Source organism: Pantherophis guttatus, chromosome 8, assembly GCF_059756535.1.
Source record: "Pantherophis guttatus breed Tessera chromosome 8, ASM5975653v1, whole genome shotgun sequence".
NCBI classification, from domain to species: domain Eukaryota; kingdom Metazoa; phylum Chordata; class Lepidosauria; order Squamata; family Colubridae; genus Pantherophis; species Pantherophis guttatus.
The window spans coordinates 31,299,620-31,431,754 of NC_142070.1; the positions used below are offsets into that span (position 1 = coordinate 31,299,620).

Below are 132,135 nucleotides of genomic sequence, written 5' to 3' on the forward strand. Positions count from 1 at the left end.
TGCCCTCTTGCAGCAGAGTATAAAAAATACAGAAAGTGAATATGATTGACAGAGGCAGTGTCAGTTTTATGGCGATAAATAGAAAATCAAAAATTTATTTAGATCACATTGCAGGTGGCTGCAAATTTCCAATTAATGTATAGCATGTCAAAATGGCAAGAACTGATAATGTTACAGAAGTAAATCGCAAGGAAATGTATTGATCAGCCTTGCTGACACAACCACCAAACTAAATTTAATTTCAATTTATATATTCAACTATAATAGCTTGCAGCAAGCATTTCCCCATTGCAAAAACCTGGATCAATATTTATGAAAAAAAATCATTTGCACGTGACAGGAAATAACTTTTGATACAGAAAAACTGTAGATGCCCATTGCCACTGATTTTCTTAGTTTATGGAGCATGATGTCAAAACCAACCACCAGAATTACTCAAGAACTTCACATTTGATGACTGCATGGAAGCAAATATTGCCTCGATTTCCTCACACTTTTGTCCTGAATGGGCAGAAAGAATATGAGGTCCCCTAATGTCATGTAAATACCTACACAGGATGCTCCATTGGACCATCCAAACCCTTCCTTGGCCTCATTCAACTGCTCCATACCTTTATTGCCTAATAAGCTTTCCTATCCAAATGCCTCCCTCTGTTATACCAATGCTACACATAAATTTCACTAAGCACATACAGAGATCTTCTCACTGTTTATTCCTTTCCAAGCAAGGCCTAGAACTAGACCTAAGCACAGATCTTACCCCAAAGGTAAGTACTACTAGGTTCAAGGGGATTTAGTTCTTGCTAAGTGTGCTAAGAACAATAGCTTTATTCAGCAGACTCTTCATAGTGTGCATAGCCACTAGCATAGGTCCTTCCTAAATTCAGGTTGCTGAACATATCAGTTGCCTCTGATTCCGAATCTCTCCCTCCTTCCTCATTATCATCATCTTCATCATCCTCTGCCTCGTAATCATCATATTCTTCATCATGATCTCCAGTATCAACACCTCTGCCAGATGAAAGATTCTTCCAATAGGCATCATAACCAGAAGCCCCATCAGCTTCTTCGCCTCCTGTCTGACGGCCAAATCTCAGAGAGCGAGCTGGAAAAAGAAATGGAGAAAGGTACAGAAGTTTCCATTATATTCTGCTTATCTATGTATCAAGGAAAGTGCTATAGATATTGGGTATTCCACAGAAAAGCATGAAAAATTATCTTGCGTTTTCTATGGGGCATCATGGATGCACCAAAAATTTAGAAGAAATCAATTAAAGAACCGATGTCCTTGGTTGTCCTTGCTTAATGAAGCTAATTGAGCTTGCAAATTCCCTCAGTAATTGATGTAATCCTAAATCAAAAGGCCATGTGAATGTGCCACTTAGGAACAATTCCAGCAGTCATCAATAACCAAGGATCTCGCATACCACAACTTGCAACTTTTGGTCGGCTTCCCGATTATGTTTGTTTGTTGGAAGCCTGCAGGGAAGATTGCAAATCATGATCATGTGATTGCAGGATTGCTGGGATGGTCATAAGTATGAGAACTGGTTGTAAGTATCACTAATTCAGTACACTCGTAAGTTTGAACAGTCACTGAAGGGTCATTAAACCAGGGCTACTTGTATTGCAACAGATTATGAGTTTGTAAGAGTGTGACATAATCTTCCACTAAAGGCAAAAAATATTCAGAATAAGCATTCTTAATCAGTTGACAATACAATGCTACACACTCTGTTATCTCAGCCAAATCTTAAGTAGACCATTACTTCCATTCTGCTGGGTATGAAAAGTACCAATCTTGGAAGGCAAACTTACTTGACATGCTTAGGTCCTTGGTTTGTTGTGTTTCATGCCCACATTTTGGACACGGAGGCTCTCTTCCCTTTTCATGTTTGAAAACCTTGCTGCGTGTATGATCATCACAGAAGCATGCCTGTAGGTATAATTTATATATCAGTAAAAATGAGTGTTTGGGTGACCAACAAAAGTAAAAACAAAACCCCACCATTATTAAAAACTTATTGAAAAGCAGCTCTGAGCTCCCAATAAATCTAACATGCATAAATAACTACCCATTAATGCTAGCTGCATTAATATCCCTCAAGTCTTTATTTTTTCCCCTAAAGGTCACAAGGTCAGGGCCATCATTATCTGTGTAGGGAGGCTGTCCCATAAGGTAAGCACCACGACAAAGAAGACATGCTTCCAAGACCCCATCAGGTAATACTCTTTTACTGAGAGGACTTGCCAACTCTGCTGGATTTAATGAGACAAGTAGAAACAATTGTGGATAGGCAATGTTGCAAATAAGTTGCCACATACCGTGTAGGCTTTAAAGGTAATAACTAACATCTGGGAACCTTGTGGGAGTTACAGTGGTGCTACAGAGATATACCATGATCGGCCTAATACAGCCCACGCTGTTTCATCATGAACTAGCTGAAACTTCTGAATGCTCTTTAAGGGCAGCCCCCATATAGAGCACATTACAATAGTCTAATTCAGGGGTCCCCAAGCTTGGCAGCTTTAAGACTTGTGGACTTCAACTCCAGCCAGCTATGCTCCCAGAATTCTGGGAGTTGAAGTCCACAAGTCTTAAAGCTGCCAAGTTTGAAGACCTCTGGTCTAATTGGAAGATGACAAAGACAAGGAAAGACCATGAACAGTGCCATCCAAACTAGGAAAGGACATAATTAGTGTACAAGTTCTATTTATGCAAAGGGTCTCTTGGCCATGGCTATTACTGCTCTTCAAGCAGAAGGCAGAGTCCAGAAGAATCCTCAGATTGTGAACCAACTCTGACTCCAGAGTGTCACCCCAATCGGAGGTAAAGATAGGATATAAGTAGTTTTTGACTTATTACTAGTTGCTTAATGACCGTTTGAAGTTATGATGGCCTTACTCTTCCTATGATCATGCGATTTTGGGTGCCTATCAACCAGCTCACCTTTATGGCTGTTTGTATTGCCCCATGGTCATGTGACTGCAATTTGCAATGTTTTTGGACAATTCCCAGTGTTCATTTCTGGTTTCAGCAAAAACACCCATTTGGGGAAAATCACTTAACAACCAAGGCATTCACTTAACGAATACCGCAAAAAATGTTAAAAAATTGGGTCTGGTCACGTGTTGCAACTTATGATCACTATGATTTATAACCATAATTTCAGACTCAATTACAGTTGTAAATTGAGGATTAATTATAACAAAGTATAGGACTGCACTATCACTTGCAACAATTGATCTTTTGAATCAGTAAAATAATGACATTCTGTAACACTAGAAACACAGAATAGAAGCAAGTGATACCGTTCTCCCATCAAATAACTGCACATATCTAAATAGTGATGTCCTGTACATTCATTCTGCCACTATTAACAAATGCTGAGACTACAAACAAAGTCAACCACCCTGCAGGAAATCCTATCACTTTTAAATAGCTGGAGAATCCAGAACAGTATGGATGCCTGAAGACAATGAAATAATTCATTTACCAGAATTCCCTGAAAGGTAGTAGGTATAAAAAATGAAGGAGATGCAGCATAATGAGGTATGATTTTAGCAATACCAGTTATAAGCAATTGGTGCAGAAATATTCAGGTTGATATGAAAACCTACAATGCTTTGAATGAAAGGAAACCAGCAGATGGTAACCTGAACAATAATCCAGGGCAGGTGCTGGTGTTTTATGGTGACTGGAAGGAAAGTTTCAGCATCACATTGAAATCACAGCATGAAAGTTAATCAAAGTATAATAGAAACAGGACACAGACCATTAAAAAAAAGCCCACCACAAAGCATTTTTAATGTATTATGGAAAATGAATGATGAGAGCTGCCAGCAGGTTGAAAGCATGTGAATACGAAATGCGATACATTTACTTGGAAATGTTTTTGCTTGTACCTTACAGCGGAGACATGAATGCTGCCCCAGTCGATTGCAGGAAACACCTAATAGGCAAAATAAAAGGCATGGCTGAATGAGGAGAGTTCTTGTTGCTTTGCCCTCTTTTTCTTTTTGTCTTTTAAATCAAGGTCGACTCTTTAGTTCAATGGACAACCTTAGGCTCTCCCTCAGCAAAATACAATGGAACTGAACACTTAAGAGATGAGAGAAAATGGGGATTTTAATGAGGCACCAAGACCAGTTTCATTTCAGTAGCAAATTGCAGGAGTCCTGATCTAAGACCAAAGACTCCAATCATCACCCAAAGGCATCTCATGAGAGGAACTGCCCAACAAAACATGAACACTGCATTGCTCCTTCCTCATGTCCAATTTCTGGACACACTGTTCATGCAAGGACAAAAAAAGCAGCACTGGATTAAACGATAAGAGATGTGATGGTGATAGAAAAATTCAGGTAGTTTTGGATGAGATGTATAAAAGGAATGATCATAAACTTGGTGCTTGGGTAAGGAGTGCCCACATAGAGTACCAATCATAAGCTGTACTAGTCTTGCATGTACTGACGTATAGGAAAATTAATTGTAGTACATCCTTGAATGCATTCTGATTCAGAATGTTACATCCTATATTCAGTTCCCAGTGACAGTACACTGGCACCTTAACGTAATGTTGTAATGGCATTGATTGCTTAGTTCTGCACACTTCTGCAATCCATACAGACTCCCAGTGTTAATCAGTGACTAAACATCTATAATACACAATAATATATGAACAAAAATAAGTGGGGCATGAACAAAACAGATTTAACAAGAGTTCAATAAAGCAACAGAAACTAAAAACAGAAAAAAGAAAAAAAAACAATTTTCTATAATTTTAAAACAATGGAGTAGTATAGCAAACTACTCACTTTTTAAACAAAGTTGAACTTAGACCACACAGAATTCATAAACCCTGGTTTGCAAACCACAGCAGGTTTACATAATTTGCTAAGCCAAAACTGGATAAAGCATTTTATGCCTAACACGGTCTTTTATTAGATCCACATGAAGTGGGAATGTTTTTTTGTGCCTGGCTTCCGATACAGAAACTGCAGCCTTTATAAAAAGGCTCTTCCAAGACCAGAATCTACAAACAGAAGCTAGTTTAAGCTTCAGTCATTTTCCTGGCTTTCTTTAAACACCACTTCCTTAAACTTGGGTATTGTGCATACAAGTTTGTTTCAAATATAGCAAGCATTATATATTAGAAACCGGGTCAATCTATCCTCCAAAGCACCTGAGGGTAGGACAAGAAGCAATGGATGGAAACTAATTAAGGAGAGAACCAACCTAGAACTAAGGAGAAATTTCCTGACAGTGAGAACCATTAATCAGTAGAACAACTTGCCTCCAGTGTTGTGAGTACTCAAACACTACCAATTTTTAAGAAGAGACTGGACAACCTTTTACCTGAAATGCTATGGCATTTCTTGCTTGAGCAGGGGCTTGGATTAGAAAATATCCAAGCTCCCTTCCAACTCTATTATTCAGTCATGAAAGTAACAGGGCCAATAATCTCCCACTTCATACTACTTTGTAAATTATCAATTTGAAATTCATTATTGAACTACCTTGTGGGCTTGAACTAAATCACAGAAACAGTTAAAAGCATGCTTAATTTGATAATAGAGTCATTAAGAATAAACTTACATTTAAAGGTTTCAGCTTCCAGAACCTGGCAGCTGGCTTGATGCTCAAACTGATCATCCTCACAAAGGAAATTATGGCAAAAGGAGCAGCTAAATATCCTGCCACCTGTAGGATTCAGTGAAAAGAATGCAGATTGATCAAAACCAATTGCAGCATATCCTACCAGAGACTGAAAACTGAAGACAAAGAAAATCTGAATTTACCCACAAAGAAAATACAAAAAAACCCCACGACTTTATAGTTTATTTACCATGTATGCTAAGTCACACTATGTACGTGTTTTACCAGCTAGCTGTAAAATTGCATCCTCCTTTTCTTACATATCTTTTTTTTAAAAAAAATTGATTTATATGCCGCCCTTCTCCGGAGACTCAGGGCAGCTTACAATGCATTAAGCAATAGCCTTCATACTTTTGTATATTTATACAAAGTCAGCTTATTGCCCCCACAAACTGGGTCCTCAATTTACCTACCTTAGAAAGGATGGAAAGCTGACTCAGCCTTGAGCCTGGTGAGATTCGAACTTACAGTAATTGCAGACAGCTGATGTTAATCACAATGCTTTTAGTCTGCTGAGCCACCAGGCCCTATCTAAAAATATAAACTTTTAATTTTCTTTAAATATAGATAAAAATACAGATAGTCCTCAATTTACAACCATTCATTTAGTGACTATTCAAAGTCACTAAATAAATCTAGGCTTAGGCTTAGGGTTAGGTCTATTTGGAGTGATGGCCAAAATATTTTACTATGGTTCACAAACAGCTCTGAATGAAAAGCTGTCAATTTCTCTTTTCTTCGAAAACTTCTAGGAATCTCTCCTAGCATTCGTTTACGGTCATGACTCCAAGTAGATGTAATCCTAATCCTAACCCTAATCCTAGATTCATTTTAATTGACAATGGGATTTTCCCATGTATTTTACTGTATTCCACAAACAAGTCCAAATGAAAAACTGTTAACTCACCTTTCCTTTGAAAACCTTTAGTATCCCTAGCATTAGTTATTGGTCATGACACCAAGTAGACTATCTGAATCCCAATTCAGAAAAATTTAGAATGGATTGTGTCCACTGTATGAAAATATTAACATAGAGGTAAGTCCTTGACTTACAACAGTTCATTTAGTGACAGGTCAAAGTTACAACAGCACTGAAAAAACTGCCGATCACACTTACGATCTTTGCAGCATCCCCATGGTCACAATATCAAAATTCACAAAACTGGCAAATGACTCATACTTATGAAGGTTGCGGTGTCTCAGGGTCATGTGACCACCTTTTACGATCTTCTGAGAAGCAAAGTCAATGGGGAAACCAGATTTACTTAACAACTGTGTTATTAACTTAACAGTGGCGGCAAGAAAGGTTGTAAAGTGAAGCAAAACTCAGTTAATAACTGTCTTGCTTAGCAACAGAGATTTGGGGCTCAATTGTGGTTATAAGTCGAGGACTACCTGCATAAGAGAATTAGTAGTCACAGTAAAAAGTCTTGTGGAAAACCTGAAAGATTTAAAACATCATTGCATAAATTTCATGGACTGCAATCAACTTTGCCACAGAACATTATCCTAAAGCTTCCGTTGTGTGTGTGCGTGATAGCCCACATATAGACATACATTCATAAGGAACAGATGGAGAAATTGCAAGAATACAAGACAGATAATTTAGATTAATTTGGTTCCTTCTCACCAAGAAATAACTTACCATGATCCCAGACACCTCTCTCACATTCAATGCATTCTGCATCAGTCAGAGGACAGATGCAGGCATGGGTGCTCAAACATTTTCTGCCATGGCAAACCCAAGCTTCACAAAAATCACATATGGCCCCCTATGAAAAAAGAGGTAACATTTATTATCAGCTATGTCTGACTGCTAATGAAAGACATTTTCCTTGACTACACATGCATTTCCAGGGACAGTAAATCCCCACCAATATACTCCTTGTTCTTATGCTTTCTCAATTCTCAATCTTTACTGGCACCTTTAATTTAGTATCAACTCTACTTCCCATTCTTGACACAAAGTCATAAAACAAGTTAAAAGGTGAAAGATTCATAGGATCTGAAAAGAAACCAGAGTACCAAAGAAGGTGTTCCACTAGATATGGAACATGCTGTTAGGCCAAATGAAAGTGCCAAAGCACACCAAGAGCGCCTGGAAACTTTCCCTGGATAGATCAATCCTCCTATACTTCCTGCCTAACCAGAATGTGTAAAAAAATGGGAAGAAACAACTTAATATCAGGCCAGTTTTCATTGATCACTTTCCGGGCCTAAATGCCAAGATCTTACCCAAGGGAAGGGAATATGCAGAAGCCCATTTATCTAATTTTGTTTCATTTCCATTTTAAGATTCCATGCTTGTTCACTCTCTCAAAGCAAATACGGGTAGTCCTCGATTCACCACTGAGCTCAAAATTTCTGTTGTTCAGTGAGGTTTGCCACATTTTACGACCTTTTTTTGCACAGTTGTTAAGCGAATCACTGCAGTTGTTAAATTAGTAACACGGTTGTTGAGTTAATCTGGCTTCCCCAATCAGAAGATCGTAAAAGGTGACCACACGGCTCTTGGACATTGCAACTGTCATAAATATGAGTCACTTGCCAAGCTTCTGAATTCTGATCACGTGACCATGAGGAAGCTGCAATGGTCATAAGTGCAACCATAAATGAGTTTTTTCAGTGCTGTTGTAACTTCAAACTGTGACTAAACAAACTGTTGTAAGTCGAGGACTACCTGTACGTTAATATTTTCATAAAGTGGACACAATCCAGTTCATTCTAAATGCAGCTAAATTGATTTCATTGAAATTTAGGCATGCACAAATACCCATTCAAATATTCCAATCCTACATTTTGCTACCCAGAAGACACCAATGCTGCCAAACAAGTCCTTTCTGCAATAATTACTTAACCTACTGTAAATCTTAGCCATGTAATTGACTTCAGATACATACCACCATTGCAAGCCCAGTGCTATACACTCCAGCATGTTTTATGACACAGTCTGAGGATTTCATCATACATTTTGTCTTTCCTATTACAAAGGACATAAAAATATTGTTTAAGAAGTTAAGGATTAATAATGTCATTCAACTAACACATTTCAATTAATTCTATGAACTTTTAGTTCTTTGTTTACATATCAAATTAATAATTTTGAGAAAGATTCCTTTTTGTTTTGTTTTGTTTTAAAAATGTGGGCTGTATAAGCCACAAGAGGAATCAATCTGGGACCCAAAGGTGCTTTTTCAAGAGTCAACTGGACTTTCTGGGTTTTCTTTGAAGACGTTTCGCTTCTCATCCAAGGAGCTTCTTCACATACCATCCAGTCAGAGCTGAAGGAGCTTCTTGGATGAGAAGCGGAACGTCTTCAAAGAAAAACCATAAAGTCCAGTTGACTCTTGACTTTTGGGACAACCATGACCTGGATGGCAAACACACATAATACTCCTTCCTTCTCCTATTTTCCCCACAACTAAAAGCCCATGTGGTGAGTTGGGCTGAGATAGAGTGCTGGTCCAAAGTCGCCCTTTCATGCCTAAAGCGGACAAGTAGTGTAGTGACTATAACTAGAAGTGGTGACTTGTAGTGATCATTGCAGAAGATGGGAGCTAGAAAGTTGTTATCAATACATTCTCCTGATGGGTTGATCTTTTTCACCAAGAAATAAAGATTCAATAATGGCATACAAAGGAAGAAAGAAGGGTGCACCATAAATGTACAACTCCAAATTTCACAAGGGAGAAAGCCCTTCTGAGATACATAATATTTATTTTTTGACCTGATTATGTGTTTGGGCCTGGAAGTTCAAATATGTCAAAGGCTCAATTTCCTGGTTATATCAACATTTATGGATAATTGTTTGCAGCCGCTGTATATATATACCGTATATATACCACCTACAAGGGGGTGAAAATTTAGGTGCGTCTTATACACCGAATGTAGCCCCGCCCACCCACTGGCCTCTGCCTCACGGCAGTTACCTCCTTGCAAGCAAATAGCAAGAAAAAACAGCTCCTTTCAGCTTCAGGACAGCCTAATTAGAACAAGTTTTTTTTTTTTTAATTTGATTTATATGCCACCCTTCTCCGGAGACTCAGTTGATTGGATTGGCTTCCCGACTCTCAGCTGATTTGCTATCAGCTGTTTTGCACACAGCTCTGCTGCTTGCTGCGAAGAGGTAAATTGCTGGAGCAGATTTTTATTTATTGTGTTTTGTTTTAATTGATTCTTATAATTGTTTATCTCCTAGAGTCGCTTGTTTGAGATGGGAGACCGTAGAAACTGAATAAATGAATACAAAATAAAAAGGAAAAGGAGGAAAATAAAGGAAAGCCAGGAGGAAAATCTTTAGAGCAAAAAAGGAACAGCCAGAAAATGGCACAATCCTTTTCCCATTCCAAATCACATTCCACCATCTCTATTAAAAGTTCCCTTTCCTGTTTAGATAATTTCTATATTTCTTTTAATAAGACAATTGTGCTCAAGAACTGTGCCCTAATTCTGGATTAGCTGGGAACTTCGTGTTTTTACTGCCATGGATGCTTCTGCACTTTCCCCAAACATCACTGCTTCTGCATTCTTGGCACTCCTTTGCATAGCAGGCTACTGAAGGTGTTTATTGCACAGAGGAAAACTTCTCAGAATATCCATATGATGCAATGGGAAAACAACATGTGGTCTTGCCCTGTATGCACATATACCTCCAAACTACTGCTGGACACTGGAATTCACTTCATCTTAACTCAAGTATCTCATATCACAATACTTAAATAATTATACCTAAAACCACTATACTTAAAGAAGCAAAAGAATGAAAGCCTGAGCACCTCTGAAACATGAAATCAGAAAAAAAAATAAACTAACCCAAAGCAGAAATCTATTGTTGCAATCCAGTAATCAAAATGTTAAACCAGGCACACTTACCACACTGTGCACAAATGGGTAATTTTTGAGTAGAGTTGCAAAAGTAGCAAAAAGCTCTATTTTTTTGCCGCCTGTTAAAATAAACAAAACAAGATGAAACAAATAGCTAAACAAATGTATTTAAAATTGTATGTAAAATCCTGAAAAGGAATATTTACCTTTGACATTTGTCACATTCCTGTAAAAGAAAGAAACAGGGTTTTTATATCCATATTTTTAGGCTTGGCAAATTAAAGGCAATTTATTTTTTAAAAACATAAAACATAAAATACATCTTTTTAGAGCAAGGATTTGATCCGGTATAAAGTAAATACAATTACTCACATTCCCTCAACCAATTTTGTTCCAAATTTTATCCATTTACCTCTTTAAAAAAAAATTAAAAAAAGAAAAAAAATCTTATTCTAAACATTTAGATTTTAAACATTCTACTATGTCACCCTAAATTCTAAACAATTATTTCCAAATAGACATCATTCCAAATCTTTGTCATTTTAACAATCAATATTTCATATATATTCCTCATTTCTAAGACCCATTATATCGAGTCTATATTGTACCTCTTTTAAATGGCAACTAGTATCCATAATCTTGACAAAGAATATTTTCCTCCTTTCTTAATTGTTTCTAAATCAATCACCATTTCCATCTAAAATTTGTCACTCCCAAAATACTTTATTTTAAAGTCTAATATTTAACTAATTCATAATTTAAATAGCTATTTCCCAACAGTGTTTTCCGCCACTTTTATCTCTATTTATTTAACTGGTTCACGGTTTGGCTTAACTATTCTCCAGTATTGTCTCCTCCACTTCCTCCTGAGTTTATTTTTTGGCTGGTTTGCATCTTAATCAGTTGCTTTCCAGCAATGCTTTCCTCCACTCCTAACCTTACTTATTTGAGCTGGTTCACAGTATAATTTTAACTGCATACCAACGTTGTCTCCTTTAATCCTCCTAAATCTATTATGAAACTGGTTTGCAACTCAAATAGTTGCTTCCCAGCAATGCTTCCTCATCAAATTAAAGGCAATTTGTAATGCACCGTACATCATACTTTGGAGAGGCAATCATAAAAAGAACCAAACTACCGGTATCTATTATCTTTGATCTTTCTATATCATCCATTACTCTGAACTGGACCTGTACTAGCTTCTTGGTATTGAATATGTTTTAGTTATTTCATTTCTACTGATCATCTTTAAGGTCCCAGTAGAGTGGTGCAGTGGCCTAGAGGTGGAGCTCTCGCCTCACAATCAGGAGGCTGTGAGCTCGAACTTAGGTAGAGGCAGATATTTCTCTCTCTGGGCATAATGAGAATATATCTGCTGAACAAAACTCTGCATTGGCGACAGGAAGGGCATCTGGCCAGTAAACACTCAGCTCCATTCAGTTGCCCAGACTCCACCCTGCAAGGGATTATGGGGTCATTAAAAGAAGATGATCTTTAAGGTCCCTGTAGTTCAAAAATCACATTACAAAGGTCAATTTTGCTACAAGAACACACATTCTGCATGTGCAAAGGAGACAAGATTTTCCTGAAGCATTTCCAGCAAAGAATTTCATAATTTGGGAGTTCAACCTTTTTTTTTATTGCTAGTAACATTTTGGAATAATCTAGGCAATTTCTGCCTCTCCCATCTTAGATAAGAAGGGCTGCTCATCCCCTTTCATCCACACCCACACAATATGAAGTAGATACCACAGCCAACAATTGTATGTTTACAATTAAACTTTTAGAGGACTAAATGCAGCTCTAGAGGACAGAATACTTTCCAAGCTTCTCTAAAGGGCTGGAAATCTGTCCAAGGGATAGCAACTGAAAATGACCTATCAGGATATTCGCTGACCTTATCAAGTATCTTCCTACTATATCTGTATAAAACCAAATAATCCAAAAATCAGTTCTGGAATATGGATTCAGGCAGGTTTGAGTTTGGCCATCTTTATACACATTTCTTTTTAATTCAGGGAAATGAAGCCTGGATCCCTCATCTTTTCCCCCCTTAAATCCTCTATATACCAGAAACCTTTCAAGAGAAGGTAAAGAGATGTTCCTTGTCTACTGTAATAGTTTTTAGATGTACTTTTCTTATCTATTAACATTAGTGAGTTTTATAAGATTACACATGCGTTCTCCTTACTGCAAGAAAGTTTGAAAATATTTGACCCAACCATACTTCTGTGCAGGACAAAGGAAGGAGATCACTTTTAGCATTCTATTATTTTATCAGACATCTGACACTGAAAAAGCTTTAAAAACTAAATATTACCATTGAAGCATTGCAGGGATGTTTGGCCAAATCAATATTAGCCCTTGAAGCTCTAATTTGTTTTTCCCGTTCCTTCCGACTTTCAGCTTTCTTCCGTGCACCTGTCTTCTTCTTCGGCATTTTTCACTTCCTGGAAAAAACATTTATCAGGATTAGTCTGCCCCATATTTTCCACCAAGAATACATGCCTCTACTTCTGAATTTTTATTAATGAATCCATAAAAATGCTCAGATGCAAAGATGTAGAACTGTTAAATTTACAATGGCCATTCCTGGCCACTGGTCCCCAAATGGTGATATTACACTCGTCAGCAGCCAATAACTACTACAGTCTCTAAATTAGGAAAAGCTACTTTTCTTCCTAAAACTATGAGCAACTGGGACAAAAAGTGAACATAGAATCAAAATAAATTGTCTAACAAAATTGAAGGGATTTGACTACATCATACAATAAAATGTCATTTGCTTAACAATGTATTGCCAGATAAACCAAAACTGACTGGATTATACAATATGCTAAGCAAAATCAAATAAATCACATTATGGTTAATGTCATGTGAATCCAACTGAAATATGCTTGTGATCTGAATACCAAAGATACTGAAATTACCATTTTGAATTTATTGGAATAATTTCTTCTCCAACTCATATTTAAATGTCTGGATTTGTCAGCAAGAAAAATTATGTAGTTTTTAATATATTTGTTAAGTATACTTGTATGTATTCTAATGAGTATAAATAACACACAGTATGTCCAGAACCAGGACAATTCTAATGAAATTTCCTGCACTGGAATATAGGCTTTATCCAGAAAAAAGCTATCCATTGTTTTGCAGTGCTCTCAAGAATCATATGTATTGTGCTGCTTTTTTACATCACCAATACCCTAATATAGCAATAGTACTTAGATTCATATACAGCTTCACAGCGCTTTACAACTGTCTCTAAGCTGTTTACAGAATCAGCATATTGCCCCCAACAATTTGGATCCTCATTTTACCGACCTCGGAAGGATGGAAAGCTGACTCAGCCTTGAGCTGGTGAAGATCACTTGGCAGTCAGCAGAATTAGCCTGCAATACTGCATTCTAACCACTGTGCCATCATGGCTCTTACTGGACAACTGTGCAAGCTAACATGAGTCAAGTTAGCTAAACCATGCAAAACATTTAATTGCAAATTCAAGAATTGGTTCAGAGGAGAAAGCCCAGAGTCACTGACAAAAGAGAAAGACCTGGAGAAAATCACAAAATACACAGATTTGCAAATAGAAGTAGAATAAAAACATTCAAAACCATAATCAGGCCATGTTCTGGGCAAAAATTACATATAATTTATATGATTTAATTTTCTCCTTAGCTTTCCACACTGAACCTAGTTCTTATTAAAAAAAATAATCTTGCATAACAATTTTTTTTTTTTGCTAACTATCATTCTGGGGAATATATCATATATAAATTCAGGTTTTCTTCCTAATTAATGAAACTTAATAAAATGTCTAGCAGTATTAAATTTAGGTTATTATACATGGTTTGTCAGAACTGTACAGATGGGCAAGAAGTTTCATCCTCTTTCTGTTATATATTGAGGGAACTAAACAAACCTTATTAACTTGTTATATGATATTCCTTTCTGCAAAATACTGGGAAGCACCAAACATACCAATCCCAAACCATGGATTGAATATTTTTAAATTATACTATAACTGTACTACAATGTCTAATAATTACCTAAGAGAATAATGAATAAAATCAGGAGAATTAGTTAGCTTACTAAGAATTTTTAACCCATAATATATAGAAAAAGGGGAGAGGTGAATGTTTTTGTGGTTCTTGAGAGAAAAAAGTGTCCAATTGATAAAATAATCTTAAATCCAATTGGTGTCCAGGCTCAATTTTGGGTTTGAAATCAAAGGAGCCTTTTACAGCCAAAGTTATCAACCAACCCCCTGCAATACACTGACCTCTAGATGTGTTTTGTTAAACTCTAACTTTTGAAATGGCCAGTAAACCTGACCAGGCCAGACTATGTATGACTCAATAGTCATATGATTTACACTGCCTGAAAAGAACAACCAACATGCTCAATTACAAAATGCACTTTGTGCCAGTAAATAAATTTATTTTATTTTATTATTTTGTCAAACTTGTGGTCAATGCCTGGGATGCACTACCTGACTCTGTAGTTTCTTCCCCAAACCCCCAAAACTTTAACCTTAAACTGTCTACTGTTGACCTCACCCAGTGGTGGGATTCAAGTAATTTAACAACTGGTTCTCTGCCCTAATGATTTCTTTCAACAACCAGTTTGCCAAACTGTTTAGAAAGTTAACAACCGGTTCTCCCGAATTAGTGCGAACTGGCTGAATCCCATCACTGACGTGACCCCATTCCTAAGAGGTCTGTAAGGGGTGTGCATAAGTGCACCAACCTGCCTACTGTTCCTATCCTACTATTCCTTTTTACTTACTCTTTTCATGTATTCAAATTATGTTTATACTTTTACCTGTATACTTGACAAATAAACTTATGATTATGAACAAGATAGCAGGTATAAATATGAACGAAGGAAACGAATACAAATGAATAATCCAACAGCACAACAATTGCGCTCTATAACTACACTCTTAACTACCTAAGACGTTCCAAGAAAGAACCCATCTAAGCTAACGCCGGAAAATAAAAGACTATCTCCAGATGCCACACGTTGCAAACTTGCAAAGCTCTGCCCTCGTTACTCCGGTCTCAAAGAAGCTTCCGATTCAAATCCTTTCGAGGCCTAACCTCCTGGCACAACTGGTTTAATTTAAATCAAGCACAAAAGCAAAGGCACCATCATCGAAACTCCTTGAAAAACGGAAGGAAAAGGAGTAAGAAAAAGACAAGAAGGGGGGGGGAGAGAGGTAAAGTTGAAGCAACTAACTCCAGATTTCAGCCTGTTTGCAATCACAAACCACGCAGCGCTGGAGCGATAGTCCTTCCAGCTGTGGGAGCCAGAAAAGCGGCTTCTTATGGTCCCCCTTAACAGGAACATCCCAGATGGGATCCGTGCTCCTCCAACCCGGCGCCCTCGGCCTACAACTCCCACAATCCTCAGCCAGCAACATTTTGCAGGGAATCGTGGGAGCTGTAGTCCCCACACCTTGCCGACCCTGAATCCGGAGAAGGCTGCTCCACCGCCCGCGTTTCCTAGCACCCCCTGCCCCTCGTTTAATCCGCCTGCCTCGATGACCGCGGACCCATCCCGATCCCCGGCTCGGGAATCCCGTCCCGTCGCCGCTCACCGCCTTAAACTGGCCTTCTTCAGGCCTTTCAAGACAGCTCAGCCTCCCAGAGAAGCCGAAAACGGCGCGTGGGCTCCGGCCTCAGCTGCTGCAAAAGGCATCGCTGGCGCTCGCTGAGCATGCTCGGGGCCAGCGAGCAGGCGCGGTTGGAGCCACTGTTGCAGCTTCTTCCTGCTTTAGTTTTGCCCTCAGTCGGGTGCGGGGCGGTTCGTGGCGAAATGGTGGGTGAGGGATATTCCCGAAGCCTCAGCAGGCAGGGAGGGTCGCTTGGGTGGCAGGCTGAGAAAGTGGGTTTAATGGCGAGGTCGAGCTTGGCTTTTTCACCTCCCTGCCTTTTGCGAACTCCTGGCTGCCACGCAAGGAAAGCACTGATGCAACTGAGACCTTGGCTTGTTTCTCTTCCGCCAGAAATGGGTCTTCGGTGGGTCTTGCTTCCGGACCGTAGCCCTCGTTGTGATAAAAAACAAAACAAAACCAACTCTTTTCGTTGTTTTAGGGAGATGCCTGTTGCATAGATAGTTTTGTGGCGCCTTAAAATATGTCAATACGTTAATTGAACTTTATTCTGGCATAAAAACCTATATGGCTAATGGTTCATGTCCATCGGAAGCAAAATGTCTTGTAGGAAGTTAGCACCCACCCCTTTCCTAGAAGAATGAAATATTTTAGGAAATATTAAAAAGGCAGAATGTATTTCCCTGGATGAGAAATGGAGAAACATGTTTTAAAGACAAAGCAGCTCCCACCTTCCTGCCTCCCCCCCCCTTTTGTCAATGGGCCAGAGGCAGAAACCCAATCCTTTGTCAAAGGACCATCATCTGCAACACAATAGGACCCATCTAGCAACAGAAACTAACACAATGGGACCCATCTAGCAACAGAAACTCAACACATGGCCCCTGGGAAGAGTACATGGCCAGCAAGGCCAGCTAAGATCCCCACCCCCTGGGAGTCTAACATCCAATCAGGATACGCTTTATGGGCCCCAGGAAGTTCAAAGCCAGAGAGGGCATAAAACCAGGGACTCGCAGCATCTCAGCCCCTTTTTCTGATCAGAAACTCAAGCCATGTGATCCTGTCCACCATTAAACCATCTTTCCAAGCAGTCTCCATGTTTCCAGTGTCTTTTTCCCCACTTGGAGCTGAACCCAGAAGGATATTTCTTCTAACAGTCTTATGCACAAGATGATGAAATAACCTGAAGCAGGATCCATACATTGTGTCAATTGGTTATTTGTGTAATATCCATTTGACTAGGCACCTATGGAACAAAGACCAAATTGCAACTCCCAAACCCCCTGTTACTATAATTGTTAGAAATGGAGGGTGGGGGATGATTTTTGTTGCCATTTTAGGACAAAGTATATATGAAAATTACAGTGAGTTCTAAAAAAATCAAAGACCGCAATGCCTGTCCCATGCTATCAGTTCTTGAAATCCTCAATAAAAAGAGATAAATTATTCACTTGCATTTTTATGCTTTTGAACTGTTGGTAGGAACTGGGGGTAAAAATGAGAACCTGTCATGCAGTTCTTGGGTCTCAAATTGTCATCAAATCCAGCATCTTAATCACTATGCGACCACACTCCCTCTGAAATATATTCGCCTCATGCTAAATCATAATCCACCTTGGTCTGTTACATTCAACTTCCAAGCCTAAAGTAAACCTCATCAGTGAATTTGTACATCTTATGACATCAGAATAAGATTTGCTATATGGCTTCTTCAATTATGAATTGTGCAACACAAATTACTGGATTGTTATATATAACAATTGTACATAAATATGTACAGAATCCTATTGTTTAATTTGCTTTTGGTACCAAAATATACATATATGCTTAAAGTATTGTTTCTTTTTTATGAGTTGCACTTAACTTTATCAAAACTTGGTTAGGTGTATATATCCATAGTTGGATAAATTAAGTCTAATAAAATAATCCCAAATCAGCTCACTGACAATTATTCAATATTGTGATGTTTACTCAGTGTAAGTGAGATGGGCGGCAAATATATGTAATAAAATAAATATGACTCTATTTTTCTAAATGACACATGATCCAAACCAAATAAAATCTATAATTAACTTATTTAAGGCTTCTAACGGATAAAATGAGGTAGTGATTAAAGCACTAAGCCCTATCCAACAAAATGCAATTCAGTGGCAAACAAAGTAAGGTTTTACATTTAGGCAAGAAAAACCAAATGCACAGGTATAGAATAAATGGTACCTGGCTTAACAGCAGCAATTGTGAGACGGATCCAGGAGTCCTATTGAAAAATCACTTAAGTAAGAGTCAACAATATGTTGCAGCTGCCAAAAAACCCAATGCAATCCTAGGCTGCATCAACAGAGGAATAGTATCAAGATCACATGAAGTATTAGTACCATTGTATACTGCTCTGGTGACGGCACACTTGTCAGGTTCTGGTCGCCAAAATAAAAAAATGTTAAGAGAACATTTACTGTATTAGTCTATACAGAAGAGTATAGAGAAGAACAACAAAGATGAATAGGGATCAGGAGGCTAAAACATGATGAATGGTTGTGGGAACTGGATAGGTCTAGTTTTAATGAAGAGAAGGATTAGGAGTGACATAATAGTAATTGTCTAATATATGAGAGACTGCCACAGAAAAGAAGGGAACAATTTATTATCCAAAGCACCTGAAGGCACAACAAGAAGTAATGGATGGAAACTTCTCAAAGACAGATGCAACCTAGAACTAAGAAGAAATTTTCTGACAGCAAGAACAATTAATCCGTGGAATGGCTTGTCTTCAGACATGGGTGCTTCCACACTGGAGGCTTTTGAGAAAATGTTGGACAGCCATTTGTTCAGAAACATATAGGGTCTCCTGCTTGGGCAGGGGGTTGGACTAGAAGACCTCCAAGGTCCCTTTCAACTTTGTCATTCTGTATTCTGTATTGGGCTAGGAACAATTCACCTTCAAACAGAAATGTTTGATGGCTAACTTTGAAATGGTCATTCACCTGCAAACCAATCTACCTCATGGGATTGTTATTATATAGGAAAAAACAAGGAGGGAATTGTATAATGCCATATTAAAAACCATGGATAAAAGGCAAAATATAAATCTAATGCATATTATCCAAAGTGGGGGGGGGGGGAGGATTTTTAAACATGCTGTGTCTTTTTGCTACCCTCTACTGGTCATTCAAATTTTTGTTGCCTAGATGTCTCTTACAATGAGCTTTCCTCAAGCTCTGTTGGGATTTTTAATGGCAATGCATTTAGAGTGCACCAAATTTAGAAAAGATATGCCATCCTAAAATATTCCTAAGAATATATTAGTACTGCTAACTGTGAGGACAAAGTACATGTGCACTATATGAATTTGCTTGGCCCATTACAATCTCCATCCAAGTGCCTTCTGTTTCTAAGGAAAAGAAACGTTCAATTTTGCTACGCTTTAATAGGAAGTAGATAGTTTAGTTGGCTACCACTTCTGCATTGACTCCAACTTCTGCAGTTTTAAATATAAGCTGAAAATCATGCTATTGTCTCTTTTACACTAGCCCATCTGGAATGAAGAATATTACTGTTAAAATATTCTGCTACGCAAACCTTTTCCTAACTGCATAATCACAGCTAAGCCGACCTATCTAGAATTAGGAGAAAATGCTACCTTAGCAACATTGCTTGGTCAGCTTTCCTATTAGAATCCACTGTGTCATCAAACTCATATAAAGTAGGTAATTGGTATTTTTGCCCTGAGTAGTATCTTCAAACTTGGTACTTTCTGTGTAAGATTGACCACTCATTCAGTAGTAGACAAATAGGTAAGGATGTTCTTCACCCATTTGTTAATCCTCCAAGATCTGACTATATTTTTTTCCAGGTGAGAATACAGAGGAATTATTGAGTCTGTCATCTGCACCTCTATAACTGTCTGGTTTGGTTCTGCAACCCAACAAGACAGACACAGACTTCAGAGGATAATTAAAACTGTAGAAAAAAACAATTAGTTTAGTTTAGTTTAGTTTATTCATACTTATATGCCGCCCTTCTCCCGAAGGACTCGGGGCAGCTCACAAAGATAAAACAAAGGAACAATAAAATTAATACTAAAATAATCCAATTAAAATCCCCAAGAAGTTAAAACTAAGATTCCCAGCAGATCAGGCAATTTGTTGGAAAAGCCATGTCTTCAGGTCACTGCAGAAAGAGCGGAGGTCGGGGGCCATCCGGAGCTCAGTGGGTGATGATAACTCACTCCAAAACTACGAATGATCTCACCCAGCGGCTTCATATAGATGTTAAAGAGCAAGGGGGAGAGAACAGGTGAGGGGCCTTGGGGAGGATCTCTGACTCCCCGCCCAAACAAACTGCGTACGGCCCGAGAGGTAGGAGAAGAACCACTGTAGAACAGTGCCCCCCACCCCCAGCCCCCCAAGTCGTCGCAGTAGGATACCATGGTCGATGGTATCAAAAGCCGCTGAGAGGTCAAGTAGGACCAGGATAGAGGAATAAACCCCATCCCGGGCCCGCCAGAGATCATTCACCAGGGCGACCAATGCCGTTTCCGTGCTGTGTCCACGCATGAAACCCGATTGGGTTTCTACCAATTACTACCAACCTGCCTTCCATTGAGGACCTGTATACTGCACGAGTCAAAAAGAGGGCTGTGAAAATATTTACAGACCCCTCACATCCTAGACATAAACTGTTTCAATTCCTATCCTCAAAATGACGCTATAGAGCACTGCACACCAGAACAACTAGACACAAGAAGAGTTTTTTTCCGAATGCCATCACTCTGCTAAACAAATAATTCCCTCAACACTGTCAAACTAGTTACTAAGTCTGCATTATTATTAATCTTCTCATCGTTCCTATCACCCATCTCCTCACACTTATGACTGTATGACTGTAACCTTGTTGCTGGTATCCTTAAGATTTACATTGACTGTTTCCCTATGACTATCATTAAGTGTTGTAACTTATGATTCTTGACGAATGTATCTTTTCTTTTATGTACTCCGAGAGCATATGCACCAAGACAAATTCCTTGTTTGTCCAATTACACTTGGCCAATAAAAAATTCTATTCTATTCTATTCTATTCTATTCTATTCTATTCTATTCTATTCTATTCTATTCTATTTTCTAACAAGTAATATGTTGCAATTTCTTGCTATTTTTGTTTTCTAAGAATGTATATGAGAGAACTAGGTATTTTTAAAGAAACAAATGCTTCAGCTGATATTTTGGCTTGCTGCATGTCACTTTACCATCTCATTTCTAAAAAAAATAAATCATGGGATAGGTCATGGATAAAAAAATAGTGGATGATAGTTAATGATCAGTGAGGAAGTGAGAAAACTTTTCAATTTTTCACTTATATTTGTTATTTATAACCTGTGAACTCCATGTAGGCATTAGGAAAAACTTCTATCCTGTAAACACTCAGCTCCATCCAGTTGCCCCAATTCTTCCCTGAATTAAGAGACTACAGACTCGTAAAAAGAAAAAGAAAAACATTATTTATAACAAAAAGAGCCATGTTGGCACAGTGGTTAGAATGCAGTCTTGCAGGCTAATTCTGCTGACTGCCAGGAGTTCAATTCTGACTGGCTCAAGATTGACTCAGTCTTCCATCCTTCCGAGGTCAGTAAAATGAGGACCCAGATTGTTGGGGGAAAAGACGCTGATTCTGTAAACTACTTAGAGAAGGCTCTGAAAGCACTATGAAGCGGTATATAAGTCTAAGTGCTATTGCTATATACTTTATATGTATATGAGCAGTTTAAATCCTTTTAATAGATGCTTTCATAAATACTGGTGAGAGTTAAGTCAAGTGAACGATCTCTATATCCTGCAAATCTGAGTGCCAAAGATTTACAGCATTCATGGAACAATATCACCCCCCAGTGGCAATCTTGACATTAATTCTCTTGTATATTAGGCATGTTTATTTTTCAAGGAATATAATTCTAGCCAAAAGAAGTCTTACTGTAGCCAGAGTAAAACATTGGAAGAGCAGTTTGATTTCAGTCCAGGCTTAATGTTCAAGCATTTATACAAGTAAAAATAGTTACAATTAACTTTGATCTTATTCTGAATGTAGATAGTATATAGCTATTTATTACTTGGCACAACATTGGTCTGCCAGGCCTTTAAAGAGCTCACTGCTGAATGAGTCCCATACTTAGGTGTAGAAGAGAATTCCTTAACTTGAAGTAATTTTACAATGCACAAATATGCCTTAAAATCTGCATTCAATTTTCACTCTTCATTTTTCTGTATTATTTGGCAAGCATTGACTGGCTTTCTAGCTACAAAATCAGAGCATATACTATACAGTATAGTATTTTTGAGATTTTTTTAAAAGCCTAAAATCAAATTAAAAGGTAGAATTAAATTTTTTTTTGTATTCATGGGAAATTGATGAAATGCTGTGGAATGCTTACTGTGTATTATTTTCAAAAATAAAAATGGCTTCTTTTTATATGCAATAAATGCTCACTAATTTGTTCAGAATTCTACCTGTTCCTGTCACAAGGACAAAATTTCTAGTTACAGGAGTGGGGAAATTAAATGACAACAGAGGTTTTCCTGACACCTATGCGGATGGATCAATAATTCATCCTCAACTGCCTACAACTTAAATAAAAAGCAGCTTATACCAAAGTTTCCTCCAGATGTACAGAATTAAAATATCCATGGTTTTGAGTTAGTTTGACAAAGTAGGCCACAATCTACTACTTGGTAAGCTAGAAAAATGTGGAATAAGAACATCACCATCATAGCTGGCTGACAAACCATACTCAACGAGTAGTCCTTAATGGTACTATATCCACATGGAGACAAGTAAGCAGTGGGAAACTGCAAGGCTCCATCTGAGGCCCAGTACTCTTCAATATCTTTATAAATGACTTAGATGAGGAAATAGAAGGGGAACTCATCAAATTTGCAGATGATACTAAACTGGCAGGAATAGCCAAAACCCCAGAAGACAAATTCAGGATCCAAAAAGAACTTGACAAACTTGAACAATGGGCCCTATCCAACGACATGGATTTTAAAGTGGAGAAAAGCAAAGCTTTAAATTTAGGCAGATTAGGCGAGACCTGGCTCAAAAGCAATAACTGTGAGAGGGACCTTGGAGTCCTAGTGGATGATCATTTAAATATGAGCCAGCAAGGTGCAGCCGCTGCCAAAAAGCTAATACAATCCTGGGTTGTATAAACAGAGGCATAGAATCAAGATCATGTGAAGTATTAGTGCCGCTTTACAAAAGCCTAGTAAGACCACACCTGGAGTACTGCAGCCAATCTTATTACCGGTTCTCCGAACTATTAAAATTTTTTACTACCGGTCCTTGAGAACCGGTGCGAACCGGGAGCAACCCATCACTGCACTGCAATAGTGTTGGACAGCAAGTGACAGGTTGAAAAAGGCTGAGGAGTTACTCTATTGATTCAGTCCTTCAAAATTCTTAACTCTTCAGGATTTCTGTTCATATAGACCTAGTTGTTTGCAACTCTGAACTGTTATTTTCATTTCTCAAATAGTTTTGAAATCATTAGTTTGAATTACATATTAGCTGAGATAAAAATCTTATTTCTTAACAAGATTCCATTTGGTAGAGTATAGCCATTTTTACTGTATCTTTATTCCCTCATATTCTACAGGCCACGGAGCAATTTTGCTTTCAAATTCAGCATTTTTTAAATAAAAGCAGGCATAAGCTAATTAAGACCAGTCATGCAGAATAGAAGAAAATCACTTCTGCTAATATTCTGTGTTGTTTCATAGAGATGGAATAGGTATGGTTAGTTTGCTTTTCTGTGAATAGAAAATGGGTGTTTTTAAAGTAATATTGTAAGCCTTTATAAGTGATTGGTTCATTCAATGAAAAACGTATTTCTTCTGCTCTCGTTACATTTCTTTTTCTAGTTGATGCTCTTTATATTTGTAAATATTTGCACCCATATTTATTGTGGTTTTCAGTGCTCAGAAATATGTGGTATCTTATCTCAGAAATATGTATGATACCACACATATGTGATATGTGTGGTATCACACATATCTTATATGTAGTAAATATGTGGTGGAACACTGATATCAAATAAAAGTTTATGTAGATATTTTTAGGAGTGTAAGGTCCAGCATTTCTATTTATAGCTGTAGCTCTGCCCATTCGTCTTCTACATCAGTGAGACATTGATAAGAATTTGAGGAGGTCATCATAAAACCAGGCAATTTTTGTAGTAAATAATACCTTCAGTATCTCCGGCTGAATGCATGTAGCACATTGAGTATGAAGTGATATAATGGGAAAAGCATCTCTTAGACCACTGCTTTCCATGCTTGGATAAATTACCCAAAATTGGGTAAAAGTAATTGACAAATGAAACCATTACCCAATCATAACAGGGATATTTAACTGACTTAAACTGTTTTACCTACATTGGGTGAAAAAAGAACTTTCTGATCAGCTGTTATGTATAATGAAGGAAAAGGTTTGAGAAGCACTGCCTTAGAAATTGTTAGGAAAAAATAACCCTAGACCAGACATTTCCTTTTTCTTGTAAAACCACATTTCCCATTTACAGCGTTACAAACCTTATTGTCCCCAATCACATTTTCTTGTCTTTGTTCTGATTGTGACAATGTGCTGAATAGGATGTAGTGGGAAATTGTTTAAGTGCTGAATAGAATGCAGTGGGAAATTGTTTAAGAGGGCAAAGCAAGCCCACTTGTTTACCCTGGAGTTTCTTTCTACCTTTCTCAGAACTTGAGACTCTACTGCAAATACAATGGCCTTCTTTTCAAAATCATGGCAAGGATTCCACAAGGGAAAACACATGAAACACAAATCATCAGTTTCTATTTTGTGCAAGGTTGGAAGGGGAAGTGAATAGGCTCAGAAAAACCGTGTCATAGGCAAGTATAAATACTATTGATCTCAATTGCGGAAAACTGCAGAAACATTCCTTTGCTATAACACTCCAGTAGCTAAAATTTATATTGCCCTACTGTAGTGTGTCTTAATCTTGATGTGTAGACTTCAACTCCCAGAACTCTTTAAGGTGCGTGCAGGGGTGGGATTCAGCCTATTCGGGAAAACCGGTAGCTCCAATGATCAGCTGAGTGCGAACCGGTTCGCTCCGATGATGAGGTGGGCCCGCATGCCTGCCCCTGCGCTATACTGACCTAAAGTTCCTTTGTTTGAAGCCCAGCTGATCAGCACAGCAGAGCAGATTGCCACACCTCAGCTGTTTTACTTACCAGGGCTGCAGTAGAAGGTAAGTTTTAGAACTGTTTTCAAATTCACTGCATGTGCGTGGAGTACATGTGTGGCACGCGTGCGCTCAGCGAACAGATTGTTACACCAGTTGAATTCCACCACTGGGTGTGTGGGCTTCAACTCCCAGAATTCCTCAACCTCCGCGCAAAGCCAGAAATGGGACTAATTTCATAAACCACGATTAAATTAATAACTATTTTAGGAGGGACTTCAGGGTACAGCATTGGTAAAGTAAACATGATTTCACTTTCATAGAACCAGCAACCACAGCAAAAAGATTAGGAGAGACTCGACTGTTGATTTTGGAGAGTTAAGGGGCCAGATGGACTTGAAAGAACATTTCCTCTGGGTGTTTTAAAATTTTATGAAGAATATATAAAGATTTTAAAATTAATTGTAAGAAATCCTCCCATGGGAAAGTTTTGTTAATTGAAAAATAAATAGATAAGAGGACTTTGAAGGTTGACTAGAGAGAACCATAAAGAGCTAAAGATTACAATTAAAGGAGAATCAACCCATTAATACAATAGAGCAGGCCTGTCAAATCCTCAGCCCTCAAGCTAGATATGTCATGTGCTGGCCACGCCCACGCCTGGTTCAGCGAAGGAGGGAAAAGTCCTGATATGTCACATAACGTCGTGACGATATGAGTTTGACACCTCTGCAGTAGAGCAATACTATTCAACTAAAGAAGAAATTAAGTCTGTTGGGAACAATATATTCAGAAATTACTTACAAGATTGTCTGATATTTTAAAAATGATATGGAAAAAGATGTGACAATGGATTTGGATGACATGAAACTAATGTTTAATTCAAATCATAAATCAGCAGAGTACTTGGAAAGTCTTATCTTGGATTTACAAAAGGGACATGAAACTAAAAAAAGCTGTTCTGGAGAGGAAACAAAGAAAAAAATGCTAAAATATCAGCTTATGGGACAAAATTCAACAGGATTAAAGATCAAGAAAAGTAAACAGAAAGAACTGACTTATCTGATCAGGTTTAATATATATGTTATGGTTTCTGATAATTAGCAATGGTATTTCTTTTTGAACAGGACCAAACAACAAGACTTTAAAGATCTTTTTATAAATGCTTTCTAAAGGCATTTATTATAAAATGCTTTAGAGTAGGGATGTCAAACTGAATTTCTTCGAGGGCCAGATCAGCACTGTAATTCTCCTCCGCAGGCCGGAGGGGGTGGAGCAGGGGTGGAGACGGGACTGACGCCTCATGCAGCACCCTGCCAGCCAAAATGAGCCACGCGAAGGCCCCGCCGCAAGGCCCCTGCATGGCCCATTTTCTGCCTCCACAGCCTCCAGCAGCACTCTGCCAGCTGAAAATGGGCTGCGTGGGGGCCTCATGGGGTCTCTGCACGGTCTGTTTTTGGCTAGCAGAGTGCTGCAGGAGGCCATGGAAGCTGGAAATGGGCCGCGGATGCTGCACACGCCCCCCTGTGGCCCCTTTTGGTTGCCAGAGGCACCATATGCCAGTCCTTTGATATTTCCAGGTCGGTCCTGCGGGCCAGATTTGAGCACCCCACGGGTCAGATCTGGCCCGCAGCCTTGAGTTTGACACCCCTGCTTTAGAGCATGGGTGTCAAACTCGTAGTGTCACATTGCCATCACATGACGTTTTGCAATGTTTTTTCCTGTTCATGGAGCTGGGGTGGGCATGACCTGTGCGTGATGCGGCCAGCCCATGGCCACTGGTTTGACACCCCTGCTTTAGAGAAACATAAGTTAGGGGAAAAAAGAAAAAAATCAGTTTCTGTTAGCTGTGTAGGGCTTTAAAGGTGATAACCAATATCTTGAATTGCATCCAGAACATACTGCACATACTTTGGGGTGGTGGGGGTTTCAAATCACTATTGATTCCTTGCGATTGCCTGGAGAAGTTCTTGGTAAGATTTCAGAAGTGATTTTCTATGGCTTCTTTCCTAGGGCTGAGTTAGAATGATTGGCCCAAAGTCAGATTGCTTTGTACTTAGGCAGGATTAGAATTCAGTGTCTCCATGTTTTTAGCTTGGTGCCTTAATCACTGCATCAAACAGGTTCTCCCTAAACATAATTAATCCCCAATCATATTTAGCAAGCTGTAAATCCCAGGTGATATCTTGAAACCAGCTTTGTGTTTATGCATGCATGTGTGTTGTCAAACACAAAGAGAGCATTAATTCTGCCACGGGGGCATTCTTTTTAGTAAGCAGTATATATTGTATATCAAAGATATTTTTTATCAAAATCCTAACACGAAAATTTATAAGAGAATAAAAGGTGACAATTTCCATCAACTCAAGCCAATGTAGCAAAGTTGAACTAGATTTTCAGAAGCTCATTTCTTTCTTGAGTGATTGCTCTTCTTAGACTATAATTGGAAAGAGTTCAGGAATTGTGGATTCGGGCCAAATATTGGCTCACAATTCTTCCACAGCTATGTTTGATAAGATTTTGGCAGCTGAGGAAGGACAGTCCCAGTCTTAAAATAGTTTACCAGCTGGGATTGCAACTATATGTTTTGATTTTGGAGTTGTATGCTTATGTGAGCCCAGCTTTTGTGGCTGTAAATCACAACTGATCATCTAGGTGCACAGCCTTGGTTGCATTGTGGATTGACCAGGCCTACGTTTTAAATGTGGGAGGGGCAGGTTTTTTTCTTTACAGGACATACAACAGTTCATTTAGTGAACATTCGAAGTTACAACAGCAACTCAAAAAAGTGACCTATGACCATTTTTCACACTTGCAACCATTGCGGCATTCCCATGGTCTTGTGATAAAAATTCAGACACTTGGCAATTGACTCAAATTTATGACAGTTGTAGTGTCCCAGGGTCATGTGATCAGCTTTTTTGAACTTCTGACAAGCAAAGTTGATAGGGAAGCCAGAGTCACTTAACAATCGTGTTACTAACTTAACAACTGCATGTCAGGATTCCAAGTAACACCCCCAACGAAAGAAGACTCCGAGGCTTGAAGTTCCTCAAAGTTCCATTTTATTAGAGATGTCATATTGGCACATCAGGGAAAATCCGAATCTGAAAGCTTCCAGGTTTTCCCCACCCAAAAGAAAGTCCAAGTCCCTGCCCAGCACCCACATGTCCATCACATAGTCCAATCAAAGCACCGTCCCAACTGGAGATGTCTCCCAGTCACAGAGAGGCATCTTTTCCTCCCCAAAAACTAATGTGCGTCTTATGCTTCAGAGCGTCTTATACTCCAAAAAATACAGTATATCTATTGAAAACCAAAAACACTTGTTTTCAACTTTTTTAAGGGATAGAAGAAACAAGTCACAGTATGTAGAATGGAAAGCCCTTTTTCATGGTTTTGGGACTTCGTAGAGTCCTAAATAGCTTTTTTAAAAAATACTTATTTTACTACTTAATATCTCCTCAATCTATCAAATGCAGAAAAGGTAAAAGAAGTACATACAATCCAGAGTTCTGCAATGCACTCCAGGACTCCAATGTTTGTATTCTTGGTTTAGTCCATGTATGAACCCAAACAATTAACTACTGTGATTAATTATGATTAAACAACTTGTGGCAATCTATTGTGTGGACTTAGCCACTGTGATTTTTCTTCAGCAGGAAGGAGAAAAGTACTTCACATTTGCTCAGTTGCTATTTTTATTATAAATGTCTACACCCCAAAGTTCAGCCTTGATATTAAAAAAAAAAAGAGATCAGGATTGAATCTAAACTGAAATTAAATGTTGGAAAAACCAAACTGATACAAAATCAGAGAAATAAATCTTAACATATTTGTTTAATTAAATTTTTGTAAATGCCCCCATCATGCTGACTCTGAGCAATGTAGAATAAAGCAGCAAGAATGCTTTGGAAAACTAAGTGCAATGTAATATGTATTACTCAAACGCCAAGAACAATCCATAAATTTTTTTTCTGCTAATGAAACATCACCACTAAAAGAGTGGGAGATGTATAAATGTAATATTTATCCAAAGACAGACTATCTTTAAGGTTACTGTGGTTTAGAAAATAGTATTATTATAGCAACAGCATTTAGACTTATATACTGTACCACTTTACAGTGCTTAACAGCCCTCTTTAAGCAGTTTACAGGATCAGCATATTGCCCCCAACCATTTGGGTCCTCATTTTATCCACCTCGGAAGGATGGAAGGCTGAGTCAACATTGAGCCTGGTGAGATTTGAACTGCCAAATCGCAGTCAGCCGGCAGTCAGCAGAAGTAGCCTGCAGTACTGCACTTTAACCATTGTGCCACCATGGCTCATTATTATTATTAGTTAATAATACAATACAAATTAGTTTGTATTTTCTGTTTGGGAGGTCACTTAAGGCAAATGGAAGGTCATAATTCGTAATATAGAATAGCCACATAGTGCTGCTTTTTAGAGCATAGTATATATAGACAGTCCTTGCTGTAGATAGAACAAGGCAATTGACTATAGAGACAAGAACGCCCTGCGGCTACAGGGCCTATATTGCCTTGTTAATGTATCAAGCGGAATCATCCCTCCAGCGGGATACATACTTATGGTAATCCATAATAGAGATAGATAGATAGATGAGAGAGAGACAGGGAGAGAGGGAGAGAGAGAGAGACAGGGAGAGAGGGAGGGAGGGAGGGAGGGGGAGAGAGAGAGAGAGAGAGAGAGAGAGAGAGAGAGAGAGAGAGAGAGAGAGAGAGAGAGAGAGAGAGAGAATGTTCTCCGTTCTATCACTGTGGTATCAAGATGTATAGCTTGTCAGGTTGCAAACAGCCAATTACACTGCAACAGTTTAACATTTTAATAAACCACGGGAGCCTGGTTATTGTATAAAAGAAAATCATCTAGCTCAGTATCGTGCTTACAGAGGGGGTCAGATTCAATTAGATACCTTTACATAGATATAAATGTAGAGGGTAGAGATGATCAGACTTCTTCAAAGTGTTTGCAGAATGTTTGGTGCTGTACCTCACAGAACTACTAAGAGTTCTGTGGCTATAATTCTATAGCTATAATTATAATTAGCTTATTTATATAAAAGGATACCAAGTGGGGCAGTTAGAGATTGTAGTTTTATGAGAATATCTTTCAATTTGTTTCACTGAAGAAATTTAGGATCCACATGCAGTACAATTAATTTATGTTTGCTGAGAAGCAAATTGTATTGTTAAATGGAACTTTCTCACAAGAATTGCATGAAATTGTGTTAGTAAGTAATGAGATTAAAAGCTCCCTGATACCCTTCCTAGACTGACAAGAATGAAAGCAAGATTCTATTGTTTGAACAGATCTTTATCTTCCCTTTAATATTGGATTATAGTATGGACCTCATACTTAATATGTTCTCTCAAGTTGTTTCTAACACAGTTTTAAATGTGTGCCTAATCTCATTAGCACTACTTGAATTTTTAAATAGAGAACTCTCTGATATTGTAGTCACATGAAGTAACATACACACTAGGCATTTAACAGATTGTATGGTTGGATGCTGCTTCTCAAGGACTAATCTACACATTATAACTGGATGACTCAAAACTGATGTTTCAGATAAATATGGAAATGTCTGCATTTAAAGGCTGTTCCTTTGTAAGTGAGAGGCAGACAAAGTAAGCTCTGTTGGAGATGTTTGATTTGGGATGATTGCTCCAGGCTTGCAATTCACAATCTGGAATGTGTCCACACCTGTTTTTCTGCAGCTCCTGTGCATTCCTTCTTTCTCTTGCAGGAGACCCTTTTTAAACAAATGCAAAAAGATGCTGCAGCATCTTGAACTAGTCACAACTTTTCCTTTCTTTTCTTTTGTATCAAGCTAAGAGCTTTGTTCATGTAAAACATAGAACCATTGTATATTTTAGTTAATAAACTGAGCTCCAGTAAACCAAATGTACAGCATGTGAATCAACTCACTATGTAATATAAATTCATCTCTTCTTTGTGTGTAACAGTTAAACCCATGAAAACTTTTATTTAAAACATGTGCTAAAATGTTTTTGTGCTAGTCAGTTTTTTTCTTAATGATCAAAATAAAACAAAGCATAAAACAATTCTTAATTCAAGTTTTATGAAACAAGTTTTATTTTTGTTTGTATGTCTAGATTTTTTTACAAGAACTCAACATAGTATGTGTGAAGGATCTGCCTTACTTTTTCTCCCACATGTTTGGAATGTGTTGGGCTGAAAGAGAATGGCTGATCTGTAACTTAGAAGTTGCCATATGCTCGGGAAACAAAATCTTCAAGTTACATTTGATGTCTGATGACCACATGGCTACATCCATGTAGTTTGCTTTAGAAAAAAAAAAGTCAGAATTGGTGTGCTATTTGCTGTTTTAGAATTTCCCAATTATTTAGTTAATTCCACACCTTGGGATTTTCTAGTGGCTTCTCATTCCCATAATAACCAGTTCCAGTTGAGATTTTTCAGTGTTAGTTGGATGTTCCCATCTGCTAAGAGGCAGTTATTGTTTGGATGTTGCAGTTTTCTGTTGTCTCCAATGATATCTCTTGATGAGAATGGCACTATCCCTACAGGAACAATTTTGGTGGTGGGGGAGGACTACTGGATTCAGAAATACTGTTTGATGGACAGATGGAGATCAGGAAATATTTTTTTCAGCTCAAGTGGGTGAACCTTGGAATATGATGTCACAACAGTGAGTTATGCCCTCATCATACTTGCTTGGACTACTGTAATGAACTCTACAATAAGTTCCCCGTTGAAGATTATCCAGAATCTACCATTGGTGTTACACACCGATATAGGATACCGGTGTTCTGAGCTCTGGAATAGCTTTCTATTGGCTTCCAAGTGCATTCAAATGGCAGTTTTTAAAAAACTCTTAAAGCCCTACTATGACTTGGCATTGAAGTATCTCCAGGACTGCTTTTTCCACTCATTTTTAACTGAACAGATATGAAACTCATTTTTGTGAGGTGTGAAGTATAGCAAGTGCAGTCTTTCGGGGTCAGGATCTGTCTCATGGATTACCTTTCTTCCTGATATTCAATCAGCTTCCACTTTGTTAGGTTTTAGGAAAGAATTGAAAGCAAAGTTGTTTAGGAGAATATTGAGATTTTTAGGCCCATTTTTAGGAAATCTAGGAAAGGACTCACTGGAGAAGAGCCTAATGCTGGGAAAGATTGAAGGTAAAAGAAGAAAGGAACGACAGAGAACGAGGTAGCTGGATGGAGTCACTGAAGCAGTAGGCATGAGCTTAAATGGACTCCAGAGGATAGTAGAGGACAGGAAGGCCTGGTGGAATGTTGTCCATGGGATTGCGATGGGTCGGACGTAACTTCACAATTAACAACCACAAAAGGCCCATTTTTGTAATAGTTCTATCATACTGTTGTTTTAAATATTATTTTGATTGATTGTTCTTTCATTCTTATTGTCTGTAATATGGACATCGTAGGTCATCTGATGCTGTATTTTTTTTTAACCGCTATTTCTATGGATAGAAATTGAAGAAATTAAAAATAAGGTCACTCTTGAAATAGCTAAGTGATAGTATTGATTATGCCAAAAATAAATGGGAAAGCAGGAAAGCCTTAACTCGCATAAAGGACAGCAACAGCTCTCCCAAAATAAGACATCCCTTGATAATAAGCCCAATTGGGCTTTTGAGCGCATGGCAATAATGCCACGCACTTATTTCAGGGTTCAAAAAAAATATAAGACAGGGTCTTATTTTTGGGGAAACATGGTATCAAGCTGAAGAGTTCCTGGTCAAGCTTCATTCTGATATTTCTTGGAGTTCAACCCCCCTCCCCACGCCTTTTTGGGGATTCACTTTATGGCAAATGATTATCAAGCAGCTCCGACCATTCAGCACCTGACGACTCCACTATCTAGTGACACCAGTCTATGAGTCTATGGCAGAGGTGGGCAAATGTGGCCCTTTTCGACCTGTGGACTTCAACTCCCAGAATTCCTGAGAAGCCAAGCTGGCTCAGGAATTCTGGGAGTTGAAGTCCACAGGTCATAAAGGGGCCATATTTGCCCACCCCTGGTCTATGGCATTGGTTTCCAACCTTGGCAACTTTAAGCCTAGTGGACTTCAACTCCCAGAATTTTCTGGGAGTTGAAGTCCACCAGGCTTAAAGTTGCCAAGGTTGGAGACTCCTGGTCTATGAGGACAGGAATGTGGAGACGGGAATGGTCTCGGATTGAAGCCAGGGCTGCCTCGGCGCTTCCAAGGGCTCACCTTGCCGGCCGCCTCCCGCCTCCCGCCTTAGCGTGTCTTGGCCCTGCCTTCTCCCCGTCTACCGGCAGAGGTCGACCCTGTTTCTCCGGTACCGAGCTGGCTCCAAAGCGGAGCGGCGGGAGCTCTTGACATCACATCCAAGCTCCTCCTGCGCACGACCCCCTTCCAGCTCTTCAACTCCCCCCTTTCTCTTCCCCCAAACAAAACATTTCCGCTTGCGAGAGTCGGCCGTAAACCTAGCCGGGCAGGGCTGGGGAGGAATGGGAGAGGTCAAGAGCAGAAGTCGACACGACGCCGCCTGAGCAGCGCGCGGAGCCCGTCTCCCTCCGGGGCTTTTCCTTCGCCCGGCAGGAGGAGGACGCTCAGCCCCGCCGGGACCGAAGAGGCGCCCCTTTAGCCAGGCGCGCCAGCCAAATTCCTCCAGGTCTTCCCTGAGCAGCCGGCGGCTGCAAGAGGCGTGAGGCGTGAGGCGAGGCAGGCGGGCCACGGGCTCGGGGGGCCGCCCGCTCCGCTCCGCAGAGGCGAAATGCCAACCTTCGGGTGGCAAAGGTGAGAGGCGCTCGCCCACCTTCGCTCGCCTTCGCGCGCGGAGCGGCGTGTCCCCCACAACGCGCCTCCCCCCCGCGCGCGCTCGCTCGCCCCCATGCAGACACGCGCACGGGGGGGCGAGCCGGAGCCGCCGAAGATGGCAATGTCTGTGATCCAAGCGTGCCGCAGTCTGGCTCTTTCAACATGGCTGCTTTCCTTTTGTTTCGTGCATCTGCTCTGCCTGGATTTCACCGTGGCCGAAAAAGAAGAATGGTACACGGCCTTCGTGAACATCACTTATCCGGATCCCGGGGGCGGCGGGGGCAGCGAGCTGCGTAGCGAAAAAACGGAGTGTGGCCGCTACGGGGAACACTCGCCCAAAAACGAGGTCTGGGGGCAGGTGGTGATGACCTCGGCGACCGCTGACAGGCAAGCTTGCGACCCCAACGCTCGGTTCGCCGTGCCGGGCTCCGGCAAGCTCTGGATCGCCCTTGTCCCTAAAGGGAACTGTACTTACAAGGACAAGATTCGGCACGCCGCCTCCCAAAACGCCTCGGCCGTGGTCATCTACAACGTCGGCTCCAGCAATGCCAACGAGACGATTACGATGCCCCCCGCAGGTGAGTGGGAGGCACAACCTCCCCCCCTACACACACACACACACACACACACACACACACACACACACACACACGTTCGTCTGCACGTCTCTGTTGGAGGATTTCACTTCTGGACTCGGTTAAGGCTGCCAAATAGCCAAGGAGGTTATTAATAGCCCAGGCTCAGCCCTGTGTAATATCCTGAGGTCTGGCTACCTGCCTGTCTTATTACAAGGCAAGATCTAATGACCCTCTTCCTTGTCTTCAGTGTTATCTTGAAAAGTGGAGCAGTGAAAGTGGGAGAAATTGACCAGGCAAAGTGTTGGGTTGAATGACAGTAGATGCAAGGAGGTTTTTCAATGGACAAAAACCTATCAAGGGAGGGCAAGGTCAGGTGGGGCAAGGAAAGATGGGGGTTGCACAATAGGCTAGTCTAGTGTGTCCCACAAGATGCTAACACATAGCTAACCAAAGCTTGGTTTAACTGACTTTGCACAATGCAATGAAACATCAGCGTTCGTTCATAAATATTGGTGGGATAGCACAATATACTGAGTCACAAGATAGTCATACACGTTTTAGCTGAACATGTCAGACAAACCTTGTAAATGTCCTTGGTTTATGGCTCCCTAGCTTGTATGAAACCAGATAATGTATTTTAATCAATCACTGCTCATTAAACATTGGTAGGATGTGAACACAGCCTTTAAAAACTGTTAAAGACATCAAGAAGCTCACCAGGAGTAGATTGAACAGGAAGTAGAAACAAGTAGGAGCTTTGATGGAATATTGTGCACTTTATAGTGGAGTAGAGGGAACATACATCAAGGTTAAGACAGAGTACCTATTGGAATAATGTTGGAAAAGCTGCAGTTTATCTTCACTGTTTTATGCCATTGTTTTCAACCTCCCCTTCAAACTTAGTCAATTGGTCTGTAAGCAGTAAGATGATCGCTAGGATTATTGTGCTAAATTATTCTCTTTTTTTAGGTTGTTCATCTTCTAAAGTATTTCCCAGCAACACAGAGTTGTAAATCTCAGTTGCAGAAACCAATAAGGAGTAGCTGTGTTGACTGATACTGTGCTTTTTGATGCAACATGGAAAGTTTGAAAGTTCTGGGCCACTTCCTGAGTTCATGGGTTTGTGGTTTCTATGCTGAGTAGCAATAGTGTAAGCAGTTTTAGTGGCTTCTTTGGCTTCTGTTACTGTAGTTGAGAAGAAGCTGTGCTACGCCAGGAATGCAATTAGATTAATTACTGCTGCAAGATTTTACTTGGGAATTGCAATCTTAGTACAATTCCTGTGTTTCAGGGCTAGAATAATTTATCTAATTTCATTCATAAACATACACACACACATACAAAGTATATGTTTCCCATCAAATATCTCCATATATAATGTAAGCCTTTGTGTTATTTATCACTTACAACACAATATTGAAGTTATGTGATAATGCTTCTGGATATGGTCTAGTTTGCTGTAGTGTTAGAAAATGTTGTAAAATACCATAGTTACAATTTTAAAAGTTATGTAAGTCATAAAAGGTCCATGCTATGTATTTACTTAAATACTGTTCTTAGGACAAACTGGAGCTTACATGTATACACAGATAACACCTGTGACTGCTTCTTCATGGACACTGTCCTAGTGAGCCAAGGACATTTTGCTTTTTTATAATTTAAAAAATAACTTTCTATTCACAGTTATATGCTATTTTAAGATATTTCTGTATCCTATTTTCTTGCCAAACCCGTTTCATATTTGTTTGCAAAATAAGAGTAAATATGAAGTTTATTCAATGGTGAAATAAAAAAGGTACTCAGTAAAATAGCCTTTCATAGTGTTGCAGTTATTCTTCAAATCGGAGAAATCTATTAGACAAAATTACATTTTTTCTTTTAAAACAGAAGCATTACATATATAGATCTCATTGGATTTATTTCTAGTTAAATGACTTCAAAGGCAGGTAATAAAGTTTCCTGCATTACAATAATTACTGTACAGGCAACATGAAGGTATTTTATTGATTCAGTCTCCTGTTTTCCTTAGAAACTAAACTTGTATTTTAAGATAAGGAAATTGGGAAGTACAGTATTTTTTAAAAAAACAAAATGTGTCACTTTTATGCTTTCTAAGCATTACTAAAACGTTATAATAGCAATATATTTTTATATTACTAATTTCAGTAACTCTAATATAACAAATGACAGAATGCTACATCACTCCTTTATGTTCATCTCTACTATTTGCACTTTGATTTTTTTAACAAGGACTATGACCAATTTTTAGACACTAAAAGCTGGTTCAGTTCATTGGTTTTAGATTGTAAATAAAATACTTTGACAGATAAATAGGAAACCATGTGCGCTGAGAATATTTAACAAAAATGTAGGTTTAAAAGTTAGAATGATATCCTTTTCCATATAATTTCATATAGCTTGTATTGTAAAAAATATTTTACCATTTCTCTTTATAGTGAGCTGCCATGAACTGCCATTCATAATTCACAGCTTTTGAATGCTTTTTTAAAGTTAATCTGTCTTAATTTTATGGACATATGCAAATATGTTTAGTAATTTTGTGCTTTAAAAAAAGGATAATTATTTCAGTGACCTTCACTGTAATCCTCTAGTACAGATGATATTACATTCATATTGTATATTTTGAACAATAGACAAGTCAGTATTATTACTTAGAATCTAAAAGAGCACAAGTAGAATTCTGCAAGTATAAATTCTGTATTCCGTAACTCCTCCTGTCTGTTCCTGAAAGGCTTTCACAGGATCCAGTCCAGTCTAAAGAGCTGCAGTAGCTGGAAAGGAATTTGAAGTTGTAAACATCCCAAGAGCAGGAATTATGACAAGTATTCCAGCATTACTCTTGAATATACAAAAATGATCATCTTCACAGACTTGTGAATTTATTCATGGCTAAAAGAAGACTTTATGTTATTGGCAGGATCAGTCACCAATACAACAATTGCACAAGCTGGGAAAACTACATTAATCTATGAAAATTCAAATACATTATAGCAGTGTTCCTTTGAACTCAATTTGTTACATGATACTGTTTAAAGAATAAGGCAAAATGTCAATCCTGGACAATTAAAGATGTTACAACAGAATATCAGTGTGCTTATTATGTGCAAGATGCTTAACCTGCAAGGATGTGATGGAGAAAACTAGATAAGTATCAGGCTTGAGACACTTAAACTTATCTCACTTTACTGCAGTCCTAGTGAAATTTGCTGCCTTAAATGCTGTTGCCTATAAGAGGAAAGCTGCCACTGATAATCAAAGTGCATTCCTAGAGAAATTAGTTTCAGATCAAGGGAGGGAGGGAGAGGGGGGGAGGGAGAGAGGGAGGGAGAGAGAGGGAGGGAGGAGGAGGAGAAAGAGAGAGAAGGAAAGAGAAAGAGGGAGAGACACTTTCTAGGCAAAGGCTCGGTTGTCCTTCCTTGCTAAACCATGCTATAGATTGTTAGTGATGTCTGATTCTAGGCATTGTGATTTGCTAGCAACAGCTTATGGTTAACTTTCCTGTATGAGTCAGGCAATTATGGTTTATACAATAAGTATGGATAATACAAAAGCTAAATGTAGTGGGAAAGCCACATTTTGAAATTCCTTGTCAGTTTCATCTTGATGGTAAATTTTCTTTTAGTCTTGAAGCAAAGCTGATTCTCATTATGCCTATTTTATTGCACCCATATCCTAATTCCTGCCTTTTTAAAATAGAACTTATATCAGTGTCATTTGTTCAAAAAACACAGACAGCATTTTGTACCATTCCTAGTAGTGTCTGTTTTTGGCATTTCTGATTATACCAATTCTTATAGCTACTAGCGCTGACATAATATATTGCAGACTTATTCTCATATGGAAAGCATTACAGTGGAATGTTCTTCCACATTTTCCCCATTTCTGCCAATGACTCCCCAGATAAAAACAATAATGCCGTCTCTGAAAATGTCTACTTGTGTTGTGCGGCATATTTGTGTATGGGAAAAGAAAACTTTATGTTCACAGGGTTGAATACTTTAGCCAGTTAACTTTGAATAGTAGAGCAGACAAATGCATAATGCCAAATAAAATAAAATAAAAATCTTAAACCTTTCACATGGATAATGCTATATTTGTTAATCTTTTTACAGATCACTTCTTATAATAGCCCTGAAGTTAGTTATTAGCTGTTAAAACTTGTGAATTATCCAGCTTCATCATCTTACAGGATTCCATATCATCTTGATATGGAAGGATTTGTTAGCGTCAGTGAACTGGAAGTCAAGCTGCCAGAAGTTTCCAGTAGTGCTATTTTTCCTGGCAAGGGAAAGGTGAAGCTAAAACAATCCACAATAAAGGTGCAAAATGTTATTTTAAGAAAACCAGAGAAATCATAGGGCAATTTACAGCTATGATAAGAGTATTTGAATAATCATGGAAGAAATCTAAGAGAAGCAAATGGAATTGAAAGAAGAAGGAAACTCTTTACAAACGAGGTGGAAAAAAAACAAACATTTGCAGAGAAAGAGTATACACTTAAAAGTGAGATAGTGTAAATAATAGACCAACTGCCAAATAGAAAAGCACCTGGTGCAACTGAAATGCCCAAAAAACTGATTAAAGCTGCAGGAGAAATGCAGATCTGAGTCAGCAGTATGGTGTAAGATTGTATGGTCCAAACATTGGAAATGATTAGGGAGTAGAGTTAAATGCAAGAAGGCTGATACTAGAGATTGTAATTGACTAAACTATTCTACTGATGTCTCATGCAAGCAAGCTTTTGATTCAGATAAATTTGAGCCATTCATGGGAAGAAACATTCCAAATGTACAGTCTGCTTTCAAAAAGGTAGAGAGGTGTGGTCAGATAGTTAATGTAAGGTGGAAGAAATGAAGAAAACAAAACAAGAAACATTTTGTACCTTTATTTTTAATTGAAATAAAGGTACAAATAAAATAAAGGCTTTTTATTATATAGATTATGCCATAATGTAGATTATCTATGACACTTATAAAATGCCAAAACACAGCTGTAGTTTTCTGGAGAATCTTTGCAATGAAGAATTCACCAAGAGCCTTGGTGGCGCAGCAGACTAAAGCACTGTTAAGTAACATCAGCTGCTTGCCATTACTGCAAGTTCAGATCTCACCAGGCTCAAGGTTGACTCAGCCTTCCATCCTTTCGAGGTAGGTAAAATGAGGACCCGGATTGTGGGGGCAATAAACTGACTTTGTATAAAAAAAACACCGCTTGGGAGGGCCCAAAAGCCCTACTAAGCAGGTATATACAAAAGTATGAAGGCTATTGCTTAACGCATTGTAAGCTGCCCTGAGTCTCCAGAAAAGGGTGGCATATAAATCGAACCAATAAATAAATAAATAATTCCTTTATGAGCTAAAATTAGAGAAAGGGAGTAAAATAAGATTGCCTGTTTCCTGTTTTATATGCCCCATATATCATAAGAATGACAGAATTGGAAGAGCCAGAATTAAAATACAGAGTCAGATCACTAACAGTGTGCTAGTGTTAAATATTAGGGAGATGCTAGGTTGAGTGGGGTGACGGCTAATAATGAATGGCTACAATTCTGCTGCTTATAAATTTGGCTGCATTCTCAGTTAAAAGAAATATACCACTTATGTCAGCAATAGGACTGGGATTGCCGTTGCTAAGCAATGCAGTCATAAAGCAAAGCGTCACATAACTGCATTGCTTTGCCGATGACAATCCTGGCAGTCCCAGTTGCTGTCATAATCCAAAGATGTGTGAATGGGAAGCGGTGGGAATCCTAGGTGATGAGTGTGGTGGTGCAGCATGGGTGCTATGGAGGAGTGTGTGCTGCAGGGGAAGATCCAGGGTGCAGGAGGCATTTGAGTTGAGGGAAACAAGGGAAGGCTTGGGAAGTCTGGCATAAGATATGCAGGAGGGCAGGAAGGCCAGGAAGGTAGCGTGGTGTGAGCACAGGTTGGTTGAGGGGTGGATGCTGTAATGTGAGTGCAGGAAGGCCAGGAGATGGATGGCAGGGCAAGATGAATAGCACAGGAAGTGAAGGAGACTTACCACAGCAACTTGCAAGCTTTCCTGCTAGTTTCCCCATTAGCTGGCAGAGAAGGTGGCAAACAGCGACTGAGGGAAGCTGCAACCATTGTAAGTGCCAAATTGTGATCCCTTGATTGCAGGGGTACTGCAATGACCAGAACTTGAGGACTGGTCATAAGTATTACTCATTCAGCACCCACACAACTTTGATTACTGAGGACACCAAGGGAAGAAGTACAAAGCATAACAGATGGGTATCGTAGACCTTCTACTATATGAAAGACAGCTGTTAATTTTTTTTTTCTGAGATCTCATACAGGTAGTCCTTACAACAGTTAGTGACCATTCAAAGTTACAACTGCACTGAAAAAAGTGATTTATGACCATTTTTCACACTTGGCAACTGTTGCAGCATCCCCATAGTCATGTGATCAAAATTCAGATGTTTGGCAACAGACTCATATTTTGCATTGTCCTGGGATCATGTGATCCCCTTTGCGACCTTCTGACAAGCAACTGTCAATGGGAAAGCCAGATTCACTTAACAACCCTGTAACTATCTTAACAACTGCAGTGATTCAATTAACAACTGTGGTAAGAAAGGTCATAAAATGAGGCAAAATTTACTTAACAACTGTTTTGCTTAGCAACACAAATTTTGGGCTCAATTGTGGTTGTCGAGGACTACCTATAAATAAAGATATTTTATTTTTTATGTCAGTTCATCTAGTGTGTGCTTTCTTGTTTGCAACACTGACAACATTTTGCTTCTGGTATATGTTCAGGTGTTGTTTTTGCCTAGCTTACAACCATAAACTTTGTCTTATAATGTTTCTCAATGTATTCAGAAATCTTTAGACAAATATTTCCTAGTAATATCTGAAGTTGTATCTGAAGTCCTTAGACTATTCTAGCTAGTATACTTATAATATTTGCATATTATATATTATAATATTTGCAGTTTAGTTGTGTTTCATTCTGTAAACTGTAAACTGTAGTTGACTGAATTTGTTCAATACATGCAGCCAAAATCAAAGCACTTTATGACTCTGCATACTGTGTAAAACAGACCATTCTAAAAGTTCTAGATTTATGTAAACAAAATGTCTTAATTATTAACAGTTTCTAAAATAGACAAATCATTGATGTTAATTTTTCCATATTGTTTGCCTGCAGCTTGAAAAGGGAGGTTGAGTTGCTTCAGAGAACTGTTTATGCCATTCATCTCTTTTGTTATTCTTAGCTCTTCTGAGCTGTTTTTGCAAAACTGTAGTGAATGAATTTCTCTTTGCAAGGGGACTGTACTTTCTTATGATTTACGAGCTGACTGCTCCAATTCTCCCAACTATTGCACAATTGAACTGGATTCTTATCAGCTAGATAAAAGAGTTCCTCAGCTAGAGTTCCTCAACTCTGGACACTTGAAGATGTGTGGATTCAACTCCCAGAATTCCACAGCTAGCCACGAATTCTGGGAGTTGAAGTCCACACATCTTCATGTTGCCAAGCTTGAGAAACATTGAGAGTTATGTTGTATTGTCATCTCTATGCCTTTTGCAAGGTTAACTCTATTCATTGCAGTCTTTCAGAAAGTTATTTCTGTAAAATTCCAAGCACCACTGCTAAGGTGTTAGTCTTTTTTTAATTGGCCAACAGACAGTATCCAGTCTGTTCAAGTGAGCAACAACAAATGACTCAACGGTTTCTCAGGATCCTGACAATTATTGCCTGTGTCATAAACAGCATTCCTATTTGGGATGAAATGGTAGCTTTCTTGGGCTGAACACTCATAGCTGTGCTTAAAGTTCTTTTAGGCAGCTTGTAAACATTGTTGTCATTTTTACCTATAGGACAAAGAAATGAACTTTCCTCTGCTAATTGTTTATATTGTACATATAGAAATTGGAGTTCAGGGCAACATTTCAAACCATTCTGCAATATTATGAAAGATTTAAGTTACAGAGAACCATGCAATTTTCTTTACCTAAAGAAACTATAGGTTTAAAGCCTGTCTTGTAATGCCATGGTGTGGGGAGGTCTAGACCAGGGATAGCCAACCCACAACCCATGCAGCTCTGGATAGCTAGTAATGCAGCCCCACAACATCTTAAACCTTTAACATTAATTACACATTATTTACACATTATTATGATAAGGATTTGCTACCGTATTCTCCTCGTTTCTTGTCTCTCTCTGCCACTGCCCACTCACTAGCCAATGATTTATCCATAAGGATCTATCCATGGCATCAGCTGATTCGCCCATGAATTCTAGCAGTGTTTTTTGGCATCAGGAAAACTCAATGTAGAGGTTTGAAAGAAGACGAAGAGGCAATACCTGTAAAAGCACTGAGAGAGACTAAGAGATGGGGTCCTTGGATAACAGCTTTTATTCTGGGATCTATGACCAGGTTAGGAAAAAAAAACGTCTATCATGGAGGTATTTGATACTTCAAAAGCACACACATACATACATTCTTCATTCATAGTGGCCCAGACAAGCCAAAAGGTTAGACATACCTGGTCTAAAGGATACAATTTGAAAATTGGATAAAAATATTGAAATTGTTCTCCAACAAGAACTACGGTAAATCAGGTCTCCTGATTGTCTCTGGATGCAACCTAGCACCTTAGTAACCTAGCACAATTACATATGGTACTGTAATGATCTTCTCTTATCTCTTGTTCCTCCAGGAACAAGTAAAGTAATGATGAGATAAGGAAGACCTTCCTAAACCAATTCTTTGAAATTACAGTATCATAATAATTTCATTCCTGCTGCTGTTAATCTGAAACTTTGGAAGATTTATGGTGATATCAAGACTAGTCAGCCACCTTAGAGTAAAGTGAAATGAGGTTGATTTATTGGTGGTCTTCTTGCATGAAACTGGTCATTATTGTACATTAAGCCATAACCTGCTATTATTTTATGTATAGTGCATAAAATTCACAAAAACAATATATAAAATGTGTATCAAAATATAAAACACTAGATCAGTGAATTATTTTAAAAACACACAGTATGAATGATGAATAAAATTATGAATAAAATTAAATTATGAGCAGTTACTGGAGTGACTAAACCTGTGGCCAAATATCTAGATCATTTAGCCATTGGACAGCAGTGGCCTTGAGATGATGTAGTTCGTTTAGGAATCCAGGGAACCTTCTGAGGAGACATTCTGTCACAATACAATGTAAAGTTTGTTGAACATTTCCACAGTCACAGTTGGGATTATTAACCAGCCTCCATTTATATTTCCAATATTGGCACCTGCCATGGTTAGTTCAGATATGGTTGAGCACAGTTTTTCCTTGAGAAATCAAAGCCAAAGGGATGTTATACTGGATCAGACACTAAATTAAACAGATCTGGACTGGTGCCACTGCTATCTCAATGTCAAGGTCTTCTCTGACTAATTGCTGTCCATGTTTCCACAGCGGATTCTGTGATTTGAGTCTTGATATTTGATTATGACAGCCCTTGTGTATAGACTAGCCCCCTTGTGATATTCCTGAGCAAAGTGACTTTGTTATGGGGAGATACACACACACGCACACACACACACACACACACACAGAGAGAGAGAATCAGGAAAAGCATATATTTCAGCCAGATCTATAGCTAAAATGGATACACGAGAAAAGCAGTGTGCCTCAGTGGTGAAATCTAAAATTTGTTATACCGGTTCTGTAGGCGTGGCTTGGTGGGGGGAGTACTTTTAAAAGCATTTTTTCTACAACCTCTTCAGCGAAGAGGTTGTAAAAAATGCTTTCAAAAGGCTTTGACGATCCCAGCTGAGTTGCCTGATTGGCAGAGGCTTTTTTTAAAACTCAGCTTGGATCATCAGAGGCATTTTTAAAAAAAAGGTTTTTTTTCTTTTAAAAGCCTTTGACAATCCCAGCTGAGCTGCGCGATCATCAGAGGCTTTCCCCCCCTACTTTTAAAAGCATTTTTTCCGCCGAAGAGGTAGAAAAAATGCTTTTAAAAGTAAAAAAAAAGCCTCTGATGATTGTGCGGCTCAGCTGGGCATGGTGGGGTGGGGCAGAGATTTTTGCTACTGGTTCTCTGAACCACCCACCTCTATCGCTACTGGATCGGGTGATCCGGTCCGAACCGGGAGCATTTCACCCCTGGTGTGCCTACATTAGCAGTGTTGAAATGTGTGAGACAATTGTAAAAATAAAGAGGTGAAAATAATGGAAACATATTGAAGTGAAAAAGAAGAGGTTACTCAGTGAAAGAAGTACATTCTTGACCTTTTCCTTATCTTAGATTCATTCAGTTAAATTTTCTAGGCTCATTGAAGTATTTGTTTCACTGTCATTGAATGGAGAATAATCCCTCTAAAGTTTTCTGTTGCTTGCACGTTCCCTTTCTTTGTGGTTGGAGAAGATTTCTGGTATCTAGTTTCTCATCTTCTTTCTTCTCCTTAGATAGCTTTGAATTGTCTGGCACAGAAGATTTTTTTTATATTGCATTCTGTATGGCAAATAATACATTCTTGCTGGTAACTAAGAAAAACCATTTTTCACTAAAGAGAAAAAATTCTACTTGGCAGAAAGAATAACAGTGCCACTCCTAAAATTATTATTCTGCTACTTCTCTTCTCTTCTCTTCTCTTCTCTTCTCTTCTCTTCTCTTCTCTTCTCTTCTCTTCTCTTCCCTCCCCTCCCCTCCCCTCCCCTCTCCTTTTCTCTTAGGTTGAATACACAACCCCAATGGTTAACTGTATTAGTAAGTAGAGGGAAATACATACTTTTCTGTATCCCTTACACCAGTGTATATTTCATCTAATATATACAGGAATGAAACTAATATTTTTAGCATTAAAAATTGACAGGGAATTTTATTTTTCTTTTGAATGTAAGACCTGACTAAAATTTTGTTGAACATAGCATAATTAAGGGATACTACTTCTACATACCACACTTTCAAAGCAGTAAACACAGTTTGTATTAGTGATGCGCTAATACAAACTGGAATTACTTAGGGTTGATATTTTTAAATTGTTACCTAAAAATAAAAAATAAAAGGTTCATACTTCGTTAGGCTGCTTCACTTGACATGAACTTAAACATTGTAAGCACACTGATGCCATTTCAGCACTTCCCAAAGAGGTTGGTGTCATTGTGACTACAGTGTAGACTTGTTCTGGTCAATAAATACCTCTTTGCTGGTCCAGAGTTTAAGGGAGGTGACCTGGAAAAAAATATGCCAGCACCATTATTTAGGCAAAGGGGCCTGAAAAATTCTTTAAATTGGGAAACAAGATAATATTTGGATGTGACTTAACAAATGCCTTCCTAATTCATGAATGGTAAGAGGGAAAAGGATGTGCAGCACAATTAGATTTGCAGGATTCTGTTCGTATAGTCTACCTCAGTAAAGTTTAATTTTGGTCTTCCTCTAGAGTTGAATATTTTGATCTGGTTTATCTAGAGGGGCAGATACTATTTACTACATTTCTCCAAGTGGGAAAAAAACTAGCTGGAGGAGAGAATATAATTACGATTCAGCTTCTGCTGTTAGTTTACCTAGAATAACTTATATTACTCCATGATCTGGAAATAGGATAGGAAATATTGGCACTGTCTTTTCCAGAATTCTCAGCCCACATAACAAATTTTGAGGGGAAAAAACCCTGCATATAAGTAGATACGATTTGTTCATTTTATTTATCACAGGAATTTTTGATATCTTGCTGCACTGAATGTAGCATAATTAATTCAATAAAAGAAAAGGTTAATGACTAGCACATAATCATCCAATGATTATCATGACTGTTGGCAATCTGAATCTGGTTTTAGGATGATAGTGATTGTGCAGATTTATCAACTTGTCATAATTTGATTTGATTTTGATTTTTCACATTTGTGTAGGTATATATGGGTTATGGTTTTATGAGATAGGTGAGTCAATTCACTGTAACATATTCAAGAAACATTGGCTAAAAAATAATGGGTATGTGTACGATATACAAACCTAGTCATTTAAACCACTATACATATAATCTATATTTCTCTTTGCCACTAATGTGTTTTACGTGTGTAGCATTCCTGAATTTGTACATTTAGTAAAAGTATAGACTCACAGAATGACAGGGTGGCTAGTATTTCCAGAATCTGGAAAACCAAACTGTCTTTGCATTACTTGGTGAGGCTCACTAAATTGAAACTCTGCTTTGCCAGATGTTTTCTTAAACTCTCCTTAAAAACCAAGATAGAGGAAATTCTTGGATTTTCAAGCTCTAATAAAAGAGTATTTTTAAAGATTATGCTTTCATGGGAGAAGAATGAAATGTATTAAAGCCCACAAAAATACTAAGTAAAGTTAAAAATATTCAGGGGTAGAGGTTTAATCCCAATGCCATTCATTTTGTGGTAGAGTTTTTCAGCCCACATAATGTATAATACATTACAATTGCAGGCAATATTATCCATCTCCTTCCTTATGTCTCATTTTGCTTGTAAACAATTTTATACTGTATGAAAATATGAACATACGTAGCATTTTGGAGAACTTATTAAACGCAGTTATCTATACAGTATTAGCAAATCTTGTTATGTTCTCCCTTTGATTATATGGAGCCACATATTTCTTGAGGGTAAAGCAGCTGAAAGTTTTTTGTAGCCATTTCAGTCTATTATTTGTTTAGCACAATTCTGTCATTCCTATGTGGCAGCAGCATTCAAGTAGTTTAACTAGATGTTTGAAAAAGTAACTAGAACTGAATTCTAGTTTTCTTCAATTAGAAAAATATGTGTTCTCATCTGTGCTATGGTCTTCTACATGCAAATTGCATTGTATAACACTGTATGGTATAACCAACTTCATCCATAAGGTGCCTGGAATGGACCAAGTTCATGGGTGCATATATCCTAAGAGGTTGGTGGTGGTTGCAAAGCAAATGTGATCCGATCAGGACAATGGACTAATATTAATGTTCTGCACTATCAGATCACAGATTAGTCATTATGAAATGAATACTAGATTCAGAGTGTGGTTTCATATGAGTCAGATCATGCTATCTAGGCCAAGTCTATGGTTGCCATGGCAGTCATGAATTTCAACACCTACCTGTATTCAGTGATAATAATTGAAGTCTCCTGAATATGCATAATGAAGATTTTTTTTTTTATCATTAGCCCAGCAGTGAGGTCAAGAAGTCTAGGAAGGGATGTCCCTGGATAGTTGGGAGATGGTATGCAGCAAACCTTCCAAGTTGTCCCCAGCATCACTGGCACAGTGGTTAGAATCCAGTATTGTAGGCAAACTCTGCCCATAGCTTGGAGTTTGATCCTGACTGGCTCAAGGTTGACTTAGCCTTCCATCCTTCCAAGGTCAGTAAAATGGGGACATAGATTGTTGTGGGCAATATGGTAACATTGTAAACAGCCCAGGAGTGCTGTAAAGCACTATTGAGGCAGTATATAAATCTAAGTGCTATTGCTAAGTGCTATTGGTGTATCACATGAATTCCAATTAGCAGATTTTGGACAGAGGAATCCCTCCATCCTTGGTCTAGATAACTATTGGTGAAACATGCAACATTTACTTCAGTGGTGGGATTCAAAATGTTTTACTACTGGTTCTGTGGGCGTGGCATGGCTTGGTGGACGTGGCAGGGGAAGGATACTATAAAATCTCCATTCCCTCCCCACTCCAGGGGAAGGTTACTGCAAAATCCCCATTTCCTCCCGATCAGCTGGGCCTCAGGAGGCAGAGAATAAATAGGAGCGGAGCCAGTCAGAGGTGGTATTTACCAGTTCTCTGAACTACTCAAAATTTCCACTACCGGTTCTTCAGAACTGGTCAGAACCTGCTGAATACCACTTCTGATCTATTTGTTCTTCCACATTTAGATTGTACAGGAGCAACGAATTATTACAGATGAGCCTAGCATTCAATAGTTCCAGTATGAATTTAAGGTCTCCAATGATCCAGCATATAGCACCTTAGATTGGGACCAGTAGAAAAGACCAAATCTCCCAGACTATTCTTTACAAAAAAAATGTCCTCACCTCCTGTAAATTCCTTCTATTACTCTCGTTGTCCTTTCATTCTGCAGACATCCAAAAGCCCTAGCAACTCTACCCCTCACCTACTATCTGCCTGCATTTGCAAAAGTCTTATAAATGTAACTCACCAGTCCGCCTGCTGTCTAGGCAGGACTATTCCAACAAAATAGACTGAGTCAGCATTTGTCAGTTTAAATGTTTTCACTAAGGCTGTCTCTCCTCATTAACCTTTCTCTCCTCCCTAAGTCTGTTCTCCTGTCAGTCTTTTCTTCCTCATTCCACCAAATATAAGGCAGCCTTTTTTTGATTGTCCTGTCCAGCTTTACTTACAGAAGTGTTTTCTGTGTTGTTCTTCAAAATTTCGGTCATTTTGCTGCCTGTCATCAGTAGTTCTAAAACCCATATTCTGCCACCAGCTGTGTACTCTGCTGCCATGATAGTAGAAAAATACCGTGTTTCCCCCAAAATAAGACCCTATCTATATTTTTTTGAACCCTGAAATAAGCACTTGGCCTTATTGCCATGCGCTCAAAAGCCCAATTGGACTTATTATCAGGGGATGTCTTATTTTGGAGAAACAGGGTAATAACATAATCTTAGCCTCAGCAAAATTACTGAACCTTTTAAAAATGATTCTACAATACTATTTTCACCAACAGAGATATTATGGTGGAGAACAATAACAATAAAGGGCATCCTAATGTAATATGAACAATGACTCCTATTGTAGCAGTCTTCACTAGACTAATGTCCTCCAGATGTGTTGGGCTTCAATTCCCACTTCCCCAGGTAGTATTACTAAAATGTTGATCTTGATTGCTAAAGGAGTTGGTTCAACACCTATTGATGGTGCTAGGTTGGAAAAGGCTATGTTATGATGTTAGACTGTTGGTTCTAATGTTCTTAGTCTATGGTTGCTGTCAAGCTGATTCTATGATATAGATTTATTGATTTAGGTTGTAAAAACAACCTAAAGATTTAGTTAATTGTTGCAATGTTTTATTGTAAATCAAAGTCACTGTGGAATTGACCAACTGGATGTTGTGGGCTGAGAGAGAGTCACAGCCCCAAAGTCATCTAGCTGGCTTTCATGCCTAAGGGGGGACTAGAACTCACAGTCTCCTGATTTCAAGCCTGATGCCTTAACTACTAGACTAAAGAACCATACTCAGTAGTGATAGGACTATATTTTAATGTTGAACATTGTGTTAAAACCAGGGGTGATTAAATTTAAACATTTAAACACTTCTACAAATATTTTTTCTTCCATAATGGAGTTCCATGACAAATCTTGTCATATACAATGCACTAAGCATATGATTTTTTAAAATAGAAGTAACAGTGAACATGTAGTTCATTAAAAGCAGATACATGAATGGGATCACAAAGAAACAAAGAGCCTTTGTTTGCAAAAGCCCCCCAAAAGGACTGAGTAATCAATTACAAGGAATGGGTCTAATCAAGTGTTCATTTGACTTCACTTTCTCCCTTTCTTGCTGCCTGTCTACCATGCCTGTGAGCTAGACTAAAAGAATTTCAAATGCCTTCTCCACATTCCAATACCTTTTGCATGGTCATGCTAAACAAAGACAGTATTCAGTCTGGTCAAGGTGCTTTCCTTCTTCTTCATTTCATATTGTAAATTATTTGGCTCCTGAAGTTCACAATGCATTCATTGATTTATTGCAGTGTGATATTTAAAAAGTTCATTAATTTGTGTAATAGTATCTCTTGATAATGGAATATTATACATATCCCAGTGCTTTTGTATCAAAGTATTTGCTACTGCTCTATTAGCAAAAGTTGTTACTAAGAAAAGAACATTGTAGACCTTATCATGTATCTCACAACTACAAGCCAATTGTATCTCACAAATACAAGCCAATTAACACAGTATCGCCTAGGCCTGTACAGCATTTCAGATTCAATTTCTAAATGGTCACTTGAAGGAATATAAACACAGCACATTGAAGCAGCCATTTAGATCTTAGCTACGGTAGTTCCACCCTGGAATTTTATAGAAAATAAATTCAAAATCACTGTTGCTTAATCTTCAACCAGACTAACCTAAATAGTCAAAGTGGTACTCAAGGTTAGACGCAAATAGCCAAAATATTGGCTGGTGGTCAGCAGTGTCTAAAAAGCACACATTGAAAGCCAACATGTTTGGATCCTGGGTACTTTTATAAGACTACTAAAACTCTTCTACTAATTCTGGTACTGTATAATGTTTCAGATGTTGGGCTGACATTAGGGAGACTCAAGTTCTAACCTATTGTCAGCCATAGGAGTTTCCTAGGTGACTTCAAAGCTAAGTCTACCTCACAGGATAGCTGTTGGGTATATAAATAGGAGAGAGTGAATGCATACCCTGCCTTAAACTCTTGACCAAAAGGCAGGACATAAATCTTAACAAATTGTTTAGATCTGCATATGTACACTAATCAAATATTACAATGTTTATATTAAAATATTATAAGGAAAAAGTCTAATTAAAAGAGATGTATATTTGCCATGTTTGTGAATCCTACTGATTGCAAAGAAGAACCAATTGTCTTTTAATACCGTCCTTTCATAACCTAATGTAGTGTCTTTTAATCTGATGCTCTACAGATATGTTGGCACACTTTTCCCAGAGTGGAAATTCCATAAGTAACAACACATAGAGAGCACATTGGGCCAAAAAAGACTGATTTAACATAAATGTAAACATTTCATGATTACTAACATCCCAGTTTTTTTTAAAAATAAGATTTTACTATAAATATTCAGCAGAAACATATCTGCTTTCCATAACTCAAAATTGAATATTAGTTTCTGTTCTGCTATCCCTGTTAGTATTAAGATTAAATATAATGAGACAATAGCTAATATAGAGCAAGTGCTCCTTGATGAACTTGATTCATATTAGCTGTCTCATGAACTGTAATTGTATACTTTATTTCCTATGACTTAGGGTTAGTTACAAGATTATAATAGAGCCGCTGCATTTTCATGTTGTGCATGGCCACAAGTATGTTAAGAGTATAGCCTCTGTTGAGCAGCAATCCAATGCTCAAATTCTACAATGAATTATTATTCTTTAATTACATTCCTCTATGCTTCTAAAAATAAATCACATTTTAAAAATGGAAATCAACCATTAAAAATACTCCTTTAGTTTCTTCTCGCTGACATCCCAATGAATAGCTGGGAAGGGAGATTCTCTCAGATCCAAGTCCTTGCTGCTTCACAAGATTCCATAACTGCAGTTTCCTAATCTTCCCAGGTTTGTAGAAAGAAGTTGGCAGTAACAGCTAAAGATAGTATAAGAAAATTGCTTAATAAAAATATTGAATGCCATATATTAAGGGAGGTGAATCAATAGTCTGATTTAGTATAAGACCCCCTCCAAATTTATTTTTTTCCTGACTTTTGAGATATTGTGAGGTAGTATGGATAGGGCTGCTGAGATTTTACTCTACTCTACTCTACTCTGAATATTTTTTGTTGCATATTCTCTCAGGATTAGTGATCCACGTAACTCTTGCTGACATTTTGGCATAATCTGATTTTAAAGAACTAGAGACTTGAGGCATTTGTCTTGAAAGAAGAGCTTATGTAATGGTGAACAACCCTTCCTCTTGCTGGTCACTTAACTTGCCTCCTCAGATTTGCATCCAGACACTTACATTGTATATGGTGAGCAAAGTGGCTTCCTCAAATGCTCAATTTTATGTGAAATTTCTATCTATTTCAATTTTCTGTCTAGCTAACTTATTTACATCCTTTGACATTCTGCAGGAATTGCTCCAATGTCCTTTCAACCATGTATTAATAGCCCCTAGTATCATATTTTGTTTCCACTTGTTAAGGGGTTCTGTTCATCAGTGATCATTGTTAGCTGTTGTTCAGTCATAGAATTTTATGTACAGTACATTTCCTATTGAAAGGGCTGCTCGAACAGTACCTTTCCATTTTGCTTGTAGAATACAAGTTTAGAATATGTTGGACACAACCTAATTTGTGGGACAGAATCCATAGAGAGTAGTATATTGTGATAACACTACCACTGAGATGATTTTAGACAGTTATTGTCTAAAAATTGTGTATTATTTTGCTGAGAACCCTAATTTATCTTTTGGGGAAAGATAATCAGCTATTATGTTTCAGCAACAGTTCTTTGTAATGTGTGTTAAATCAGTCAAAAATTGTTATCCATTAAGTATTAGAAAACCAAACATAAGTGGTTTTGTACCGAATAAAAAAAAATCTGTTCAGAATATCTAGATTCTGATATCTAGAAATCTGCCCCTGCAGTTTTCTTAACAAAGTTTTGCCCTCACCTCTTTTTTAGGACTGAGAAAAAGTGACTGGCCCAATGTCACCCAAATGGTTTTGAACCTAAGGTGGGACTAGATCTCCTGGTTTCTAGCCTGATGCCTTAACCAATATACCAACTGGCTGTCAAATCAGACTACGATCTGTCTAATTCTAATCCATCACTGTCATACTCTCTAGGGCATCATGCAAAATATCAGGAATCAAAGTTTTTGATACAATATTCCTGTACCACTGAGCTACGCCTCTCCATTGCTCCTAGACTTCCCTACTATGACTTGGCAGTAAATCAAAACCTCATGATGCTTCAGGGATTAATTTATTATTTTAGCTAGACTTGTTGAAGCCTTGTGGTCTCATAGCTTTGTTAAAATCTTTACTGTAGACAAAAATGAAGCCATACATAATACCTCATTACCTGTGAGTCTATGGGAAAGTTACAAGTGTCAGGCAGGGTGTGGTCTTCTCATTGGCAGATCCTTGATTAGGCTATTGTTTTCTGCTTGATTGTCTGGTGATAATCCCTGCTCAATATTAGAAGGGCAGGATACTCTATAGAAACAGGAAGCAAATCCACACTTACTAGCACTGATGTTACCTAGTTGGATAATAAAACATCTGCAAACAAACAATCAAGCTCAGAGAGCACAAAGGATTCTATAGTTCTACACCCTCTACCTCCCAATAAAAGTAACAGTCATACTGTATTTGTAAGATTGTCTTTCCATTCATTCTGCTGGAAGATTAATTTGCCATCTAAGACATTTTTATGCAGGACTCATATTTTTTCTTCTTGCACTCATTCTGATATCCCTCTAGTTTCTCTCATGTTTTCTTTGTGTATTCTTTTTCCTGCAAATCTAATTTAGATTTAAAGTTAGAAAAGGTGCTGTCAGATTCCTGATTGTTTTTGTTACCATAGATCCGTGATGGCGAACCTATGGCACGGGTGCCACAAGTGGCACGGAGAGCCATATTGGTGGGCACCAATATGTGTTGCCCTAGCTCAGCTCCAGCGTGCATGTGCGCACCAGCCAATTGATTTTCAGGCCTTCCAGTCCCACCGGAAGTCGGGAAACTGACTGTTTCCGGCCTCCGAAAGATCTCTGGGGGGATGGGGAAGGCTGTTTTTGCCCTCCCCAGGCTCCTAGAAAGCCTTTGGAGCCTGGGGAGGGGAAAAAGCGGGCCTACCGTGCCCGCCGTGCCATTGTGTGCCAAAAGCAGTGGGAAGTGTGGGGAGGTCACGTGCGCATGCACGGGAGGCCGGGGCACATTGAATTATGGATGTGGGCACATGCACCCACAACCCCCCACGCTCCCCCCGCTTTTGGCACGTGACAGCAAAAAGGTTAACCATCACTGCCATAGAATAGTTCTAATCTCTTCTTACAATACAAAATAGTTGTTATCACTTTCTGTAAATAATTCTATATTTTTACATTTTTTATTTCAAATTAACACATGAACAACAGATTTTAAACATTTTATAAGCCTTTTTTTCCAGAGGTTACTCTCATTCATGTGTTGAATGGCACAGTACCTTTTTCTGTATATTCTTATTTTGTTTCTACCCATCCACATCCATTCATGTCATGTAATAAAATCATTACATCCTCTGGATTACAGTATATTCATAATTTTTGCTAAAATTCATCTCTGGTTCTTCTGTTATTACCGTTTATTGGAATATAGCATGCAGCTGTAGCCAGTTCATGAGTTTCTAATTTGATATGTAGCACAATAATTGAGATACCAGTAAAGTGTCTTTTTAAACATGTAACTTAGCCTTTTTCTTGGTGTCTTGGTCCATAAGATCTGATAATCTCCTTGGCAATACATCCTTCCCCTTTCTCTTGAATTGACAAACAAGCATTTATTTTTATTTCTTTCATTAGTAAAACATGCTCTTCAGCATTTATTCTTCTTTCCAAATTACAATTTTCCATATTCCATTTCTGTTACTAGATGGGCTTATAAATCTTGGTTTCTGCTGCATATTGGGCTTGTTCTGTCAAGACTTTTGCATAACTCTTTTTTAATAATAATAAAAAAAGTTGTAGACTATCCTTACACAAACCCATCCATATGCAGCTTTTCCTTCTAACAGTAAGGAAAATAACATAAGTTTGGGCACGTTTGTCTAGTATGTTATAAGCATATGCTGGTCTAGTTTTTCCCCAGGAATGTTAACACTGTTTTACACAAGCTGCAAATTCTAATCTAACAACTGTTTTACAAGATAAAATACTGTTTTTCATGTCACAGGATGTAAGTAGAAGATGGAAGAGTGTAGCTCTCTTCTAGCAAAATTAATATTTCATTATTTCTCATGATGCCTAGACATGGGTGGCATCGCATGAGAATGAGGGATAGATTTGTTTATTTAGAGTAAGAGCTTGAGAATGCATGCTACCAAATGTAGACTATGAGAGAGAGTTACTACGTAGCCAACTGCAACTTGGATAGAAGCATTAGAAAAGCTTGCATAGGAGAATAGGACAATTTAGGAAAACTGCATTCCAGGTATGTGAGGAAATTTTTTAAAAATGTTACAGTATTGTTGTGATGCAAACTTCACTGTGGAAACCTAGCAGCCTTCTTACTCAAGAATGGATATTTCAAATACAATGTTTGTATCAACCTTAATATCTTGGGCCTGTCAGGTGACATAATATTTATGTATTTTCTTCATAAGTACCATTACTCAAATTTTGCAGCAATATGGAAGGAATGAAATATTTTGTAAGTATATGATTGGGTAAGATAATGAACAACATGCACCAAAATGCTTTCCTTTGTTTACTCTCATTAAAGATGTCATTTGAAATTAAACATATTGTGCTACAGCAAATCTTTGTTACAATTAACTGTTCAAGCAAAAACCAAACAAGTTTAATAATTTCATTAGTGTCATGAACACAGTCTCCTATAAATTAAAACTGACAAGTTATATTAGCAATCTACAGATTTCAGGAAATTGCTATTTGATCAGCTGATTGTTTTCCTAGGTTACAGTGGTTTGAATTTTCTACAACATAGTCTGTTCAAATAATACATTTTTAAAGGAAATGGCGAAACATGATTTTTATGGCTTTAATATCTACAACGTCACCAAAATGAACCTACGTGGGATGGGGAGTGGGGTGGGCAAGAGGGAACAAAAGATAATATTTATGTGATGACATCATCATTGAAATGCTGTAATGTGTTTGTTTCAAATCTCATAGCACTACATATATGTTTCTAGATGCTCATATGTGACATTTCCTACATCAAGTTCATTGCCATTTTAGAAGAATCATTTAAGTGCTACTTTTTAAATAATGGTTAAGTGTTATTATCAGTCCTTGAATTACAGTAGAGGAGCAGCAGTTGCCTGAAGTAGTCAGAGAAAACAAATGTTTGTACTTTAAAGGTGCCAGTGCTACACTGAGATTTTCTCGGTATTAAAAAACCCTATTTTATGAGACCAAAATGGACTGGAAATACAGGAAGAAATTAACAACAATGTGATACAATCTCCTGTGTTTCTGTAGTTAACATTGCACTGAACCTTTCTTTGGTGTAGGCGAATGTTACCTACATGTATACATATACTGGTACATACACACACACACATATACACATTTTCCAACTTTGGCAACTTACAAACATGTGAACTTTAGCTCCCAGCAATTTCAATAATAGTCATGCCAGTTGTGAAATTCTGAAACTGGAAGTCCATGCATCAGAAAGGGCGTCCATGCAGCAACATGGACAGTTTTGAAGGCCTGCCTAGGGTGGTACAGGTAATACCACTGACTACCGATCTGCTTCTGGGTACAATTCAAAGTCTTGGTTATCACCCTTAAAACCTCCTGTGGCATGGGTCTAGGATATCTACAAAACTACCCTCCCCCAATCAGATTGGCCCACTCCAGGCATGCTGGCAGAAAGGGCCTACTGCAGATTCCATCAGCCAAGGAATTTTGCCTGGTGGCTCCAAGAGAAAAGACTTTTCTGCATTGTCTCCTGCCCTATGGGCTTGTTGTCTGGAAAGCATTAAGATGCCGGGCTTGTCGCCTGGAAAGCTGGCAGCCTAGGTTCAAACAATTCAAACAAACTAAAAACCTAGAGCAGTGGTGGCTAACCTTTTTGCCATTGCGTGCCAAAAACGGGGGGAGCGCAGGAGTGTCGCACATGCATGTGTCCACACCCATAATTCAGTGCACCCCACCCAACCGTGCATGTGCATGCGACCCCCCTGCGCTCTCCCTGCTATTGGCATGTGATGGCACAGTGGGACCGAAAGGCCCGTTTTTCACCTCCCCAGGCTCCAGAGCCTTTCTAGGAGCCTGGGGAGGGCAAAAATAGCCTTTCCCAACCCCCCCAGAGGCCCTCCGGAGGCCAGAAATGTGCCCACAGATATGGCTCCGTGTGCCACCTGTGGCACGCGTGCCATAGGTTCGCCATCATGGCCCTAGAGCGTTACCTTCCCACTGGTGGTACTTATTTATCTATTTGCATTTGTATGCTTTCAAACTGCTAGGTTGGCAGTTTTAGTGTCATGTAAAGGGATGAGCTCCCGTCCTTGCCCAGCACCTGCCAAATGCAAGTAGATAAATAAGTACCACCGATGGGAAGGTAACAGCGCTCTATGACATCATTCTGGCCACATGATAGGAAATGTCTTTGGACAGCGCTGGCTCAATGGCCTTGAAATGTAGAGGAGCACTGCCCCTTAGATTCAGCAACACAGAGATTTCTTTTTTACCTGCCCTTTGGAACATCCTGCCACAGGAGGCAAGATCTACCCCCTCTTCAGGAAATATCCCAAAACCTGGCTATGCTGGTTGGCTTGGAGACCTAAAAGAGAAGCTGTAGACTGCAGGTGGCTGGTGCAGCAATAGAGAAGGCACCACGATCTTTCTGCTCCAAACCCAAGGTTTTTAGTTTGTTTGATTTTTTTGTATTTTAATCTGTTTTTATATTTATAATTGTCCTTGCATATTTTATCACATTGTCAGGTGCTCAGTGGTGCCTCAAACTGCAAATACAATTAAGTAATAATCATGTTCTACCTAACATTTCTGAAAAATCAGTGAAGCCAGCACTCATATTGACTGTCTCAAGCCTTCTGCTTTCAATAATTGGATAACTGCAGGCAGCCATTATTCCCTCTAAATCTGGACAGCATCATGTTAAATGGTACCAGCTCACAAAGGAAAAGGAAGAACAAGAGTCTGTTTTAAATTATTTGCAACAACGTAAAACTAATTTGAAATGTTGTATAGAGTGGAAAAATTTAGAAGGCTGTAGATGTAAGGCTCATAAGGTTTACATATGCTGCATTTCATTTTTCTTTGCTGACTGTTGTACAGAAATACAGAATATCGTAAAAAAGGGAACACTGTTAATTCGACCCCACAGGAGGTAATAAATTCAGGTAGTCATTTTTTTTTAATATAATTTTTATTTTAAATACAAATAATACAAACATAATACATACAAATCTAAATTTAAAAAAAAGAAAAATATAAATATTACAGTGCACCCCCGAGACTATTTTTTTCTTTTATATTTCTTCTTCTATAACAATCAAAAGATATACAACATATTCCAACTGTGCCTTTATCCCCTCCAAAACAACATATATTCTTGACTAGGCTTATTCCCTTTGCCTTCCACCAACATTCTTTTTATAAAATCCCTCCATATTTCATTATAATTCTTTACTTTAATCACCCCTTTTTAAAATTTTCTGTTGTTAATTTATCATTTGTTGCCATACTCCAGATTTCATTATACCACTCATTTCTTTGAATATCTTAATTTTATCCCCAATATTTAGTCATCGCTAATCTAGCTACCATTATCAAATTTACAATCAGCTCTTTTTTTGTTTCATTTATATCCTGTTTTTCCACCAGCAACAATAATGCAATTCTTGGTGACATATCTAAATTTACATTCAAAAGTGCTCTAATTTCCCCAAACACATTATCCCATATTTTTTGTGCACTATCACAATTCCACCACATATGTTTATTCAGATAGTCATCACTTAATGACCACAAATAGGATCAGCCACTCTGTTGCTAAGTGGCATAATCACTAAGAGAGATACCATACAACTACAACCTGTGATTTTATTGCTGGTTTCTCTGTTGACTATGCTTGTTGGAAGTTGCCTGTTAAGTGTGAAAATTGGCATTGACTGCAATTGACCCCAGGATGCTGCAACAGTTGTAAATGTGAAATCAATTATAGTTACTTTTTCAGCATCAAGTAATTTCAAATGGTCGCTAAACAGGACAATTAATTAAGCAAGAACTACCTGCATGAACTTTAAACTTTTAAAATCTGTCTTTCCTTGATTGCTTACTAATGCTGTGCAAACATTTTCCATTTAAATTGTTTTTAGTTTGCAATGCTACATTTTGAATTTAAAATGCCCTTCTGGACTTAATGAAGAACTAGATTCACTTCCAAAGCAGTCAGAACAACCTATTTTAAATCTAAGACATTTTGAGTTTTGAATTTTTAATACTGGTCCTTCCTTTTTTGTGTACATGATGTACAATGTTTGACAGACCTTTGTTCTTCACAATAACTAGAAGCGAAATCAACATTCTTCCATCCTCCATCAAACTGATTTCCACCTGGGGGTTGATTTAGATATGGTAAGGCCTCAGTCTCTAAGAAAATGTAGAATAGGGATGTCAAACTTGCATCATCACAGTGGCGTCACGTGATGTTTTGTGACTTTTCCCCCCTTCACTAAACCAGGTGTGGGTGTGGTCAGCATGTGACGCATCTGGCCCACAGGCTACAAGTTTGACAGCCCTGATATAGAGGCTAAATCTGGCAAGAGCTAACAAAAAATAACAACTGAACTTAGCAAGGATGCTGCCAAAATGTACAGTTAAGTTGTGATTGGGTGGTAAAGTTCTTCTTTGAACCAAACAAAACTTCTCTTAATTAATGAAGGTCATGTGAGTCATATTCAAAGAATTAATTTAATTTTCAATATGAGCTTATGATAAAATTGTAACAAATGAAAACATGTGAAATTTTGAGATTCCCCTTCAGACTTTGAGGCGCTAAGCTCTAAATTGTTTAGTTTATGTCTAAATCTAGCCCTGCTTACCCCTCAATTTATTTATTAATTATACACACAAAAACACACACAGATACACACACCATCAGTTATCCTGATATATACTTATGGGTCTTGCTTTGTTTTAGTATAAACATTTCCTCATTTGGTTTTAATTAAATACATGTTTTTAAAAAAAACCCAAATGTTTAAGCAATTGATAAAAATTGGCCAGTTTTGATGAAATTTTGGAAAAAAATGAAGTGCATGCAATACTTTATCACTAAAGTATGCAAAGATATGTTGAGATTAATACTTTAAGATTTACTGGAGGACAAGAATGGATCTCACAATCAGAAGTCACACAGTTTAAGGTGACTAAAGAAGAACTCAGTGCTTCCTGTGACAATGTCAGTATTGCTTAAAGGAAGAAATATCTTTTCTTACTTTTGAGCATTGAGCATCTACTATGGTGTATGTACATGAATTAAATGAACTGATATTATAAATAGTTGTCTCTACACCATTGTATTAAGAATTTTTGGCAGTCAATACCAAATAGTAATATGTGCATATCTTTAATTGTTTTATGAATCAGTTAAAATTTATCCAAAATGCACAATGTAATATTTTTCCAATTCTTAGAAAACAACACAAAAAATACATAACAATGAAAAATATTTTTCAGGGTTTTTTTGTTTGTTATGGTGGTGGTTTTCCTACCCTTTTTGCCACCTAGTTAATCATACCTCAATCCATTTGTCTTTGTACAAAATACTAAAAAAAAATTATAACCTGTATGAAAATTTCAGACTTCCATTGTCAACCTCTTCTTTGGGTTTTCATCTTTACTTTTTAATGGTCTTGATAGACTTTTTTTTTGCTTTTTTTCCCTTTTCATCCTTTTTTATGCCTCATCTCATCTCATCTCATCTCATCTCATCTCAAGGACACCAGTTGGTTGGAAATGTCTATTCTACCAGTCAGTTGGAAAATATACATTTCCAAACAACTGGTGTCTTTAAGATGAGATGAGGGATAAAAGAGGATGAAAAGCAAAAAAAGACCATTAAGTGCTCAAAAACTTACTTTTATAAATCCCAATATATCTGACAATTACAATACAGCTTACAATTTGCATTTTGTCTGTAAAGACCTCTAAAGTATTGTATTTACTAACCATGTTGTAGCTAAAAAAAACAAAAAACGCCCAATCCATCAAATAGCATGTAGTTTCAATTGGCAAATGGTGTAGGGTCTTCTCTATAAGTTACCCAGCATTTCAATGGTTTTTGCCAAATTTCTGGTGTTTGGATTGCACTGCTAATAAAATAATTTAAGGATAATTATACACAATATAAATAGCTGTGTCTCACTCCAAATAACATGCACATAAACATGAAAGGGGAAGGGATAGAGTAAATCCTTTTTGAAAAGAAGCCATAGCTATACTGAAACAGAGGTGGCGGTGGATGGACAGTAAAAACAGCATATCAAAGAAGGCATGAATCATGAACTTAAAAAAAAATATTACACGTGATGTGGGTAAATTAAAAGAAAAGGCCTAGCAGCACAACATCACCAATGTTATGCTTTCAATTTTGGTATTAAAAGAAATGGGAATGCTAATCATTTACAAAATGTCCTTTTTATAACTACTGGCTATACAATTGGTGATTATTCTTCTGCCAGATTTTGATAACTAACATAGTAGAATAGAACATGGAATATAGAATAACAGAATTGGAAAGGACCTTGGAGGTCTTCTAGTCCAACCCTCTGGCCAAGCAGGAGATCTTATACCGGGTGTCAAACTCATGTTGTCACGGCGTCATCACGTGATGTATCGTGACTTTTTTCCCCTTCGCTAAACAGGGCGTGGTCAGCACGTGATGCATCTGGCCTGCAGGCCGTGAGTTTGACAGCCCTGCCCTATACTATTCCAGCAAAATGATTGCCATAGAATGTGAGAATGTGAGACCTAGTAAAGAATACAGGGAAAAGCTGAAATCAGAACAAAGAAAAAGAGAAATTCCTTGTGTGTCCAATCACACTTAGCCAATAAAAAATTCTAGTCTAGCCTAGCCTAGTCTAGTCTAAGAAGCACAGAAGATGAAGAAAGGTATACATTGGTGACTAGAAGGCATTTTCTGTATCCCCATTGAAGAATATTAATTTGAATATTTTAACTTAATTCTCCTTAAGTTAGGAATTAATAAGGAGCAGCAGACTCTGATCGTAACCTTAGGAACAGAAACAAGCTATTACAATAGTTGCCCTTCAATTCAGTAATTGAGGTATGTTTGGTGACACCTTTAATTCTTTTGCCTCCGATTCTATGCATTAATAACTTACTATATAAAATATTTAGTAAATGCATGAATAAGCCTCCTTGTATTCTCCAATTTGATCATTCTAAAGAATGATATATTTTAAAAAGGAAGTCTGAACAAAATTAAATATGGCATTAAAAGGTTATAAAAGAATAAGATCCCACTATTGTGTCCTTTTGAAAAAAAACCATCTGACTAATAAGATTATAGTGTAGTGCTAAGTGAAAACTTTCACCAAGAGAATTGCCTGTTCCCAAAGTATTTACATGATTATGGTAGTCAGCTCCTTTGAGAGAAGAATCAGCATGTGGAAGAAGGAGCAGAGGATAATGGCTCCAGTTGTTTCTTCTGATCTGTTTATGGATGCTTTCAGCTGATAATTGAAGAGTGGAGCATCTAACGTTTTGTAGATCTGCTACCACCTGCTGTTCTCCTGCTTTCTTCCCTATACCACAAGGGAATGGAGACAAACATGTTGAATTGGAAATCTAGTTGTCCTGGTAATTTGAATTTATTTTGTTTTGTTTTAAAGATATCTAAAGGCAGTCTGACTTTGAGATGACTTTGAGATGCTGATGACTTTCTTCCCCTCGTTCCTGGTGTTTGAATCCTATTCTGTGCAATTAAATGCACTGGGATATTTTGATATTCTTGTCACTGTGTTGTATCAAAAGCAAAACAACATATGTCTTATAAATGTATAAAAACTTAAAATTTATAACAATTGTAAATAAGGTTTTATTAATTATCAGAATGTGAGTACATGAATCTCATACAATAAGATGTAATAACTGGTGAACATTGCCTTGTTAAATGCAAGTAACATCCTAACATATAACCCTAACATGTCAGATTTTAACATTTTTTATGGACAATAACTCCAATTATATTCTGTTTCCATCCCAATATCTGTAGTCTGTCTGACTGTGAGGGATGATTAATAGGGATGATTCCCTATTAAAATTAATCTTTCACATTGTCTAGTATTAATTTTAGTACCCCACTACATTTTAAAGACTTTGTACGAATGTTCACAGACTATCGCTATCTGGATAACAGCACAACAAACCAAATCAAAATGTGTGCTGCAGTTTCGTAATCGCAATAGATTTGTTTGAAATGGAGATTCATTAGTTCAACAGAAAGCTCTAAAGGCACAGAAAATGTATTAAAAGAGGAAGGAGCATTAAGAGATAGTGAGGCTTTCATTCTAGGTTAAGCTCCCTTGGAATGCCAGAGCCCTCAGTTCCTTGCCATGAAAAGATCCTGTCTCCTCACTTTGGTTTATTGCGGGAATAAAAATGAAAGCTTGAGATAGGGAAGAGATAATGTGCTATAGATCAGAGCAGTGGTAAATAAAGACATACATTTATGTTGGATTAAGTCCATGTTTAAATGATTACTATGCCCAGATAATACAGAAATTGTATGGAGTATTGTTTTTCACTGATATTTTCTCTCCCTCACGCAGGCACAAACCCACAGCTTTAAAGCACTGAACACTTTATGAAATGGATTCTTTTGCTGCTTTTGTTTTATTTTGTTTCATTAATACTGAGGTTTGGTATTCCTCTCTAATTAATAAAAGTTCGGGAGAACAAGCCGGATGTGTACTCATGCTGAAGCAGGGAATTAAAGGATTTTAAAGCTTTTGACATAATTACACAATTTTTTCCCCCATACATTATATATTGTGGCATTTATTTTTAAGTCATTCAGATTTGCTTTTTCAGTACACAAATCAAGGAACAGAGAACATAGCCTGGATTTTCTCTTGTTCTGGATACATGGCAAAGGAAGCTTTTGTTAACAATAAGTACAGTGTATTATGGCAAGCGAAGCAACTATGTTATATAGACTAAATGCTTACATTTCTGCTAAAACTTATAGGAAAGATGCATACTTTTGCAACGCATCATTTAAAAAATCTTGATTAGATTAAAGTTATGATTTTGAAATTCAAGTAAAAAAACCCATGAAATAAAATTCTTGGAAGAAGAGGTCTGTCTTAATAACGAAATACTGCAACAAGAGGACACAGATCTGCAGCTTTGTAGTACTATCTTGTCCTATATAACTAGGGTTACCAAATATCTGAATAAACAAAGGAAGATAAAATAACTTTTAAGTTTTTTGCTTTAGCAACACACATTTCAGTGAAAAACTGAAATGTACTAAGGCAGTGATGGCTAACCTTTTTGCCATCACGTGCCAGGAGAGGGGGGGGCAGGGAGGGTCACGTGCATGCATGCCCACACCGATAATTCTATGTGCCCTGCGCATGCGCACGCACCCCCCCTCTCCTCCCCCTCTGCTTCTGGCACGCGATTGCCTGGTAGGTCTGTTTTTCTTTCTTACCTGGTTCCAGATCCTCTCTATTTATCCGGGAAGGGCGAAAACAACCTTTCTCACTCCCTCGGAGGCCCTCTAAAGGCCTGAAATGGCCCATTTCCCAACTCGCGGTGGGACTGGAAGTGACATTTTTTGCTGTTCCCCAGCCTCTCTAGGAGTCTCTGGAGGCTGGGGACAGCAAAAAACGTCACTTCCTGTCCCACCGGGAGTTGGGAAATGGGCCGTTTCAGACATTTGGAGGGCCTCCAAGGGAGTGGGAAAGGCTGTTTTCGTCCTCCGCAGATGCATAGACAGAATCTGGAGCCAGGTAAGAAAGAAAAACAGGCTTCTCCCCCCCCCAGCCCCTCCGGAGGCAGGAAACAGCCTGTTTCCCTACTTCTGGTGGGCCCAGAAGGCCCGAAAATCAGCTGGCCGGCGCGCACATGCACACCAGAGCTCAGCTGGCGTGCCCACTGATATGGCTACGCGTGCCACCTGTGGCACGCGTGCCATAGGTTCGCCATCATGGTACTAAGGTATACAAAATTACTTTTTCTAATATCTGAAAGACTAGATTTTCAATTGCAGGAATGTGCTAGTCTGGGTTAGGTTGGAGAGAAATGCTGTCAGCCTGAAACTGATTAAAGACTTGTCTATTTCAAATAGGGCAGGAGGACAACTGGCCAGAGGATACTAATGAAATAATGAAGGTGACAAAGCTGAGTTTATTAACTTGAAGTCAGCATTTATTAGGGAAGAGCTGCACTATGGAAAAAAAATTCTTTAGGAATACATAAGCATGTTAGATACTTAAAAAGCCAGACAATGTTTGATTTTAAGGCTATACCTACCAGATGGAGGAAATGAGGACAAAAAGGATAACATATATGACAAACTCTTATTTCAGAGTCCAGAAGTAACCTCTTGGGTAACAAAACTTGTTCTGAACCTGATAAACATCTTTCTCTAATTCAAATATACTGTAACCTATAGTTATAATGGTAACCTCTCCCAACCTACAATCTATATTGTGAAATCTTGATTTTTGTCTTTCTTCAATTTCTCCTGTGGAACTCTTGGAGCTGGAAAGGAACGAAAAAGCATGTGACCCCTACATGTAGGCATAAGTACATAACCTTTAAGAAATGCCTTTGTCTCCCTTCCCTGGCCAGGTTTTCCTGAGAACACAAGAGAGCTGTGCCAAAATAACTGGATATGTATCCTTTCCTTCCGTAAGGGAGAACATGTTCTCCTCTGCCACAACAATCTGCTAGGTGGGATATTTTGGAATATTTAAAAGTCCTCATCTTGTGAATTACATTTGGTGAACATGCATTGAAGCAAATGTTAAGAAGGATGTTTCTTCCTGTCCCAGTTGTCACTGTGCCAAAGCTAAATTTGGCAAACCTCTGTCCCATTGCACCTCCTCTTTTCAGCAATTAGAATAGTGTTCCTTCAGAATTTATAACTGTCCTGGTATAAGACAAGGGTCTATTCTAATAGTAGTCTATCTAATTTCTAAGATCACTTCACTATTTGTTTCTGAGATGACTGACAATTTATTCAACAAGTTTTCCAGAATCATGGCTTGCTCAGTCCCCTGATTTCAAATAGAGACCCACAATTATCTTCGAGACTGCCTTCTACCACATAGCTCCTAGTGACCGGTAAGATCCCACAGAGTTGGTCTCCTCCGGGTCCCGTCAGCTAAACAATGCCGGCTGGCGGGCCTGCAGGGGAGGGCCTTCTCTGTGGCTGCCCCAGCTCTCTGGAACCAGTTACCTCCTGAGGTCTGGACCGCCCCTACCCTATTGGCCTTCCGAAAAGCGGTGAAGACCTGGCTTTTCCAGCAGGCCTGGGGCCGTTGATCTCACTGTTGTGATCTTGTGAGATCCGGCCATGAATGGTGTGAATGGGTTTTAATGTTTTAATTTTTAAATATTTTTATAATGGTTTTCTAAATGCATTGTAAGCCGCCCTGAGTCTCAGGAGAAAGGCGGCATATAAATTGAACTAATAATAAAAATAATTCATAACATTTGAAACAACAGTGTAAAATTAACAAGAAAGCACTGAAAATAATGTAAACATTCTTACAATGATTCTGGGTCCAACGTAAATGGGAAAAAGAATGAGAAAGATTGTTCTAATTCAGCTTTTCTGATTTGACATTTCACCATTTGAAAAGGAAAAGATGTATCATAAATTCATAAAGTTGAAAAGGACCATTTAGCCCACAGAAATCACCCTCCCACTCATGCAGGAATCTGCATTAATGCCTCCCTGATGGATGGACATCTAGTCTCTGGGAAACATTTTAAAATACAAGGGAATCAGGAACCATTTACACCGAATAGATCCATCTTTGCATGCAGAATGTTTAAAGTAACTAGATATTAATTTGAGGAAACTGCAGGCTGGCTCCTTATCAGTAACATAATTCTGTAATGAATACTTATGTATACATGAGCAGTATCAGTTACTTTAATTGACCTTGCTAATGAGGACTCTTGAGTAGAGTTAAATCTTAAGGGGTTTGCCTAACCTCTGCTCTTTATTTGTTTTATGCTGGAAAAGTGGACTTGTTTGTAGCCATTTAGGAAAAAAAACCAATGTTGGCATAGGTGTTGAGTACAAGCGTATAGTCTTAGCTTTAAAAAATTCTGCCATTCCTGTTAAATGAAACCAGCTTCTAAATAAAAAGACATTATGAAATCTAAAAATAATGTCCCATTTCTAAACAAAACTGAGCAGATGGTAGATTAGAATTTATTGATAGATTTTTGGATGATTTAAAGTAGATTAGTGAGGGTTTCTGAGTTCCAATTATTTAACAGTGCAACTAAGATTACATTCTGACAAGAAAAAAATGAGGTTTTTTTTAAAGAGTTTCAATATGTATGGACTTAGAATTCATTTTAGTTTTGGCAAAACAAAATATGAGGCTCAAAATTCTTTTCCCTACCTTTTTGCATTGGACTTCAGTTGGGATGTCTTGGAATTCTATAAAATACAAAATAGCCTTATAAAAACATAGAGGAAAGCTGTGTTGCATCAAGCCAAAGATCTTTCTAGTCATATGATCATGCAAACACCAAGCATGAACAGAGAACAACAAACCACCTTTCCAGCTAATCGCTAACCACTGTTATTTAGGATATGCTGTCTGTGATTTGGGGATAGTAAGCAGCTATCAAGAGTAGACACACTTAATAGCTCAACTCTATATAAATTTACTTATCCCTTTTAAAAATGATCTAAATTTGATGGCAGAAAATTTCAGATTTCACATTTTAACTCTACATTGTACAATGAAGCACTTCCTTTATCAGTCATTAATCTTTCCACACTCCCCACAATTTCAGTAGATGACCTGGAATTAGAACATCGTGAAAGAAGGAGAAACATTTCAATCTATTCTCACTTTCCATTCCATGCATGGTTTTATTATATAACTCTACTACATCTCCCTTTGTACATCATCATTCCAGGTAAAGAGTTCTAATTATTATAATCTTACTTAAGTAATCATAAAGAGGCATGTGCCTAAAAACAACTCATCCCGATCTACAATTATAATACTTATTATACATGCACACATACATACATCTTGGTCAGCACTTTCTAATTTAGATAAATAATGACTCTAACATAAAGCAGTTGAAGTGTTTTTTTTAATTGAAATATTATGATGAGATGAACATTTCTGGCAGCAGAAGTTGCTTTCATGTGATCCTTGGTATGACCAGTTTCTGAAATAACATATTTCTCAGAAGTCTTCCTTTTCAGAAACCTGAGAGCAATTTCCTTTCGTTAGCCGTGCTGCCACATGGACCAATAGTATGACTGCTAATATGTTCAGTTGGGAACATGCTTATCCAAAGTTTATGAACCTTACATTCTGTTCCATGTTTGCAGCCTGACATGACCATTTCAGTGCAATTTATAATCAAATTGAAGCTGTAGCTGTTCCTGACAAAGTGGCCTTTCTGATTAAATCCAGATATTTCCATAGAACACTCACCTAACTACTATCAAGATCTTTGATCAACAGAAATCTAGAAGAATTTGTAAAACAGACATAAACAATAGTTGCCCAACAATTTTATTCCCTAACTGAATAAAAATGTTTTCTAAATGAGAAAATAGTCCAGACAATGTTATTTCTGAAGGCAGAGAATTTCTGAATGTGGAAGCTATTATGTTTTGTCTGAACCCCATACACCTCATAAGGAGGCAAGATTCTCAAAAGGCCTTTTCTAAGTTATCATAAAAGACCAACTGAATGATGCTTGATAAATTTCTGAAATTTATAGCTTGTGCATTTTTGAACAGAGCAAGCACTGCCTCTCAAAGCAACATTTGCCTTTATCAAGTTTAATTTAAATCTTTGTTTGGTTCAACTGTAGTTGTGCCATGTAATAGAGGCTGATGGTAATACTTCATCATGGCTTCCAAATACATTATGGGATGGTGTTTTGTTTTTGTTAGATAAAATAATTAGGAAGTTATTCAGATTTGTTTAGAGTTTAAAACTTATTTCTGTTATGCTACCAGCACAGAAACATGTATAAAAACTTGAATATTATAATACGTATTGATCATTTTCATTATTTACATGATTTCTAGTCAACTGGGGAACTATTTCAATGAATTTTTGTGATAGGAATTGACTTATCTCTGATATATTTTGCTAAACCATTTGTAATAGGTGACTGTTAATTGAGTTTCAAGAATTCCAGTGAAGGAGAACATCCCATTTCAAAAAGCAACCTGTTCCACTAATGGATAGCTCTTACCATCAGATAATCTCTCCGGCTATCTAACCTGAATCTACTTCCTCATGATTTAAATTTAAACCTAAGGATTCTGGACTGCTCTTTGGCACAACAGAGGGCACTTCTGCTCTTTCCTCTATATGATAATTCTAGATTGGGTCTACAACAATTCGCCACAGCCAGCTCACCATGACTAACCTGCCACAGCCAACTCACCACAGCCAACTTGCACAGCCAACTTGCCATGGCCAACTCGCTGCAGGACAACTCGCCATGGGCGTCTCACCACAGGACAACTCACTGCAGGACATACTAATTAGTTATACTAATATCAAAGAAATGGTGGAATAGAATCATTAAAGAAAGGATGCTAAGGGAGGGACAGAATGAAATGTGAATGGCAAAAATTAAAATATTTTTTATTTATTTAAAATAATTAAACAGAGTTGTTAAATTGTCCCACAATGAGTTGTCATGCAGCGAGTTGGCTGTGGTGAGTTTGCTCGCTGCAAGTTGGCTGGGATGAGTGGGCTGTGGCAAGTTGGCCATGGCAAGTTGTCTCATTCCCTTCTAGATCATGTCTCATCTGAATCTTCCCTATAGCATAAACATACCCATTTTGTTTAACTGCTCCATACACAACTTACTCCCCTGACCATTTTGTTTAACTGTCCCCTGAACTCTAGTCTGTCAATTATTAGACTGTAGTGCCAGAACTGGGGAAAAAGTATTTCAAGTGGGGCCAAAAAGGAAGTGTAGAGCAGGTCAATTACTTTCTATGATCCGGACTCTGCTAGGTCCCAAAATAGCATTTGCCTCTTTAGCAGCTGCAACATGCTGTTGACATATGTTCAACTTGTGAGCTGGTAGAATATTCAGTTCCTTTCCCATGTACAACTACAAAGCCAAATTGTGTATTTGTGCCTTTCATTTCCCCCCCCCATACATTTCATCATGCTGGATTTTATCCTGTTCATTTCAGCTCATTGTTAAAATTTCTAGATTTTTTTTTAATCTCTTCTTTGTCTGAGAGGATACAGTCCTCCTAGTTTGATGCCATGCAGATTGAATGCCAACTCCTCAAACCTTTTTTTAGATCATTAATAAAAATGTTAAACAGCACAGAGCTCAGAACGGAGTCAGTGGCGCTCCACTCAATACTACTAGTACTCTCCAAACTGATGGAGAATCATTCAACAACAGATAAAGCCAGCTAACACTTGTATCTTCCAGCCTATTGTGTATTTTAACAATTTTAATTAGGTTATTGTGGGTCATTAAGGTTATTGTGAGTCATTGTTGAAGGCTGAGATCAAGGTACATTGTGTCTACAGAATTTCACCAAATTATTAAGTTAGTATCTCTGACAAAAACATAGATTAATCTGTTATAACATATTTGCGACAAACCCATGCTGGCTCTTATTAATTGCTGCATTCCTTTCAAGTGCTCACAGATATGCAATTTAATAATCTGCTCATAGACATTGCCTAACTGACATGTCTGTAATTTCTTGGGTGGTCCTCTTCCTCTTTTGAAAATGTGGACAAGATTTCTGTTCTCTGGTCTTCTGGTATTTCGCCAGTTCTCCAGGAGTTCTCAAAAACTACAGTTAGCAGTCATCTCTTCTGTTTCTTCAGGCTTTTAGGATGCAATTTATCTCATGCTGGGAACTTAACTTAATAAAAGTTAAGATGGCTACCTGTTATCAATGTGCCTCTTTCTCCACACAAGAGGCATACAACTTTTCTATCTTTTGTCTCCACACAAGAGATTCACAGCCTTTTGTTTTTGGCATAGCTAGAAATGCTGATGTTCTGTCCCTCTTCCCCACACAGGCAAACACACAACCAGGCACGCCTGCCAAGATTTTATTAAGCAATCAGACTAGAAACCCTTGCAGATAAGAGTTTTGGCAGTAAACTGCGAAATGCCTGCCAAGTCAGTTTTCACTCACAGTAAGCAAGAGAGAGTTTATCCTCAGTCTGGTTCAGTAGCAAAAAGTAATCCACGAAGCAAGAGTTAGTCAAGGTCCAATCCAAATATGTACAAGCTAGATTTCAGGTAACGGGATGTGACTCTCAGGTTTTTAACTTTGACCGTCACAAAGCCTGAAGAGCAATCACACCCACTTTTATTTCTTGTGGGGTGTGGCTCAGTGACTCAGCTCAAACTCTGGCCCTCCCACGCCTCTTTCGTTGCTGCACACGCTTCTCCCTCTGACGCTGCCTGGGATCAAGCCAGGATTCATCATCCTCACTCCCTATCTGTTGTTGTTCCAATATGCTTTCTTCCTGGCATATCCCAGGCTGTTCCTCTTGGCCTTCGGATGGAACCTGAGGCATTGCCAGAGAGGAGGGTCCTGGAGAGGGAGGCCTTATCAGTTCCTCCCCATCACCTTCTGAGTCCTCTTCCTCTGTTAGGACAGGCTCGGGAGTCAGGATCACAACAGCTGTTCTTATGATTTGGGCATTTCTTGTGAGCCATATTTTCAGTTTAAGACCATGTGACATAATTCTTTCCATTTCTGGTAACTGTTATGTACAGCATATCCTTATGTTTATTCTTGCATTTCTATACATATCCCCTTTATTTTTCAGCATTTTATAACTACAGCATTTCTTATTCTACATTGACTCCTTTCTCCTTTAGGATATTAAATCAGAGATCTTATATACTTTACATATGAGCTCATCATAATCTACTCTTTAAGGATTCAGCATCTAATCTCTAGTCCTCCTCCCATAGATATGAATTCAAATGACATACTAATTTTCTACTAAAGTTCTAATCTCAGGTGCGATATACTTAGTAACAGAGCTATATTTTTGCATTAGAAATAAAATGAAGAATTTTTCAATTCCATAGGATTTCATCTATTATTTTCAAGTGCCCAGAGTAAATATGGACTATAATATGGATCAAAGCAAACAATGTATTAGTGATGCTATCATAATAACAGAAATTGGGTTCAATATTTGCTTCTTTATTCTTAACAGTGTTATGGCTTTAAAAAAAAAACTAATGTTGTAATTTATTTATTGTTCAAACAAGATCAGACAAGCTGGCCACACTGGATAACACAGTAAATCAAAAGTACAAATTATGTGTTACTGGAGATGAACAATATGTTGGGTTTATTTCTTGATTGTCTCTAGTTGTTTGTTTGTTTGTTGGCCATTGAGAGGAACTAAACAGAACACAGTTATTTCCATAGTTTGTTTAGTGCTGCTTACGAGCTAAATTCAGGTTTAGAATTTACTGAACAAATAGAGCCAGAAGCCACGATACTTTCTTACTCTTAAATAGAGAGACAGAATGACCACAAGTGAGCAAAAACCATTGGGAGAGGGAGCGGTTTCTAAATTTCTGCAAACTTCCCCTTTGACAATAGTTGTGGGAAGCTGGCAAAGAACAACAAAATCCATGCCCATGGATGACCGCAGTGGTGCTGCAGCAGCTACAAGTCCTAGAATGCACCATTTTGGTTAATTGAAGGTTACAAACAGGAGACTTTTATGGTATATAGATTACAGCAGTGGAGAAATGTAAAATTTGTTACTACCGGTTCTGTGGGCATGGCTTGGTGGTGGTGGGGGTAATATGACTGAGTGGGCGTGGCCAACCTTTTTTTAAAAAAAACTTTTAAAACCATTTTTTCTACAACCTCTTTGGCTGAATAGGTTGTAAAAAAAATGCTTTTAAAGCCTCTGACGATCCCAGCTGACTTACCTGACCGGCAGAGGCTTTTTTTCCTTTTAAAAACATTTTTTCTATAACTTCTTCGGCCAAAGAGGTTGTAGAAAAATGCTTTTAAAAATTAAAAAAAAGCCTCTGATGATTGTGCGGCTCAGCTGGGCAATGGGGAGGCAGGGACCATCCGTCTCCATCACAACTGGATCGGGCGATCCAGTCCGAACCGGGAGCATTTCACCCCTGGATTTCAGTTAGCATTATCACTTCCATGTCCATTTGTAGATAATATCTTTTTTGAAAGTTTTAAAATGTTTTTAAAATAAACATTGAACAGAGCAAAAAGAGAAAAATCTGGATTAATTCTATTTCTGTATTTATACCAGACATTCAATATATTGCTTAATATTCCATGATGTCTTATAAATTGATTTTTCTCTTTGTATTAATCCAGATATATACAGACAGGTCATTGAGAAGTCTTGGCTTTCTGTAGAAGTGCTGATTTATAAGGATTAACAATTTACTCCTTAATCCATATTAAGCAACTGGCATGGTAATACAATTTAAAATTTGGGCACACCAGTCTGGTTTACTCTTTTCAATCATGTAAAATTTTGAATGTAGTCCTTGGTTTTTTATTGGATCATACGTAGTTCATAACTTGTTTATGCCAGTCACTTAATATCTTGTTTTCAATATATGTCCATGGAAGACAAAGTTGTCTTTGTAAACAATTCATTTTAACAGCTGCAGTTATTCCTAACCAAGACAGTTTCAACTTTTTCCATCTGGAAATATCTACTGCTATATTTTTCCAAATCTGTGAATAATTATTTTTAAATAAATCCATATTTTTGGTCAAGTAAATTCCATATATCTGATCTTTTTTGCAGTAGTGTTAAACCCCATTATTAAATGCATGTGTTGTTTTTCTTCTTCTGTTTAAATTCTACGACAAAATTTGAATTTTATATTTATTTATAATTTATAATAACCTGACACAAAGCCATACTGCTATATATTTCACCATCAATACAAAACACTTTTTTATTCGGTATCTATTCGTAAATTATCAGCATGTAATTTCAATTTATGTTCTTATGTTTAGAATTTGACTTTTGGTATTTTATACTCTTGATGTACTTTCATTGTCTGTTGCTCTAATGCCAATAAAAATAAGTAGGGGAAAGGGGACAACCTTGCCTTGGTCCTTCAATATGGAGCAAGTTTAATTATAACACAATAAAGAATACAAGATGACACTGATTTATTATAATTTTCATCCTCATCTACAGGAAAAATATGAATTCAAAATATTTGAAATAAATATATTCATGCATGTCTTGATACATTAGCTGATGAAGTGTGATAAATGCAACACTTTTATACAATTACAAAGCTTGTACAAATATATAAAGAATATTGAACCAGTACCAAGAGACAAAATAAATTAAATTTGATGCCACTCCTACCTAAAATATTTATATATTTCTTAAAGATAAATTTGAATCTGAAGCAAAACTTTTTGCTTCTTTTCTTCTAATTGTGCCCCTGTCTTTTAAAACAAGCCTCCCCCACCCCCACCCCCAAGTAGCAGGGAAGGGCTTGAGGAAATATTGGGACACATCCATGCCTGAGAGAAGGTGTGTTTTCAAACTCAGACACTACCTGGCATTTAGACTGGCAGGAAGGCAGAAGGCTGTTAAGTCAATTACTGGTGACAGTATGGACAAATAGTTGCCATCTTAAACACACGTTAATTAGTATCGCATTGCACTAGCAGAGATATACTCTTATCCATTTGCCATGGATAAATGTCTTCCATTGCCATCTCTACTCATAAGGTTGTTGTAAGGATAAATGCAAAGAATATAATTTTAAATAATGAAATGAAAATATTTGGCATGCATACATATCTGCATTCCACAGCCAAAGGTTACGTAGTTGTCAGATTTTACATAGAAAGTCAAAGATAATTTTATATCTTGCTTTTATAAATTTGTTTTTCTCAGGATAAAGGCAATTTTTAAAAATCCTCTTTGAAGCACTTAGCTATAAATGCTCTTTTTATATCCACATTTATTTTTCTTTTGATCTAATATCTCAAAGCACTATGAGAAGACCAAGCAACATCATTCATTTTTCACATATGATAGCTCTTCTCCATTTACGAACATAGAAATTACTGTAGATCTCTCTTTGAACTGCTTAGGGTATTAGCAAATGGAACTGATTATCCTGGCATCATATCCTTTAGTGAAAATGGTACTGTTATATTGATGCATAATGATCACACAAAAACCATAGATGTATATTAGTTACCACGTAGAATTATATCACTGTTTGTGATTTAAAATGTATAGCTTCATTGTGTTTGATCAGTTGTAACTATTACATACATAATGGTTAGAAGTGTTTGCTAATACCCTTGACTGCTGAACTTTCTTCTCTAGAAAGCATAAAAAAGATAAAAGGATTATTTGAATTAAACTTCAACCTTAGATTTTATGAATCTCAAGGTTGGGTTGACAAGGCTTTCAATTTTGATTTGGGGCTAAATTCAATATTTCATAAGCAGAATTACATTCAGCAGAACATGTCTTTGTTTTCCCTTCTCCAATACATGCTTGCATGCCCCGGATTTGCTTCAGATGATATCCCAATTCTCTGGAACAGATTTAGAGAATGCAGAAGGCTGGGGGTAGGGAATCACAAGCAGATGTTGCTTTGCAGTGAAATAAACCAGCAAAGCTGACTCTACATAACTAAAAAGAGACTGAAGCACAATGGATGCTCTGTCCACAATTTTCATATCAGCCATGCCAGACTTGCTTCTTGATGACCTGAGGATCCTTCTCATGACTTTTGTGAGATTTACGGAAAGAGAATCTGTTAAATGGGGGAAGGATAATAAGTAGCTGGATGAGCTTCCAGCAGAAGTGCTCTTAGCATGTGACAATTATTGTGAAGATTCTGGATTTTTTTAAAAAATGGATTTGCAAAATTAAACTGAAGTCTTAATATTGTTCCCATTAAGGCTATGCTTCCACTAAAAAGAAAAAAGAAAAACACACAGAAGACTATACAAACAAAATAAAAGTAACCTCTTAACATGTGAGAAGTAATGTTCTTCTGGAAAGCCCAAGGCAATAAATGGAGCATTTTCATGATTTTGAATAGAGATGTTAATGCTTAGATATTCTGTGAATGCTTAACTTAATAGAATCATAGTATATTTCATTTTGCACTGTTGTGCAAAGATGAGGAAGCATAAGATCATAAAAGAACACTTCCATTGATTATGTTTGTGGCATTTGCAAATTTGCAAAGGGTCTGCATGGAATTAAAATGGGCAATTTTTGAATTGAGGCCTTGACAATGATTTCAGAAACTTGAGAAGAAAATGTGACTTCTCTGCATTCTGTCTTGGTTTGTGCAATACTGGAAGTATCATAATCAGGTGTATTTTGTCTTGAGTTCTGATCTAAATTATAAAGGGAATCCTAATTAGCATTTGATCAGATTTTATCTGTACTATTTGATTAATAGCTAAAAAGCAAATGCAGACTGTAATTTCTCCATGGCAGTATTAAATGACAATAATTTGAAACAAAATATAATCATCTATGATTACCATATTATATTGTTAGACTTCTGGGCTGTGATGCAGTTAATAATCCAAGAACAGGATCATTAAGAAGAGAAATCAGGATTTGAAAATATTTTATATGAACATGTTATCTTTCATCATAAAAGTCTACTTTTTATGTTCTGTTTCATAGTAAGTTCTTTTTCCTATGGTAACTCTCTTTGATTCCTTTCAAGTTGGATCCCTCTAATGTTCTATATTCCTAGTACCATTTATTATGAGAAGTCCAGTTTTAAAACAATAAGCATAGCAATGTAGCTTCTATGCTGCTTTTGGTAACTTGGTAGTTTTGCCTTTCATGGAGACTTGCTCTTAATGTCTAACGTGCTTCAAATAATGCAAATACTACAGCTAGTCCTAAACCTAACAACTATTTGTTTAGTGTCCATTTAAAGTTAGAACAACATTGAGATGAAAAACATGACTTACCTTGTCCTTGCATATACCACTATCATAGCATCCCAGAGTCACATGATCAAAATTCAGGTGCATGGCAACAAGTATGTATTTACTGTTACTGTCTTGAGGCCAAGTAATTGCCATTTGTGACCTTCCCAGCTGGCTTTTGACCAGCAAAGAAAAGGGTGGAGAATCAAATTTGCTTAATGGCCTTACATTCACTTAACAACTGCAGTGGTTTACCTAACAACCATGACAAAAAAATAATAAAATCGGGTGCAACTCACTTAACTGCCTTACTTAGCATGGAAATTCTGATCCCAATTATGGTCATAAATTGAGGAATACCTGTATTGCACTTTTCTTGGAGTCCCCATTTTTTTTCCAGGAAAGTGAGTGCCTTGAGAGGCACTTGCATACTTGCATTTGACTTAGTCTAGCTCAGGACCAAACACTTGAACATGGGGCTTAATGATATAATGCCATGTTAAGGAAAATCTTGTATAGGTTTCTCAGTGCATTTTAGCTTCATAATTATATCCATCCTACTCCGCCGCCCCCAGACATACCGTATGTAACACTAACCTGGCCTAAAAGATTTTACAGGGTACACATCTTTGTAGAGAAGTTGTACATGTTGTAGGCAGTTAGTTTATAAAAGATTAGATTACTGGTTTATGTCTATTAGGTCTGATGTCCCCATTTATAAAATAACCCCTCATTCTATACATATTTCATCTCTTTGTAACTTTTTAAAGTTACTGAAAATAGTTTATGTCCTAAAAAGGGTTTTAATGAAGAAAGACATGGTGCTAACTTTGCGTGCCCCTGCTGCCAAATTTCAGTTGATAACTCATTTTGGATTTTGTAGATTCTCTTCATTAATGTATGAGATAAGTTTTTTTAAAAAAACTCTTAGTTGAAGACTGGACTTGCTGGTTAATCAGCCAGATGAAATAAGTCGTCTTCTCTAACAGATATTCAAAAGCATCCAACACTAGCATTTTCTTTAGATCCCAACTATTGGGATTAAAAGCTTTGCAACAAAGTACTTGATAATAAGGTCATTCTTCATTGGTTGAAGCTTAGTGAGCTTCCTTATGATGCCTTTTATTTTATAATTCCTTCAACTTTTTCACTGCTGCTGCACCAGTCGTGGGTTTCAATTTCATTTGCTACCAGTTTGCTTGTGAGCGCATACACAACACTTCTGTGCATGTGTAGAGATGTCCGGGCAGGTGGGCAGAGCCTCCCACCACCACTGCTACCTGTTCGCCCGATCCAGGGCGAACCCGTAGCAACCCACCACTGTGCTGCACTTCTTGATAAGAGTTGAATTGTAGCACCTTTTGTTTTATATTCTTTTTTTTTTCAATTTTTATTTATAAGTACAAACTAAACAGAACAATGAAACGTACAAAACATAAAAACATATAAACACCCATTTCAATACATGTCCAGTTTATCGCAACTGTAATATACATTTCTCTTTGTATTTTGACTCTTCCTTATTTGGTCATTCCCTTTTGTCTATCTACTATTGATCTTTGTTGACCTATTTCTGTTCTTTGTTTCCATCATACTATATTTGGTCATTTTGTTTACTTCCTATTGCTTCATCTCTTTCCTATCTTTCAACCAACTATACCACTTTTCCCATACTAAGTAAAAGTCATGTTCTTCCCTATTTTGTAATTCCTTTGTGAGTCTATCTAATTCCGCACATTCCATAATTTTATTGATTACTTTATCTGGTGTTGGTATATCACTACTCTTCCAGTGTTGCGCGTATAGTATTCGTGCTGCTGTTATCATATGTATAATTAAATATGTTGTTTCTTTTTCGTAGTGTCCATTTACTATGCCTAGTAGGAAGCTTTCTGGTCTTAGTTCTATCTTTTGATGTGTTATTTCCTCTATTTGTATTTTGATCCTTTGCCAATATTGTTTCGCCATTGGGCAGGTCCACCACATATGGTAATAGGTGCCTTTGTGGTGGTTGCATTTCCAACATGTTGATGGCGTGCCGGGGAACATTCTTGCCAATCTGGCTGGTGGCAAGTGCCACCTATAAAACATTTTATAGAGATTTTCTTTATAAAGTACAGACATTGTCAATTTATAATTTATTTTCCATAGTTTTTCCCATTTGTCTAATTGAATACTATAACCGAAATATTTTGTTTTATATTCTTACATATGCATCACACTATACTTTGTAGAATTCTCTATCATTCCAGTTATGATGGTTTGGGTTTAGACTACGTTATTTGCACTTAGGCTTCATTGAACTATCTGTTATAAATTAGTCATGACTCTTTTTTAGAGGGACTATTTGAATTCATTCTTAACTCTGGGTGACTACATAAACAAATCAATATTGTTCTGGGAGAAAGTGATTGGCCCACTGTCACTCAATTGACCACCCTGCCTAAGACAGAATTCAGGTTTTTCTGCTCCTAGTCAGCACCTTAATCACTAGACCAAATTGGTTCTCAATTATAACTAGGTTACATTAATTTTAGAACAGCCAATTTTGTCTGGAACCGATCAATATCTCTCAACCAAGATTTCTATTCTAAATAATTTAATAGCCTCAATACCACAATAAGGAAAATGTAAGGAATCCAGGGAGAAGAAACTACTGTAAGAAGTGCCTAATAAATTTGTGAAAATAACCCTATAATATATAACAAAGAGAGACAGGATTGGCTCACTGTGTAAGTCTTATCAGCCCAGGATTCTCTACAATTGCTTTCACATCTGCCTGCTATAGATCTGGTCTTGTTTTTCAGCTAAGTAGCATCACTTCTCTGTTCTGAAAAATGCCAAAGCTGACATATAAAGCACCGAGATAATTTCCACCTTATGCTTATTGTAGGTTCTCTTTTTCTGTGACCAGACAGCCTGGGTTGGTGCCATGGCAGTAAAACTGAAAATGTAAGTTGAAAGATATCATTTGGCAGAATCCAAGTGCAATTCAGGGTATCTGCAGGCCAAGAATCTGAGTAATACATGGGCAATTAGATGTTTAAGTGTGGAACCACTGTAGGGAAGGAAGGATTAACTCTTTTTGACTGTCAAGCAGGGAGTGAGGGAAGCTAGAGAGGTCCATTGGTAAACTAAGAAATGAAGCCATTCTTTTAACGAGACAAGGTTTTTTGTTTAGAAGAAATAATAGCCCCAAGAAGGCAAAGAGCTAAAGTGCTGCCAAGCAAGTTATAAATAACTAGAAATTAATCCGGGCAGTGGTGTATGATGGCAAGCAGTACATTTGGCGGAAAAAGCTTGACTCAAGTGGAGAAAGGAAATCTGTTCAGTAGGTTATCATATTCATCAAAGTCTGAAATTTACAACAGGAAAAAAGGGGAGGTACTTCCTGGTTAGATGTCTCTGTCATTAGTTCCGCAGATAGAGATAGCACCGAGGTACAATTACCAGCAAAGGGTCAATTCTGGCTGGCAGAAAATTTCTCTGGAAGAAGGAGAAATTATAGTATTATCCATTTGTGTTCTGGAAGAGCTGTTCCTCTCAAAAACTGCCAGAATTTAGTTTTGTTGTTGTTGATTGTGAGCTGAATAGTTTGGAGTCAAGGATTTACAATGTGCCTTAAATGTGCCCTAAATGCTGTGCGGCCTTTTATGGATATTTGATGGGCAAAAGCCTCATTTGCTTAATCACTTTATGATTTAACTGTTTTACAACCTAAGATAGATATTCTGAACACCAGTGACGATTAAATAATCTCAGTGAATGTGACTTTTTTGTCTGAAGAATTCTGTTTTAAAGAATTTTAATTTCAAGACAAAAAGCTTGATGAGATTGTGATATTAGAAAACATCAAACTGAAAACAGAGACAGTGATTTTTAAAAATGGGGTTTTTTTCTCTGACAAAAGTATCTTTGAATATAGTAAACTTAATTAGATTAACAGACTGTACCTACCTGGGAAACCTGACTACTTAAATAGACTAATAGACTCAGAAAAAACAAAACTGAAAAAAACGTTGCCTTTTATTCTCACCATAGTAACTGGCATACTGTGCTTTCACTTTCTAACCATGGCAACCACAAAAAAAAAAAAAATCTGCCAAACTGGGAGAAGGATGCAGGGTTCATTAGAACAACTTACCAATAAGGGCATTTCATCAGACTTTTTGCAGAAATTGTTTGAATAATTTGGTAAAAATATAACTACAACAGTTAAAATGAAAATGGAAGAACGTTTCGCAAGTATTAAAAAAGATCTGAAAGAAGAAGTTAAGAAAAATGAAAAATCTGTTCAGCAACTTACTCAGCACATTAAAGCAAACTACTGAAAAAGTGGAAGTCTTGAAAAGTAAAACAGAATTTATAAACAGAGAGATAGAGAGGACTTTAGACAATTTGGTATTTTTGGAGCTTAGGGGAAAAGAATTTTGTTTAAGATTTAGAGCAATTTCAGAAGAACATGGAGAGGATATTAGAGAAAAGATAATTAAATTCTTTGAATTTCTGGACTGGGAGGAGGATAATATTGATACAAAGATTGGTAAGTCTTATAGGATCATTATGCATTTTGCAAAATTAAAAAATGTTCCGAGGGATGTCCTTTTATAATTTGTTAGGAAGAAAACAAAACATGAAGTTCTACAGCAGCATTTTAATACCAGATAGAGGATTGATAATAGAGATGTAATTCTGCTTAAGAAATCCCAATTAGAATATTACATAAAACAAAAAAAGTACTTTTTTCTGATAGGCAATCTTAAACAGAAAAAAATCCATTTAGGTGGGATAAGCTGGAAGAAGTGTTTTTTTTTTTTTTCCAAACAGCAGGCATTTAGGTTGAATTCTGTGCAAAAAGCAAGTTTTTTTGAAAATTTTTAAAGAAGACTTAGAGGAAATACAAAGGGAAGTGACAATGGCAGATGAGATTGAATAAATGCTACAACATTAAAAAGACATTTAAAAAGACTACATTGGGTGCTCGATTATAAATTCTTAACATGGAATATAAATGGGACAACAGAAAAAAATATTACACTATTTAAATAAGTTAAAACAAGGTGTGATTTATACAAGAAATATATTTTAGGAAAAAAAGATATAAAATATTTAATTTACAAATATTTGGGAGAGGAATTTTTATTTAAGCAGATTTGAAGAACAAATGGAGTTGTTCTATATACAAACCTTCAACTATATCCAAAATTTATATTGGATTTGTTAGGATGGAAGCTGGCATGAAAGTAGAACCTACAAAGAGCTAAGACTTTGATATTGGGAATTTATGCCCCAAATTATATTAACAGGGAGAAGATGGAAATAAGCTATGTTATGCAAAACAAAGAAATTTTGAATTTACAAATAAACCAGGGAAACAGTTGATGTACAGTGGGGCAAAAAAGTATTTAGTTAGCCACCAATAAATTCTTTCCAAATCGGACAATGTGATTGTCTGGATTTGTTTTCTCATTTTGTCTCTCATAGTTGAGGTCTACCTATGATGACAATTACAGGCCTCTCTCATCTTTTTAAGTGGGAGAACTTGCACAATTGGTGGCTGACTAAATACTTTTTTGCCCCACTGTATAAGTTGTGAAAAGAAAAATGATATTAAAGTTATAAGAAGGGGATACTTTCATAACAGATAATGTGAATATGTGAAGAATGTTTTATCAGTATACATTTATTTATTTATTTATTTAGGGAATTTATATTGCTGCCTATTTGTACATGGTGACTCAAGGCGGCTTACAGAATATAAAACCTCATATAACAACAATAAAATTAATAAAAGAAGAGTCATATAATAAATTAATATAATAAAATCACTCCCACCTCACGCTCCAGCAACAGCACCTCACATGAGCCATTTAATGGTCTCATTACATAAATGTCATGAGATTTCTTTGGAATAGTTATATAACCTATATTTACCTAAGCCAACAGACAATCTGAGATAAATTTTTAATGGACCTATAATAATAAGTGAGCTGTGGGAAGCTATCAAAAAGATTAAAACAGAAAAGGTACTTGGTTTAGATGGGCTGCTGGCCTCTTATTCAGTGGTGGGTTGCTCCCAGTTCGGTCCAGCTCTATAGAACCGTAAAACCGGTGGGAGGCTCCACCCACCCGCCACGATGTCATCACGGGTGATCTGCACCAGGGGTGGGTTCCACTTACCTTTACTACTGGTTTGCAGTGGGAGCATGCGTGCTTCTGCTGATGACATCGTGGTGGGTGGGCGGAGCCTCCCGCCGGTTTTACTACTGGTTCTATAGAACTGGATCGAACCGGGAGCAACCCACCACTGATCTGCCCATGCTCAGAAGCTGTTCCCATTGCGAACCAGTAGTAAAGGTAAATAGAACCCACCCCTGCTCTTATTACACATGTTTTGAGGATGAGTTTTTACAACTTTAGAATAATGAATACTATTTTGCAAAATGGAAAGATTCCTGATAGTTGTGAAGACTCTAACATTAATACCTAAAGAAGGACAAAATTTGACTGTAACAAAAATGATTGAACAGTGTCTTTATTGAATAATGATTATAAATGATTTGCTATGATTTTGGCTGAAAGGTTAACAATAATTTTACAGAATTTTATTCATAGAGGTCAATGTAAGTTTCAAAGAGTTAATGCAAAGGAAAGATAAGGATTGGGTTTGCTTAATTTAAAACTGTATTTTACTGCTTATTGTATGGTCTGGATGAAAGAACAGATGTTGCTGAAAAACATGAGATGTTTACAAGTAGACGGTCACTACCTGATGTTGGATGGCATGGATATTTATGGTGGGTTAAAGTTATTATGGTCTTGAAAAAATAATTTTTTAGATGTGCCACTGTGAGAATATGGAATAGATATAACCCCACGTTATGCTCAAAAACACATTTATGGATATTAGCATAGTATACAGAAATAACAGATAAAGATAAATGATTTACATACCAAGACTTGTTGAAAAATTATGAAGGGGAATTTAAAATAAAATCAAGAGAACAATTAATAGTAGAAGGATATCGTTGTAATCATTCTCCCATTTACATCTGAATCTGAAATATTTTTAAATGAATATGAAGACTTAGGGCAGGGATCCCCAAACCCTGGGCAGCTGCCCACTATTGGTCCTTGAGTCTTTCGGAACTGAGCAGCAGAAGTGGTGGGCGAGTGCATGCGCACATACTCTATTTGTGGGCACACATGTCCGCCACTCATGCAAATCGAGCTGTGCAGGCACACTTGCCTGCCCCACGCATGGAATCATCCCCTCTCTCCCCCACCTCCCTGCTGGTCTGAAAAGGTTGGGGAACTCTGATTTAGGGTATGGAGCAAAGTAAGTCACAATTTGACAGTTGTGTACTAATGAGCAAGTAATTGCTAAAATGTACAAAATTGGATTTTCTGAAATGAGAAAATTAGCTTCTTTAATTATAGAAAAAATATTATCTTTGTTTACTGCTAACTAGATCCCTCTTATAGACTTTTAGTGTAAAAATGAAAATACAGTTAACTTGTGACATGGTTTTGATAAATAGACAGGATAGTTTATAGAAAGAAGATAATGTAACTTTAGAGAGAGAGTTGGAAATATATTAGTACTTATAACTACTGTGAAGAATATCAGAAGCCACTTCTTTATATTTTTTTTCCTTGCACTTTTTGTTTTTTATTTCTGTTTTTCCCCCCTTATTATTAGTTTGTCTTAGCTTTTATCTTATTATTTTAAAATTTTATTAAAAATTTTACTAGAAACATCAGCAAGAAAAAAAACTGAAGCAGAAATTTTTGTACTTCTACGCAGATATATCAGCAAAGATAAATTCTATTTGCAAATAGATATTTGGGAACAAGATGTAACTCTTAAGGTAGTTCCTACATCTATGAACTATGCTTGTTGCTGATCTCAGATATAGCTGTTAGTTTTTTCACCTTTACCTTTGTAGAAACTGAACAATGTTTGTTCTCTTGAAGACATTATGAGGTTTTATATGGCAATAAAATCAAGAAAATAATTAATAGTAGAAGGATATAGTTGTAATCAATCTCCCATTTATATCTGAATCTGAAAGATTTTTAAATGAATATAAAGACTTAGGGCAGGGATCCCCAACCCCTGGGCAGCCGCCCACTATCGGGCCTTGAGTCTTTTGGAATTGAGCAGCGGAAGTGGTGGGCAAGTGCATGAACACATATTCTATTTGCAAATCTCCACTTATGCAAATCGAGCTGTGCATGCACACTTGCCCGCCCCGCGCATGGAACCATCCCCTCTCCCCCCCACCTCCCCGCTGGTCTGAAAAGGTTGGGGAACTCTGAGTTAGAATATGGAGCAAAGTAAGTCACAATTTGACAGTTGTGTACTGATGAGCAAGTAATTGCTAAAATGTACAAAATTAGATTTTCTGAGACATATTCCCAAAGAATCCAACTTGGAAGGTATTTTTAGTGAGACTTAAGCAATTCATTTTGTCTCATAAAACTCACAGAAAATCACAAAATTATAATAAACGGTCTTATATTTCGATCTCACCCCTTTGGGGAATAAAAACGGAAAGCTGGTAAGCAGTTGGTGACTTTTGACTGTATTGTTTTTGTATTTTCTTTTCCACTGATGATATCATTCTTGAAGAAAATAAAATTGTTTTGGGGATCACTTGAAGCATTTCTCTGTTAATAGTTCTTTCTTTTCTGATAGGTATTGATGATGTGGTGGCGATAATGATCCCTGAGCCGAAGGGAAAAGAAATAGTAAGCCTACTGGAGCGGAATATTACTGTAATGATGCACATAACGGTGGGAACCCGTAACCTGCAGAAGTATGTTAGTCGTACTTCTGTGGTGTTTGTATCCATCTCCTTCATTGTGCTGATGATCATCTCCTTAGCATGGCTGGTCTTCTACTACATTCAGAGGTTCAGATATGCAAATGCCAGGGACAGGAATCAGGTGAGTGATACTTCACTTATATATGTTTTCACCTTCAGATTCCAGAAATCTGAGAAATACGGATTGGGGATTGTTGTTAAAATGTAACAGAGCCAGAATTGAATTGGTTTATGTCACATTTAAATTTTTTAGTGCCCATCATAATGAATATTTCTTAATAAGTATTAAAGAGAGTATTCATTCTTTATTTTACATTTCTAGAAGAAATAAAGAAAAATGTAGTTCATACAGTTAAAGATAGGGACAAAGAACAGGAAATTGATCAGCTAGGTCAGTGATGGCTAACCTTTTCCGGACTGAGTGCCCAAAACACACACGTACGAATGCACGTGCGGCCAAACCCCCAAAATGCAATACATGTACGGAACCCCCCACATGCGCCCTGCCCCCCTGTGCATTCGTGTGCCCCCCGCATGCCCCCCGCCCATGTGCATGTCCCTGCCCCTACGCGTGTGCCCTGTCTCGCGCATGCACGTGTGTCCCCCGCACATGCCCCGCCCCTGTGCATGCACAGCAGAGACCCGATGACCAGCTGGCTGGTGGGAGGTGCATGCACGGCAGAGCTGAACTGGGGCAAAGGTTTGTGTGCCCACAGAGAGGGCCACCTGTAGCACGCGTGCCATAGGTTCACCATCATGGAGCAAGGTCCTTCTCCACTTATCTAAGGCACATAAGCTAGCAAAATGTTGTTTAATATAGGTTTTAATTTGAAATACATCAGTGAACGGATTAATAAAATTCATATTCCATAATGCAGCCAATGCATTGAATTAATAAGCACCACAATATATTTCACTATTTCTTAATTGAGTGCGAGAATTTGCAGCTTGATGTGATAGTGCCACTAATATGGGTCATCAAAATTATCCTTCAGCCTAGATAATTCCAAAGAAAAAAAAGCAAAGAGAGGAAATAACCTGGAGCTGGAAGACAGATGAAAATCGCCTGGAAAATTCAGCACAGGGACTGGAAAAATAAATAGGAACATTCTTGGATAGGCTACCAGTCTAATAATGTATGTATGTTTGTGTGTCTGGGTGTAAGAATGTAAGAGTGCTTCTGAGAGAAATAGACTGAGAAAATGAGTGTTTTTTGGAAGATAACTTTGAAAAAGAGGAGAGAAAAACATTGTATCACAATATGTTTCAAAAATTTTAAGCTAAAAATTAAGAAAAATTATTTCCATTGGAGATGGACATTAAATGCAAAGGAATCTTAGTACAGTAAATAGTTGAATCGATCCATTTTTCCTTATATTAAAATCTATTAATTGATTATTTTCTTTATATTTTTATTTATATTGCAGTACAAAACATATGAGTTTAATATATTTCAGATAACTTTAGATGAACATTTTATGTCCTATGAGTAAAAAAAGCATTTTTTCCTGAAACCTGGTAAGATTATAACTTTTACAATTTGATAAAAAAACACATAATGAAAACATGTAAGTTAAAATATATCACATAGATTACACATCCATTATACATTTAGATGCAGGTTTTTAATTGCCTAATTGGGTAATTAAATGTCTGAAAGCAAACAACCAAACTCAGGGAACTCCAAAGGGTACATAAGCCAGAAGCTTGGCAAGTTGGAGTTATGATTTGGAAATATTTTATGTAAATTGGTCAGAACTGTCAGGCACAAGGAACCAGACCCACATGGTCAGTAAATCAAATTACTTCTTCAGTGTTGTAATGCCAGTTTGCAAGACTGATTGCATTCTCTTGGCAATGGTGAAATAATATTTCAGGGAGTCTGGGGGAGGCTACACTGATTTCTGCTGTGCAAAGGATGGAATGGGACAACTTGCCACAGTCAACTTGTGCAGTCAACTTGCCACAGCCAACTCACCACAGTCAACTCACAGTAGCCAACTCGCAGTGGCCAACTAGCAGCGGCCAACTAGCAGTGGTCAACTCACCATGGCCAATTTGCAACAGCCAACTCACCACAGTCAACTCGCCAGTCAATTCACAGTGGCCAACTGGCAGCAGCCAACTGGCAGCGGCCAACTCATCATGGCCAACTGACAGCAGCCAAATTGCCACAGCCAAATCACCATGGCCAACTAGCAGTGGCCAACTAGCAGTGGCCAACTCACCATGGCCAATTTGCAGTGGCCAACTCAGCACAGTCAACTTGCAGCGGCCAATTCACAGTAGCCAACTCACTATGGCCAACTCGCAACAGCCAACTCGCAACAGCCAACTCACCATGGCCAACTCGCAGCAGCCAAATTGCCACAGCCAACTCACCATGGTCAACTCATAGTGACTAGCAGCGGCCAACTAGCAGTGGCCAACTCACCACAGTCAACTTGCAGCAACCAACTCACAGTGGCGAATTCGCAGCAGCCAATTCGCAGTGGCCAACTCTCCATGGCCAACGTGCCACAGGACAACTTGCCATGGCCAATTCTCTGAGGGACAACTTACTGTGGGATAATTTAACAATTCTACTTAATAAATAGATTTCTACTTAAAAATATTTTTAAAAATTTTTTTAAATAAATTTTAAAATATTTTAATTTTCGCCATTCACAATTCATTCTGTTCTTCCATTTGCATCCTTTCTTTAATGATTCTGTTCCACCATTTCTTTGATATTAGTGTAACTCTTGTCCCACAGCGAGTTGTCCTGCAGCAAGTTGGCCATGGCAAGTTGGCTGCAGCAAATCGTCATAGACCTGTGCAAGGACTCTAAGCTCAGCCCCTTTCTCACACCTCCCTCCATTCTAAATCTGTGGAGATTTATCACAGAACCTATATAATGTAGTGTTATAAGTATTTATTAATAAATAACTATCTATTCTAATATACTTGCATCAGCTGAAGAACAAATCTGAAATTTCTATATTACAATGTACTACACTCTAGCAGATACATCAAAAGTCTGTATTGTGCATTTCTAGGTAGGTGCAGTATTTCACTGGTATGCAGTGATTCCAGAAACAGTAAAGCACTTGTGTATTCCTAGATTACACTTTTATAATTTTATTTTTTGTTCCATGTTTTAAACTGTTGAGTCAAAGCATGTGTCAGTGTTTAATATATATGGAAAAGAAACATAGCAATGTAATCCAGTCGACAAATCTTTGAACATTTAATTGATAATACATAGCAGCAACTAATCTTGTGCCTGATTAATTAATTGATCTATATTCAGTAACTCATACGTTGCAAGAAATCTCATATGTTGGCTTGCCTTGTTCCTCTGCTTGGCATGTTCCCTGACCTTTGATTAGACTTATGTTTTTTGCATTCCTTTCTTCCACTGCTCAGTCTGGAACGGCAGTGGCTTCATATCTAAGCAGCAAAAGAGAAAATGGGAAGATTGGGTTATTCTCTAAGCGCAGAAATATATTTCTGTTCGTGGGCTACAACTCACCAATCAGCACAAATGATTTATACAAGAGTTGGTAAAATGACAGTGTCTGGAAGTTTAGAATTGCCACTCCTGTATTCTACAACTAACAAGACGGTGAATGGAATATTTTAAGACAGGTACTCCAAAAATATAGTAAGGAGAATGCATATTTAATTATTCATATATTAACTGCAGCTAAAATTGTATTTGCACAAAATTGGAAAAGTGAAGAGATTCCCACAGATGAGAATGTGATCAGGAAAATATTAGGATGTGCAGAAATGAATAGACTAATGTTAGCAATTAAGGAGAAAAAACAAACTGAATACTACATGACATGGGACTTATTTTATCAAAGGTTAGATAACAAGAATGGAAGTTAGAAACAGGGAAACAAAAGAAAAAGATTAGTGAAATAAAGAAGATATGTTAAGAGAAAAAAGCAAATGTTATGATTATTATGTTTAATATTATCATTTTAATATTATAGAATTAATGTTAATGTAATGAATACTGTTTTAATGTTGATTATTTGTACCTGGACGACTTTTTCTTCTTGTGCCATATCCATCATTGGACATCAGCGATCATATTGGCGATCCTATTTTTATCAGTTTAATTGAAGATGGAATTATTATATTTAAAAAATAAAAAAATTCTATATAAAAAATAGTGTCTGGAAGTTTAGAATTGTCACTCCTGTATTCTACAACTAACAGGATGGTGAATGGGATATCTTAAGACAGGTACTCCAAAATATCCAAATATTACTATGTTACCTGCTTCCACAGCTAGTTGTCCCTTTGCCTTTTTAAAAAATGATAGGTTTTTTAAAATCATCCACTGCATGGTTTTTTAAAGAATAACGCAATATCTTTATGTGCATATATGCATATGGGTACACACACACACAAACACACACACATCACAAACACACATACACTAGGGGTGGATTCCACTATCTTTACTACCGGATCGCAACGGGAGCGTGCATGCACAGATCATCAGTGATGACCTCGGGGTAGGTGGGCAGGTGAGCCTCCCACCGCCATTACTACCGAACCGGGAGCAACCCACCACTGACATACACACAATGAGAGAAAGAAAGAGAGAACTATTTGAAATATTATCTGGTGTGTATATGTATTGCTGTGTCTTTATTGAAACCTAAAATGTTACTTTGAGACAAAAGAATTGGGAACAGACGGGTAAGAAATTATTCCAATTCCAGTTTTACATGAAGAAATGTGGCATAAATTTCCCAAGTGAACAGGGAGGTAATAAAAAGGGTTTTGCTATCCTCAATGTAAAAATAGATTGAAATAATATTTATTTTGTTAACTCCTTTATCTTTTAAAATCAGTTCATTTGCAATACAGACAAGTCTTGTTTATTGATTGCCTTATTCAGCGACACCACCACCCCACAACAATCTCTACAGGTAAATTCTCTTGCACCTGAAGCAGGGTGGATTTGATTTAAATCGAGTTGATTTAAATCACAATTTAAATCATGATTTAAATCACTAGTAAAAAGGCTTGATTTAAATCAACTCGATTTAAATCATAATTTTTAAAGAGCAACTGTCATCTCTGCTACTCCTTTGACCCACTGTTGACTCACCGATAGTGAGTGTTGCAGAATATACAGCCTCATGCTACATAACTAAGCTCCATCTCATGCTGAATAAACTAAATTATTTATGTATTTTAAATAGAAAACTATCTTACGATAGATTTTTACCCCAAATTTTTTTTATTAAAATAAATTCGATAAAAATAAAAAAAATCCAATTTAAATAAAAAAAAATCCGATTTAAATAAAAAAAATCTTATTTTTTTGATTTTTTTAAAAAAATCATTGATTTTTATCCACCCTGACCTGAAGCAACAGCTGTGAGGGGTGGAAGATTTCAATATACGTGTAGTGACAACTGGTGTAAAATAACACAAATTGTTTACTGTGGAGCACTCTGGCCCAGCTTGTTCCTCCACTAAGCAATTTATTTCTATTACCCAGTTTTCTATTTTGTTCAAAAGATGTTTTGCATACATTTTAGCCACAATTCCAATAAGGCTCACTGCTCTATAATTTTTTGGGGTCGCCTTTTCTCCCTTTTTACATATGGGGAATATAATGATGATTTCTTATCTGACTGGGATGCAACCTGTATTATTTACCTCTTATGCGGGAGCTGCATTGGATGCCGATTTGCTTCCAGGTGCAATTCAATGTGCTGGTTGTCACCTTTAAAGCTCTTTATGGTTTGAGACCAGATTATCTGGGGGACCATCTCTTGCTGGTCACATCCACCTGACCCACTAGAATGGGGAGGCAAGGAATGTTGCGGGTCCCAACCCCTAAGGAGGTACATCTGGCGGGACTCAGAAGAAGGACCTTCTCCATGGTGGCACCCTGTCAGAGTCTGCAGCAATCCAACCAGCACACAAGTAAATAATTCAGCAGGATTCATTTATAGAAGAAACTTGTTTATATACAAAAATATAAAACATGATGCATGTATACAATACCCATGCAGCTCTTGCAACAAGGTAGCAAGTACAAGGACAAGAAGAAGAAGCACAGAATTCAGAATCCAGAAGCACAGAACAGAAGCTATATAATCACAGAAGCACAACTGTCTATTATAAATTGAACCAATAAATAAATAAATAAATAAATAATCTCAATAATTGCACAATATTGCATGCTGACACACTCACGTGAACACTTCTCAATTTCAGCCAAATCTCCTTTGCAGTTTTTAAATCAGCTATATTCAATAATTGTTCATCTTCTAAACTTAAGATGATGTAGGCCTTATCATGTTGCCATTGATCTGCTGCTGCTAATAGTGCCTGGAGTGGATTAATAATATCCCAGAACTCTGTAGCCTTCAGGAAGCATTCCATTTTTGCAGCCCAAATAATATAATTCTTCTGTCCCAGAAGAATCGAGGCAGAGAGCTCTCCTTGAACTCAACAGCCATCCTGCAAGCCTTCTCAGCCTTGTTCTCTTTTCCTTATAACACAGGCTGTCCTTCATCTTAATTACAGTTCAGTCTTACTGTGTACTTGGTGTATTCTGGGCCCATAACCTGTCAGAGTTTGCAACAATCCAACCAGCACACAAGTAAATAATTCACCAGGATTCCTTTATAGAAGAAACTTGTTTATATACAATAATATAAAACATGATGCATGTATAAAATACCCATGCAGCTCTTGCAATGTGGTAGCAAGTACAAGGACAAGAAGCAGAAGCATAGAACAACAGAAGCTATATAATCAGAGAAGCTATAGTCTAAGGACAAAAAAACTCTTATATACAGACCAGTTAAGCTAAGCCACGCCTAGGCTCCAAGCTGTCTCCCATGGCTCACAACAGATCCTGTTTCTTAGTCACCAAACAGTTCCCATTGGCTGACTTGTTGTTATGGCTATCCCAGCTCATAATTTCTTATACACTGATACACCCTCACTTTGAAATATCATCCCTGCAGAAATTAAACTGGTTCCCATTTTGACAATCTTTTGTAAAGCCCTGAAGACTTGGTTTTGTCAGTGAGCCTGGGAAACCCAGAGAGAGAGATGGAGCCCATCAAATGGCTCATTTGACTGTGTGTTGTTTCTATGTTTGTTTGTTTGTTTTGTTCTGTTTTTATTGTTTGTAAACCATCTAGAGTAGCTGTGAGCGAGTAGGAGGCCATATAAATTTCCTAAATAAATAAAAATTATATGATATAACAACCCTCTTAACAATGGAGCCCACCAATCAATATGTTTCTTGAAGAGTTCTGGGGATAAAAATAATCTTCTCTAGGTGCCTTATAAGAATCTAGAGATTGGATAATGAATTTGATTTCTGATACTGACATTAGAGGCCAGGGAAAAAGGTTTTTAAAGACTAGAGTATCAATAATTTTCTTACGTTGGGGGCCCTAGTTATATTAGTAAGTACATTTACATATAAATCCTCCCAAACTGAAGCTGGAATAAGAATATTGAACTAGAATTTATGTTCCTTTAATAAACTTGATACAATATTCCAGAAAAAAAATTGAATTTCTCCCTTCCAGATCTGACCATATTTTAGTTGTGTAGGAAACTTTTTGGGAGGCTGTCACTTTCTTGTAATGACACCTTATTACAATTTAGCATGTTTATTTTACATTAGGGTGTCCCTGGACCTGATGCATTACTGCTCTAAACTTTCTGGTATATAAGTAGGCAGAATCAAACCAATTTGAACTTATTTGCTGTTGGTTTCTGGAAATCGATCGGTCAAGGATTTTCTCAGAAAGACACAAATCAAATGTAATGAGTCAAGATTTTATCTGGACCTTGGATAAAGGAGAAAATTTTATCCAAGTCTGGACATGTTCTGTATTCAGAAAAGTAGATAATGCCTTGCTTTTGCCTAATTGAGCTTTCTATTCTGCCTCACTTCAAGATTAGCTAATAGCCTCTATTCTGGAGGCATAGTTAATCTAGTATCAGATCTGCTTTGGAAATGGACTGTGATTACTTGATGATTGCTGTCCTTCCTTATGTGGGCTTGGATGTCTGAAAACAGCAACCTTGTTTTATGTAATACATAGATAATCTAAAACTTTATAACTGAGTTATATATAAAACCAGGTTCTTTACCTCTTCAAATATGGAGGTTACATTTATAAATCAAGGAGATCAGTTATCAGCCTGCAGTATTTATTTTGAGGTCTCTAAAGAATCAAGTGGGTTATTTATAAGATAATCCTCATGAATTTATTCATTTATTTAGCGTATGGCTGGTCACACACAGCATTAAAACACTTCATTTTTACAGGTTAAAAACAATTAAAACAATAAAAAAGCAGTAAGAAAACCTAAAAGGAAAACAGAAATAACATTTCAAAGTTTAATGTCGAGTTTGGAGATCCAGTCAGTAGCTGCCGTTGTTATGCAGAGGAAGTCCCTAGAATCTTCTGTTAGGGTATTCCCTCACTATGTGCTGGATAGTCTGTCGAGGGGCCCCGCAATGAATATTATCCTCATGAATAACACCTAGGTGTACAAAATCTTCTAAAGACATAAAAGTCTCCTGCTAATTTTACAGTAGCTTTAGAGTGATTTGAGTTTAGCACTGTCTTTTCTAGATTCACCAAAGGATTAGGAGAAAATTGGGAAGATGCATGTGTTGGTAGATACATGTTCAGTCGAACCATCTCAGAGAATTAATATAAACATTTTACAGCAAAATAATGGGGAGAGTCATCAAGACCAATTCATATACTTGCCAGCCGAGCTTTGCATTGGCAAACATAGTCAGACCTCCTGATGCCCACCCTTTAGTCTTCCAGAATCTAAAGCCTGGAAAATGACTCTTTTCCTTAGTTCTTGTTTTTACTTCTTTTGTTTTAAATGGTCTGCAACTATTATTAATGCAAGAAGTAATCTGTATGAAAGTTTATCCCATAAGTATAAAATGATTGTTTGTTTGTTTCTTTTCAGCGCCGACTTGGAGATGCTGCAAAGAAAGCAATCAGCAAACTCCAAGTCAGAACAATAAGGAAAGGAGATAAGGTAATTTTAAAAAATGCTTCTCTTTAGAAATGACCACTTTGTTCAGAGACAATATTAAGGACAAAATAATAATTTTAAAAAATAAAAACTAGAAGTTTTTTACTTGTAACTACAGAATGGAGAGGGTAAAGACTGGTCAGAAGATTGGATAAACCTAAAGAAGGTTCATGCAAAGCCAGTGGTGAAATTCAATTTTTTTTATTACCAGTTCTGTGGGCGTGGCTTGGTGGGTATGGTGTGGCTTGATGGATGTGGCAGGGGAAGGATACTGCAAAATCTCCATTCCCACTCCACTTTGGGGCCAGCCAGTATTTGCCGGTTCTCCGAACTACTCAAAACTTCCGCTACCGGTTCTCCAGAACCTGTCAGAACCTGCTGGATTTCACCCTTGTGCAAAGCTACCATTTTCATAGTGATTGGAGTTTAGACTCTCCATAGACAAAAAGGGGGGCGGGGGAACCATGACAGTTTTTTTTTAATTTATTTATATGCCACCCTTCTCCGGAGACTCAGGGCGGCTTACAATGTGTTAAGCAATAGCCTTCATACTTTTGTATATTTTATACAAAGTCAGCTTATTGCCCCACAAACCGGGTCCTCATTTTACCTACCTTAGAAAGGCTGGAAGGCTGAGTCAACCTTGAGCCTGGTGAGATTTGAACTCGGAGTAATTGCAGGCAGCTGGAAGCTAAATACTACCTTTAACAGTAGCATTAGTCTGCTGCGCCACTCAGGCTCCTACCATCATTCATTTGCACATCGATATTGGCCACATCAATAAGGACACATCTCTCCGAGTTTCACTCAACTTGCATTTTTGTTATTTAAAAATATTAATTAGTATTATTATTATTGGGTTTTTTTAGGAAACTGAGTCTGATTTTGACAACTGTGCAGTGTGTATTGAGGGTTACAAACCAAATGATGTTGTTAGGATTTTGCCTTGCCGGTAAGTTATTATCACTATCCCAACAAATTTATTTTAATAAAGTAATTGATTTTAAGAAACAATCAGAATCTTTTTTCAAGTTTCATTAGATTGCCTGATATAGAGGTTTGTATATTTATCATTCTGTGATGTCATAATATTTGGGATGAGTATAAATGTGTCTTAACATTTATGACAAATTTACCACTTGTGTCACAAATAAAGTACAATGAATTGTTTCTTTATCATACTGGGACAAATTTTTATTATCTATATCTAAGTTTGGAATTGTTATTACGGACAGTTCATTTATTTATGCTGTTTTTCACACACATCCAAAAGTGATGTCTGTATATTTTTTTAAAAGTTTCTATAATAATTATTTATAATATTTATAATAATGAAAAGTTATCTATCCACTTTTTTTGTTCCTTTTTTATTCTAATACTGCTTCATAATCACCTCCAAAATAATTCTGTTTTTCAGCTCTGACTTCATTTTTAGCTTTTTCTATTGATAAAAAAGTTTGCTACACAAATATACTGTTAGTTAAGATTCTTTATATTGCCGAACAAATTATTTCAACTTAATGTTTGACAATTTCGACCTGTAGAAAAAAACCCGTTGAACTAAATATAATTTTACTCCATTTCATAGGCATCTCTTTCACAAATCTTGTGTAGATCCCTGGCTCCTAGATCATCGTACCTGTCCTATGTGTAAAATGAACATACTAAAAGCACTAGGGATTCCGGTAAGCATGCCAAGTAATACAGTAAGTAAAACTGTATTTCTGCAAATTTTTTATAATGAAAAGCAAATCATGTATACTAATTTTTAAGCAAAAGCACGTAATATATTCCAATGCAGCATAAAAGACCCGAATATTCTATGGCCATTTTGTATACTTACAAACTTAAATAGAGTAGCTATTTAAAACTGGTACCATTTGTATTGGTGATCCGCAGTGGTGCAGTGGTTAGAGTGCAATACTGCAGGCTACTTCTGCTGATCACCAGCTGCCAGCAGTTTGGCAGATCAAATCTCACCAGGCTCAAGGTTGACTTAGCCTTCCATCCTTCCGAGGTCGGTAAAATGAGGACTCAGATTGTTGGGAGCAATATGCTGACTGTAAACTGCTTAGAGAGGGCTGTAAAATCACTGTGAAGCTGTATATAAGTCTAAGTGCTATTTGTATTGGTGTAACAGCTGATACATTGTTTTAAAACACAACGAATTCCTTAAATCTTGAGTTTTCTAAAGCAGTGAAGGTTCAGAAAAAAGGAGTTGTAGAAAGAAAAATAGAAACCCTTCAGCTGTATTGAATTATAACTTTTCCTGATTCCCAAACAGCTTGGGCTTAGTTAGTTTCGTTCCAGAAAAACACTAGTTACTTATGCCTTTTAAGTGTGGAAGACTGTTTCATTGTAGACTCAGTACTGGTATTAAAAAGTTAAAGATTGCATTTGCTTGATTAAAAAGTACTCTTTTATATGTGTTTCTCTCTTAATATTTTAACTGAATCGATGCTATGAAGTAGAAGTACATGTAATGTGTTATTGAGAAGAGATGGCTGTCAAAAAAAAAAAAAAAGGAATGGCCATAGTAAGTATAAAATAGTTTGGATTCCAATTTATGTGAAAATGTTATTTATTGATAAATTGAGTTTTGTTTTAATCCCAGGCAATTTTCAACAAAATTCTATCCTAACAAATTTCTGATATGACCATTTATTTTCAGCTCAATATACAAATTAATATAGTCTCCATTGACTTTTATTTTTGTTTAAAATGAAATAAAAATAAATAGTTAACGATAGGTTTCCTGATAACATATTAAGATGGAATCAAATATATCAAATTGTAAGGATGATTTTGGGGCAGAGGGAAACTTTTTCAATCGATATTGCTCCTGAACATTATCTTTTACAAAGTTTCTTCCCAATTCTATAATTCTCTTCTTTTTCATTTCTTTTAGCCTAATGCAGATTGTGTGGATGACATCCCTCCAGATTTTGAAGCTTCTATAGGAGGGCCCCCAACCAATCAGATTACAGGAGCTAGTGATATCACTGTGAATGAAAGCTCCATAGCAGTGGATACTCCTATCCGGACAGTTGGAGTATTACAAGTTATTCAGGATGCAGATCCCCTTCCACAGGTTGGGGAAAGTAACAATACCACAAGCAGTAAGTCTCCATTGATTTCTTGGCTTTGAATAAAACGTTACAGATGCAATTCATAAGAGTACATAAGGTGGCTTTTCTGAAATATTTTTAGTTAGTTGATCCTCTGGATTCCACTTGGAAAACATTCAATAGAACTAGAATTTTCATAGGGAGTTATAGTACAATTTTTTTTTCTCCTTGATATTAATTCAAAACCAAATCTCACTAGTGGCATGGAACCATAGGATCAACATGTTCAGCATATGATTGCTGATTGGCTGGGATCATGCTGTTATATTGAAAAATAATGTTTTGCAGGAAGACATGGGGATGTAAAGGTTATAAATTACTACGTTATGCACCAAATTCTGCTTTCCCCTCAAAATATTTTCACATACAGACAAAATTCAATAATAAATTTTCTTCATGGCATGAGGTCTTATATCTGATATACGTCAGTCTTGATTTGAAAAAAATAAATGTTTAGTGACCTAGATATATGCCTTCTTGAAGAGAAAATGGTTTTGTCCACCCTTTGAGATGAAAGCCCTATGCTTTCTGACATTTAGTCTACATTATTCTGGATAGATCTGTAAACCAATTGCAAATGTCTTTGTTTGCAAATCTTTGCTGCTACCTCTAGTCCTCTTCTAATCTTATTGCTACAAATGTACTCTTTTATATGCTGTGAGGGAAAACAACTAAGATGAACCTTTCAGGCTCCAGTAGCTGGCTTCAATTTCAGCAATATTTATGCTTCCAAGTTTTACTATTAAAAATGCAGCTCCAGCAACAATAACAGTTGTCCAAAGATTCCCATTCTCCCTTTATTTATTACAGACTTTAACATTACAGTTCCCAATATGCCAGTTAGCCTCGTATCATTCTGTTTATTCAATACATGATCTGGCCTTACCAATCTTAGTTTATAACTGTTCTTGATTATCTGCTTTATCTTGCCGGATATCTTTTACAAGTAATTTTTGTCTGTATTCTTCTGGGTCAGTTATGAAATATTTTTAGAAATAGATTTCACCTTCATACGTCAGAGCAGCAAGATATATCAACATCGTGACTAGAGTTGTGATATTGGTTAAACTTGGAACTGCCTGCAATAATTTGTAAAGCTTAAGAATTGGGACATGTTTTTATAAATACCTGATGGTCTTCTGCATCCCTGATCAAGGATAATCCAGTATCTTGCAATATAATGTATGTTGGAGAAAATAGAAATGTAAATTAATAACACACACCACTCTTCCTGTTCTCTGTACTTCTTGGTTATGATTCAAGTCTGTGATGAAGGACACATTTTGGCAGCAAGAGAACTTCACCAAGTTTAACTTTGTTTGTTTATTTATTTAAGTCAAGGTTGTAAAACTAGAGGAAACATGTGGGTGTTTAATTAGACCACCAGGGTTGTAAGTCAAAAAGCAGGAAGAGTCAGAAGAAGTGGTTGGAGGCAACATAAAAACAAAATTGAATTTATTTATTTATTCAGGTAAATATAGTTAATAGGATTATTTACTATTGTCCCTATCTTTCATATTCAAATATTATAATTTCATGGCTCCGATGTAAGAACTCTATTTAGACAGGCACTCACTATGCCAAGCCTGGACAGCAGAAAAAGGAAACTTCATCAAAAAGCACCTGACCATTCAACCTAATATAGCACAACCAACACAAGCCTTAAAAAGGCTAACACTGCCATACATCAAAAACATCTCAGAAACACCAATAAACTATTACAACCGCATAGAACACGAACTAAGTAAAATCCTCCAGAATATCCCAAGTAAAACAAAAGAACTAGCAGCGTCAGAAGAAAAAAACAGGAGCCATCCACAACATACAGTATAAAGATTGCAACAGCCCATGTAGGACAAACAGACAGGAGACTAGCAGAATGCATCCATGAACATCAACTGGCAGTCAGAAGACATAATGGCAACTCTTTAATCTCACAACATATAGACAGGTTTAACCATAGTTTTTTGTTTTTTAATTTGATTTATATGCCGCTCTTCTCCGGAGACTCAGGGCAGCTTACAATGCGTTAAGCAATAGCCTTCATACTTTTGTATATTTATACAAAGTCAGCTTATTGCCCCCACAAACTGGGCCCTCATTTCACCTACCTTAGAAAGGATGGAAGGCTGAGTCAACCTTGAGCCTGGTAAGATTCGAACCTGCAATAATTGCAGGCAGCTGTGTTAATAACAGGGTGCTTTAAACCACTGTACTACCAAGGCTCTACCAAGTTTCAACTGGGAAACTGTGACCATCCTACACCAAGCCAGGGGTGAAAACCAGCAGGTTCTGACAGGTTCTGGAGAACCGGTAGCAGAAATTTTGAGCAGTTTGGAGAACCAGCAGCGGAAATTTTGAGTAGTTTGGAGAATCGGCAAATACCACCTCTGGCTGGCCCCAGAGTGGGGTGGGAATGGAGATTTTGCAATATCCTTCCCCCAGGAGTGGGGAGGGAAAGGTGCAGGGGTGGGTTCTACTTACCTTTACTACCGGTTCGCAATGGGGCCGTGCTCGCACTCTTCTGTGCATGTGCAGAAGCGTTCTGATGACGTTGGGATTGGTGGGCAGAGCCTCCCACTGGTTTTACTACCGGTTCTATAGAACCGGTGTGAACCGGGGGCAACCCACCACTAGAATGGGGATTTTGCAATATCCTTCCCTGGAGTGGGGTGGGAATGAATATTTTGCAGTATCCTTCCCCTGGCATGCCCACCAAGCCACGCCCACCAAGCCACACCACACCTACCAAGCCACGCCCACAGAACCGGAAGTAAAAAAAAATGAATTTCACCATTGCACCAAGCCAAATTCAAAAATGCTGGAGAATTCCTGGAAGCTTGGCATGCTAACAAATTGGCCATCAGTAGACATATTGGCATAAACAACATAGTGCAAAAAAGACAATCAACAAGCCAAAGAGGGAATAAAAAGCTCCAGACATCTCTCCACCAGCAATCAACACTCAAGAGTATAACTCAACACCAAGATTAACATCAGACCAAAAATCAAGAAGTAAATACCCCAATCAAGAGCTAGTAGTTTTTCATAACTGTGAATGATCATTGTGTGAAGCAGTCATTAAAGGAGAACTACCTGCACCTAGTATTCAGTCATAAACATTTCCAGAGTAATTTAAAGATCAATAAGAGATTGAATCTATCCTCAGGCTTAAAATTAAAAACAAACATTAAAAAATAGAACTTTTAACAGCAATCTATAAAGCTTTAATTCAGCTGGAATATCTTTCTTTTATATCTTCCTATGAATAGCTAGAATTTAAATGGCAGAATGAAGAAGGCTAAAGTTGCTGTGGCTCAACTTCCTATGTAACTGATGATGCAGGGGCTGCTAGATGAGAATTGAGGAGAGGCAAAGTCTGATGATGCTGGCTTCTCAGGAGGACTGATTTTGAGTCTATTATGTGATCTACTGTTTTATGAAGGATTATGTTGTGCAACACTTTAGTTCTTTGCAATTAAGGTTTATTCTTTCCAAAACTGCATATTAGGAATACTGGGCTCTAGCTACAGCAGATATTTTAGTTTTTAACTTCCTGGAGTTTGTTGCCTATTTACAGTGCTTAGAGTTCAACACAAGTCATTGCCCTTCTTAAATATCAACCCAAGAGTTCATTCATTTTCAATTTCTGCTGATGTTGTCATGATATAAATTTGCTTCCATCACAGTAAGATCAGAGGTTATATAGTTTCAAACTATAGGCCATGGGTGTCAGGTTCTTTCAGACAGTCCGTCCAATCTATACAGTTATAATAATAGGATTGTTAGATGGTAGTTAGTTCCCTCCAATGGAAGTCCAAATATATTGCTTTTTAAGGCACTTTACATAAAACTAAAAAGTCTTTAAAATATATTTTCAGTGGTTTCTAATGGTTGCAGAGATGGTTTTCCTTTTTAAAGGAAAAATATCCAGTTGAAATCCTACTTTGGAATTTCTTATTCTTGCTTTCCCAGCTTTCATATGATTAATAACATTTCCATGTGGAAAATATTTTTTTTAAAGAAAGCCTTCTTTTAGACTTTTATAGGAAAAGCTGAAGTAATAAATGCAATTGGTTTTTGTTAAAATACAGCCTTCAATTATTTGGCACAAAAAATACAGCTTTAAAAAACTGTGCAATTGTTTTTTAAAAATATATACATAATAGACCAAAATGGATTTTTAGGATCGTTTCTCAATCTCCAGATGAGTTAAGGTATAACTTTCAAAATTCATAATAAGATGTTGGCTGAACACTTTGGGAGTTCTAGACTTAACATCTGAAGAATGCTTAATTGGAGAAAAATGGGTGCATATATACATCTTTCCTCTGTGTTTTTTATTATAATAATATTAACAAATGGTAGTATTGTTGCATCTCTTTATGATGCAATCATGAGAATGCTTACTCAGAGGGAAATGCCAGAGGTGGTATTCAGCCGGTGGTATTCAGCTGGTTCGGATTGGTTCGCTCGAACTGGTAGCAGAAATCATGGGTGGACCCATCCACCCCGGCTCTATGCCATCCTATTTAGGCACGTTTTTGAGGCTGGGTACATGCGCAGAAGATGCACATGCCAGCAAAGCATATACATGGAAGGCCAGGCACATGCATGGACGGGACGCGTGTGAGTGAAGTGCATCCTCACATTTGCGAACCGGTGGGGAAAGTAAGTGAATCCCACCCCTGGAAATGCCCGTGAGTATAATGGAACTGCTTAGTTATAAGTGTACTTCTTATGGGAGATACACTGGGAGCTAGACTTTCCCAGGACAAAAATGCTGATTTTGTAACTAACAAACTGTCAGTAGCAGTACACAAAGCATGACATATGCAAAGCAAGATGTTCATTAAACTGAAAAGAATTATCTTGTTTAAACTTAACAGTCTGTAAGAAAGGGCTGTATGCTTATATTACAGAGGGTCTTCAATGATTTAATTGGCTATGTTTCCCAGTGCAATATAGATAGTAATTGATAATGGGGTAGTTTCTGACTTCAAATCAGCTAAAGGAGAAATGGATACAGACAGTGTCATTGCAGTGGTGAAATCCTCCAAGGTTTGCCACTGGTTTGCTGCGCGCACATACATGGTGCACACTAAATGCACGCTGCATGCACGCATGCACACTGCATGCCAAACACATGCCGTGCATGCATACGCAGTGTGCACCAAATGTACGCTGAGGGCCCACGCATTCACAGTGTGCACCAAATGTGCGCTTCATGCGGAAAAAGGAGGCTTAAGAAAGTAAGTAGAACAGCGGGGGAAACAGCTGTGCCACGCGATTTAGATTCACTAGAAAGTAGGATTTCCTGCAATATAAATCGTGCGGCACAGCTGATCATCAGAAATACTGGTTCGCACAAACTGGTAGCATTTTTTTACTACTGGTTCACCTGAACCGGTAGCTTTTATTACTATAGGTTCATCCGAACTGGTGTGAACCGGTAGCATTTAACCCCTGGTGTCATTGGTCCCAACAATATCCCAGGTAAATAACAAATAATTTACCACCCCCCTTTTTTAGTTATTAAAAAAAACAGATAAATTTTCTTTCTTCTAATAATACTCATAACACTTCAGAATATAAGGATTATTTAAATGGTGATTTGGTGCCCTTTCAAATACACACTAGAAACATTGTTGAATCTATTCTCATTGCATTTCTGAAACCATTTATGTAAAGGCTTTTTGTTGCACAGAGATCTACATAAATGCTCAAGGTTACAGAATGTTAAATTTGGCTCATCTACACTGTAATGTTAGCAATAGCGGCATTTGCTGGTTTGCTATGCAGCTCATACCAAGGTTTCAGTTGTGCATAAGTGATATAAGGTATTGCCAATTTATATGTCATTGCATTGCCATTTCCTTTTGTTGGCTGTCAGCTGTAGTGGCAGGGCACCATAAATCAGATCAGATTTCATCATACATTTACTTAAATCAGATAGATTTCATTATAAATTTACCCAAATGTTATACAGAATAGAAATGCAAAGTGCTGACCCAAAACATTCATCCTTTTGCCTCCAGTATTCTATGCATATCATGTTTCTGTGTTTAAGGATCTTATAGTATTTGATGAATTTTTATGGCCTTCATCAAAATATATTAGGTTGATGTACTTTCTTAATGCCCCAACCTTTTGGGCACCAGGGATTGGTTCCATGGAGAGAGGTTTTTCCCCAGACCCGAGAGGGCATGGTTTCATGTTCTGCCTGTGTCTCTGGATGGGGATTTGCTTGTTTGCATGGCCCGGTTTCTGGCATACCACAGATCAGTGCAGGTCGACGGACCGGAGATTGGGAACCCCTGTTCTAAGATACATAAAATCACCACAATTCCTATTAAATTCCTAATAAATGAATAGAATCATCTCATGCATACAGAGATGGAGGAAAAAAATAGAGAATATCCTATGTTCAGGGCAAACTCCAAGAAGAGAAAAGATAGAAGAATATCTAAACAAAAACATAAAAGGAGAAAACCTTTTAACAATAACATAGTGGAATAAAATGTTGATAATCCTGAGAGAAGGGGAGAACTGACAATCAAATTGAAGAAGAAATAGTATGGCATGGTATTGGAAAACAGGAGAAAAATTTATAGATGTAGCATGGAGTAGAATGATTAGGAAAAATAAAAACCAGGAAACATGAAACAGAGTGACTAGAATAAAAGACAGAAGAGCTGTGCACAGATAGAAATTGGAAACAAGCATTACATAATATTGATTTTTGTGGGGGAAGTGAAAAATGAATAATGGAACTAAGTGGGTAGAACACTGAATATGAAAATTCCATATTGTGGCATTTTGTTCAAAGGCCCACTTGTATATTCAGGATATGTGCATAAAAATTTAAATAATTACCTTCTGGTGGATTGTTGCATTTACATATTGACAGTAACTATAATCCAACATGAGTACATACTGGTTAGCATGTGGGTGTGCATTACAGAGACAAAGTTGTAGTTCTTGAAAATAGCATGAAGAGCTATGAGCATAAATTAGTTTTGTCCTGACTTTAATTGTTCCCAAGAGAAGCTTTTGTAGAATTTAAAATAAAATGTTGTTGCTGAATATTGACTGTTGGTAATTTTAGATATAAATAATTATATCTTTGCAATGAAAGTTCTAAAAAAGAAATTATTAAAGGCAATTCTTTTGTTTTGAAACATATTTTATACTACTAGTTTTATGTTCATTTCCAATGTAGAATATAGAATCTGAGTCAACATAATGCTGCTCCCTAACCATCTATATAAAAAGTGTGACCAAGTTATGTTTAATCAAGACAGTTACCCCCTTGCTTGGCAAGGAGCCTCATTAACTATTCTTGTTCTTAATTCTACTCTACTCAGAGTCCGAGGGCTTGGGGTTCATGTCCCATCATCTCACTACTCCGGCTGTTCTGATGGTACCTGTGTTTGATCAGCTTCAAGTGATTCCTGGCTAGGTAGTTTCTGAAGCTTACATTCCATAGGTTTGACTAAAGCAGCTTTGTCAGAGTCTGAATTCTGAGCCATGACATAAAGTGATTGTGTTTTAGTCAGGGGTGAAATCCAGCAGGTTCTGACAGGTTGTGGAGAACTGGTAGCGGAAATTTTGAGCAGTTCGGAAAACCGGTAGTGGAAATTTTGAGTAGTTTGGAGAACCAGCAAATACCACTTCTGGCTGGCCCCAGGGTGGGGTGGGAATGGAGATTTTGCAATATCCTTCCCCCAGGAGTGGGAGGGAATGGGGATTTTGCAGTATCCTTCTCCTGGAGTGAGGTGGGAATGGAAATTTTGCAGTATCCTTCCCGTGCCACGCCCACCAAGCCACACTACACCCACCAAGCCACACCCACAGAACCAGTAGTAAAAAAAAATGGACTTCACCACTGGTTTTAGCCTGTTTGGGTGGGATAGCACGCCCCTGAAAGAGCAAGTACTGTCATTGGATTTGCAAATGGTGGCTGTGGCAAAGACTTTAATTATATAATTACTGGTTCCAGCTGTGGCCAATTATAAGCTTAATAATTAATTTTACAATAATGAATTACACAGCTAGTGATTTACTTGCCATTATTTTCACCACTTGTAATTTCCAGATTTTTCAAAGCCAACTTCATGTAAGCTACATTGCTGGTAACATTCCATCCTGATTATTGCAACGTAGCCTGTATGAGGTTTCCTTTGAAAAATGTCTAGAAATAGTGCAAATAATGGCAAGTAAACTAAGCTGTGCTTAGGAAATATATGAAGTTTGTACTGAAATATCTACATTGGTTGCTCATTAGGCATAATTACAGTTGTTGATATTCATCATGAATGCCCTAAACCAGGGATGTCAAACTCGCAGCATCATGTTGTCGTCACGTGACATAACATGACTTTTTTCCCCTTTGCTAAACTGGAGGTGGGCATGGCCAGCGCGTGATGTATCTGGCCTGCGGGCCGCGAGTTTGACACCCCTGCCCTAAACCATACTTTTCAAGCATATTCTGCAAAGCACAATTGTTCCCTAAAGATTAATAGGTAAGATAAAAGTTTGGCTCATGGAGATTACAGGAGTCAGTTTTCAACTGAGACCAGAGGTCTACTTGCTAGGAATAAACCCTGGGGGCATAAGGAAAGCAGACTGGTACCTTTTCATACACATTACCACTGCAGCTAGAATTGCATATGCGCAACTTTGGAAAGGAAAGGAAGTACCATCAGATCAGATGATTATCAACAAAATTTTGTGGTGGTGTGCAGAATGTGATAGATTAACATATATACTTAAAGATAGACAAGAATCAATTTTCAATCAAAGCTGGGATAAATGGTACCAATGGATAATGGATAAAGTAAAAATGTCATGAGGTAGATGTTAGGGAAGCATGTAGCATAGATATGTAAATAGCAAGCTAAATATAAATAAGGGAATATTAGATATAAGAAGATTAACAAATGCAAGATGCAGTATGATAAACCAAATTGAAGCTGTAGTATGATGATATGTAATGTTATTTAGAAACTGTATATATATGGGGGTTGAATCAACCTCAGTCTTATGTATGTGATTGTGTTTCGTTATAATCCTTATTCTGTTTTTTTGTTTCTAATTTATAATAAAATTTTATTTAAAAAAAGATTAATATGTATTCGACAAATGCCTATTTTCTCTCCCAAGATGGAAGAGAAAATTTTGGAACTAAGTGGCTTCATTAACCATTGAATGGAAATGTCAGCAGATTTCTTCTCAGATATCACATCAAAACAATTAGGGGGGAGAAAACATTACATTAGGATAAAATTTCACAGAGGAACTAACGTTTTATGTGAAAAGGCATTGAAGAGCCTCTTAACATTTATATCATTAATTTTGTGAAAGTGGATTTTCACACTCACTTTAAAAAAACCCAAATACCAGAACAATTATCTACAACTATTTTTAAAAATGAGACAATATTATACTAACTTTGTGATAATATTAGATATCAATCACCTTTATTAATTTATTGAAGATTATGTCCCAATCTACCTCTGACAGCCAATACTAGGAGACATTGATTAATTGGAGAAATCAGGAACATCCAAGCTAAAAATTCAGAAGTACATGTGTTCCCTCAAGATTTCCAGTCACCTCCTCTTGCCACCAAATTGTAACTGTCAGTATGAGAAATTGAATATGCAGGAAGTAATCCTAATAATGTTTTGTCCTGAATCTATAAACTTTTGGAAACATAGACTCCATGATGCCACTCAAATGCAAAAACTGATTTTATAAAAATATTGTGGACTTATGCTTTGACAGGTTTTCTTATTCCAATCAGAATAGAGCTGGAAGGAATCTTGGAGGTTTTCTAGTCTCAATCAGATAAGTCAGATAAGACAGTCAGATAAGTGACTGTCCAGTCTCTTCTTAAAAACCTTAAGTGATGAAGGGCCCACAACTTCTGAAAGCAAGCTGTTCCACTGGTTAATTGTCCTCACTGTTAGGAAGTTTCTCCTTAATTCCAGGTTGCTTTTCTGCTTGATTAGTTTCCATCCATTGTTTCATGTCCTGCCCTCTGGTGCTTTGGAAAATAAGTTGACCACTTCCTCTTTGTGGCAGCATCTCAAATACTGGAATACTGCTATCATGACCGCCCCAGATCTTCTTTTCTCTAGACTAGCTAAACCCAAATCCTGCAACCGTTTTTCATATGTTTCCATCTCCAGGTCTTTAATCATCTTAGTTGCTCTTCTTTGCACTTTTTCCAAAGTCTCAACATCTTTTTTGTAATGTGGTGACCAAATTTAAAATCAGATGACAAGAAGAACAAAATAGAAGTGTGAAGATGATTTTTAAATGATGATTTAATTTTTCTTTCTTCTTTCAGGTGAGCAAGAACCAGCAGTAAGTAGTGATTCAGATATTTCATTGATTATGGCAATGGAGGTTGGACTCTCTGATGTGGAGCTTTCCACTGATCAAGACTGCGAGGAGGTGAAATCCTGAAAAAAGGAAACTATCGAAACATCCTACTAAACGAACAGGCCGTAGCAAGAAGAAGAAATCAGTTGTGGTACAGACGATTATCCATATACATATGTGCACATATGTAAGATTTGGGTCAATTGTATATACATGAATACCCATATACATACGTGCACATATGTAACTGCAAAGGCATCCGGAACATTATGCGAACTCCAGTTAATTCCATTCTGGATGGTCATGAAAAGCAATAGTTACAGATGTGTCTGCCTGGATGCAGTTTCATTATCAATTACATTTGTTCATTTCATTGAAAATGGAAAGTGAAAAAGTATTGTTCTAATCCATGTGCCAGAAGAATATGCCCTTGCTTGGTGGCTTAGAACCATATAACTGAAATGAAGTCCTCTCCCCCACACACACCTTTGTTTGTTTTTTTAAAGAAAAGATAGAAAAGGGGATTTTAATCCATAAGAGGATTATAGCTGACATTGATGGACATTATTTTTCTTTCTTCTCAATAACCCAAGCTTATTCAAGTATTCAGTTCAGAGATCTGAACATTATGGTGGGTCATAAAAATGTATGAATGCCAGGCATTTTCTACATGAAGAAAGCATGGCTTCAGGAAGAAATGGTGCTTCCAACTTTGACTTGATTTGAAGACTCTTTTTATTAAGATATTAATATCGGCCCTTGAAGATCTGTGCTTCCAGGGTCTTCCAGGCAAGAGAACAGAGACTGGTTTGATTGAGGTTGGCAAATTGCTATTTAATCCTGCTGGGTCCCACTCTGAGCTTTAGGACGTTGATGTATAACTTCTGAGTGAGAGAAGAAGCATGAAGACAACAATCAGGATGGAATTAAAGGTCAACCAATATATGTGGCCCTTTGTACCACTATATACTCTTCATGCCTTAATGGCTTTCATAGTGATTGATTTAAAATTAGCTTTACTTTTTAAAAAAAGTTCCCAAGAACTTTCTGACCTATGAATGAATGGAATGTATTGATATTATTTGCGGTTAGATGGAAATAAAATAAAAATGTTGTAGGAAGGCAGCAGGGCTATGATAGTTTAGGGTAGTTACCAATGGACTGTGATTGTTTATCATACAAGGTATATCTTGAAAATCACTTTATCCCCTCAAAATCTTTATTAGTTACTCTTGATTTTACAAGTGACAGTTTTCCAAGTTTCCAAGGAACATTTCAACGATTGTGGAAAAGGATGCTCAGACACAGCCTCGTCTTAGTTAACTGCATTTTAACATGGTTGGATAAATAACTAGTAATCCAATTCAGGGAGATCCTGTCATTCCTAGAAGAGAGTAAAATTGTATTTAGAATGAACTGCTTTCCTAAATACCCCTTAATCAAATTGATTGTACCATATTTAAATTCACCTTAAAATTATTCAGAAAGTCTCAGGCATTTTTATTATGATGTGTGAAAATATGCTACAAACACCTTTTATTGTTGTTTATGCTCCTGATGTGGAGTATGTAAGCTAAACCTAGATAACTTTAGAAGTAAATCAAAAGGTGGTTATTTCTAATCTTATTTCTGAATCACAATTTAAAACTGAAACACTGACAGCCAAATTCAGCAAGAGTTGTGTGTTTTTACCTAACTAGTTTATGTTGAAAATAAGTGCCATTAGCTGCTGGAATTTAAGTGATCTTGTTTTATGCTATTACTTAATGGGGTGTGCTATTTATGCAGAAGAGCAATTTGTATTTTAATCAAAGTACTTAAGAAGGTCTTTTCATCTTATTTTATGTCACAGAAGGTTACGCTAATACTTCTGACAATAAAAATAGTAATTTCAATCACAGAAGATAAACAGAGGTAACAGAGTCACTTGTACTTATAAACTGAATAGACACAGACTGTTTTTTCTTCCTATAGTAGAATAGTACTATAAGAATCCATCCATAGGTGAGCAAAAAGTAGATCTAGATCTACTTAATGGATCCTGAGTAACTGGCTATAGATCAGTAACTATTCCTAATACTTGTATAATAACAGTAGCCACAAAAGGCTCTCCCCACCTTAAATTGCCATTTGATCAAAGTATTGTTTCTTTATCAAAAGACACTGCAATGAAACCTGGTCCAAAAGTTGAGCTTTTAGCCCCATAAGTTTCTAAATCTCAATGTCTGACTTTTGTATCAGCTGTACCTCCAAAGGCTGGTACAGTGAATCCAAAGGCAGAAATAATGGCAGTAATAAATCCTTGAAAACAGATATTTGCTAACTTCTGAAATTAGCCCATGTACTGTCTTGTTACTCTTCTTATATTCTGTCCCCCCCCCCCGGTTAGTTTTTCCTAATTTGCTACTCTGTGAGCAAACTGAACTATGAAATAATGGCCAAGCTTTGTATTCAACACAATTTATCATGTTCCACAAAAATTGGAAACCTTTTAGTGCAAATGTCATCATTAATGCAATTTCTTCCTATCCCAGAACACCTTTGGATTTCAGCAGATTTTGCAAAATGCCACCTGGGACAGTGCTAAGGACTGGCATTCAATCCAAAAGTGGAAAACATTGAAGATACCATCAGCTTCCATCTTTCTTTGTTCGGGATGGGGATGAAAACATCTTATGAAATCTAATTTTGGTCCTGTGAATAGTGCAAGTAGAAAGTGAGTGTACCTGGGAAAGACGGTTATTTACATTGAATCGAGGTTTGTTGTTGCATCTGATTTATTAGAAGCACTGAAACAGCAATCTTGAAAGCAGATTGCTCTTTTTAAGATCATTACCTTCAACAAAAGACCACTGAGAAAGATCAGTCTGCCCCATCTTATTCCTCATTAAGCCATGAAGCTTAATGAGGAATCTCCCCCAAACCGATGCAGTTCCATTTGACTCTGAAATAACAAACTAGAAATATTAGTACTCTGTTTATTGCTATTTGATTCAAATTGGGGGGAAATGGAACCCTCCTCTACTAATACAAAAAGAATCTTGGCAAGTATAACTTGTGCTGCCATGTATTGTTAACTGTGCCTGTGAAAATTTACCTGTCAGATTATAAGGATGTAGTTGTTTTAATATTGGAAGAGGCTACTCACTCTTCCAGTATATTCTCGTCTAAAAATATAAGGCGCCCCTGTCTTCAGTTCAATTCATTTCCATGACATGTGAGATACTGAATTAATTACCGGTAGTCAGGGGCAAAAGAATCTTGTAGGGCCAGCTTTCTTTGCTACACGGCCATGTCCAGCTTTACGTTAACTACAGTGTTGCAGTAAGATGCAGTAAATATGCCTATTTTGCTGTTCTTGGTTGTTGACCATGTTGTCCATCTGTATGCAGCCCATCTGCAAAGTTGGGTTATGATAATCAAAAGTAATATTAGCTTGTAAACTGTCCCTAGGCCTGCCTGTGATTCTCCTGTCTCACTCCAACCATTTCCATGTTATTTGAGGGTAAACAACACTAATGACATATTATTTTAAGCAGTAAAAGCTATTATGGCCCATATACTGGTGGCAAGTAGGTGGTCAGCGAACAGCATGTGTGGTTTTGCACTGATTGTTTTTCTTTTCCAAAGTACAAAAAAGGGGAAGTATGTAATACTCTAAGGAAGCCAATTTGGTGCAGTGGTTTAAGGCAGGGGTCTCCAACCTTGGCCACTTTAAGACCTCTGGATGTCAACTCCCAGCTTTGCTGGCTGAGGAATTCTGGGAGTTGAAGTCCACAAGTCTTAAAGTGGCCAAGGTTGGAGACTCCTGGTTTAAGGCATCAGCTTACAAAGCAAGAGACCGTGAGTTCGAGTTCCACCTTAAGGACAAGTGACTGCTAAGTGACCTTGGGCTAGTCAGTTTCTCTTAGTCCTGAGAAGGAGGTAATGGTGAAGCACCCCTGAAAATCTTTGCTAGGAAAACTGCAGGGACTTATCCAGGCAGGATCCAAGAATTGGGCATGAATGAATGGAAGAAAATATATGTAATTAGGAAATACTGATATTCTGCTCTACTTTAGGAAGTTGTCTTCTCCCTGTGTCATTAATTTAGACGAGCAGTATTCAATTAAGGTCATTCCTTATCATCTAGAACTTCTTTCTTTGAACTAAAGAAATCAGTAATTAAATCTCGCTGGTTTCTATTTTTTGGCTGTCCAAGAACGTGCTTCGTGCCAATGAACTACTGAGTGTTTTTGGATTTATTACTAATCTTCCAATTTACTGAAGACGTCTTACCTAATAATTGATATTAAAAGCAATAGAATAACCCAGAAAATCAGTTTAACATTATTTTCTAAATACAACAGCTTTCAAGCATACACATAGAAATGTATATTAAGGATCTGATAAAATTGCAAAGATAGACCCCTGAGTAACAGTACTCAGTCTGAAATAATTTTCTGCATAGAATCAGTTTAGAGTTGTGGCAAAATAACCTGAACCAGCCAACTGAATAGGGTAAATTCAGAGAGAGGGCGAAAGCCGAAAGAGATATTAGAAGCTAATGGCTTTTTGCTCTGAAATGCCTAATGCCTACAGATTGCTCAAACCCCAACAACTGTTGAACAGAATGCAACCTGATGGGACCCCTAAGGTTCTTGGGGGCTGACTTTCTACTTCCAAATAATTGCTTCTGTCACCAAGAGCTTTGAGAAGAAAAATAATTATTATACTGTAGTGAAATGAGCTAAATGTGGACTGCATGTTGATGGTCAACCATGGGATAAGAGTATTAACATGTTGGAAGGCAGAACTGCAAGTATTCTGAATGACCAGGCTGTCCTCAAGTGGCACTATAAACATTAAAGTAAGACCTGTCCATCATGAGCTCTCCAACATTCAGCTATTGCACAGGAAATGCAAGAGGGGAAACTTATCTATAATGTAGAGAGCAAAGTCTTTTGCTAGTTGTGTTGCTATATATAGCTGGTTTTGTGAGAATGTATACAATGTTACATTGGATGATCTATTTAATCAAATTTATTAATGCAGAACAGTCTTTGCCGACACGCAATTCTAATAACTTCACTAGTAGTAAGAACATACTTTCTTGAGCTTCTATGAGCTTCCAGTAGTATTTATAAAACTTTTCTCTGTTCTTGCTTACCGTGTAGGGAGAGTAGTTCGTTTGCACAGTATACAGGCTGTGAAAAACCGAGATATTATTTTTCAGTAGTTCTTTGAGAAATCACACCCCACTAAATACTTCTAGCATGCCATCAATATAAACTGCGTCATGATTATTAGATGCCGTGTTGCTGCCAGTTTTTCACCTCGAGTGTATTTTTGCCAAGAAGTCTATGAAGCAGGCTCAAAGCAATGCCTTTTCCAGTATCTACTTGAACGTAGTATGTGTTACAGAGAGCTGGAAGAGAAATCATGCTTCTGAATGTGCTTCCATTGGCAACCAGATGAATCAATAATAAAGGAAAACACAGTTCAGAGGATAGAATATGTACAGACACGTAGAAACACCAGATGTTGCTGGTAGTTATATAAAGACCCTCTCTATTTTACTGACAGACATGTAGTTCAGTAGGCACTGAAATGTTTCCCAAGTATTCATACGGTATACAGGATTTTTGAGAAAGCTTTACTACATTTTGTTAATTTAAAAAAGTGTTTGTTATAAGCAGGCCATAGAATACTAGCAAACAGCAAAAAAGATTGATCTGTAACAAACTTTGTTTTCTTTCTTTTTAACTGAAGCAATTGATCCATATTAATAATAATAAATAATATAAGATACTTTAGTATGTAGGTCTCTGCATAGCAGATTGTGTTTGCTAACAGCTGCATAGCAGAGGAATGCCCTCTGCTGTAAAAATCCCAGTTTTTAGAACTTCTCTCTTAATATATTTGTTGCTTTAGTAGTTGGAAATTTATCTCAGCTGAATCATCCACAAGTGGGATTGAAGAGAGACAGTGATGTCCATTATTATTTTAAAAAGATGAAAAGAAAGTTGTATTAAAAATACTAAAAGGCTCTCAAAAAATCCAATATTTATAGTGTATCATTCTCAGCAAATAATTTTTGGGAATGTCTCTTACAAGAATGTATGTGTGGAAGACTACAAAAAAAGAAAGAAAGAAAGAAAGAAAATGAACATTTTTCTTCCTGTTTGCCTCTTTTGTATCTTGTTTGTTTGTTTTAAAGGCATCAAATGTTACCCATTTCTTTTGCTGTAATGGTTTACTGATGTGAAATATCAAAATGTTTTTTACATGTACATAGTATCATTGCTTCTTCCCTTTTTCATGGCTAAGCCACCTGATGAAGGTATTTACCATTTTATAAATAGAATAAAATGTAAAGCAGGAATTAATTTGGTGGGTGGGAAGGGCTGTTATTTTTATAGCAAGATGTTCCTTGTACTTATTAGCATTTTAAAATAATTTTGTACTTGTCAAACTGTACATTCCATCCATTTCTCAAAAATATTTTTTATTTAAAGTACTTTATAAACACAAAAAAAAAACATTTGATAAAGAGTTTCATCAATAAAGACAAAAATATTTGGATTACAATAATAGCTCCAAAGTTCTATCCTGCTGTATCATATAGACTACATGCTATACCAGCAAATGCCAATTTAAAAAAAAAAACTAGAAAAATTCCTTTTAAATAGTGGCAACTAAATTATTTCTAATTGCATTTTTTTGCAATGTCTGTTTTTCAACAAGAAATTTGCTTCTATCTGCTGGATTTGGAATATTTCCCAATTTATATCTGAATGAGGAGACTGCTTTGGCAGCACTCATGCTGAATTTTATTCAGGTGTTACTGTTTGCTCTTCAGAATTTTGCTCAGGAAAACCTTTGTTTTTCTGTTTAAAGCTGGAGTCAGCTCTGTCTATGCTGATTGCCTAGCATTCTGTAAAGCCATAAGGTCATTTCCTCTTTCACTCATCTAACAGTTGTAGCATTAATTCATTGTTTAAAAATTTATAACTGTGCTTTTAAACCAGTTTAAAAATAGAGAATGGAGATTGCATACACACATGAATATGACACTGTAAACCAGAACTCTTTAGAATTTTGGCTTATTAGCAAACAAGCATTCGTACTCCTACAAATGGTGGAAGAAAATGAACTGCAAATTAGAAAGAAGCCATGGTTTAGCTTTCTTTTTGCCTTTGTTTCAGAGGACAAAACAGAATCTCCAATTTGAATTACATCAAACCTGCTGATACGTTAACAATATCTGCCTAGAGCAGGGGTGTCAAACTCACGATGACATGTCGTCATGTGATGTATCAAACTTTTTTTCTTCACTAAACTAGGGGTGGGTGTGGCCAGCGCGTGACACATCCGGCCCGTGGGCCTCAAGTTCGACACTCCTGACCTAGAGGAAGAGCTATCAGAATGACCAGGGTCAGGGCTTATGCTGACCAGTTTCTTGATCAGTAGCAAACCAATATTCTGAAGAAGTCAAGGGATGGCTAAAATAATCAGAGGAAAGAGTATCGTAATCTCTCCTTGCCATTCCAAACATTTGAGGCAGGCTGGCCTTTGAGTCATGCTAATATTGTGAAGTGCTGTATAAACTGATCGTACTAAACAGAAAAACCTAAGGTAATGAAATTGTTAGAAAAGATTGCTTGTTTTGGGGGAGTTGTTTTTGTTTTTGTTTTCATGTATTTTGTTTTTGTTGAGTAAGCCTCCTCTAAAGACATACTAATCTTTTTAAGTTTTAGCTATTCTGTGTTTTTTTTTCTTCCTGGTTTGACAGAGGAAAACAATCCAGCACAGTAAAGTACAACCTAGTCTTCAACTTGATTAGCAAAATAGAGAGGAAGATGGAAATCATCACGATCGCCCATTAATATTTGCATAGGCAAAGGCTTTCTTTATAAACCGATCTTTTTTTGCTATACTATGTGGAGTGTATGCCTATGCAAAGCACCAGTGGTTTGTGAAGAATTTGTTTTCCTACAATATTTAGTAAAGTGTTGCAAATATATTTCAGTCGCTAGTATATCTCCTGTTACTTTATTTCTGTATCTTTTTTATATCTCTCACCTTCCTTTCCAATGCACTTTATATCACTTGGAGAATGTGGGAGTCAGACACTATCACTAAAGGGACTTGCGTAAAATCAAGAGGCAGATACGTTGGTTTTTTTCTTTATTGTTGTCCTTTCTGTACTTTTCATTTGAGACAGTGACTCAACGAGGGTCAGGAGAAATATTGGAAAAACATTATTCGGTAGTAAAACATGGCTATTTTTGTTATATAGAGGATTATAATGTAAATATGTGATACTGTGTTATTCTGTATTAGTAAAATATTGCAACTGTAAAAGCTGAAGGATTGTGAATTCTAAGCAATTTTATTGCAAGGATTTTTTAAATAAAAGATATCTGAGAAGTGTCATACATTTTTCTTAACAAATGTATTGGTTGAACTTAGTTTCTTAGAACAGTAAAACTTGAAATCATCTCACATGCTACTCCTGGGTGCTACAAATTATAATCTACAAAAATCCATGGAATTTGATGGAATCCATTCAATTGAATATTCACATTTTCTTCTGTTAATATATTTTGTATGGGGGAGAAAGAGGAATTAAGAATTGTTTCTCATAGTAGCTGCAGTAGAAGAAATTTAATTTAGCAGCCATAGCATTTTGTATTTTATAATACAAAATTGTATCTTATAATCAAGGAGGCTACAGTATTAATTATAAATAAGAAACAGGTGAAAAAAAACATACTTTCCTACCCAAATCCCAATGACCTCCTCAGTATTTTAAGTCTGGATCTCATCTATGTTTAAGTATTTTAAGTATTCAGAAGTTAAATACAAATACTCAAAAGAAAAAATACATCTGGAAAAGGGAAAATTCAATAAAATGTTATTTAAAAACTACTTGGTTATAAATTTTATTATTTCCTCCCACTGTGCTCCAATAATAATTACAATCAATATATTTATAATATATTTATTTTCCCCCCCTTAGGAGTTGTACTCTAAGTATATGCTTGCCTTGTAGTATATATAAATAAGCCATTCTTGCTTAAATTTAGTTAAGCTTCTGTTAAGAATATATACTGTTAATTTTGCCATTGCTGTATATTCTCCAAGTTTAGTTTACCACTTTGATATCACAAATGGATTGCATCTGTTGATAACCATTTTTAAAAAATTAAACAGGACTAATCTAAATAAGTGATAGACCAATTGAAATGAATTGTATACATACCATAGGAAAGTGAATTGGCTGCAATCTTGAAGAATAGAAGTGAATATATCAACACACACACCTGCACACATACATATTCTTCTATAACTTCCACAATCTGAGTTTACCATTCTTTTAAATTTAGAATTAAAAACAATGACATGTTTTCTTCATTTAAATAAATATTTTTTTCCAGTGATCTCTTTGCAAAAATCTTCTTTTATACTTCCATGGGAAAATACACTTTGACTGATAGGAAGAAATTAGATCTAATTTTTATTTATTCATTTACAAGCCTATGTCAAATGTAACTGTTTTTCTTCCACATAAATTTTAAATGGGTACCCCAATTGATGTTTGCTGACATTCTGGCTCATTTAGTAAAATAGATTAACCTATCTAAGAACTAAAAAAAATAAAAATAAAGATATTCAGGTAGGGGTAAGTAAGGTGTTTCAATTAATTTTCTGAATTTCAGATCCAAGCTTGCTATACCAGCTCTCCATAATATCTCCTAGATGACAGTTCTTGATTACAGGGATTCCAATGAATTGAGAAAAGTCACAAGACAAATGTTCCCAGTTCTTTAAAAACAGAGTAGAACTAAATCTTGTGACTAGGCTCCGTCTGATGATGCAGCAAAACTGCTAAAATGACTCTTCATATAAGAGGAAAACACATAAATTATAAAGAGGAAACCACAGGTATTTTCATACGTTTTTGTCAACAGTGTTGGGAAATCTTCTAATATAGCTTTGCACATGAAGGGCCCAAGAGGCCTCCTTTATAATCCCGCTGTCATGATTTCAAGATGAGCCATTAATAATGTTTTCTTGTTTATTATTAATCATTGTGGGAACAGACCTGTCTTTGGTATCCCAACATCAGAAGGAATCTGGTAGCACATTTTCAGACTAACAACATAAACTTTAGATAACTCACAAAAACATATTTCTGTTAAGTCTGAAAAAGTGCTGACAGACTCCCCTGTTTATTTATTTATTATGCCCCATCCTTTCAGTTGTTCTTTCTGTTTTCTTTCTTATTTCTTGTTGCTATTTATTCTTAAAATACATTTAAAATATGGTCATCAGAGTAAAGGCATAATGTGTTTGACACAGCTGGTTCTGCTGCTGTGATCTGTTCATACAATATGTCACTGATATTAGAGGTCTTAAAGGAAAGAACCATCTCAAACATCTGAAGAGGAGTACATTTAAAAGCTAGAGAAATGTTATCAGCATCTAGAAATAAAGATGAAAAACAGAATAACCAATTCCAAGATAAGCAGCATTCTGAGAATTAAACTACTTTGTTCTGGTCTACTCAGGTTTACAGTTCTTAACAAAAGACTTTTGATGTAAAAGTGCCATTAAATCAAATATCAACTCTTATTTTGGCTCAGCCTTCTCTGAAAATAATGTATGTATTCTGTTAGCAACTGACGCACAAATGAAACTGATAGAATCACTGGTAAAACTATCTATTGGGGCTGGGAAATGCATTCAAGCATCTACATCAGTGGTGGGTTGCCCCCGGTTCGTACTGGTTCTATAGAACCAGTAGTAAAACCAGGGGGAGGCTCCGCCCACTGACCCTGATATCATGAGAAGCGATCTGATGCAGAAGCCAGGCCGTGCACGTGCACGATCCCGTTGTGAACGGGTAAGTAAAGGTAAGTAGAACCCACCCCTGATCTACGTCTTTCGAAGGCTTAGTAGCCTGCTTTGAGATCTTTTCCAAATTGTCTACCTGGCCATGTGCTACTTCAGTTCTGAGACTGATGGGGAAACAACAGGGCGGGTTTCAAAACCCATCGCTACAGGTTCGCTCGTGGGTGCGCACTCACAAGTGTGCGCAATGCTTTTGCACATGCGCAGAAGTATCCAGGTAGGTGGGCGGAGCCTCCCACTGCTGCCGCTATCAGTTCGCCCGATCTGGGGTGAACCGGTAGCAACCCACCACTGGGAAACAAGCACTTGAACCAATGTGCGAATGCAGAGAAGATTGGGAAAGGTCGATTATAATATTGAAGCATCTTCTCAGATTTTATATTTGATGAAACCTTTGTGAATTCTGCTCTGAAGCACAAAAGAAGTTCTACCTTTTTCCTCCCAAGACTACTTGATGGTGCACATCATGAACTGGATACAATGGCAATATTATACTGTAGTTGGACCGCAGTGTTGGATTAAGCTCCAAGAGACTTCAACTACTTTATCAATATTAGATCTATTTTAACAAAAATAAAACTTTGCTACCTACCTGTTGTCATACAGTATATGACCAGATGATTATTTTTGTGATATTTCAATTAGTTCTAAAAATAATATGTTTTTTTTAATTATTTTTAATTTTTTCCTGACCTCACATAGTTGTTTTTAAAACTGGAGAAGGCTGGCTGAGAAAATATTTACATCACCTTCATTCATGAATGGCAGAATTTAGACTAAACAAACACCATTAGGACATAATTTCATATTGTGGGTTCTATCAAGAAAGTTTATATTGCCATCTAGTGGCTGATACTAGTACTTAAAACTGTACATTGTTTTATGGAGTCCTTTGTGCTCTTTGAATTTGGTTTCTTGCACATTTCATTACCCAACTAGGTAATATGAGTGTGGGTTTTGCCCTCTGTTTATGTACAGTAACTTGCCCTACCAGTATTGGTGGGGGTGGGGTTTTCTCCTTGGTAGCATCTTGATTAGCGTATTATTTTCTGCTTGACAGTTTGCCTGATGTAATCCTTGCTTATCTGGGTGATGGCTGTTGAAGGAGACATGTTCTGGTCTTTTTGTTTCCTCCTTAGCTCTTTTACTCTTTTTAGTGATGTGTAAATATGGTTCATTTCTATGTGTCTAGGGGAGCCACCCCAAGATCTCTCAGATCCTCTGAGACCTGCAGGTCTAATGGTATAGCCAGATCTTGAAGGACTTGCAGAATGTTAAATGGGATGGAGCTAATGTCACATCTGATCAGTGGTCGGTTGACCTCGGTTCAGATCGGTTCACAAGAACCAGTAGTAAAACCGGCAGGAGGTCCCGCCCACCACCCCGGATGTCATCATTGGCGATCTGTGCATGCGCAGAAGCAAGGTGTACGCGTGATCCCGTTGCGAACCGGTAGTAAAGGTAAGTAGAACCCACCCCTGCATCTGATGTGAGAAGAGTCCATAAAGCAGACACCATGGCATAGAAGGCCTGCCTCCTGGACTCACCAAGTGTAGTTTCTTAACAGATAGGATCCATAGCATGCCTTCTCTGCCAGATAAGATGGGATATTCTTCAAGGTGAACCCCACATTACAGAAATCCAAGTGGGAGGCGTATAAGGCATGAGTGATTGTGAGCAGAACCCAATGATCCGTGAACAAATGAACTACAAGGCTGTGCAAAGGCCCTCCAAGCCATGACTGCCACCTGTCCTCCAAGCAGGAATCATGGATCCAGGATGACCTCCAGATTGTACACCGGATCTGCCTGGACATAGTGCCAAACCCATTCAGCACCAATAATGGCATCATCCTAGAACTGAAGGTCCAAAATCTCAAAGCCACTCAATCTTATTGAAACCTGTTTTTCTTCATTGAGATCCTCATAGTCTCCAGGCACTGGGATAAAATGTTCCCAGCATAATTTAATTTACTAGTGGTAGATAAATATATATAATTATGTATCATTAGCATACTGATGAGACCTCATCTCATGGTGATGCATGTGTTCACCTCGCAGCCTCATATGGATGTGTACTGAACCCTACAGTACTTCATATAGTATAGGCTTTTCTCTCCAGCAACCACAGACTACAATCAGACCCAGAGAAAGGAGGTGAACCAGCACAGTACCATGCCACCCAATCCCAATTGAAAGATACAGAGAGGCCATTCATCCTCTGTCAATTTTTCTTCTTGCTCTCACCTAAAGGAAGGAATCGACTCACTCACACTCACTCTTACCCACTAGCATCTAAAGGCTCCACCACCCTCATGCTCTCACCGGCTGATAGAAGCCCCCACCCTATTTACCGCCTATCAGTTCCACCTCTTGTTCTTATAGAGGAAGGAGAAAAAAGGAGTCCACATTGGGAAACCCACAGTCCAACTCTCAAGCACTTCACTATTAGATAGATGGGACAAGTAACTTTTTTTCATCTTCAGGGATACAGGAGGGAAAGCAAAAAGGTATCCGCAGGGAGGGGGTCCACGGTAATATGCCAGTCTACTGCAACATCTCCCCAGCCTGGCCACTGCCACACCTCCAAAGTTTCAGTTCAATGACAGAACAAGTGGTGAAATAGAGGACTCTACCAGAGCGGTAGACACGGTGGCTCAGTGGCTAAGACGCTGAGCTTGTTGGTCGGAAGATCGGCAGTTCAGCAGTTCGAATCCTTAGTGCCGCGTAACGGGGTGAGCTCCCGTTTCTTGTCCCAGCTTCTGCCAACCTAGCAGTTCGAAAGCATGTAAAAAATGCAAGTAGAAAAATAAGAACCACCTTTGCTGGGAAGATAACAGCGTTCCGTGCGCCTTTGGTGTTTAGTCATGCCGATCACATGACCACGGAGACGTCTTTGGACAGCGCTGGCTCTTCGGCTTTGAAATGGAGATGAGCACTGCCCCTAGAGTTGGGAACCCCTAGAGTTGGGAACAACTAGCACATACATGCGAGGGGAATCTTTACCTTACCAGAGCATTACTGAGCTCCCAAAATGCAGTCAATTTGGCAAGTGCAAAAGAAACAGAAACACCTTGTCTCCTGTTGTAGTCTATTCTCTGGCCCACTCCTCAGTTCACTATGAAACAGCCCGAGCACTCCTCAGAGCCTGTCCAGTGTACAAATGTAGCAAACACAGCGAACCCCACAAGACAGCAAGTGCTATCATCCTCCAGCACAGTTCTCTAGTCAGCTGGCCCAACAAAGTTCCCAAAGAAATCCAAATTGAGCTGAGAAGTGCAGCTACCTTCAGTTAAGTGCCACTCCAAAAACATCCCTTAAACCATAAAAATGGCATACAGCACCCATCATAAAATTACAAGAACAGCCACTCCAATGCTCCCACTCTCTCCGCCATCTTAACCAGAATCCAATTGCTAAATACCATGAAACTGTGTTGAATCTGACCATGCATTGTGAGTTTAAGGATTTTCATCAATCATTTTCATTTCTATTCAATAGATATACATTTAGCTGAGGCAATGTTTCTTAACTTCAATAATTTTAAGAGAAAAGGAATTTTGGGAGGTCAAATCTACATTTCCTAAAGTTGCTAAAAACACGATTCTAAGGGACTTTTTTTTTTTGAGAAAAATATATCCCATTCCTATCCAGTCATGCTTTTGCATTCATTGATGTCACAGCAGTGTTTTAACTTGATTTTGGAAAATAACTACTGGTAGTTCTTCTGAGATGGTATCAATGGAAAGTTTAAAGGAAGAAAGAATGAACTACTTTCCAATGAAGGCCCTTTCCATGTCCATCTGCCTCTGTATTACATTTCCAAGGTTGTCATTAGCAATTAATGCCACCATTAATTCCAATGCTGGGAAAAACCTGCAGCAATCTTTCTTTTTAAAGATTGGCAGCCACTTGTGGTTGCCATTGCTCCAGTTGGCTGAATAATGGGTCACTAAGGAGAAATAATGGGTCATTCCAGAACATGGTCTGCTGGTTTTCTAGAAAAGCTCAGCTTACAAGGTTTTTCATTCCAGCCTGTCCACCATCTCAGTGACTTCTCAGCTGGGCTCTTTTTGGACAGAGGTTTATCACTTCCCAGAACTCTAAAAGAGGCAAGTTTGCCAGTTTCTTTGCCTCAACACAGGAATAACTAGGAAGAAGCTCCAGCAGATATTTCTGTGTACAAATTTCCATTGTCTTATACTTTATGAAATTTGTAGAATAGCATGATATTAACACAAAGAGGCTTGGGAAATTATAAACCTTTTTATCCAAACATGAGAAAGATGAGTCTGAAATCCCTATTTGCTCATTTACACCACACCAAGGCTGGTATTAAGAGGCCCTCAATGAAATTTCACAGAAGCTTCTTCTCTTCATGATTCAGATTAAGTTCTGCTTAATATTCTCTTTGCCTCAAGTCCTTTTTCAGGAGAAATAAAACAACACGCCAAGAAAGCTACTGTGCTTTTCTAACAACTGTGCCAATCAGCTTTAACTCTGCACTTTGTATTTTAGTGGGTTTTATCCAAGGCTTACATAAAGCTCTGATATCAGTCTGCTGAGATTCTCAGCAGTTGTAACACACAGCGTCTGACTCAGTTCCTAAATATAGCAAAATATGTCAGCTTAGTCCAAGGTGCCGACCTGATTACTAATGAGGTTTTTCTCCATCCTTAGCACATCTGGAAATCGTATGACGCAAAACTGCATCCTGAGATTACAAAATAGGCAGGTTTTTGTTTTTTTTTACAAACTACGAACAAACCAATTGTGTTCCTTTTTTGTGAAATAGTAACAGTAACATAACATCTGTGGTCACAGCTATATTACCGACTTCAACCAATTTTAACAGTAATTTCCTGTTTGGCGGGGCCTGGGAACTGTGGTTGTGGGAGATAAATGAAGTGAAGCTTCTATTACTTCAGACTACTTCTTTGCATTATGTTATGGCTATTAGGCCTGCATAAGATTTATGTTTATTTTTAAATATGCCCAGTCTCTGACCACTGACATCTTCCCAGTTGAAATGTCTAGAATTTGCTCTGAGTGTTTACTTACAGCAGGGGTCCCCAAACTTGGCAGCTTTAAGACTTGTGGACTTGTGGACTGGCTTGTTTTAAGTCCACAAGTCTTAAAGCTGCCAAGTTTGAAGACCACTGATTTACAGGTTACCTCTAGCAGAAGGCTGTTCTGTCCCCGTTCCACTCACGCACACCCACAGACGGCCCGGAGTTAATAAGCCACACAACAAAATTCTTTGAAAATAAAGCTGGCAGCAACCCAGCGGCTAGCTGCCAATTCAGACTTTACTCACACAAAACAAAGATTAGACTGCCAGCATTCCGATAAAACAGGCAGAGTTTTCAACAATACAAGGATTAATCCAAATGCAATCTGATAAAGCAGGCAAAGTCCAGTAACGCAGAGATCATGGATTATTTCTAGTTTTTGCTCGTCACAAACTGAACCGGCCACCACACCCACATTTATACCCTGTGGGGTGTGGTCCAGTGACTCAGCTAATCTCTGGCACGCCTTCCCCTCTGCTGCATACACTTCTCCCTGCGCCTCTGGCGAGGGTCCAGCCAGCACTTATCTCCTTCGTCACTGTCAACCTGTGGCTGCGGGGACGTGCTTGGCTCTGAGCCTATCTTTTGGCCTTCGGGGTCCTCCGGAGGCATTGCCAGAGAGAATGGTCCTGGAGAGGGAGGCCTTGCCAACTCCTCTTCCTCACTCTCAGAGTCTGCATCTGTCGATAGCCCAGGCTCAGGCAACGGAGCCACAACAAAGGCAGCCTTTGGAACCCAGTATTCCATAAAAGGTGTTGTTTTCAGCAACGAAGCTTTGATCCTACAGATAAATACAGCAATCATAGCTAGTAGCCAGTGGCAGCCCTAAATGTATATATTCCTCTTTTGAGTTGCTGGAGGTCTTCATGCAATTTATAACAGATTAAATTCCTTTCATGTATGTGGAATATCCTAATATTTAGAATCATTGGAGGACTGAACCATTCCAGAACCATGGCAGAATAAGAAAAATTTAGCTCAAGATAATCTATTTTACTTGTTAAGATTCACATCACGAATTAACAAAATTCTGGGCATAAGCAAATGCAAACAATGCCATGTGCTTTAGAAAGAACACAACATGATGGGGAAGATTGGTGTTGATCAGGTTTGAATGCAGCATCCATTTTTGCTGAAATGAATGAAAATATACATTTTTTAAAATTATCATAAAATGAACCTATTTTTTTTCCATTTCTCTTATGAGCCTAGTACATACAATCTGCATTTTATATTGACAGAATTTAGGATATGCATGAATGAATCTGTTTATGCAAAGAATTTTGCTGGCTGTCTTTCCATTACGTGCCAAAGGCAAAAATACATAATGTAAAAGTATGTTTTTAAAAGGATCTAACATCTTATAAAACAAACTTAAAAGGTAATTATTACTCATTTCTGCTATGATTATAATCAAATATTTTAATATTATTGAATGATGTATTTATTTAAATAATAATAATACAATCCTGCAACATCTAAAAGTCTGCCTAAGGAATCAGATCTAAGCAGGTTAGAATTTTAAAAGCTTTAATGTCATCTTTTTGACATCAATGATTGTTTTTCATTCTGAAGTTTATATTGTAGCATAGTGTGTCTATATGTAAGCTACTTGAGTTTTATGCTAAGCTGAATACTAAAGGTTTCAGTTGATTTTTTAAAGTACATAACAATTCCATTTTAATTATTCTGATAGAATAAGGAATTTGTTTCATAGGCATTCGTTGATAAATATTGAGGAACAGGTGGCAGTTGTGGCCAGAAGGACCTTTGAGTAACAGTGGGTGCTGTGTATCAGTTACGCTCTTTCCTGGATCAAGTAACTCTGCTCACAGAGACCCATGCCCTAGTCACTTCCTGTCTTGACTATTGTAATGTTAGCCCCAGGAAGGAAGTCATCATAAGCATGAATGAAGCTTTGTTGTATTCCCTTCCCATCATCCCCACACAGTATTCCTACTAAATACTGTGTGGGGATGATGTTCCACAGCAAGAAAGCCACTATGGAGAAGGCCTTTTTTGGTCCCACTAGAGTCTAGACCAGAGGTCTTCAACCTTGACAACTTTAAGACTTGTGGACTTTAATTCTGGGAGTTGAAGTCCACAAGTCTTAAAGTTGCTAAGGTTGGAGACTCCTGGTCTAGACAAAGGGTCAGCAACCTGCAGTTCTGGAGCCGCATGTGGCTCTTTCACCCCTCTGCTGTGGCTCCCTGTCACTCAAGATATGCACCACAACTGCCAATGTGCGACACACGCCGGCACGCACTTTATTGAGCTTTTCAAATCCCGGTAGGCCAACCATAGATAAATCCAAGAAAAGAAAAGTTTCAGAAGAAAAGAGAACATTTAATTCAACTACATATGCTAGTTTTGAAATAGTCAGGCACGGGAAGGGTTTTGTGGCTCCCGATGTTTTCTTTTTTGTGGGAAATGGGTCCAAATGGCTCTTTGAGTGTTTAAGGTTGCAGACCCCTGGTCTAGATGGACCTCCATAAGAGAGGAGACTTGTAACATACCTTGTCGTCTCCCTTCTTTAGTGAGTCAGGAAAATGTAACTGGGAAAAGACACTCCTTCAAATAACCTGCTTCCAAGCCATGTAAGGCTAACGTTAGAAGCAAAGCAGTCAGTCCTGAGCACTGTCACAGGAAGAGGATCATGTCCTATAATTTTTACAATTCCATTTAAGTCATTCAAGTTTACTATTCCTCTGTTGTTACTAGCAGCAAACATCATGATCTATTCATTACCTGGCTAGCTGTATAAGCAGTAGAGAGTGAGTACTTCATCAGCCATATCAAGAATGATTGGGGTTGCATACCTTTTATATATATATATATATATAATTTTATTTATAGTTTTTTCTTTGACATACATAAGTGCTTGATGAACAGTGTATTGTCTGGGTCAATTTACTTTATACACCATACTAATAACAATAGTAATGCTATTCAGGTATATATGGTAATGCTCTTTCAACTTCTAACATTTACATCTACATAATAATTGTAATATATTATATAGCAGTATACATAGTAATATTTTCCCCATTTCTAATTTCTACCTCTATTTTCTAACTCTTAATAAAGCAAGTGCTACTGTGTTTCCCTCCAAATAAGACCTTGTCTTATATTTTTTTTGAATCCTGAAATAAGCGCTTGGCCTTATTGCCACGTGCTGAAAAGCCCGATTGGGTTTATTATCAGGGGATGTCTTATTTTGGGGAAAACAGGATATAGCAGCAATAGCAATAGCACTTAAGACATATATACCACTCCACAGTGCTTTACAGCCCTCTCTAAGCAGTTTACAGAGTCAGCATATTGCCCCCAACAATTTGGATCCTCATTTTACTCACCTCAGAAGGGTGGAAGGCTGAGTCAACCTTGAGCCTGGTGAGATTTGAACTGCCAAATTGCAGGCAGCTGGCAGTCGGCAAAAGTAGCCTGCAATACTGCACTCTAACCACTGTGCCACTGTGGCTCATTAAGAAGTATTCTGTATCTATCTGTCATATCTTGCCCTTTTAGTATTTCAATTCTTATTGACTTTTTGACAAATCTCCCATGCTCCTCCCCTGGGATCTTGTTTCCCCTTACATCACTCATATTTAATCTCAATATTTCATCTGCCTCTATATCTATCTCTCACTATCGAATCTCCAGCACACCCATCAATGACTCTTTCATCACTTCTGGGAGCTCTTTCTCTTTGTCCTCTTCTATATTTTGCCCCCTTAAAGCATAATCTGCCTACTCCATTTCAAGAATATTTACTATCTCTTCCTCATCTTTTTCTGCTTGTGTCATTTGTTGATTTGTTTCATCTATTCTTTCCTCTGCTCTTTCTACTTTCTCCTCTATTTCCAGGATTTCTTGTTCATTTTTCATTGTCATTTGCTGAGAGTCTCTTAGTTTCATATCTGTATCATGCAACAGTTTCTTCATCTCCCTATGGTTCCTTGTCATAGTTTCCTGAATACTTTGAAGCATCAATAGAATTTTTTTGGAGATGCATTTGTTTTTCCCTGTTGTAACATTTTACTTTAATTTAATGGGCTAAAATGTACTCAATAGCCCACTAAATCCCCAATGTCCCAATTGTCCAGTACCCCAAAAAGCCAATATTAAAGTAATTTGCTCAGTCCCGGAACTGTTCCTCAGAATCCACAATATGTTATAATCCTCAAGATCTGCTAATTTGCTCCCCCTAAATTATTCAACTTTGTACATCTTGTTTAACTTTTCTTCTTTCACCTCATAAGATGTTCTATGAAACAGCATTTATAATCCAGAATGGCCCCCCAGATTTTCCCCTATCTCATTAAGCCACATAGTCAGATGTTCAATTTCTAGGGCAATTCCTATTATTTATAAATCCACACTTCTTTGAAGATCTCCTTAAGTGAAGATTCACTTAAGGACACCAATGAGGGGGGTCTCTGGGGAACTCAGGCATGGGTACAAATTCCATGCCACTAGTGACCTGGAAAGGGGTCAGGCCAGTGCTGCTGTGTATGGCATTATTGTACGCCAATACTTTATACCCAGAGTCATGGGGAAGAAAAGCAGTGGGAATGGAAACAATTTACAGGAGCAACTACTGACTTCTCTGCCAGCAACTTTGCTTGGGGGAAGATAGAAGGGAAGGCCCTAAATCAGGGGTGAAATCTAAAAATTTTTGCTACTGGTTCTGTGGGCGTGGCTTAATTAGTGGGCAGGGCTTGGTGGTAAAATGACAGGGTGGGCGTGGCCAAGTCAATATCACTTCTTTGCCCTTTTTTAACCTACAAAACACAACACAACACAACTGGCTCACCCACAATGTAAAAGCAGCTGTGCTAGACTCAAAATGGCCCCGCAACAAGCAGGAACCTCACACAGCCACAAAAAGCCCAAAAAACAACTTTCACACTTTACACACACACAACACAACACAACACAACTGGCTCACCCACAATGTAAAAGCAGCTGTGCTAGACCCAAAATGGCCCCTGCAACAAGCAGGAACCACACACAGCCACAAAAAGCCCCAAAAACCAACTTTCACACTTTACACACACAAAATTCCACATACAGCTTTGTGAGATTTTGTGTATTTGTGTAGTTAGAGTGAAACATTACAGAAACACACTAAATCTCAGAAAGCTACACAAATATTATTTTATTTTAATGTATTTTTATTTTTATATAAAAGCAGCTAAATTTAAAACTTCCTAAACTTTAAATGGCTAGGTCTAAAAAAAGAACAACTGAAAAAAAACCCAATTAACTATTTTTTTTAAAGCTCCCAAAGGGGAAAAAAACTTACCCAATAGAACAGGGGTCTCCAACCTTGGCAACTTTAAGACTTGTGGACTTCAACTCCTAGAATTCCTCAGCCAGCTTTGCTGGGAGTTGAAGTCCACAAGTCTAGGTAGGAAGGCAGGCAGGCAGAAAGAGCTGCTCACCGATGAGCTTGATTGCAGGCAGGGAGATTCAGTTGCTTGCTGATGCATGGATTGCGATCGTCATGCGATCAACAGCTAAGGTAAGCAAGCTGGAGGCTGGGAGAGTGGGGGGAGAAAAAAAGAAACTTTTTTTCTTTTACATGGCTCTGGCGATCCAAGCTGAGTTGCCTGATTAGCAGGCAACTCAGCTGGGATGTCAGAGCTTGCCTAGTCAGAGCCATTTAAAAGGAAAAAAAAGGCTCTGATGATCGCGGGGCTCAGCTGGGCATGGGGGGCTAGGGCAGGGATTTTTGCTACCGGTTCTCCGAACTGCCCGCCACCATCGCTACCTACTCGCCCGAGCCGGTCTGAACCGGGAGCATTTCACCCCTGCCCTAAATGGTACCAGTTCATGTGACCACAGGACACTGCAACTGTATGTGAGCCAGTGAAATGGAATGTAGGAATGACTTTGGGAAAAGAGGGGAATAGATGCTTCCTCAGAAACAATCAGACAAGAGCAACAAGAGCCTGCAGAAACTTAAAAAGAATCTTAGAAAGGACCCACTCTAATGGATCAAGCAGTTTAAAATGGTGGTAGGAAGTTGTACTTTCAGACTTGCAAGATTCTGTTAATGTAGCTTTACAATAATGTAGAATTAGCTCATTTAGTCATGCTTTCTGTCTGGTTTAACTGGGAAGACTGACAACTGGTTGCCAAGTGCCCAGATCATGAGCACATAACTGCAGGGATGCTGGGAAAGCTGAAATTTTGAGGACCAGTCATAAATATCAATTTGGTGCCATTGTAATGTTGAATGATCACTGAATGAGTGATTGTTAACTTAGTGCTGCCTTTAATGTAATATTCTTGAAAATCTATAGTGACAGATATTCTGAACTGATTTACAAGTGTATTTCTATAGTGTTAGTTTAATTTCTTGAATCTTTCTGTAACTTTTTAGCCACCTGAAAAACAAGCCACCACAGACCAAAGGTTCAAAGGAGTTTGCAAAGCTAGAGTGTGTATTACAATCAGTCATATCTACTTTGGTGTTGCTTAGGCTAAACTCTTTATCCACAACTAAATATTTTTAAGATGAGATGCACCAATCTAGAAGCAAAATAATAACAAAATGCCAGCCATAAATGGAGAGGGAAGGCATTGTCCATAAAGCTCTTAAGCTTCTAAATTCCACTTTCTACCTGGCAAGAGTATATTTATTATTAGGTCTTCTATGTTTCCTTTTCTGTCCTCAAAATCAAGCAAACATAAACCTCCAATAATCTTACGTAATTCTGATGTTTCCAGTTCTTATTTGTTTTTGTTATTTACCTGTATGATAATACTCTATTGGATGTATGATTATGTACACCATTTCATTGGACTTTTTTAAGCCGAGAGAACACACAATTTTATTTGATCTATATTCAGAAATTCTTGTTACAACTATCTAGTACTATAATGATACAATGTTTACTTTCTACAGGAAACTACAAACAAATGAATTTACTGTATAATTTAATCTCTCACAATATTTTGCTTAGCAAGAATATAATTCTCACAGATCTATGAATTCTCATAAATCTCCAATGAACTTTTTTGTCTTGAAATAATAGTTCCCAGAGAAATTTTGCAATGGACATAAATTTGATGTAAATGTATTTCAGAGGTATATAAAGAATCACCTATGTACTAACTCATTCGCAAGCTGCAAAACAAATTATGGACATTTACCTAATGTTTTTGAAGGAAGGCTAACATGTCATCCAATATAAAGCAGTCAACCTTAAAACACTCACAAAAGAACCATAAAGCTGGAACCAAAGTTAAATAGCTTCACCTCAAGAGATCTCTCTTTTACAATGATTTACCTAGAGATAAAACTTCCCATAATAATAATAAAAAAAGAAGTAGCCAAATAAACATCTTCCAGGATTACTATAATGTGAGCTCCCTATCTTAAAGAAGTATTACCGCACCTTAAAATAACTATAAGATGAAATAAGGAGCCTTGGTGGC

At 37.6% G+C, this 132,135-nt stretch overlaps 2 protein-coding genes and 1 long non-coding RNA gene across 5 annotated transcripts; 2 read left to right on the forward strand and 1 right to left on the reverse strand.

The window, feature by feature from the left end:
- Window positions 1-64: 64 nt before the first annotated feature.
- Window positions 65-16,733, reverse strand: NOAZFP (nucleolar atypical zinc finger). Of its 2 annotated transcripts, none has more exons than XM_034401489.3 (10): window positions 16,086-16,733; window positions 12,804-12,933; window positions 10,690-10,709; window positions 10,532-10,602; window positions 8,560-8,639; window positions 7,305-7,431; window positions 5,600-5,704; window positions 3,907-3,953; window positions 1,819-1,936; window positions 65-1,105 (listed from the first exon to the last, which is right to left on the reverse strand). In XM_034401489.3, the coding sequence occupies exons 2-10, from the start codon at window positions 12,921-12,923 to the stop codon at window positions 828-830; spliced, it is 966 nt and encodes a 321-aa protein (XP_034257380.1). In that variant the 5' UTR covers window positions 12,924-12,933; window positions 16,086-16,733; the 3' UTR covers window positions 65-827. The 2 variants fall into 2 exon arrangements, with proteins under 2 accessions (XP_034257380.1, XP_034257381.1); XM_034401490.2 differs by lacking the exon at window positions 16,086-16,733 and adding an exon at window positions 15,725-15,880.
- A 16,893-nt stretch (window positions 16,734-33,626) lies between these two features.
- RNF150 (ring finger protein 150) lies at window positions 33,627-110,616 on the forward strand. 2 transcript variants are annotated; one of them, XM_087874556.1, is made up of 7 exons: window positions 33,627-34,697; window positions 86,013-86,263; window positions 95,128-95,199; window positions 96,066-96,148; window positions 96,785-96,902; window positions 98,105-98,315; window positions 108,682-110,616. In XM_087874556.1, the coding sequence occupies exons 1-7, from the start codon at window positions 34,193-34,195 to the stop codon at window positions 108,798-108,800; spliced, it is 1,359 nt and encodes a 452-aa protein (XP_087730682.1). In that variant the 5' UTR covers window positions 33,627-34,192; the 3' UTR covers window positions 108,801-110,616. The 2 variants fall into 2 exon arrangements, with proteins under 2 accessions (XP_087730682.1, XP_060542833.1); XM_060686850.2 differs by having other exon boundaries at window positions 96,785-96,881.
- Window positions 110,617-111,611: 995 nt separating this feature from the next.
- LOC148112581 (uncharacterized) lies at window positions 111,612-114,988 on the forward strand. The gene is made up of 2 exons (XR_015729077.1): window positions 111,612-112,398; window positions 112,514-114,988. It is a non-coding gene; the product is annotated as an uncharacterized LOC148112581 (long non-coding RNA).
- Window positions 114,989-132,135: the final 17,147 nt, after the last annotated feature.

Coding starts and splice junctions, on each gene's coding strand:
- RNF150 (XM_087874556.1), top strand. CDS start 34,193: ATGCAGACACGCGCACGGGGGGGCGAGCCGGAGCCGCCGAAGATGGCA. Junction 86,264..95,127: donor ATGCCAGGGACAGGAATCAG/GTGAGTGATACT, acceptor GTTTCTTTTCAG/CGCCGACTTGGAGATGCTGC. Junction 98,316..108,681: donor AAGTAACAATACCACAAGCA/GTAAGTCTCCAT, acceptor TTCTTCTTTCAG/GTGAGCAAGAACCAGCAGTA.
- NOAZFP (XM_034401489.3), bottom strand. CDS start 12,923: ATGCCGAAGAAGAAGACAGGTGCACGGAAGAAAGCTGAAAGTCGGAAG. Junction 10,603..10,689: donor GAATGTGACAAATGTCAAAG/GTAAATATTCCT, acceptor TTATTTTAACAG/GCGGCAAAAAAATAGAGCTT. Junction 5,705..7,304: donor GAGAGGTGTCTGGGATCATG/GTAAGTTATTTC, acceptor TGAATCCTACAG/GTGGCAGGATATTTAGCTGC.